This window comes from Dysidea avara, chromosome 8 (genome assembly GCF_963678975.1).
Source record: "Dysidea avara chromosome 8, odDysAvar1.4, whole genome shotgun sequence".
NCBI classification, from domain to species: domain Eukaryota; kingdom Metazoa; phylum Porifera; class Demospongiae; order Dictyoceratida; family Dysideidae; genus Dysidea; species Dysidea avara.
The window spans coordinates 12,941,592-13,071,316 of NC_089279.1; the positions used below are offsets into that span (position 1 = coordinate 12,941,592).

The window sequence follows — 129,725 nt, forward strand, 5'->3', positions numbered from 1 at the left end:
CTTACACTCCTTGCTGTGCCCACACAGATTGTTCATTAGAGACTGAGAATTAACTTGCTTCATCAAATTTAATAACTCTCAGTACAGCCAACTGCTTAAACACTCAAATGTAACATTAAAGCCACATCATGACTGGTGTAGCTATAGTTTATGATAATAAGAGTTTTAGTAGGGACCCCTAGCCCTCTTGGCTGTCAGCTTCCCAGCCTCAATCTTGAAATACCCTTCACAGCATAATATGGATAATTCACTCCTATTATGATGTTGGTTTCGCCCAGGGACCAGGAAGGACACACACATAGTTACACATGTTTCCTTTCAGTAGGGTGGCTAGCTAGTTGAGCAGAGCTGGGAACAATGTGCACACAAACCAGTATGTATGTGACTAAAATTAATGTTAAACTTCAAATCAATCTTTGTGAAATATAGAATATCACAGTTCACGTGTTAATAACCATTGACCATTGAAGATGTAAATGTATGCATGCAACATGCATTTTACAGAATTAACTGTAATTCAAGGTAACCACTACTGTATTTACTGATTCTGTACATGTACACTGTAAATTGGAAAATGTGATATTAAGACTGATTTGTCACAATCTGGACAGTTAAGTGTTTGTGTAACAATTTCTCATTTCTTACACTTCATACCAGGCTCCCTAACTTCTAAAAATCATTCAGTCAGTTTGATTCTTCAAACCTTGTAAACAATCAGGTGCAACTAGTGCAGTATCGTAGTTCAGCTAGTTACTGTTAAAATAGCTAAGTGCTGATTATCGCGTAGCACACCAGTTTCACAGTCACATATCAGAAGCATGGGTGCTTGATCAGTACCCATAAATATTTCTAAATGACCCGAAACTCCTTTTCTAGCTTGCTATGCTTGAATTAGCCGCCAAGAGTCCAACATAAGATTGGATTATCAGCCAAACTATAGCTACATATTACCAAAGTTAAAAAAAGAGCCTCAGCAGCAATGCAGAAGAGATTGCATCATGATCATGAGGTACAAATCTGCAACCTATTGTCTACCATGGTGGTGCTTCTCTATAGTAGGCTAGCCCCATTCATTTTGCATTTTTCACCCACTATTTTTCCCATGATCGTGTGCTGGTGATCGATGCTACATTTTATGTAAAGTGTTGGCTGACAGCTTTGCTAAAATAATTGAAATTGCTATATCTAAACCAGATTTTATACATTATATTTTCATCACATGTACTATTACATGTATGTAAGATTTACAATAAATGCAATGTGGAATACTTAATAGTTAAGTGTCAGATACAATGGGGTGACAAATATCTACTTGATTTATTGTGTTCTTTACAATTATGTACCATGACCAAGGTCAGCTCCAGGAATTTTGGTGACAGGTTTCCAAATTTTCTGTTGCATACATATTGGGAGCATACTTCCAAGGAAATTTTTGAAAATTGTGACTGGATCTGCGAAAAGGGATCTTGTAGCCTTTCCAATTACATGTATTTTGCAATCCATAACTTGACTTGTGAGCATGGTACCAGCCTGAAATTTGGTCACGTTACACTCCTAACATAGCACTATTGCTGGATGTAATTTCACAACAATAGGTTAAATACATGATGAGTTATGACTCACCGAACTTGGAAAGACTATAAGACCCCTTTTTACAGATCCGATCACAATTATATATTCTCAGTGTGAGTCTGGTGGTAATTTTCACCAAAAAATCTGCTTATGTTTGTTTCTGCTGGCATAGTATCAGGCGCTGGCTAAGAGTTAAGAGGTGGAGCAATTTGAAGTTTGAAGCATGCAACAGATATGGATGCTATTCTGGGGGTCTGGGGTATGCCCCAAGGAAACATTTCAGGTATTACACACTCTGAGATATGATTTTAGACTATTTTTACTGTGTTGGTAGCTCACAAAATGTGACTGTTCTATTAGGATAGTTGACTGCTCAATTAGAGTATTTCAATTGTTGAACCTTTTCCTTTGCAAATCAATTTAAATTCCACTTGACCAGTTTTCGGAAACCACAGAACCCCCTGGATACACCCGTAATGGCAAGAACATCAATATGTTCTTCAACACCAGGTACTAGGTCCCCATGCATTATAACAGCTGGGTAGAATGGTGAAATATGTTACTACAAGTAAAGTATCTTGTTTAAGGAAACCATAGTAGCAGCAACCACAGGCACCACTGGGTGGCCGGGCATCTTTAACTGAGACCAGGTGATTATTAGGCTAATGCTTGACTGCTGTTGCCTCATGGAGTGAAATAACACATCAAATGTATATTAGACTATTAATGGTGCATGAAAAGAATCAGAAGTATGCCTTACATTGTGATAACTACTAACAGCACTATGTAGCCATAGACATTACTACTTGTATGGAAAATAATTTTAGGAGTCCAGTTATTTCTCATCCTCAGTAGTTGATTTTTCCAACTCAGTGCTTATATCATCATTCAAGGATGAGATTGTTTTAGAATCAGAATTGAGTGGCTCATACTCTTTAACATCATCCATAACCACAAAATAATATGGACCTAATGCAATCTAACAGCATTATTCATATACATTTAAATCCTCACCAATATATGATAGTACCACTGGTAGGAACACTAGTCCATGAAGTCCTCCAAGCACCATCATTAGCAAGTACATATCAACATAGTATTTCTGTAGTATCATGTTATATAGTAAACAGCTGTATATACCATAATATTGCCTTACTCACCACATAAACTTGTGAGTGCACAAACACTAGTACTGATAGACCAAGGAGCATAGTGAAGGTCATTCCACTGAGAACCTACAGTATAGTATACATTAAAACATGAGGTAGAATGTGTAGTTAATATATTACTGAAGTGCCCATGAATGTAATAGCATCTTTAGCTTTCTCTACTCTACTGTGGCAGTGTGAGTGAGTAAACCATCGAACTATGTGAGAGCAAAACTCAACCAATACACCAACAGCCTGGAAAAGAATAGTGCATCATTAACCCACAGCTGCTGTATTTCAAAAATATTCACCATGACAAGGTTGACAAGCGAAACAGCATTAAGAGGTATCCCCATCCACACCATCATCCCAATCATATCCACAACAACAATGGCTACTGTACCAGTTACAATTAATGCTGATAAAAAACTGAACCCCATCAGTAAGAATGACATCACAAATACACCACCTGAGGAGTGACATTAGTAGACATTACCAAGTTCATTATCAGTTAATTATACATACTTAATGAGATGGAAAGACTGAGTACTGCATCTGATTTGATGGTAAGGTACTGCTCATAGAATGTATATAGAACACTGTGAACACATACATATAGACATGCACTTACTTATAGAATAAGTAAACTAACCTGTATGCAAAAACTTCATGGCCAAGTGTGAGAGAGAAATTACTGGCATATTCTCTAGCTATTCTCAGTGTTTCAGGGATATCAAGGAATGCCAAAACAGTGTGGTAGGTCATCAGATAGGATGCTAAAAGTCAATACAACATATATAGAGCTGTATACGTAACATATTGCATTGCAATACAGTACAGTATTGTATATTACTTTTTGTCACAAAAAGTTTGACCAGAAACCAGCCTCACAGCATCTCCACTGTTCCCTAGCAGTATTGGTTGGGTAGAATGAAAGCCCAAAAGTTTCTTTAGTTCAGAACACTTCTGATTAGTTGTTATGATCTTTAACAGATTTTTCTACTGACCTACATACTTGCTTATTTTACTGATAAGCGTAACTCAATAACAGCTAATTAAGGCTAGGCCTCACTGTTGGACACCCCTTTGGCCTGACAGTTACCATATGGCACAATGCAAGGCATCCTTTGTGTCTCATTACTTTTTGGTGACAATTAATTCAATTCATGGTAGCTAGTGCTTAATCGCTTTCTTTTGTGCCGACTATCATGTTTATAATTATAGGAATTATTCGTATTGTCTGTAGTGACTGGATTGATTGCAGATACACTTCTTCATTTTTAACAGTGTATTGGGCTGAGCATAGCTGAAAAATGAAAAGTAATGGCAACTTCATGATCACTTTTCGGTAGTTGATGGTTAGGACATGTGCTCAGATGTATAATCAATTTTAGGTCTGGAATCATACTTTATTTTGATGCAGTATATAGACAGGTTCACCAGTCATAATTATGTTACAAGAACATTAAGTTTAATTTGGGATCACAGAAATAAAAAGTAATGAAACTAGGGGGTCACCAGCTCCGGCAGATATACTAGTGGGCATTTAATCCCTATTTTATTTGTGGCTGCATGTGATCTCTAATCAAACTTAAAATTCCTAATATTATCCTTGTACTTGTAATGATATTTATCTAACATAGAGGTGACTGCAATAGTAATATAAGGTAGGTATGCTAGCTACCACTCCATTGCAATGTCGTCTTGTGAGAGTGCAAGTGATCAAGATAGTATGAAAAGACTGCTGAAACAGAGATTTTGTTATCAACTGACGCACAAATTTAATTCCATTAATCAAAGGTATATTTTCACATCGGGTAATACTTTAATAATCTCCAGCAATTGCTATAGTTATGATACTTACCATCTTATAAAATTCCTTATACTTCATAAACTACAGATACAATGTATAACAGCTGCACAACTGAACTGTCCTTTAGGCCATGACATATTTATCTTATGCTTCATGTATGCAGTGGATCAATGTTCTCTACAACTACATAAATCACGTGATCTCTTAAAAACTAAAGAGTGTTAAGACTTTAGACTTATGAATATCAGAGGCATCAGAGTAAAAGTGAAAGTGGTGAGGCTCAGTCCAAAGGCAGCTAGTCTAGGGGGTCTAGGAAAAAAATTCACAATTTGAAATTCTATTATAGCAAGCAATTTAGAGCTGCAATACTGTCTTAGCTAGCTGACATTGCTAGGGATGAAACTGGACACTGATCACAGAGCACCTCTATTTACTCTTTGAGTTTATTAAGAGATAGCCTGTAAGGAATGCTTTACAAAGAGAAACAAGGCCATGCAATATAATGGTAGTTATTTTAGAGTAACTTAATACAGATGAAGTAGACATGGAGCTGTTCTGGGTGAAAGATAGGTCTGATAAGTTTGTTTCTATCAATTGTTACCATTGAATAAGCATTGCATATTCACTACTTTTAGTTTTGGCTTCATCATGTTTGAAAGTTTTTTATTCCAGCAAAAAAAGTGGTGAGGCTCTGGCCTCACTGGTTGCACTACTCTGTCGCCCTTGATGAATATGAACTAGAAGCAAATATAGTTTTTTCTACATGTCATTTCATAAAACTTTAGCTCCTGCATTAGTAAAGATCGATATACTATAATAGAGCAGCCATATAGACTACACTATATAAAATAGTCAGGTGTAACTGAAATTGATATCAAAAAATTTTATTTTTATTTTTTACTTACTGGGTTACTAGATGGAAAAATGCTGTTCAATTTGGCATGGCTTCATTGTAGTTTGAATAAACAATATGGTAATATGAACACCACTAACAACATTTTACCATCTACGGCATCAACAGATTGGAACAATACCTTCAATAGTTTTGTTCTGGTCCACATAATCCACTGCACTATGATATACAGTATCGTACCTATAAAATTAATGAAGACATTTACACACTTTGTAGTCTAATGACATCACTTTGCTCACCCTCGACTGCAGTTGGTGATTGTGTTGTCCAGACTTTCATTCAAAAACCATGGAAGATAATGCATGAATTCATTAGCATCAGGTCGACGATAGGTGTACAGAGTAGGATCACTCAAACAAGGCTGACACACTGAAGGAAACATCTTAACATGTGATATATGTCAACTAATAGCACTTTATATAAGGAGGATCAAAGTGCTGACCACTACTGTATTACCAGTTAGCTACATAACTGTACATATACAGTATAGTTTTGCAGATAATTGCAAATTGGGCAAATACAGTATATTTGGGTGCAAATAATGTACAGTTATGCAAGGAATGTCATGAAAACAATCCCACTCTCATAGCAATGCATGTGACATTGTATATAATTACTAAAACTAGTCAAACTAATCCTACCAATTTGTTCTTCAAGTTATATGAACTCTAGTTGACAGTTTGAGCACTGAAAGTTGAAGAGGTTCAAGCACTTAAGATGAATGCTCTGAGCAAGACAATCAGGAAGTACAATTTATTAACACTCAAAGCACTGCTTATACTTGTGTTGTGTACGAAAAATACAACGCTCAGGGTGTGTCTCAAGGCTAATACAGCACTTCACTTCATCTCATGCTGTACTAGCCTCTTGACACATACCCTTTGTGCTGTATTTTCTGTACACATGCAAGACGGTGCTTTACACTTATGTACAGTAATGTCTTAGCATAAGACAAACATTCAACCCTGTCTAAAATAATTGTTTGTTTGTGATGGAAGTGGATACCCCGATGAATATGTGTCCCTACAATTAATGCAAGTCTTTATCGAAAATTTTCTTGCGCATGTTTTGTATAGGAATAGCTAGTTAGTCTATACAACAACTTGTGTCCAGGTATCATAGCAATGGGATACAAGGAACTGGGCTTTTCCAGCCAAAAATATCAGATATACTAGTGGACATTTAATCCCTAATTCAGTCATGGGTATAGTCTCAAGTAGGGATTAACAATGTCCACTAGTATATCTGCAGGTGCAGGCGACCTCTCTTCTTTCCATACTTTTTATTTCTATGATCCCTAATTGAACTTAAATTCCTAATTTTTTCTTATACTTGTACAGAAAGATTTGATGCCTTATTGAGCAGTTGCAGAAGTTACGTATAACAGCAAAAACAGTATTAGTTTTAGAAGTGCTTAACACACTTCAAAGTGCAGGAGGAGCAATTTTGAATCATTGTGTGGCAGAGAGAAATAATTTATGTAATTTGATCACTAAGGAAACTATTTTCATACCTCAATTGTTTTAGACTTAAACTTTATTGAAAGTGTCAATTATTTTTCTGATTTTAAAAAGCTGACTGGCTTCCAGAAATCAGCCATGGGAAACCATTGCTATTAGTAAATGCATACGCAATATGACAAACTTGCAGGTTCAAAAGTTTATCTAAACTTGTGTATATATGCGTTTATAACAAACAAAAATACTGTGCTATGTAGCTAAAGGATCTAACATCATACTACTGTAACATTTAGTGTCAAAACATTTGCAGTTATATACTTACTTGGATCAGATTCATTACTGCATCTAGTATTATTAAATACTGTCCTATCAAGCACCGTGCAACAGCCACTGAAGGGATTGATCCATTCAAAATATGAATCCAACCAATTGAGAGCAGGTTTAGCAATCTTTGAACTACGATAGTACAGAAGTAATAGTTGGCTGTATAAGGCCACTCCAAATGAGACTGTAGTTTGCTATCTTCAATATTATTCGGTGTGGGTGGAAGGTTTATTCACTTTTGAAATAATTATGTGACTGCTCTATTAGAGTATGTCAAGGATTCACGGCCAGAAAACACACTAGTTTCTTTAGTGGCTAACTAGCAATACCAAAACCATCCTTTCTAAGCTTTTTTATTATACTTCAGCTAGTTTTTAACAATGCTAAATAAAAGCATAACAGGAAGTTACAACACAGGAAATGGTTTTGGACAAATAATGCCAATAATTTCATTTACTGCGGGTGCCCAGATACAATTCAGGCAGAGGACGGGAAACTACATTCTCATCTGGACTGGCCTAACATCACTCACTGCTCTGGTGTTTGTGATGCTCTAAATATCTGCATTGTAACTGAATTGCAGGGGTCACAACCAGGAGAATCAAAGCATATCTAGCAATAATATTGTAAACACCATAGTTTGTTAGTTCAATATTTAATGGTTGCAATACACTACACTAAGAATGTAACACTGAACCTTGTTCTGGTTGTCTTCATTGGAATAATCTAAGCCATCCTTTATCACAAAATAGACTGGCAGGCCAACCTTTGAGTATTTGATCACATCTTTGATGTAGTCATCAGAAGAAGACTGCTTTATTGACACATTAGAGCCACTATCTTTATTGGATACCACAAGTAGCATACCAAAGAATAGCATACCAAAACTGTACAACTGAACAGATTGATAACAAATTAATTCAAAATATAACTTAGACTTACCACTAATATTCTAATATATTTGTGCAGTAGAAATGGAGCATAGTATCTTCTAATGAGCCAAAACAAAATGCTCTCATGGTTGTCTTCCTTCACCTCAGTCAGTTGGCGTACATTAAAATAATAACTGGCCATCCTCTTAGAATCTAGCCCAAGTACGGCTACAAATACTGATATCTGTAGATATACATGTTGAGAATAACACAAAACATGTTTGCAGGATGTCAGTACTGCTACACACCCATTATTGGCCACTAATAAATTTATCCTTACCTGAAGCAAAAAATTAATGAGGACAGCCATTCCAGCAAAAAAGGAGAATGTCCGTACAGCTGGTACAGTTGATAGAACACCTTAAAATAGAAAACAGGAATAGTCTACAACACCCAACAACTTATACTTGTGGCTGATGGTCACAATTTCTTCATGCACGCTTTGTTTTATGTTTGTTGGTAAAGATTTTGTTTTATGTATCTAATAATAGGATGGGGGATAGTACGAATATCAGGATAATACTGCTATCAGTTATATAAACTAACTATCAGACATGTAAAATCTGCAGACATGACAACACAACAAACATAAAGCACTTTTAAAACTAACATTAACTTAAAAGCTGCATGTATGTACTACCTGAATTTCACTATTCTCATTTTGCTGCTCAGTCTTTGTAACACTTTACCACTTGCAAATATGTGACTGGAAACTATACAAGTTAATGCTGTGCTTCTCTTAATAACCAAGCACCATGGATGCAGCTACTGTAGTTGGCTGGAATTAATCAATATAAGCAGCAATTTGTAGCTAGTAGGTTTTTGTTTTGTAATAATATACGAATATATATATATATATAGATAGATAGATAGATAGATAGATAGATAGATAGATAGATAGATAGATAGATAGATAGATAGATAGATAGATAGATAGATAGATAGATAGATAGACAGATAGATAGATACTGTGGATAGTAATCTCATGCCTAGACCACTCTTTTCTTTTGTGTATGGGAAGAGAAAACACTGTCCCCACACAAAAGAAAAAAGTGGTCTGGGTGCAAGACTAGACAGTTAGATAGGTACAGTACACACATGTATGTTTTTACAAAAACAATTTCAGTGCACCAGGTGTGTGCTTACAGCCAACCTGCAGCCAGCTGTGGGAGCACACCTGGCTTACTTGCTGGTGTTCTGATGCCCCCAACCATGCCAAACATGTCTACAGCTCTGTGAAGGCCAGGGATTGACTAGAGCATAATGCTATAGAGACAAGCTAATGAGTGTGCGACATGTACTTAGTTGGCCTAGTAGTGAGGCTTCAGACTATACATTTCTGTATCTAATGCCCATTCCTTACCTATACACACCACCCAGATGTGATTGCTCTTGATATATATAGTTCTCAAGATAAAAACTATCTAAAACGACAGGAAACTCCACATTGCCTTGACCACTACATGGCTCCACCTTTCATGCAATTTTATACCTGTAGCTGCCAGTGATTCTCAGTCACGCATTAATATCCTCTACAAAAGTCTCTATGCTTACAATATTATGATGAAACAAAGCATAGAGATGTGCCAGATGTGTACTGAAGTATAAGTAGCTTAGCCAAACATGCATATTATTCAAGAGTGTGAGGAATTCATGACTAAGGATGTTATGAAATCAATGGTGGTGGCTGAGAAATAGCGCAAACCACGTTTGTTCAAATAATGACACCATTATCATGTCACTATACTAAAACAATTATTTAAATATACATACCTGAGAGAAAGACTGCAGTCTCAGTGAGTGAAGTCAACAGAATACTGGGACCTACTTCACCCAGTGCATCACTGATAATTTGACTAACAGGTGCACCTAGTTTACACCACTGCTTGCTCTACAAAAGAAAACAACCACACCAGTAATTACTTAATGTTCTTTGTTAGACAATAACATACCTCATAAGCATGGGTAAGGATAAACAGGTTATTAGTACCCACGGCTAACACAAGAAATGGAACAACCTCAGTAATAACCAAAATGGTCTTTATTCTGAAATAACTGAGCAGTCCAATAGAAGCAGCCACTGACAGCACCATCAATATGACACCCAGTACTCCTAGTCCAATTCTGGAGCTCACCAATATCTTATTGTGCTGTAAGATACACACAACACATTATTCAGTTCAGTTGTAACACCATCTATTATCTTTCTACATGATATAAATATTTATTTAAGCAACTGGGAAACTACAAACGGTCTCCCTACATACTGATGGTAATACTTCAATAAGCATACTGTACTGGCATATGGTATGCATTATGCTAAAAGAATTCATAGATAACGTTTCTATACCTTCAACAAGTGACTGTACTATATACAGATCAACATAAATCTTTACCCTTATCAAGACATATGGTAGTGTGTCATGCGGAACTAGAAATCTGGTTCACCACACCATAGGTATATTGATAGGAAGAAAATGAAAATTTTCATGCATACATTGCTTCATGATCCCTTATCCAAATAGAGTAAATTTTACTGTGGAGTTTACCTACCAGTAGGCAAACCCATGTGCTAAATTTGAAGGAAATCATCCCAGCCATTCCCAAGATAGGTGAGACTACAGTTTTGGATTCTTCTTTACTTTCTTTCTTCTCCTTATTTGTCATGTTGCATACTTTGCATGCAAAAATCACTATAAAACACAAATGTTTATCTGATCACATTGAAATTTGGCATACCCAAAGGGAGTCCAAAGACAAATTGTAGAACTAAGCAAATCTGGTGAACGCTTTGGGAGTTATGAGCAATAATAATTGCACAAAAAGTTCGATTTGTTGTCATGTCCACGGGATAAATACATTAAAAGAATGAGTTAATAATTAATTACCATTGTAGGAGTGCCTTTTGGTGGTTAGAAAAAAGTTGAGATAAGGACCATGGAGATATAGCACAAACACCAAGCACGTGTAACGAATGCACAGTCAAGTTTGGTGGAGAAAAAAGCAACAGTTGTCATGCCCACCAGGTAGACTGTTTAGGGAATGAGCTGAAAATTGGCATGACGGTGGATTAATCATCATCACAGAAAGACCTTTCAATGCATGGTTACATTATAAAAATCTAATTGAGTTATAACGTAAAAACCAACTGTGTAGCGAGCACACTATCAGGATACTCTAATAATACAGTCACCTGATTAGAGCATTCACCTATGTAATAAGTAATTCTAGTAGAATGGTCAGCTATGTTACAAATTACTCTGTAGAGTTCAACTACACTAATTAAAAGCCACAATTAAGCTACAAAAAAGTCAAAATGTAGAGCATTCAGCCACATAACAAAATTAAACAAATTGCCTTATAGAAAGAGTTTGGCTATGTTAAAGGCCACCACATAGAGTTCAGTCACAAATAATTTACCTTGTAGAGAGTTCAGCTATGTATACAAGTTCCACCATAGAGCATTCAGCTACATAACAGGTTAACTTATAGAGATGTTACAAGTCTAACTTGTGGAGAGTTCAGCAAGTCACCTTGTAAGGAGTTAGCTAAAATAATTGGCCTTGTTGAGAGTTCAGTTATAATACAAGTCACCCTCAGCTACATAACAAGTCACGTTGCAGAGAGTTTAGCTACATAACAAGTCATCCTGTAGAAAGTTTTGACAGCTACGTTACAAGTCTCAATGTAGCTGTATTACAATTGCCAATTTAAAAGTATCAAGAAATGCCAGTTTTAATAACTGTATGTTGCAGATGTAAGTGGCCACATCTTTACACTAATTCCTTACCTTACCTTTCGCCATACAAGTATAGCCAATGGTTAAGTTTCCTGCAATTTTAGATAGTTGTTTTTCTCAAAGTTGACTGTCTCCAATAGGGGTGATGGGAAGAGGTGGAGGGGAGGGAAAGAGATTGTTTACAAAATGAAATAGGAATATCTAGGGATGAATTAGGTCAAATTATGGCCCATTCAGGTATCAAAACTGACTAAAATGAAAGGAAATTTACAGTACAGGTCTTGATGCAACCACCCCCAGGTTGGCCAGAGCTCCACTTCCTCCATTAAGGCCCAGACTGCTTGTACAACTTGCTACTGAACTTTGGGAAAAGCAGCTAGCAAAAGCAAACATCTCAAGCCTAGCTGATTTTGATTGTGAAATTTAATCTCTAGCTTTGTGTTGTTCTTGATGAAAAATTCTGCTGTCATGGGTGGATATAAGACTGGTTTTTCCAGATCCAGTTTCATATGTGACTGAATTTAGCCATATGGGTGGAAGAGCCAAAACTGAGATAACACCAGCATGAAGTTGCTGCACTATCTGGCTAACAATTTCCACATCAAACTTGCCTTCAAATTGTTGGATCTGCTTTTGTTAGACTATTTTCTGGTGGTCTGTACAGCCATGCCAAAAGCCTGTACAGGTCTGTGAACACCAGGGACAGTTCAAACACTCTGGTCAGATGAGCAGAAAGCTGATGTGCGATGTACGCATGTCTGTTTAGTGAGATTTCAGTTTATTTCCTGCCTCTGATGGGCTGTTTCGTGGTCAGGTGCTTTGAATTACCATCCTCGTCAATTTGCTTGCCCACTCCACCACCCCCCATGGGACCTTTACCCCCTTTTGAGAACTTGTGATACAACAACACTGGTGAAAAAACTAATATGACAGAAAGTTCTACAAGGATTACCTTGGCCACCAGATGCTCTTATAGGTTATGAATTGCTCGATCTTTGGTGAAAAAATCCATGCAGATAGCTGCCAAGGCTGGTGAGCAACAATGCTTTAAAACATTAAAATTTGACGCTTTCTGTGAATCAACAATGTGTCCATATAGGTGATTTTCCAAAATCTAGTCACATATATGTCATACAAGATACAGTGAAACCTGTCTATTCCAGTCATCACAGGGACAAAAACTTTTGACCTCATTAAGGAGGTGGCTGCACTAAGCAGGTCACTTTGTACACAGTTGGCACAAGTGAGAATTCTTTAAAATGGCCAATTTAGACATGTGACCTCTTTATGCAGTGACCTGATTAGACAGGTTTCACTGTACTAGATATATACATTTATACTATGCACTCTACACGTATACCTTACATGTTAGTTCCAGCATACCTTGGTCTTGTTACTATCCCAAATACCAAACACAGTGTATCTAGCTAGGCCACCCATGAATAACACAATGTACAAGAACATCAAACTGTAGCTGGTGGCAACAATCTGGACATCTGCTAGATCTCCATGGTCAAGTTCAGTCAAAGGAACAAAGTTCTAAACAAAATACCGCTCAATGCTGAAATAATAATATTCTATGACTTACTACAGGGGTAAAGGAAAATTCCAGAGAACTGTTCTTTACTTTGTTTTTATACGTCTTCAAGTAGTTGACAAAGCTAAAAAAGCAAGTACACAGTCAATACAAACAGAAGATCTAAACTGACACAAATTGTAAAAACCTGTAGCAGCAATTACATGTCAAATATTACAAATGTAGCTTACGCTGCTTCCCACTGCTTAGCAGGTATGTTTTGGTCCTCATCAATGTAATTATTAATGTAAAATGTGATGATAATGGCCTTTGATAATTCATATTGAGCACTACCATTCACGGTACCTGTAATAACACACGCATAACACAATACAATCCCTTCAGTACAATAACATTCCACACTAAGGAGAAAATGGGATGATGAAAGCCATGATTTCACAGTCCATGAAATCATTGCATAATGAAACCCTTATGTAAATTTCAGTAAACAGCAATGGAGAGGGACTTGCTGATTATATAGCTTGTAGTGTTTTTTCAGCTGTTTAACACTGTGACAGGTGAACTAGGTTTTAGAAACTTTTGCACTAATTGATTACTATCGTTGTGAAATTTACTTGGTAAGTTTTTTCAAGCAAATCTTCAATGGCTTTGATCACTTAAATGCATAGACACATATGCAGTGGAAATTTTTTTGTAATTTAATGGATACTTTTAGTACAATGATATATTAACTTTTAGGTATTTTGTGTAAAAATGTAGGTTGGAAACTCTTTGTACTAAAACCAAGAGTCCATAATAAGACTCTCTATTATGGACTCTTGCTAAAACTTTATAATCTTTACTGTCATTAGATCTATTCTTGTGGTCCATGTCTGCCCACATCTATACCTACTGTGATGCCTTGTGCTTATTAAAAAACGTGTAATAGAGTTAACAGTTTCTAGGAGTAACAGGAAATTGGCTAATTGGCTTAAATTAAGTTACAATTCATGTACTGGTCATGAGGTCACTCAAGAATATAGAATTTATTTAACCCACAGTGTAGCTGATATCTCAGCATGGCATTATAACTCACCCATAGAATAAAATTTCGCTTTGCTATTAACTGTATTGTGCATTTCATACCAAGACGTGCTAGTACTGAAACCAACATGCTCATAGAGGTCTCATTTCTGAGAAAAAACAGCAAAGTATTTTTTTTAGGATAGGTAACTTATATTATGCAAAGCATTCATTAAGAAAGAGAAAGCTAAGGTTGTACATTGACAGAGACAGATAAACTCAACAGTAAATTACTTTATCCCGGACATGACACAATGGACACAAGTACATATATGGAAGTGCAATTCCAAAACATGCAGAAACCAGCTGTGGAATGAATCACATGCAGTATAAATAAACTACAGTTCTTTGGTGTGTAAGACCTCTTTATAAAAGATTAGATAGACTATTTAGGTTGGCTTTTACCAGAGTTTAGACTTCACTATTTACTAACATTGTTGCGGTTATTGTTATGCAAGCATAGACAACATATTAGTTGAGCTCTTTAGCTTATAGCAAGTATTTCAGTAGATATATGATTTCTCCACATTGATGATTAGGCATGTGAGATTTGGCAACTTGTGGACTGCCAAAGTTTCCATCTTTCACTATAGACAATTAATTTGTACGGCAGCAATATGACAAATAAATTACAGGCACTTAATTAATCTATCATTATTAATTCTCGACTGAAACGAGCTAAGAAGATGGAACTTGTTTCAATCTGTACCATGCATTACAGTTATACAAGTACTCAAAAAAATTTTCAACTGAAGTAGGGACCATAACACATTGATATAAAGTATTGAAACAAGTTGGAGCAGTCCATGATATTAAATCACAGTAAAATGATAAGAAGTGTTATGTCCCTATTGTGCATTTCCGTTATGGTATCTTGAGCACAATAGGGATATAACACTTCTTATTGTTTTACTGTGATTTATTATCATGGCCTACTCCAACTTACTTCAGTATTTTTTATCGATGTGCTATGGTCTCTACTCTAGTTGAAAATTCCAAATTGTTTTGTGTACTTGTCTGTTGACTTCTTTGTAAATAATTATTATGACTGGTGAACCCACACATATTGCATCTGAAATGGCGCCGCACACCCCAGCTATATCAATTTTTGTCAGAAAAGTGAAGTATCCATTACGCTTCGTTGTCAGCTATGTTCAACCTGTTACACAGCATTTCAAACCAAGAACTGTTCAAAAAGCACCTCTGCAATTCCCACATACCGAAAGAAAGAAATGGTGCTGTGTGCCCCAGCTATATCAATTAGCATCTGAAAAGTGAAGTATATCCATTATGCTTCGTTGTTGGCTATGTTCAACCCGTTACACAGCAGTACGAATCAAGAACTATTCGAAAAGCACCTCTGCTAACAAAATAGCCACTATGAAAAATACGGATGATTTCCATTACGAAGGGAAGCCATCATGTGCTACCACCAAATCGACAATTTTCAATGTCAGCAAAGATGAATGGGACACAAAGGAGGACACTGGTAAGTCCTTGAAGAATGTATTGTACACACTACGGAATACCAAAAGGCACTTCTCAGGCTGAAGCGATGTCGAACAGTGAAAAAATCAAGCCCATAGCCTTAGCCGTTATCGAGTTACACTTGTCTGAAGGAATCAGTCAGTCAGTCAGTCAATCAGTCAGTCAGTCAGTCACTAGAAAATTCCATTAAATAATTTCTTTTAAAAATCCGTAGCAACTTGTTGAAAGCATTTTTGGGTTGATCTGAAAGCTTGTTTATGTTTAGTTTTACCTAACCAATACTGCCCAAGGAAAATAGATGCTGTTTTATGGGTGATGTTATTTTGTGGGCCACGCCTACTCCTTTGTGGTCCCTACTATGTGCTATCGTACTGTATGATAATTTACTTCAGTTTAAAAGTAACTAGTAATATGTTATATTACATATTACACAATGTATAAGGGTACTTCGTTAAGTAATAATGTTACAGTAACACACTAGTTAGTAAAGCTTGTTAGTATGTTAGTACTTTATTAGGTAATACGTTAGTGCTTCATTAGGTAATAATATTACAGTAACATAGTAGTAATGTGCTACTTTAGTAACGCATTACTTATGTAAACTAACTATCCGTTAGATATCACTAGCATAAGAAATGTAGCATGTTATATTACTTTGCTACTGCATTAAGTAATAATATTGTATAACGCCTTACAAAAGTAACGCGTTACACCCAACACTGATAGCTCTTTTACTATATTCCTGTATACACCAAGAAGAATGCTATTTTCACCTAAGGAATAATGATGGTAAACTGTATACTAAAGCGATTAAAATGTACATAAAAATTTTACATGGCAGCCAACACCTGCAGATATACCAGTGGACATTTAATCTCTATACCCATGACTGAATTAGGGGTTAAATGTCCACTAGTTCATCTGCAAGTGTATAGGCAATCTCTCTTGCTTTATAACTTTTTTCTGTATTCCTAATTTTTGCTTGTTTACTTTTTTGTAATATAATTATGACTGATAAATCCGCACATACCGCATCAAAAGAAAGAATGGTGCCTGAGTTTTAATGCTTTGGTCTGAACACATTCCCCAAAAATTAATGATTGACTCAAAAGTGAAGTAGCCATTATGCTTCACTTTCAGCTATGCTCAACGTATTACAAACGAAGTACAGTAGAAGAGGTACAATCCAGTTACCATGGAAAATATGGATGATTTCTGTTTACAGACATTGGAAAGCTACATCAACAAATTGACACCTTGGGCTATCAGCAAAAAGAAATGGGACACAAAGTAGGATAAAGGTAAGTCCATGACACATGCATTGTCCAAACTGTGGTAAGCCAAAAGGCACCTGTCAGGCTGAAGCGATGTCAAACGGGGAAAAAATCAAGCCCATAGCTTTAGCCATTAAATCGTGCACATGTTGCACTCCTTGGTCTGTGTTTCAAGACGGGTCGGATGAGGCCGTCCGAATACCAGCAGAACTGGTGCACAAGTGACACTCTCCGACCGTGGGTCCGCCGTGACAGTGAGCACTGCATGCAGGTCAAAAGTCCAACCATATATCAAGTGCTCCCCAAATATAGATTGTTGAAAAAATAGCAAAAAAGGCCAGCCACACATCAACTTTGCTACCAAAATATCTATTGTTGAAAAAGTTGGTCAAAAGTCCAACTATCAAGTTACACTATCAAGTTACACTTTTCTGAGTACTCTATCTTCGCTCCAAGTAATACATAACTTTAATTTTACTCTTTATGTTAGAACTACCATAAATTAAGTATATACTGCAACACAACAATATGGCAACTCACTGTAGCCTCCTAAGGAAATGGTGGGGTCTATAGATCCCCCATACTCTGCCAAACAAGGAATTTCCAATAAAAATGTGTCATTCAAGGAATATGGATCCCTACAATGAAGATGTAATACAAAATAGATTCTAATAGTCAAAACCTGTTGCAGTAATAAATGTGGTATGAAGAGTTGGCACTATCTGTAAAGAGTGGTACAATATGCTTATTAAGTAGATTGTAGTCATTTTGAAAGTAATTCAACACACTAGAAATTTTACAGTTCTTGTTATGAGGATAGAGTGGCTTATAACAGATATCTTTCAGAGTAATATTGTATTGTGTGCCATTTGCTGCTTTCACGGGTACACGTAAATTTATGATATCATTTTGCATGAACCAAATCTGTAATTAAGACAGATTACTTACGTAATTGAAATTAACAATTACTAACCTCATTCAAGACAACTTGCTGAAATATTCCTCCAAAGTGATGAATTATTTTATAGTTCTGAGAGTCAGTAAAGCTGAAATTTGAACTATTTGGAGCTGTAATGATTATCTGTGACGTACGATGCACAGGCCCAAAATGTTTCTCAAAATATTCCTTCTCTTTACTTACACGGCTGTCTGGTCCAGACCACAACTCAACAGGATCAGTTGCTTCATCAAGAAACATCAACCCAGCGCAACAAACGCTTAGTAATATCAAAGCTATGGGTACTACCATAACCCAGTGGTTTACTGCAATGCAGCCCCACTTTGAAAATAACCTGCTGATCAAGAACTCAAATCTATTGCCAAATTCATTTGTTGAAAAGTTTGATCTTGAGATTACATTTATTTGTGTAGAACGTTTAGTTCTTGAGCCAGTAAAACATAGATACACCATGAGAATTGTAAACACAACATTATACATGGCAATGCTTACAAATATTCCAAGGAGAACTAAAGTTACTTTCATTGATCCTGTACTGTGTGGTATGTCAGGAGGAACTGGACAAGTAGCTGGACAGTTACTGAAAGAACATGTTACCCTATCAATTGGCTGGTCACAGTTTACTATGGTACCATTATGGGCTGACATATTCTTGGGAATAACCCCACCAGAGGTATAATTAGTGTAGATAAAATTCAATGCAGAACCATACATTGTTCCAGCCATGAAACTGATTGTCTCTAGCAATCCTTGACCACTATAGCAAAAGCAATCATAATCGTAAAAGTCAACACAACAGTAATGGTCAATTGCTTTCCCCCTTCCTTGTGAAAATACAGTGTCTTTGCAAGAGTTAAAAAACTTGCTTACATAGTTACTTGTGAAATAAACATCTGCGATTTTTATTGCAGGTATTCCACTGGTAGTGTTATTGTCTAAACTTTCGGCATTTCTCACATTCATGAACAAAGAGTTACTTGGATCACAAGTAATTGCACAAAATATACTCAATAAATTTCTAAGACATGCAGGGCATTGTCCAAAGTACTGTTGCAGTCCCCTCATAAAAGATCTCAGTGTATTTATCTGACTTACACTACAACAAACTCTTGTCGAATTTGGTTTCACACTGACATACCAGGGGCACACTTCAGAGAGAACATCATATGCATAACTATTGTCTGCTATCAACACACTAGGGGTGTTGCTATAGCAGTTCAAAATAGATGTCGATTCATCATAACTAATCTTTTTGCACTGATCATACCATATGCACACATTCTCCTTATGAACAGTGTTCAGAAGTGGTGACACCTGTACGTAGTTAGCTAACACTGAGCTTACATAACTGTAAGCTATACCACATACCTTGTTAAAGGTGAAGGACAACACTATGAGTATCGAGAAAGCTACGAAAGAGTCTCTCCGCATAGTTTCTGAGCCGGACAGACTCGAGCTCGCACTGCAAAATCGAATCGAGATCAGCGATCCCTATACCTGAAACAATTAGTCGGAGCTTGACTATAGCTAGTAGCCGCCAGGGTAGCCACTTTCACTCCCAACCACTCAAGCCGACTCTAGGCGCTGTTACCACACCGGATGTTTTGGCAATCAGTCTGTTCTATACCATATGCGTATTTTGTACCATATACGCGTATGGTATGTACCATATGCGTATACGCGTACGGTACAACCATACGCGTATGGTACGGAAAATCGTACCATCTGAGTATAGCTAACCTGGTATGCTTACAATATCAAGCAGAAGGTTTTTGCACTGCCGTACCTATTGACTACGCCTGATGGCACTCTGCTTTCATTTCTGTTCGGGGAAGAGGGAGGGGGAGGAGCTAGTCTTTCTGTTCAGTGAAGATCGAGATACTCTAATAGAGCAATCATATATTTTATTATTATTATATAATTGCAAGACCTCGCACAGCGAGCAATATACAAATCAAAATATGTAGCTACAGCTAACTAATTACAATTTTACAGTTCATTTATAAGGTTGTTAAACACGGTGATAGATTAAGCTTCAAAAGTCTCTGGTTGCAAGTTGTTCCATATAGCAGTGGAAGGAAAAAAGCTGAATTTATATGTGTAAATTCTAGTGAATGGCAGGGTAAGTTGATCTGATTATAGCAATTCTATTCTCTAGAGCTAAGATCAATTTAGCTTTACTGCGATTAAGATATAATTTACTTTACTGCATGTTGCAAACCTATTTAAAATAAAGCATTCCTTAAAATAAAAGAATAACATCATCAGTGATATCTCGCATGACTATATATAAGTGATGAAACTGACATCTTGATTTAGGACAATATATGATAAAAACAATCATGAATTCATCACACTGTTGGCAGATCCAGTCTTAAGTCCTGCTGATCTGGTAGGATCTGATGAAATTCTACATTGTCAAAACTAATAAAGGTCAATCATCTGGGTTGGAAGCTTTACGAAAAACATGATAACACCTAGGCTAGCTGCAATGGATCATGAATCCTCTTATTGGATTCATGATCCATTGTTGATACAATGAAAATTCAAAAACTAGGCCATTATTACAAATGCTAATCCTCCTTCATATCTATAATAGAGTTAATGATGTAATGTAATGATGTGACATGATGTAATATAATGTAATTTATGCATACCTGTAATATTAATATTGTGTACTGTAGTTGTAAGAGTTAGTTGTTATTGTGTACTTTCAGTTATTGATTAATAATATTATATACAGTAGTCTGTTTTGCCTATAAATGGTCTGCCTACACTTCCCTATTAGAACAATACCCACACATAATATTTATGTGTTTACAAATACTCCTGAAGATAGTCAAAGATTAGTACAATAATTAAAAGCTAGAACGATATTACCCAAAACTCTACTAGGGGTTTCTCTATACTTGTATATATGAACTTTGTACAAATGTGTTTGGGTTTAAAGGTGCCCAATTATCCCTTCAACATAAAACAAGAGCAGTATGCTCCTTGTCTTACTCAGAAACTGAAATTGAAATTTGATCTTCTAAAGCATTATTTATAGGGCAAAAGACATTGATTTCTTTTAGGCTGTAGAATTGTGCCAGCATATTGATATTCACGATTTTTCAATGAATATAACTGGAATGCATAGTGATATAAACGCTAAGCCAGTAGAGGTAGCATTGTAGCTAAATATAAACATAAGATTTTGATATAATTATCCATATACTACATTCTGATTGGATAATTTGCATCCATTGGCAAATGGAGCCAATTTTTTCAGACATATATATATTATTTTATTAAATATTTTATTCTATTGTTGCTACATATAATCTATTGTTTACCTTTAATTTGTTAGTACACTATAGCTTCCACTTAAAAATGGATATTTATGCCTGGTGGCACTAAAGGTGTGTCACAGTTGAGCAGACAATTTTAATCAGATGAGCTCGAGAAGTATACAATGTATAATGATTGCTCAAACAGAGGAAGACCTGGAGAATGCTGATACAATAACATTGAGGGAGGTAGCAAAGAGATATAACTGTAGAGAAAGTAATGTTTTAGTTTGCAAATCTGCATGGCTGTAGCTTATAGCAATATTAGACATGCTATACTATAAGACTGACAGATGTGCATAGTAATTAATTGTGCAATAATTTTTTTTAAACTGTAGTTCTGTTCGCTGAATCTTTGCTATTGAATGAGGCATGTGCATTGCCTGCTGAGATGAAGTAGGAAAACATAACATGGCAGAGATTTTATGGTGAGTTTATGAGTTCTAATGTATAGTTCAGTAATGAATGAATATAGCTAGCATTGTTTTATTATTGTTAAGTGCGTTGTATAGCTACTCGCTACTTACTGTCATGCTTGTGGATGGGAAGACAATGTGTTTAGCTACTCTTATCTGAATGTACTCTTTAAAGTTAACAACATCCACATTAATTTGTGCTGTAGGTCCAGTGTGATTATTATTATTATTATTATGTATAATTGGTCAAAAAGAAGACGGAGTCTTATAAAACCAATCTCAATTAAATCATACAAATGAAAAACGTTGATTATACAAAAAATGATCTAAATTAGTCTTAAAACTTACTACATTGGGAGAAGTGGCAATTTCATAGGGTAAGGAATTCCAGTTATTGATTATTCTCTGTGAAAAGGCAAAGCGTCGTGTTGAAGTCTTATTAAATTTCTTATAAATCTTAAATCCATTAGATCTAGTACTGTAACTGGTGTTCATTGTAAAAAAATATTCTTTATCTACTAATACTGCTCCATTCAAAATTTTATATGTCATAATTAAGTCCATATGATTTCGACGGTAAGATAAACTAGGTAAATTGAGGCTTTGTAGTCTGTCAGAATAGGGTAAGTTTTGAAGGGTAGGTATCAACTTCGTGGCTCTTCTTTGAATATTTTCCAGCTCACGGATGTTTCCCAAATGATGAGGATTCCATATGGTAGAGGCATAGTCTAGAATTGGTCTTACAAGAGTGGTGTAAAGTAATCGTATTACAACAGGATCTCTGGAATTAAAGTTTCGTTTAATGGTGCCTAACACATTGTTGGCTTTGTGTATTATTTGATTAATGTGCGTCTTGAAATGTAAATTTTCATCAAATGTGACACCCAAATCTTTCTCCTCTTGAACAGTACTAATAGGGTGTGCATCATTGTTTATGTAAAAGTAATACTGCCTGGATGTAGCTTTTGGGCCAATACTCATATGCTTACACTTAGGGAAGTTTAGAAATGACAACCAAGTACCACACCACTCAAGCACAAAGTTTAAATCCTGTTGCAACAGATCAGTATCAACAGGTGAGGTGATAGGACGATATAATTTGGTATCATCAGCAAACAGACCTGAGAAACTTAGTAAAGCATCTGGCAAGTCATTAACATATATGATGAAAAGGGTAGGTCCTAAAACACTACCTTGTGGGACGCCACTAATTACATCAGTCCAGTCAGAATAAGATCCACGAACTGAGACTCTCTGTTTTCTGTTTGACAAAAATTTTCTAACCAATTAAGCACATTACCTTGAATCCCATAAGCTTTCAATTTAGTCATTAAACGTCTGTGTGGCACCTTGTCAAATGCTTTTTGAAAATCTAAATAGATTACATCAATACTTGTACCATCTTCAATAACTCTACTCCAATGTTCCATAATTGTCAACAATTGGGCTTCACAGGATCTTTTGCTTCTAAACCCAAACTGTTCATTACTAAAGAAATTATTAGATGCAAAATATGACATTATCTTGTCCCTGATGATGGCTTCTAAAAGTCTGCAGAAGATGGCAGTTAGACTAATAGGGCGATAATTGTTTGGGAGCTTCCTGTCACCTTTTTTAAATATTGGTGTTATTGTAGCTTCTTTCCAGCTTAATAGCAAGGTTGCTTCTTCTAAGGATTTGTTGTAAAGGTAATAGAGTGGTACAATAAGTCCATCTTTTACATTTTTCAGCACTTGTGGGTGGCATTTATCTGGACCACATGATTTGTTTGGTTTAAGGCAATTGAGCTGATGTAAGACATCCTCATGAGTTATCTCAGTATGCTGAAGTGTACTGCCGTTTGATCTGTCAGGTAATGTTGGTACCTCAGATGTAGGTTCATCAGTATACACACTAGTAAAAAAGTCATTAAGATGGTTAGCCACTTCATGATCAGAACAAGTTAAGGTACCATCATCTTTAAGTAATTTGTCTACGTCTACTCGTACCTTGGTATTACTTCTGACATATTTCCAAAACAGGTTGGGGTTGTGTTGAATGTCTCTTGCTAATTTGGTTTCAAATGTAGATTTGGCATGTTTAACAGCTGCAGTAGCATTGTTTCTACACTTGCTATACGAGATGTAATCAACATGGCGTTTGGTGACCTTATAAGTATTCCATGTTTTATGTTTAAGCTTGATTGCTTTGAGTGTAGGCCAATCCAGCCATTTTGGTTTGGGCTTAGAGCTAGCAGTTTTAACTGGAATATACTTGTCAATCAAGTTTAATAGTTTAGTATGGAAACGCAGCCACATAGATTCCATATCTTGTCCTTCAAATAGTTGTGCCCAATTAGTATCTAGTAATTCATGTGTCATGGATCTATAGTCTCCACGTCCATATAAATACTTGGGCACATTAACACATTCTATAGAGTGATAACACAAAAATTCAAAACTGATAACAACATGATCACTTTTGCCAAGTGGAGGCAATGAAGTGAGATCTGTCACTTCATGTTTGTCAGTACTTAAGATAAGATCTAATATAGATGGAGTTTGGTCATTTCTATATCTAGTTGGAAATGTAACATGTTGAGTGATAAAAAGGTCATCAAGTAATGATAAAAATGCCCCATCACAACCACAATTTGATGTTGTACTCAGTGTATTCCAATTTATATGAGGCATGTTAAAGTCTCCAGCTATAAGTAAATGTGATACACCTGTATTAGTAGCTTGTGTAAGTAAGGAACGTAAGTTATTAAAATTATCGATATTACTATTGGGAGAACGATAGACTACGCCAAATAATAAGCAGTCTTTGTTGGTTAAGGAAATTCGACACCATATGGATTCCAAAAATGAACTAGAACTCAGAGCATCATCCTTATATGCCTGTAAGTCTGATTTCACAAAAATACATACGCCACGTTGTTGAGAGTTAGTAGTATTTTGTATAGTTTTGTACCCATCAATGTTAAATTCTATATTAGAGCCGCCAAATTTGCAGTTTACTTCAGTAATAGCCACTATGTCAGGTTTGTCGATGGTAAGTCTAGATTGTAGTTCATTGAATTTGTTAGACAAGGACTAGGAGTCAGCATTAGTATACCAGCACTTTAATGATTTATGCGTTGCCACTGAATCTTTAGGATTAATGGTATTAGAATTAAAATCATTGCAATGTTCAAGGTCAAGTCCATGAAAGGCAGCTGAAAGCAAGGGGTTGGGGTTACCCATTCTGATCATTAGTTGCCGCACTTTGGGTGGTGTCCATAGCAGCACTTGGAGGATTAGGTTCAACAGAGTTGGCTTTCTTGACAATTTCTCCCCTTTGTATTATCAAATCTTTTTCACCATCTTTCTTGGGTTGAAGTAATTCATCACGTAAACGCTTGTTTTCACGTCTTTCATTTAAAGATAAGTCAGGGGTTACATAAACTTTCTGAAAAGAACTTGAACTTTCCCTTAACTTCTTAGCGTTTGATAAAATTTTACGTTTTTGGTTAAGATTACTAAGTTGAACTTTCATAAGTCTGGGGCGGCCATCAAGTTTCTTTCCCAGTCGTATAATGTTAACAATTTCAACAGGACCAGCATCAATACTTTTAGCAATATCAGCAACAGATTTAGTATCATGAGCAATACGTACAGATGGTTCAGTGGCAGTGGACTCAGGAGCATTATGTATAATTATATTCATTTTACGGGTTTCCCTGTCCCTGTATTCATCAATTACACGGGTAGCCATTGTTTCAGTAATTTGGGAAGTCTTGCTTGGTATAGAAGTAGTACTTGCAGTAGGTACAGAGCTGGTTGTCAACTTTTCTTCAAGTTGCTGAAAACGAGCATGATGAATATACTATTTACAGTATGTATAAACAAGAAATTGGATCCTCAAAAGAAGAGTGTACATATAGTATATAAAAATGCAAATACATGCAGTGAGGAGCCATGTTGCACAACTGATGACACTTACGAAGTTCATTTTTCCAGTTATTAGCTTTGCACAAGCAGTATAATTCAGTTAGAACTTACTAGCTACCTACCATGCATGTTGTAATTGCTCTCCTTTTTTCCCAATTCTGTTGTAAATTGTCAGTTATCCACACTTATAATTGAGTATATTATATAAGACCATCTGCATGCTTCTGATAGCTAATGTATAAAGTAGTATACATGCACAGTACCATTTATGTAAAGTTCTGCAGACAGAGTGAGATCATGTACATAAGATTTAGGTACATTAGTATAGGACTATAGTGGGTATTGCATGGGCATGGCAAGCTAGGATAAAATGCATGTGTGCATGAATATAAATTTATAGTTACAGCTCAGTATAAGCAGATTATTGTGTTGTGTTCTAAGTTTGCTCAGCTATAGAAATGCTTGTAAAGACAGCCCATTGTAGCTAGGTGATGGCAAGGCTAGAAGATACTGAAAAAAAGCATAATACGCATATGGTACGTACCATACGCGTATGGTACGGAAAATCGTACCGTACGCGTATGGTATAGAACAAGTCTATTGCTAATTCAATATCGAAAGATAGGCTATAACATTTCAATCGAGGGACAAATTTTTCCGCGAAGTTGACCAGGCTATGTCGCTAAAATGTTTCTGTTGCGGAGTTTCCCAAATGTATGACTAGCCGGCCATATGGAGGTCTATTTTCAAAGATAAAATTTCGCTAGTGGTAGCGCTAATTAACCCCCAAAACGCGAAATTTCTTCCCCGGTACTACACAGAATTGTGACTACTGTGATAGCCGCGGTGAGAGGAAACTGAGGGCAGTAGTATATAGCCCCGACAGGTGGTAGGGAATTGTGCTGGTGATTAAACAACATAACAGACTTTCCAACTTTGGAAAAGTTTTGTGCGGCTGAATCAACCCTCAGCTACCTGTAACTAGCAAAGTGTATGCAGAGCCCAGTTCATGAGGGCTGAAAACAAGTATTCATACACAAATTGGTTGTCAAAGTGCATTGCCCCTAGCTAAACCTATACGCTGCTGTTATCTGCAGCTTATTTACTACTGCATGACTGAGCTACAATCATTTTACCCATCTACTATCCTCGGCGAAGGTCCCGTTCCATATCACGTGATGCAAAAGTCCGAATCGTCTTTTAACTCAACAGGTAGTAGTCCTTTTATGCTTTACACAATGAATCGTCTTTTAACTCCTCAACAGGTAGTATTCCTTTTATGCAATGCACTCTGGAGACTTTGCTAAGACTCATAACTGTACTTTCTCAATCAATGCCACCCAAATTTAGTGCTCATACATTACAATATCATTATATGAACTCAGAATAGTAGAATAATCATCTGTGAACTAACGTTGATCCAATGAAATGGTTGAATATCATCGCCAATAAACTCCCGCCATCAGCATACTATTTTAAAAATCCTCTCATGTGATTTAATTTAAACCCACAATCATATTAATTGTGTCTCAATTGATGCCCATTCAGATCCTGATTGTGTAAGTGAAAGCATTAGCGATTTCTAGCTGGAAATTATTTTTATGCGGGTGATGAATACATTTATGCGGGTGATCGGGTGAAAAGCCTTAAATGCGGGTGTCACCCGCGCAATGCGGGTGAGTTGGAAGGTCTGACATAATATACCGAAAGAGGTTGGTGTCTCTATAAACAGAGACCAGGGCTATACTGAGCAGTGTGATGTCCTGGCCGGATTAGATGCTCCACCAGTTTTTCTTACTGAGGTCAGCTATAGCGTGGAGGGTCTCATTGTGGCAGCCCAGTGACCGATCGGAGCATGCACTTGACCTTGAGGGTCAGGTGCTTCCATCACATTGATTGTTGTTTAGTTGTTATGATGGCAGAGTATGGGGAGCTATAGACCCCACTATTGCCTTAGGAGGCTAAAGTTAATGTTGGGACTGCTTTGTTTCTTTGCTAAGTTACATTAATGATATTGTACATAACATTTTATCCAAAATGTGGTTAGTTATATTATGCATATGACATGACACTTCATTCTGAACAAGATGTACGTTACTATACTCTAGCTATCACATGCAATGGGATAATGTTTGGCATATGTGTCATTCAATCCCACAAAGACAGAATTATCAGTAAAATTAAATCAGATGCAATCATGCTTTGAACAGGTTAATGGTATAATCAAGGGAATTTACAAGTGAGAGGTAGCCTTTCTATACAGGTGGCTGTTAAGACAGGTTCCACTGTATATATGTATATTTTTTAGGGTTATAAGTAGTTATCATATTCATATTCACCACTCAGTGGTGAAGTGTTGAGATATCCAAGTGTACCCCACCCTTTAAATTGTGGTAAAAACCTGTCCAGCAGTCCTCCATTCTAGTGATTAGACACTATACTGGGAAACTTCCCTGAGGTGGCTCTACCAGTGACCTGCCGAGGAGCAGTGCAACACTGCAACAACTGAAACCTAGCACACAACAGCTACTATAGCTAATAGTTGCAAAAGAAGTCTTAATATATACATGTACAGCCAATATAGTAACTAATCAGGAGTCTTGCAGTAGTGTGTACACTGGTAAGGACAATGGTCAAAGGGACCACACTGATGAATTAAAACAAAGCCTGTACAAGATTTCAAGATTTTGGTTAGGATTTGACACTGCATGGCCACTGCAAGGTAAAATAGATTATAGAAAACATCGGTAAAGCATTCGTAACATTATGGAATATTTGTATCTCATGAAAAGAGTTATATGATATTTAATATAATCCGAGGGCAGATTATGGGGGGCTGAGCACCCCCTCCAAAATTTTACTATGTGCTAGCTAACTACAGTACAGGTGCAGTTGCATCTAAAGCATACATGGGAAATGAAAACATGGAAGAAAAGAGCTAGCTAATGTATTCTATTGGAATGAAGAGAGGATTAAATGGGCAAAGCTGCTAAACATTGACATACTCTAATAGAACAGTCAACTTCTCTAACAGAACATTCATCATTAAAATTCTTTAAACTATAAAGAACAAAGACCAACTCCTAGACCCCTTGAACAAACACAAGGTTTAGTCAATATTATTTCCAAACTTGATCTCAGAAAGCTAAATTTCAAAGGGTTTCGGCTCCTGGTGATAGCTATCAACAGCCAAACTGAAGGAATTTATATGTACAGTACTGTGAGTACCTGTAGGAGCTGAAATTCCATTTTGTAATTATGAACACTGCAAAATCACAGTGTTACAGTATCTTATTGATACAGTAGTGCATAGAGTACTGCTGCCACTGTTGCTGCTGTTGATGATGATGGTGAAAAGTTAATGATGAAAGCTGCAATATGCAAGTATAGTTAAAGGTTAAATAACCAATGTACATAATTGTATGGCTATAATGAATAGCATAAAAATTGGAAAAATAATGGTTATTGGGGCTGTCACTTTACCTCCAGCAGATCTTGTAGCAACAGTGGTAAAGGTATCAAAATTTAAACTCTTAAATAATATATGGTCTTCACTGTGTTACTGAGCAGTATCTATGTCAGTTTTTATCCACAATGGTAGCCAAGGAGATTTTTGCCTGTGTCAATCATGAGAGTCTTTACTAACTGTTTGTAGCAAACCAAGAGACTTGTTGACTACTGCATGGAGGAAACTATGTATGTGAGTGTTAATGCTATACTCTATAAATTTACAGTGAAAGCTCAGTTATGAATATATGGCTACAAATTTAAGATGTTAAAAGACAGATGATTATTCAGATTAGGTAAATAAAAAAGAGTTGAGATTGTTGAATGCTCAATATAAAAATGATGAGTATAGGTTGAAGCTGGGATGTATGCTTGTATTTTGTCATGTACATTAATGCATACTATCACAGTAATACCCATTAAGAATTTCACTAATAGTAGACATTCCAGCATTCAATTGCAAATTTTTAAAATTAAATTAATCTTCTTAAATTTTTGCAATAGAACCTTGACACAATATAACAATGTGCACATGCATATAACTTATAATTGCTCCATTATCTGAGCTCCTACAAAAATGAAACTTAATTGTCAGCACACTGAACAATGAGGCAATCTTGGTTTTAAGTTTTGTATCACTTTGAAACCCATTTAGACTTGTAGTATATATATATGGAGAAGACTTTTAAACTTCCAAAACACACTGTCAGATGGTGGAAGGTATTTACAAATGCTTACTTTGAAGTGGTAGCTACTTTCTTTGGAATAGCAATTTTAGCTATATAATAGTGATTGCCTCACCGCCAAAACAGAAATATGATGCCAGTATTACAATGACGTATAAATGCACTTCAAGTTCTTCAACCACTGTTGCATCATTGTGCTATTATCATTGTTATTGATACTGAGCAGTCAGCACTGCAAGTATGCAACAGAGATAGGAAGAAAATGATGTATACACATCACTACAATAATACTTGAAATAAAAGAAGTCAAAGGCAGTCATTAAGATTGGTGGTAAAGAGTTCTGTTAATTAAGAATTGTGATAAAGGGTTTCATTCTTTTACTGCTCTGGGGAAAAGTGTTTTGCAAAGTGTTTTTTAACATTGTTGTAACCATTAATGGTAAAATGGTATTAATGACTAGTTTCCAGCTCTGGGAGGAGTAGATATAGGAAGTTGTCCTTTGTAAATGTGTCTGATACTGATATAAGAGACTGAGCCTGATATGGAATATAGAGAGGTAATTATGCTGTTAAACAAGGACCATAAAATGGAGCAGGTACACCCTTCTAAAGCCTAACAATTGAAGTTGTTGGCTAGGCTTGTCACAAATGGCAGAAAATATTAGCAGGAGAAAGCATTTTAAGATATGTGTTTATGAGTAGCATTATCCTAGTTGGTCTACTAAAAAATTCAGTACTGATTTTAGTTAGAATTACAATTTTTAGTTTATTCTATTACTTTAAACTTTAATCACTTAAAGATCAATAGACTGCACATGGACATGCAATTTATAACAATATTTAAACTGAACTTGAACATGCCTCAGTTACAGTATTCAATAGCAACCACATGCACCAAGCATGGACTGCTCAGTATATAACTGACACCAGGTGATTACCGGCCCTTAAATAATGTTCTAACCACTTGACTGCTGCTGCATAGTGAAATAACACATCAAATGTATATTTCATGGGATAGAAATGACTATAGAATTTATAGAGTTCCTTATATTATTGTGGTAGCAAATATAACTATAGACATTGCATGCATGGAAAACAATTTTAGGTGCCCAGCTATTTTTCATCCTCACATGGTAATTATTGATCCTCAGTGCTTATATAAAGGAATGATTCAAGGATGGGACTGTTTTAAGATCAAAACTGAGTGGCTCATACTCTCCACTGTCTTTCGAGAATATGCATATGGGCCTGATATAAGCTAACAGAACTTTCTATTGCATGTTTCAATATAGGATATACTGGAAATGCTCCAATCATAATCATTATAACATAGTACTACAGAAATACTGTATTAAAATGAACTGCTAATGTGCAAAGCCAAGGCAACCATTACTTAGCAAAAATGCATGGTTATGTATGTATGCAAGTGCTTTAAGGATCGTGAATATATAATAAGGATTAAAATATAGGCTAATGTGATAGATTGCATCTACCTACAGCTATACCTATGACATAGTTACACATACAATACAACCAACTACTTGAAACACTCAGCTCAAAATATATTAGTTAATTAGCCATTCCAGAATTGGCATTGCTTTATTATGTTACAGTAAGAGCTCCCAGCCCTCCCCAAATCTTGAAATCTCTGCATGATGGCATAATTCACAATTGTTAGTGCTATCGTATAGCCCAAATGCTTTGAGGGGCAAAAATTTTTAAGGTTGAGCAATGTTACCTAATTTAATTTTTTCTGGGTTTGCTAACAATCCCAAATGTATTAGACTATATGGAGGTCTAAATATTTCAAGGATAAAATTTTTGCTATTATCCATGCACAAAACCTCAAAATCAACAAAAAATTTTCTCCCGCACAATATTTAGGCTATATAGTATTATGATGTTGGTATCATTCAGAGTGTATGAAGCACCCATGCATATGAAGTCTTACTTTTAGTGGGTTAGCTAGTATAGCTGCTGGAAACAAGGTACACATGCATGCATGCTCGCATGTATGTGCTCACATACACGCACACATACACACACACACACACACACACACACACACACACACACACACACACACACACACACACACACACACACACACACACACACACGCACGCACGCATACACACATCGATGGATAATCCACATCAGCATGTGACCAGATGTTGGAACTGATAATCAGCTTTATGTCATGTGTGAAACAATTAAATTTTACAATTCACTGTATTACCATCAAGGGAGTTATGCACTGGTTGAAACATTTTACAGAATTTACGGTGATCCAATTTCAAGACACTGACTACTGATTCTACAACTTCTTTGAAACTTGTCCTCCTTGGTTGGGACAGGCAAGATTACAGACATACCTCATGTTGCTTCTGCATTGCTGTTGAGCATTTCATTTAGCTGTTTGGTAATGTTCAGAGGCAGGTCTAGTTCCCTAAGCTATAGGGGTATCTATAGTGGGGGCTAAAAATGTGGCAACTGGTTGATACAGCCAGTAGTGAATGTGAGAAGCACACTCAGCTGTCCTAGCATGAGGAGCATGCTTTATCTAAGAGGTCTGGGGGCATGCCCTCATAAAATTTTTTTTGCAAATTTAGCTTTCTGAGATCGAATTTGGCAATAATTTTAAAAAGCATGGTGAGCCACTTTAAGTGAAATCATTATTTTCTAGCAGTGGTAACCAACTTTCATATAAAGGGCACAGGAAAATGGTTTGAGTTCAAAGTTGAAGTTCAAAGGGTCTAGCAGTTGGTCTTCATTGAATGTTCTATTAGAGTCGTTGACTTTTCTATTAGAGTATTTCGATGTTCATTGATTTTACCCCTGAAATAATGATTGATTCCCTTTTGTTGATTCTTAGAAGATATTAGCTCTTCTCTTTCTATGTTTTCCCATGCATCCCCCCTCCCCCCCAAATCCGTTAAATAGTATAGTTTTGACTAAGATCCAATCTTATGGAAGACTCTTAGTAGCTAATTCAATCTGCCATGGATGAAGTCAGATCAAGGCAGATCTCATTGAAAATTAAGTTACATAGAAAAAGAGGCTGCCTGAGTTGTTTAGGCTCACGGAAATATTTATAGGTGCCCCAACATTCATGCTTAATACGTATACTCCCCTGACTGGTATACTCTAAATGTTGTCTCTATCTATTCATTTTACATTTTACATCCACTATATTTTAAATGCAATCACCCATGGTCATGCATGTGTTGGTGATACTAACAGTAATGTCTAGAAATGGCTATCTAAACTCAATTTTAGCTATGTTTATTATCTGCACTATAGCAACCAACTATCCACTGTTCAAATGTTGTAGCTAAAAGTATGCATGTATTGCACACACTCCTGTAACCGTAACTAAACCATTAACATTTAGGCTAGTCTACTGAGCATATTTTCACCTACAGGGTAAACCAGCTGATCATGAGCTGGCTGCATAGTATTATTTACTCTTAGTAATCCTGTAGATAATGCCATGGCCATATATACCCACGTATTTGAAATGTTGTTGCTTGTACCCAACCGGCACAATTTTGCACAGGTTTTAATTACGAAAAGTGTTCATGTGACACCTAGAAAATAATTTAGCAAAATGATTGGGATATACTAATAGAAAAGTCAGTTGGTGAAATTTTGATCTCAAAATGTGACACTATCTGTGGGCATATATCCCTTAAACAGTGTCTCCCCACCCTAGCTTGCTAAAAATTTTTATAAATTTCAATGCCATCTAAAGCTCATTGAGCTATGTCTGTAGCTACTAGCTTTGTTTATAATAGTTATGTGGCTTGTCACTAGAAGGTATTTGACATGTCTGTGGACACAATGCAGTAGATATAGCTATAAATCTTTTTTTCTTTTAAATCTGACCTACTGATCTATTTTTGAAACATATGGCTTGTGACCAGAAATCATATAAAAATATGTCTGAGACTTTTGTTTTTGCCTACTAACTAACCCATCTAAAATATTCGAGTAGCAACTTTTTAAATAGGTAGCTTATCACTTGGCTAATCATACCCCTGATTGTATACCCACCCATGAATACACTGTATAACACAGTTAACACTACTGGATAATAAGCTATTTAATAGTTATACCATGGCCACTCGGGATTTGCCTGATATATATGCCCAAGCCCAAGGGCCACAGGCCCGAGGCGTGGGAATATAATTATATCAGGCAAATCCCAAGTGGCCATGATATAAGTAATATATACCCCACTGGTATGCTCACCTTATAGGTGAAGGAAGACAAACCTGCATTCACCACACAGAGGTTTGCAAATATCGATCAACATTGTAGGCACAAAAAGAACGGATTGTGGGTTTCACTGGTTGTAGTGATACTATTTTAAACCAAATAACCACTAATAAGTAACCTAAGGTGTAATAAAAAACACTTAGACATATAGGTTGAGAATGTCTGAGGCATCTTTTCATGCAGTTAAAATGTACGGTGTAGAAAAACAATCCCCACATTGCAAAAATTATGATTTAGTCATGTCCAGTAACTGAACTATGCAACGCTGACTCACTCAATTCTTTTCACTTTACAACAATGCCTATAGCCTAACTAAACCAACTTGTTAAACTGTCGGCTCTATTCAAACCCATTATGCAAAACTTTAAGCAGCTTTATATAAATTCGAGGCTACCTAGGTCCAGTCATGGATTTTTTCTCCTTTCTCCAACTTTTCAAACACACCTTAAGTAGTTAAAGTCTAAGTAGCTAAAGTCTTTGAGCAGGCTGTAGGACCAGGTGTCCTACAGACCTTCAGCACTTGTGCTGTAAAGCATTAATAAAATAACCAAAGGGAACCGATGCTTTGTAACTGCCTCAGTATCAAAGGCAGTTGTGGTCAGGGCTATACATGAATATAGCCTTGTGGTTTCCTTTGAATTGAGGTGTCAAAGTGGTATATAGCTAGCTATCAGAGGAAGGCGGACACATTTTAAGCACTATGTAAAATCATTGCTTTAAGTACATAGTTCCATCTGGTATTTCACGTAAGCCTCAATAGACCCAATACAAATCTAGTAAACGGTGGGGTTGAATGGGGTTCACTGGATAAATGGATCGGGTTTAGTGTAAGTTTTAAGATGGTACGTTTGATTTTTAAAAAACTCTTTGGTTTATGGCGTGTCATGTATATCATGTGCAACTACCTCAGCCCTTCGCATGCCATACGAAGCAGCAATAAACATTGCATGGCAACTCTGTCATAAGCTTAGTGTTCTTCAGCATGCTATAAATGAACCATTGTATAATTTATTTTAGCAGCGCTTGAATCGTGTCCACCCTCCTCTGGCTAGCTGCATCACAGCAGAAGTAGCTAGTTATTGGCACAAGTCTAGGCAAAGCTGAGGACGAGTGTTAGCTAGCTAATAACTAACATAATAATTCTACGACTGCTGTGATCCAACTGCCTTATATTCAAGTGCTAGCTGAAAGACTGTCGGTACTTTGATGCGCATGGCCTCGCTGATATACAGCCAAGAACGACTGTGACTGCTGTGATATAACTGGCAAATAAACGACTGTAAGAACCTTGATGTATATGGCTTTAAATTGCATTTTGATTGTCAACACTACAAGTTTGGTGTGTTAACCCCTCAGCTACTGGAAAATATGCATGGTAGACAATACTACCACAAAGTATAGTTTCACTGGAATATAATATTCTGTATTCACCCTTTAATGCTTCCAGGTGAAGTATAATCTAGTGGGATTGTTGATTATGTAAGCTTACGTACTGTTAATGGTGTGGTAAATATAGCGCCGCTAATTTTATTAACTTAGCTTTGTAGGCGCGTTTATACATTTTGCGAAGTAATTGTGGGCTGGTACCTTAGCAGGCTGGTACAATGAACAGTAATGTTTTAGTGTTGTTTGGTACATTTGTAGCTGTGCTTGGCAACAATGAGCACAAGAGTGGCTCTCATCGAGGATATCCTCCGATTTCCTTCACCTGTCCTCCGCTACCTCCACTGGAACGGCCAGCAAGAAACGTCTACGAACTACGACCGCAAGATATTAAAGTAGCAATGGCTTTAGGAGACAGTATTACTGCAGGTAAAGATTTCTTTTAAAAATTTGTGTTAGCTAAATTGGTAGTTAACCTTTGACTTTTGAGTTGCGATTAAACTGAGCAAACACGTGATTACACTTTTATGGAATAAAGGGCGGATTAGGTCAGTTTTGTCACATGCTGTTGCATAGACAGTTTCTGCTGATAGTCAGCACCTAGTTGTCGTTTTCTATATTTTGTGTGTTAGGTAACTACACTCCAGTGTCCGAACCAATAGCTAACATTTGTGTTCAAATGGCATGATGGCATTGCATTTTCGTCCTATATCTAGAGTAGCTAGTTAGATGTGATATTGCAGTGTGACATTAAAAAAATTAACTAAGGCTTTTGTACAGGGTAAAGTATGTGCTTCATTTTTCATTAGCCACCCATAGTATGGTACGGTACCTGCCACAGATAATTGCTCCATAGTCTGGTGGCACCTGCCCCTTTGCATAAAAGAGGAAGCTAGGGTCTGGCATTACGGAGTTGTAACAAAGGAATGTAATTAATTAATCTCATTGCAATAATGGTGGCAAGAATGGCACGACTAGCTATAGCACCCATACAAAGTAAGCAGTTCTTGAATCTGGTTAGTAAAAAAAAAACCGGCTGCTAACACAACCAAAAGTACTTTCCATATTCTTTAGGTAGTATCATGAGTACTATACATCAGTTCCAATTACAACACTCTTTGCTACCTCCATCTTTAGAGCATGCACCCTATTGTCGACTAGAAACAGCCTTTAATCTTAATGCATTTTCAAGAGACTTCGTGACAAAATCTTCCACACATTATGTATTTCTACAGCATCTATGGTAACTCCAAAACAAATGTCACAAAAATTTTGTTATTACCAATAGCACAATCTGGTTGGTATTACCTGTTTTCTGTAACAACAAATTTTGAATGTTAGAGTGACCAGACCCTTTCTCATTATGCAAAAGGGTGGGCACTGCCAGACAAGAAAAATGCTACAATCAGACTTTTTTGGCAACCATAATCAGTCCACCCAGACCACATTTGGTCATTCAAAAGTGGTCCTGGCCTGAGCATTCTGTCCAACCAGATTATCATTAGTCTTGTTATTATCATGTGCAACATGCATACATGCACAGCAAGGTAGTAGCTGTATACTTCACTTGACTGTATATAACATTGACACTATCGTGTTATATTGTCCTCATGTGGTACTATAGACTGTTTTACTATCCCATGTGGTGAGCCTTAGATGTCCTAACATATTAAGATACTGATAGCTAATTTGGTAACTGTATACATGCATACTGCATAATATTATGTATCTTGGTTGCCCAGATTAGGTTTAGTTTCTGCAAGGAGTGAACCAGTCCAGTAGTATCCAAACCAATTAATTTTGTTGATCCAACATACGTAATAGAAACATGAGAGCATTATATGTAATCTACTTTCTGATTGCATAACAAAAGCTGATTTTTGTACATGCATTGACTTGAAGTCTAGTAGAGGTAAACCATCCCAACACAAAAAAAAATAACCTGCCAGAAACCTTTGAGGTAGTTTATTGTAATGCCAGAAGTCGGAGTAACCACTATAATATGATCACTCTTTAAATTATCTTCACCTATCTTATGAATGCCAATTACTGTATTGTAGCAGTTTAGCTATCCAAACATCATTTGTGACTGTAAAGAGAAAACGTAATTGCATGATGCTTGCAGAATGTTTGTGCAATCACTGTAGTATGTGTAAACCCTGAGAGAATAGCTAAAAATAAAATCTCAAGAAAATTAATTATGAATTTTCCTAACTTGTAAATAGACCAAATCGCACATGTCTGTTCTTGACACTTTTATTGTCACCATTAATCATGTTTTTGCTAAAATGTTACAGGGTGTATACTTTTGTGGCTTCCCCTAGAAAATGTATGGGCAAATCTTTGGATTAGCCATAAATATTGTGTCAGACATTTGAATAAAACAATTTTGAAGGGTCAAGCAGTACTACAAATGAGCCAAATTTCTAGAAGTCATGTTATTCCATCCTTGAGTTATTAAATGTATTTGAGGGTTCAGTTCAGTGCGTACATACTACATATCTATAGGCTTATTGGTATAACTAATAAGGCACTTTATGATGTTAAGGTAATACTATCACTATAGTGTTTATCAAATAGTGATATGGAATTTGGAGCCAAATTTTGTTTCCCTTAGCTCAATTTACATGAATCACTTAGTACAAAAATTCTGCAATCTAATCCCAATAGTAAACAGCCATTCTGGTATGGATTGTAACAGGGTTGAAACTGGGTCAGGTCAACTGGTCACATTTTATCGTATACAATTCAGATATCATTGTCATGATGATTGATGAAAGCATAAATCCTAAAGATGTTTAGAAATGGATCATTGCTGCCAAGTATATTTGAAGAAAATGAAAGGAAGTAGAGCATAGCAGAGGCGTAGCCAGGATTTTCTTGAAGGGGGTTTGGATTTGAAGTGGCAGGTCTTTAGGGGGAGGCCTGGGTGCTCCCCCTAGACCACGTTTGAACATAAATGGTGCATCACAAAATGTGCCCTTAGGCAGTAACATTAAAATTTAAGGTGCTGTTTGCTAAAACCTACACACTGCTGTTTATGCAGCTTATAAACCTATTGTAGCTAATACTAACAATCTTCACTTCCAGACAACATACTGCCGACAGCCAACTTCAATTTCTCCAGCACAGGGAAACCCTCCTCCACACTGGAGCCACTTAGTTGGCAATACCTTCTTCTCGGCCGGTCCTCCAGTTGATGGTCAGTAACTTCAGACTTGGCTCGTACTCCAATGTATTTGAGACATCATGTGCCCGCAACATGTGACAAATAAACAAACCATTCATCAGGTAAATATACATCAATGATTCACATTTTGTGCTCATCTGTAACATGCATAACACGACCACTTAAGTTTTTTCGCAGCTGCTGCCTTATAATATGTCTCAACCAACTAACAGTCTTCGTCATTTCCAATGTTGCATCATGTGCGCAACTGATCATGTGACGCAATGGATCTCAATGATTCGCAATACAGCATTAATGCAATGCAACCCTCAAGAGTAGTACAGAAGAGCGCCAGTGTGCAAGTAGCTACCAGACAGCTCCAGAGCTGTAACATTTGATGTGATTTTTAATTTAAAAAAATTCTGCCTCTGAAAGGGGGGGTTCATCCGAACCATCTGAACCCCCCCTGGCTACGCTCTACAGTTTCCAATCAAGTAATATATGTGACTGCTTTGACTGTGTATGTTATATACTTATATTGAAAGTTAACCATCTACATTATATCATTCTAACTCTTACTACTTTTAATGATCACTCATTAGGAAAAAGAATAATAATACAGCATGAAATATGCTACAAGCCATCTAGTTGAAGGCTTGAAGCCACCCCTGGTTTTTCACTGCTGTGTTACTGTTTGGTTAATATATAGCTTGAATTCTACCATTTGCTCTTACAATGTTATGACACAGTAATCCCTTTATACCTGGACTAAGGTCAATGATGCTGACCTGCACAGTTTCAACCCTAAATTGGTATATGCAATGATTAATAATTATATCTCATAATTTGTAGGATTTGGCATTATGGGAGTACATGATGATCCAATCCTTGATCTATTTGAGTACAGGGTGAGTAAAAAAATGGATTAATCGATATAATGATTGCATTGTATATGAATATACTGTATCAGTTTTATCAGCTATCCACAGTCTAGTGCACAAAATGTAAATTTGATAAAATTTGTTGTAATTGGGAAGAGTAAATTAGCAATGAACTTATTTGGTTGTATTTTATCAAGTGAAATTTGTTTTACCTTAATTTTCAGTGAAAAGGTTCATAGCAGTTACTGAGTTCTTGCTGGAGGCCTATCCCATTTTTTGTCATATATATATACAATTATTAAATGAATTTTACCCACCAAGTTATGATCTCTATTGTCTCTGATGTTTGTGATTTTACTGTGTTGTTAGGGCAAGTCATTTTCCATTGGTGGTGATGCTGGCGCTAACACTATTGCCAGTTGGTTGAGGAATTATAACAAGGATTTGGTCGGGATGAGTGTTGGCTCTCACGTTGCTGAGGTTGGTGCTTATAATGGAATACTATACAACAAGGATGTCAGCGTAGGTGTGACAAGTGAGAAAGAACCTCACTACTATTTGGCAGAAGTTAAATTAAATTCTAAATTAAATCATACAGTACAGTAGTACTGTATAGCTATTAGGGATCATGAAGAACTGGGCTTTTCTAGCTAAAAATATCACTCTAAAATCAGCCTCAATTTCCAGCTTGGCAACATTGGTTAGGCACAGCCAAGCCCAAAAGTGTGTTCAGACCAACCCCAAACCCTTCTATTGAATTTAAAAATATCTATTTAACAGAATTTTATGCTGACTGCCTAACTAACTAACTAACTAATTAACTGATGCCTCCAGCCAAGCATAGCTCAGCTATGATAAGGCTACGGGCTGAGTGCGATTTCTTCACTGTTCGATGTGATGACATCGCTTTGTTCTGAGATGTGCCTTTTCACCAACTGGAGTATGTACAATACACGCATCATGGACTTTCCTTTGTCCTCTTTTGTGTTCCAGTTCTTTTCGCTGACAACATTTGTGATAAATGATGCAGCTTCCCTGTGGCTGTGTTGGCTATTATGCTTATCGCCTGTATTTTCCGCAGTGACTTGATTGATTGCAGAGATGCTTCTCGTACTGTTCTTCGGTTGTAACGTCGTGTAATGGGGGAGCATAGCTGAAAACAAAGCATAATGGCCAACTCCTTTCCATTACGTAATTGATTGCTGGGACATGTGTTCTGACACAAAATAACTTTCATGGCATGGTGCCATTCTTTCTTTTAATCCGGCATGTGCTGGTTCATTTGTTATAATTATTAAAAAGTAAACAAACGAGTAGAAGGGAAATTAAAAATTTTAAGGATCAAAGAAAAAAGGTCAAGGGAATAGCTAAAAAGGGTGGTGAAACAAGGAAGGTCGCCTATACCTGCAGATGTACTAGTAGACATCCCTAATTCAGCCATAGTTAATTATATACTAAACTTTAGGGATTTAATGTCCACTAGTATATCTACAGGTATAAGCAACCTTCCTTGTTTCACCACATTTTAACTATTCCCTTGTTTCACAATTGATCCCTATTCCAACTTAAAATTTTTAATGTTTCGTTCTACTTGTGTAATTTTTTTTATTACATATATTGTAAGCATTCTTCATGCTGTGTTTCATTTATAATGAACTCAAATGATAAGATTTAATGCTGGTTTGCTTTCATGTGTTACATATCTCAACCACTGAACACTACTAATGCCTTACTAATAATTTTTCAAAATTTCCCTCCAGATAACATTGCAAAATGAAAAAAATTACTTGAGAAATACCCTCCTCAGATTTTCTAGACTTAGATGCCGCCATTGGAAACATTTGGTGTATTTGAATCTCTCAAGCCTTACCTCTTTCGCTTATTCTCTGATTCTCCCTATTACATAGATCCACAGATACACCATGTATTATGATATACTCTCTTGTCTATTTCTTCTGTGTACAGCTATGCTATGGAGAAATCTGTTCCCCTGATCAATATCATCCTGATAAAGATGTACTAAATGCTGCCCAGAGTGGAGCAATGATACCCAACTTGGTGAAACACGAATTGAAATATTTATTGGAACAACTGAAAAGGGTATTAGTGTTTGTAGTAGTGTAGGTATTGTACTGTACATTGACATTATTGCATTTAATAGAACACCAAGATTGACATGGAAAATGATTGGAAACTGCTAACAATACTTGTAGGAGCTAACGATGTTTGTTTGGGGTAAGACAATAAGTAACACAGTCTTATGCCACCAGATTGTGAATATACATACATACATACAGATGTTCAGGTGATGTACCATACCTAACTGCTGATGACTATGAGAAGTACATGACAGAATTGATGGAAGAGATACATAATAATATTCCAAAAGTGTTTGTCAACTATATGTTGCTATTCAACGTGTCTCAGGTATGTATGTGTGTAATAAATAGATGTTTGTACCACAGCACAATAAAAAATACAAGTATGTTGATGTTTAATTTAATTAAAGTTTGTGTAAGTTATAAAGTATACACACGTAGTACCCACAACGCTAAGGAAACATCAAAAATTGCTATTGGGAATTGTAAACTGAAGTGGTCAAAATAAAATTTTACATAACATGAATTATTTATTATAACAGCTAAAAACAGCTAAAAATCAACTCCATGTCATTTTGGTAGTCCTAGCTTAGTCAAACCAGTTGGTTGAAAAACCTTGTTGACAGCCATCATTTCTTGCCCTATGTAAAAAATACATGTATTTTGTACTAAATACAAAAATGCAAAAAAGCGAGCATTAGCACCCATAATCTCTACAGGACTACACAATTCTGCCTGAAGTAATGCTCTAGCCTTACCGTACTAATATTTATAAACTATTGATTACAACATAATATGTGCCCCCATGCAATTTATATTGGAGAATTACTCAGGTGGGAAAACCCCCAAAAAGCGAGCTGTTACCCTCAACCAAATTCACTAAATTTGGTATCATTATAATATTATGTGCCAACACTTGCTGATTAAGAATCTGCCCAAAGTAAATGCCTAATGAATTATGATACTGAGTTACATTGTAAAACATATGAAAAACAGAGTTTTCCTGCTGTTTTCAGTATTACGTATCTGAATGTATAATTTGGCGATACAAGGCTCTATCCTGCCTTTTCTCTTGGTCACTTCACAAACTCCTATATATCACTTGATTTGCCATTGATCAAGGGTTATGATGAGCCATACCAGATCTCCGTAAATTAAAGTATGCGGAAGTTATGGTGCTGTGTTTAATAGACAGTGTCATTTTTGTGTATATTTTATGTTACGGATTTTTGTAATATACAGTAATGTTTTTTTATGGTTTGTCACGTTTCCTTGGTACTGGTGAGCAGCACAAATCAGCCACAGTACAGGTAACACTCTAATCTTTACTATTAATTTTCGTTAGCATTAACTGCAAGAATGCAGAATACCATAAGATTTTGGTGGAAGAAAATTTTGATGAACTGGATTCAATCTGTCAAAAATTTCTTGTCAAACTTTTTAGAGAACTGAACAGCGAGGATGCAGTATGACACAAGCATATTCACCCAAATAGCTATTATCAAGAGTTAATAATAGAGTCTCCACTATTATTAACTCTTGCTATTATGTTTTCTGGCCAAATTGTCTCCCACCAAAATTTTGTATTGTATGGTAGTAGAACTGCTAATAAAACACTTTCTTGTCAATTTTTGCATGATGGTTCATTTTGGCATATCATGCAGTATGGTAGTACTGTACATTAGGGATCATATAGTCAAAAAAAAATTGACCAGAAACCAGCTAGTGTCACAATACTATACATTCATGACACCTTGGCAGTATTGGTTAGGCATAACCAAACCCAAACATGCCTTCGCTATGAAGCAAAATGGCTTCCTGTAGGTTGCCGCAAAAAATTTTTTTAAAGGAAATTGTCTACTGCCTGCCTGACTGATTGATTGACTGACTGATGCCTTCAGCTTGTTACACAGCATTACAAATGAAAACCTCTGCAATCAATCCAGTCACTATCAAATATGGTTCCTATTACAAACATAAGGAAGCCATCACGTACTACTATGAATTGACACCTTGAGCTGTTAGTGGTGAGAAATGGGACACAAAATAGTACAAATGTACCATGATGTGTGCAGTATACATGTTAAAAGGCACCTGTCAGGCTGCAGTGACTCAAACCTGTAGCATTAGCGAGTTAGGAAACAAAGCGTAATGGCCACTTCACTCTATGGTAATTGGTAGTTGGGGCATGCATTTAGATGAAAACAATAAGTCTGGCACCATTCTTTCTTTTGATTCAGTATGCGCAGGTTCACCAGTATGGTATAAAAAAGTAAACAAACAAGTACAAGGAATTTAAAGTTCGATTAGGGATTATAGAAATAAAAATTAGGGAAACAATGGAGGTCACCCACACATGAATATTTACTGGTGGATATTTAATCCCTAATTCAGTTGTGAGTATAGACTGAATTAGAATGGATTAAACATTCACTAGTATATCTTCAGGTGCAGATGACCTTGCTGCTTTCACTGCTTTTTATTTCTATGATCTAATCAGACTAATTTTTCTAAAATATGTATATATATAATAGTGGTTACATTTGAGTACTTCTATGTTTTCAGTAATGCATATGTACTCATTTTGTAGGGAGAAATGTTGGGTCTGGGAAAACTGGTCTTATCGTCCATGACAGTATTTTTGATTTTTCACTACAAATACAAAGCAACTATTAAATTACACAATCAAAATCAGCTGACTTGAGTGTTCTCATTTTCCCAAGTGCAGTGGCAATCCATATGAGCAGTCCTTGGGCCCTAACGGAGCTCTGGCCAGGCAGTAATACTGGTTTTCCCAAACTAGTAAACTTAGAAAGTAAATTGTGACCAGTTCAGCCTGTAAAACTAATAGCTTTTGACTTCACTGTATAACTTATCACCTTGACACTTTTACAGACATATGGGAAATGATGCATGTTCAATCTGACTAAATATAATTTCAACAGATAGGACAGAAAAGAAAATATGTAATAGTTGTTTAAGTTGGCATTCTGGAAAAACTAAAAGTCTATAGTTTTTGAAGAGCTGATGTCTACAAATTTTGTGTTAACTTTTTAACCATTAATTTTAGTATCTATATATTATATTTTTGACTTAAACAGGTTTATGACATTAGCATGAAATCAGATTACTGCAAAGACGTTCATAGAGTGTTGGGAATTGAGTGTGTCTGTGTGTTTGAAGGAGGTGAAAAAACAAGGTATTTTTGTTATTACTGAATAAGTAAATAATACTGATGCACTGCTTTTAAGGGTGGAAGTTGGTGAACTTACAAGACAATTCAATGACAGAGCAGTAGAGGTAAGAATAGAAACTATATTATAATTATGTGAATATATGAGATATACTTCATTATTCATGGATGTAAGTTCTATGGATGCAGTTGTTCAGCTTACAGCTGTGACTTACAGTTTCATTCCTTTACAAACAGGATGTTATGTTATGTACAGTATGTACATATTTTGAGGGATATAGTTTGCTCATGAATGGATTTGAACAGTTTTATACATTACACAACCTGTTCTGTTTTATAACACCTGAGAAGTAGCTACAAGCATTTGAAGACAAACAATTCCTGGACACCCAAGCAACTACAAATCCACAAATTGTATGTATATTATGTTGCTATTGCAATAGGGTTTACATTTTTCTATGAAAGCCAAAGAACAGTCTCATCTTTCCTTCACAACAATTTGGCAGCATTGGTTGACTAAAATCAAGCCCAAACATGCTATAGTAACCAAAATGCTTTTGATAAAATTTACTTACTACAAAGTGAAAATAAATTTGCTAAATTTATTTTTCAACTGGTGCCAGAGCATCAGAGTATATGTATATAGGGTGTGACCATTGAGGCTAGAGCCTCACCACTTTTATCTGAAACAGAAAAAAAACAAACTTTCAAACTCGATTAAGCCAGAACTTTAGAGTAGTGAACATACAATATTTAGCATGGGTACAATTTAGAGAAACAAACACTTAATATAACCTGTCTTTCACCTAATCCAGCTCATGTCCATTCTGTCTGCATTGAGTACCTATAAAAATAATTACCATCATAATTCGTTTTAGCTATTTCTCTTTGTGGCTAGTTAGTTTGGAAACATTTCTTACAGTTTATCTAATAAACTCAAATGGTCAGGTTTAAGAGTTAAACAATTATTATGGAGGTGGTTTTTGGTTAGTGGTCAGTTTATCACTAACAATGAACACTTGTCAGATAGCTAGTTAGCACTTTGCACACAGTATTATAGCCTAACTATGACTCTTCTTAAAATTTTCTAACATTTTCCTTGGGGAGCATGCCTCCAGATTCCCCTACACTAGCTGCCTTTGGCAATGGTAACATTAGCACTGAGCCACCTTACCACTTTCACTTTTACTCTGACATCTCTGCAAGCATGACTTGATGGCTACACTAGAAGATGTACCTAACAATCACTTATACCGTAAACAAAGAGTATAGGAACTAACATCAGAGATAACAGTCAAAGTGATACTACTATAATGTGTGTGTGTGTAAGGAAAAATGTGACTCCATATGTGAACTTTAACATGTTTAGGGATGCGGTGATTATGCTAGCATAATTTCAGGAATAATAGGTATGTGTGGGAATCAGGAATTATGGTAGCATTTTGAGGTGATTATAAAGCTTTAACAGTAGGAAAATCTGCAGTTTGCACCATATACCAATTGAGATACTCTAATAGAGCAGTCAGAAACTCTAATAGAACAGTCACTGAATATTATTTACTCTAATAAAGCAGTCACATTGAAAGAAATACTCTAATACAGCAACCAGCTAAAGAATTCAAGACTATTTGAAGCTTAAACATCAATGAAAATGGTCTGATACATCAATAAACCTGCATTATTAGCCAATTATGGTGGCATAATTTTAGGAATAATGGGCAATTCTCAAAAGCATAATAGATAATTTTTTTAGCACTGCTCAAAAGCATAATACTCAAGTTTTGGAGCATAACAGCCTCATGCCTAAACATGTTACACTTTTAGGTTGCTAAGAAATTTGCTGGAAAGTATGATGATTTTGCAGTTGTAATTCAACCTTGTGTAGCAGATGGTACAGCGGCCACTTTAACACCTGAAGTAATATCTACAGTAAGGATATTAAATTTATTGACTTTTGGTAATACTGTATCTAAAGGTTGATTGTTTTCATCCATCACTTTTGATGCATGAGCTAATGACCAAAGTGTTGTGGAATAATATGTTTACTCCATCAAGTGGGAAAGATTCTACATTCAACTTTTCAGCACCTTTGAAATGCCCAACTAATGAAACACTACTATATACAAACTGAAAGGCCCTTTAGTTTGTATATATATATAATGTGTGCGTGTATGTGTGTGCTTGGTGTATACATACATCCATGTGTTGCTATGTAAGCACTCGTGTGTGTTGTTCATGCGTGCTATAATTTTTATGCATTTCTTGGAATTATTATATTGTATATATGTATTTACTTGATATAGTAGATGCGGAAATTTCTCTACTGTAAAAGGTTCGGATTGGCATTTGCTTGTCATAAATTTAATTTCACAGGTGCTGCTTGTACCTTGATTTGTATTCATGAAATTCTGACTTATTTAGTGGTTTGGTATGGCTTAGATTGTTAGACTTTATAAATACTTTTGTGTTATTTATTTTTCCGTGTGTTTATACTAATAACAGAAGTGTTGGGGTATATGATATCTAATGAAATGGTCCAAGAAAATCAGCACAAAAAATTGTTTTATGTGTGAAACAGGGGCATATTTTTCAAAGGGAGTTTCCAACAGCAGCACTAAAAATTAATGCAGATGTGGAAAAATCTTATTTGGAATGTTATGACTTTTTAGAGTGCTTGGCTGCAGCTACTTATGAGAGTATCTCAATTCTCAATCTACAAACTATAATTTTGAGAGGTCCTCTCTCATAGAGCCTTCCCTGAGAGATAATCGTTACTATGAATTGTTGTGCTGTACAGCATGTTGTTACTTAGTACTTGATTCTGCCAGACTTTTAACAATGCATGCATGTTTGGGTTCCAGTTCCTACTGTAAACTTAGACATCACCCTCCACCCTCTCTAATCTCCTAAGAAATCCCACCATTACTTACTCCACCCATGATCATGTGTTGACAGTGTTGATGAAAGCTGACTAAAGTGATAGATATATAATTCAGAATTTGACTGCATTCATTTGTATTGAAAAACCAGCACTATAAATTTTTCCCATGACAAACAATGCAACTTTATTTTAATCTTCAAGTTCATGTATCTCTCAATGTAGAATTCAGTCACATGGTAAAGGGGTGGATCCAGGGTTTGGCAAGGAGCTTGAGGGTGCATCATTTCGTACTCAGTTCCAACAAAATGTGTCTATCCTGAGTCTGAAGGTCCATACATTGAAAATTTCACAGTATTTTATATAATTACCAGTATGGCAACAGCGACCTGTACACTAGACATTAGTATTTACCGTAATAATTTTTAATATTTAACTACATTGTGAGGAATAGTGAATATATAAAATTATGGCATGTATATAATGTAGTACACTTTGATCTTTGAGAGGATCCATATCATACAGTATGGTGGTAGTATACTGCATATTAAGATTAAGAATCACGGAGGTTTGCGCTTTCTCACAAATTACTTTTAGTCATTGCTAACAGATTGACGTCTTGAATAACTATATTATGCATGCAGAAATCGTATGCAAAATTTCACCAAACGTACATGCCTAAAGCTTTTGATAATACTAGTCCTGTTTTGATTATGAGTTTTACGTTTTGATTGATAATTTCACATGCTATAATGCATAGACAGTTAGAGGCCTAGCACGAAGAAACATGTTTAATACTACACCGTATATATATAGGTATTGTACTTATAAATATACATAACAACATACACTTGTTCTGTTATACTGAACTGTATATTAACTCAATCAATGCTCTGTTCATGCATCCTTGTTCCAAATGATATAGTTACTACAATAGCAACTGCTCTCCAAATAACATAATTGTATGGATCTTCAGCTAGGATCAGTATGTACGACTGCAGTGTACTCAATTATAATTATCTGAAATAACTATATGCACGACATGTGTGAGAATAAGCTGAAATAACTAACATGATTATTATTCAGCGTCGAGGTCCAGAGCTTCATCAGTAATTATCTGAATTACTCCATTCAACTTACCATCTGTACCACACAAATTATTCATACAACGTACATATACATGTCCATACTCCATAGTATACCTACCTGTACATGTATTGCCAAGCGTATTAAGTGTATCAGTACTTGCCTTTTTCCAATGCCATTGGGTAACAGGCTGTACACCAGTTTGCCCCTTGAAAACGTATGCACTGAGAGTGATGTGTGAATATGTGTATTATAGCACAATGACTAGCACATTCTTGATCAATAGAGGATATAGTATAATTTATTATTATTATACAAAAATATAATTATAAAGAGGTAACAGAACATCCTCCCTACCACCCTACCAGGAAAAAAGTGGAGACACATAGATCCTAATAGTGTAGTTATTACAATTGAACTTGAGTCAGTTACTACCGAACTAGATCTTTAAAATTAATATTGATAATCATCTACAGACCAATAACTACATTTGAATATCCCAGTAATATTGAGCCTAATTATATGCATTAAGACCTTAGCTGGATAATTTTCTCCCTGACCACCTGCTTCTTTGACTGGGTACACCCCTCCATTTGCCAATTCTTAAATTCATTCCTGTTAATAGTACCATAGAATTACCTAGTTTTATATTATGTACTTTATAGTTCCTAGTGTATGGTGAGGCTACATGACTAGAAAGTTCCATAAATCATTTAAAGCATTGCCTTATTCATGCAGTCATGCTACATGAAAAATAAAGCACTCGGCGCTTGGCCTCAGTACTAATAAAGCACTCTGCTTTGCCCCAAGTTTTATTAACATCTCGGCCACGCATCTCGTACTTTATTTTTCATATAAGCACTCGTGGCAATGCTTTACATATACATAAGCAGGTTTCTCTATAAAGAAAGCATTGTGTTGAATGTTGATTCCTTTTGCCATAATTTCAGAATTGACATTTTGTGAATTGTGCAATTCAAAATTTCACAATAAATGCAATCTTTCAGTGTGACCAGATTCGCAAAAAGGAACCTTTTTTACACACAATATTAATTTAGGCATATTTTTGAACTTCAAGCTTCATAACTTTTTATTGCAATTGCTTGAAATTTCCGTGAGCATATTTAGCTATACCTACTGTAACAATATCTGGCTGCATTGTGATACTAAGAGCAAGTTAATCAGCATAAAGAGTCAAGCATTACACCATTATGTTTGCTGGTATGTAAAATGTATGTAAAAGGTACTTTTTGCAAATCTGGTATATAACAGATTTCATTTAACATCCAATTTTAATGAAAACAATTATTATTATGAAAAAGTCTTAAATACTTCTTAAAAATGAGAAAGTTTAAACAATACATGTGATTCTCATTCATAGCACTGTAAACTGACTGTATCACTCAGCATTGCTTAACCAGAGGACCATGACGGAAATCTTTTTGCATGAAATAGTAGATATGAAATGTGTCAATATATATATATAATTTGTGGGGTAAGATGGTTGGTTGATTACAGTGCATCTAGAATTTGACCATTCTATCTTCAGCAGGCATATACTGTAATTTTGTGCAAAAAAAACTTTCGTGTAAAAATTATTTCGTATGATTTATGTAAATGACTGCTCTATTAGAGTAGTTCAATCTTGTATAAAAATTCTCATGCAAGAAATCATCGTACAAATTTTGCATACAATAATTATTTTACAACGAAAAAAAATGCTAATTATGGTATATCACTGCATGCACAAAAACTAATGCTGACAGTTACATGTGTGCATGTTGCTGTTGTTCTAGCAGTTGGAGCCCCTGGCATTTTTGTCACAACTAGTCAGCTAATATTATCAGAGTTAGCAAACACAAGTGTATTGTTTCCTTATTATTGAATGTATTGTACTATATAGCTTTATATATAATTATTACGATATTCTTTTTGTATTTTGACAGGTGCTCTACTATCAGCTCACACGGGTGACATAATACAGTAGCATGAATAGATGTACAAAATAACGTAATACATGGCATGTACCATATCCATTAAACTGTGCGTGGAGATACAGACATCAGGTAGACTTCAATTTTGCTACAATTAAGTGTAGTGGGTTGTACACCCAAGTGCATGACATAAATTCATTCCCATGGAATCCATGCTGCATGATCATGACTTAAAAACTATTGACTATTATAGCAATAGAAGGTCATACTCAGTTTTGCATCACCCTTGCTACGACATGTAGAAATATTTCTTAATAAAAATAAAGTTAGTCCTTTATCACAATCACAAAATTCTAATCTGTTAGTAACCATTTTATGCATGGATGTTCTATTAGAGTGTGCATGTACTACTGTAAACTTCCATACTGTAACCTCTAGAGATCCTGCAATCTGGATCTATTTCCTGGAGCTGCAACAGCAGTAGTGTGACATCCTGCCATGTTTTACAGTAGTTAATACAGATATTATTGGAGAACACCGTGGTCGGTATACGTAACCACCCCAAAAACTCCTTCGCTGTAAAAAAGGCGTGCCCAAGAAACTACAAGTACCTGGAACCCAATCTAAAAAAACAAAAAGAAAAAAACAGCTCAGCTGAAGTGAAAAGTAACTGGTAACATAAATAGCTGATATCTGAAGCGGCCAAGAATACAATTACTAAAGTTTAATCCATGCAAGAATACCTTGGCTATAAAACAGGTGTGTACATGAAAGTAACTGGCAACTGAAATGGCTGATATCTGAAGCGGCCAAGAATGAATGGTCATATACAACTAATTCAAAAATTTAACACTGAACCTTTATAATTCAGCTGTGTTCTATATTCACTCTTGCTGCATCGTAAAGTAATTTCTTTTAACTCTAATTGGCTGGTAATTTGGCCGCCTTTTTTTGCTCTATTATACTAACTATTAAAAAAGGCGGCCAAATTACCAGCCAATTAGAGTTAAAAGAAATTACTTTACGATGCAGCAAGAGTGAATATAGAACACAGCTGAATTATAAAGGTTCAGTGTTAAATTTTTGAATTAGTTGTATATGACCATTCATTCTTGGCCGCTTCAGATATCAGCCATTTCAGTTGCCAGTTACTTTCATGTACACACCTGTTTTATAGCCAAGGTGTTCTTGCATGGATTAAACTTTAGTAATTGTATTCTTGGCTGCTTCAGATATCAGCTCTTTAAGTTACCAGTTACTTTTCACTTCAGCTGAGCTGTTTTTTCTTTTTGTTTTTTTACATTGGGTTCCAGGTACTACTGTAGTTTCTTGGACGCGCCTTTTTTACAGCGAAGGTGTTTTTGGGGTGGATATCACTCATTTTTGTCAGTGATAGACTCTACATTTGGTTTAAAAGGTAATTTTTTTGGAAATGAGCAATTAACATTAATGCAGAATATTATCTTGGAGAGTCAGTAAAATCCATACATAATAATGATTGTTTCATAACACCGTAAATTCGGAAGTATGAATTTACGGTGTAGTATGACTGTTCTATTAGAGTAAATCTAACTTTACTGCCTGCATGTGACAAATATATCTCATATCTGTGCATGTTAAATGCTTCAGACACCTAATTACACTTGCAAGTGACTAATTAGTTCACAGTTGCTACACAGCTATAAATACATTTGTAATTGTTATCACCATAATCATTTATCATGTTATAACCATTTTTTAATATGTTGGTCACAACTTCAGGATTAGAGCAGCAGAGAAAGGAATAGAGGACTCAACCATCAAGACTTGTATATGGGAGATGGAACAGTATTGCGATGGACAATGCTGGTACTAACCCCTCAAGGGTGTTGCAGTACAGTATAGATGTAAGACCAGAGCCTCGATCGTCACCTTTTGACTGTGGTCACAACTTCAGGATTGGAGCAGCAGAGAAAGGAATGGAGGACTCAATCATCAAGACTCGGGGAGATGGAATAGTATTGCCAAGGATAATGCCAGCACTAACCCCTCAAGGATGTCACAGTGCAGTATCAATACAACCACTCCAACCAGTGCATAAGACCAGAGCCTCGATCATCACCTTTTGACTGAAATTTTTATACTTGATGAAGCAATTAAAACAAAAAAGTTGTAGTACTTATACTTTCCTAAGGGAGCATGCCCCCAGAGTCCCAGACTCCCTTGCCTGTTCAGCAGAACAATAGGATTGAGCCTTACTACCACTTTCACCTTTATTCTTGGCCCGGATGTACATATCGGCAACATAATACAGTAGCTGTAGATAATGCTGGTTACACTGTTAAAAATAAAGGGTAACCACCACTCTGAGAGTTCCCAGTGTAGGGAGGATTTAACACCCCATGGAGAGTAACCAACACTCTGAAGAGAATAACCATTACTCTGAAGAGTAAGTGACACCACCTTCAGAGCATGTGTTACTCCCCAGTTACTCCTTTGGAGTAATGGTTACTCTCCAGGGGTGTTAAATCCTCCCTACACTGGGAACTCCTTGAGAGTTGTGCATGGTTACTCTTCATTTTAACAGTGTAATGCCCCTAGGCAGAGCTATAGGGGTGGGAATTTTTCCCTACTATCACTATGGCAGATTCAGTTCAGTTTCTCTAATGTTGGATCAGCTGAAATGGCCTACATTACAAATTCGTCGGAAATTATCTAGGTTACAAATATTGCATAAGATACACTACCAACAGTTATCACTCCAAATTCCTCATTATTACTTACCAAAAACACGACCAACAAGACAATACCACCATCTTCACTATATTTTACCTACCTCATCCACCACGGCATACCAAAACAGCTATTTCTCAAGAACAATAAACGAGTGGAACATACTACCAACTGACACAATTGAAATTGCAGATACTGATCTATTTACAGCTAGACTCCAATCATATTATTGTACCTAATGTATTTGTTTATGTGATTCCTGAGCACACCAGCAGGGCTGACTGCTCAGTAAACAATAATAATAATAATAATAATAATCACACTATCACAGTAGTTCTTCTCGCAGTTCTTTGCCTGACCATCATCAACTGCTGTCAAAACATTAGTGTCGTCCCCCAGACCCTTCCTCAAGCATGCTTATCACACAAAAATAACTTAGTTTAGCAGTGCACAAACAATTTTTGACAGCTTATATACTATATTAAAGTACACTTACCGCATTGTTGAACCATGTATACCACCAGAATCCACCGGATTGACAACTAACACGTGATCTATTTAGGGGAAATTTCGTGGAAAGTCCCTAATTACCTTAAGCGGACACTCGTGATACGTGGTTTTAAATTGAATGGTTTAAGAATGTAACTAGATGGTGAGGCGTACTTTAATCGGCTCGACTTTAATGAGAAACTCGAGCCCCTCCTGAGAAACTCTAACGCGTTACATTGGGTACAATTTCTGGATATAATATCAGCTACATATTACTCGCTACTTTGTCATGTAACGCGTTATATTACTCGTTACTGTAAAAGTAATATTATTACGTAACGCGTTACCCCCAACTCTGTCTGTTGCCTCCAGCTTGCAGTACAGTGGGGTGTGGCAACCCCCTAGTCTGGCGGCGCCCCCCCTTCGCATAGAGTAAGGGTCTGGTATGCTTAGTATAGTGGAGTTGTACCGGATTACCAAAAACTGGTGCAATCAATCAGAACGCTCCACGTTTAATCAGCGCATTTTTGTGTATGTTACGTCAAAAGAATGAATCAAAAGAATGAATCAAATGCCCTAACAGTACTGAAGAAACAAAAGGAGTTAGCTAATAAAGAACAAAGAGAAGAAAGTGTTAGCTATATCGGGAAGGGTTTTTCGCCTTGTTTGATACGCGAAAAACCCATGTTACGCTCTGATTTCCTAGGTAGGGAGGCATGTGTATTTTATAAAAGTAGACCAATCCACTTTCGCCTGTGTTAAGGCGAAGAAAGTTCAATATCTCTACCACAGTTTTGGGTGAGGCACTTCCGTTAAGGCCATTTTCGTTACGTCATTGCATTCAAATTAAATTCCTCCAGAACAACTCGGTGATACCAGACCCTTACTCTATGCGAAGGGGCGGGCGCCGCCAGACTAGAAACCCCCATGGATAGAGAGAGGGTAGGCAACAGATGCTGAGGCACCTCATCAGCATTTGCCCTACATGCTCTTAATCAGTTGCTGTGTAAAGCAACTATGCAAGAGCCCCTTCTGCTGGTCACAGCAAAGTTCACGTGAGATCACGTGGTGTGACCTTGTAGAATCCAAGCCTACAGCACACAGTTCCCATTCTCCCATTCCACGGATATTACAGTTTTAATGGCTTGCCGCCCACGTGGAGCCGATAAAGTTAAAGGATCTATGATACAACACGTTCACGTGACACCTATTTTTGCGCGTTAAATGGTTAGCGACCAACGCTGCGAATTAATTTGAAGCCTTTCTTGTCATGACTCAGGTCAGGGTCATGACTACTGGCCTTTGGGTGTACCTTACTGTGAGTAGCGTGACATTTGTCAGCGCTATCTTGTATACGTTGTTCACTCCTGGAGAGTTCGTCACCAGTTTGTGTTACGGAAAATGGCGTGCTTTGGTGAGTTTCATACGTGCCGGGTTATGTTGCTGATGTAATGGTATAAAGCGAGGGTTCGGGTGTTGGTATATTCTTTTGTTCAAATCTTTAGCGTGTATGGTGGTGCCATGTGGGTTGTCTGGGGTGTAATAACGTAGGGAATCCTGCACGTAATTAACACTCACTGTTTCTTATACTTAAATTTATAGCCCGCACAGCTACACAAGACATCTAAGCATGCTGGATTATGTTATGAGATAGCAGTACCTATGCTAGAGCAGTTGATGTATGTCGAAGCTCTTGTGCATGCTTCTAATATTAGTAACATCACTGATTGTGGGAAGCTTTAATTCCTTACAGCTTAGAGTTAGTAAATGAACAACACTGTTGTTAAGGATGGTAACTATGGCAATCCCTTCATACCTGAGTTACTTGACCGTGTTTGTTGTCCCTCCATGAGCATTTTATCATATCTGTTGCAGGCTGTGCTGAACTTTGTGTGCTGTTGTGTTGGACTCTCAGGACTATTTCTGTACCGAAAGATTTTTGAAACACTTAGAGCAGTAGAACAACAGGTACAGTATGTGTTACTTTTATGTCTACTTTGTGATTAAGAGTATATATTACATTTCGTCATTGTGACTAAACATGCTTTATGAAGGTACCTGATACTGCTTAAGTCCCTGTAAAGTTATGATGCAATGCTATGTCAGTCAATGATTATGATGTCAGTCATATCTGGCTTAATGTTTGCCTTTAGATCAGCAATTATGTAATTGTATATAATGGTCATAGCAATTTATTATCTACTCCATTTTTATAAGCTCAAATGTATAGCTGCTTTGTTGCTGTTTTCTACTGAAAGGGTACAGTATTTTTCCTATTGAGGATGGTTGTATTATGCTATGCTGCCAGGTCATACTTTTAGTACTTATGTAGACTTTCTGAACTGCATGTGTCTTTTAGCTCCTTAAATTTTATCTTTATTGCACTGTTAGAACCTACGAGACTTATTCTGGAACCTTGCTTTCTACAAGTTCATCTTCATGTTTGGAGTGATGAACATGCAGGAGATCTCTGAAATGATTGGCTGGTGTGTGTGGTTCTCCATCATCGGGATGTCGATGTTGATCAGCCAGTTGTGCAAGGATCGGTTTGAATATGTGAGACACAGTTTATGTACAGTTGTGGCCCTGTATTTCGGACGCCTTAGAACCATGCTGAAATAATTTTGATGATACCGTAAAGTCGGGTTGTTGCGCATGCGCTTATAATTTTCGGAGAAAACTTTTTGTAAAAATCATATCATCTGTTAGGCACATACACCTAATAAATAATTGTGGTGAGTGTAACACGGGATCATTACGTTGTGAGAGTAGTTAATAGTCGCCACGCCAGTATGTAAGGATATTTGACTCCATTTCTGGGTGAAATCCTTCGTGATGAATGAGATTATCACTATCCAGATGGCTGATTTGCTGTATACATAGCGAAGGGAGACCTCAAGGGAGACGTAAGAGCTTGAGGAAATATTAATTTTCCAGTACTTTCAGCTTTTCTTGACGTTTCTTGCTGTGTGTAGCTTTATCGTTGTATTTGCCCACGTGCACTTATCATCCATGGTTAATTACAAGAAATGTGTATGCGCTTAACAAATGACATGCGCTTAACAGATGCATGCGCTTAACAACCCGACTCTACGGTATATGTTTAGTGGATCCTAGTGTACATGTCTTTTTTTTTTTAATGTATTTATTATTTTTAGTTATCTTTTACACCCAATACTGCTGTCTACAACTATGCCAAGATCATAGTGTCTCAGTGTTTAGTAGTGTTAGTGTGTTCTGGTCTGTGTATGGTGTGTGCTATTGTGGGCTGGCAGTATGGCATCAACTACTTCCTCTTCTTGATAGCAGAGGTTAGTGCATGAGTAACATGAATTAGTACTATGTGTATGCTATAGCTGCATGGCTTTTCCCCATACAAGATCCCATATAGAGTACTGACTTATTAGTGGGGCACATTACATTGCTAATTAATCACCCCATGTTACACTGATATTGTTGTTACACATCTACTGTGTATCTAATTTGTAGTAATTTGTACATGATTGTGTGATATAATTATAAGGTTACTGTGTTCCTGTTGCCATAGATACTGGTGGTGATGATCAGAGCAATACACACATTGACATGGTAAGTGAGTGATTCATAAGTACATGCTTCCCTGACATGCTTCAGTACACTTGCATCCTATATATTAAAACAAGAGTGTCACTCTTGATTAAAGTTATACAATTTAAATTTTGCAAGGTAACAGTTAGATGTTAGCATTAGCTGATTATAAATTTGTATCTGTATGTGCATTGATGGTATCTGTAGTTTACATAAGTCTGGTTTGTGTAGTTGTGTGATACACTTATGGGATGTCAATCACGAGGGGATGTGGGAGAACCACAGTCTCTACTCTCATTACACTGACTTCCTGTTGGAGATGGTCGCCCTCTCTGTTGACCTAATGCATCACCTTCACATGATAGTGAGTAGTACAGGGTAGTGTCACATCATAAGGTTTTGTACAAGTGCAGTTCGTATTACACACACATATTCAGATCGTATTCCATTGCATGTGATGTAGACTTAAGTCTGTGTGTGTGTATATGTGTGCCTTGTGCAGTGTCTGTATTGCGTATGTGTGCACGACATACAGTGTAGGTCTATAATACACGTATTCTGTGCATGCAAGAAGTATCATGTTGCTTGATGAAAGGTCAAACTTTTCATTTTTTGTTGTCTAGCTTTGGAACAACTTTGTACCAAGCCTGGCTGGTGTAGTGTTACTACTACAGATGAAGTTCATCTATAGTCAGATACAGTTGAAGTTGAGAAAACATTACGACTACGTGGCTGTCACTGAGACCCTAGAAACAAGGTTGTGTAATTAATTGATAGTAAGAGTGATTGTATTGTGTTGGGAGCTCAATCAAATGAGCCTTGTGATTTCAAGTATTCACCTCCATATTCCAAATGAGTTTTATGTATCATTTGGTATCTATGGGTGTTATTGTATTACACATTTGCTGTTGTCATTTGTGTGGTAGAAAAAGTCCCTCTTATTCAAGCTGTGTTTATATAATCAATTACTATATATGGTATTTCTGTGGTCTAAGTTTGTAATGTGTTGAGCTAGCTAGTATACATGGGTGTTCACTGTGGTGATAGTGTGTTGTGTTATCAACAGATTCCCTGCTGCTACTAAGGAGGAGCTAGACAGTTATCCACAACATTGTGCCATCTGTAGAGACAGAATGGTGTCATGCAGAAAACTTCCATGTGGCCACCTCTTTCATTTGTAAGATGGCAGACATCTTTAAAGTCTGTGTAAATGTGTTTGTACATTTCTCAGGGGCTGCCTGAGGTCATGGCTGTATCAGGACAATTCTTGTCCTCTTTGTCGGATGTCTATACCTGTTACACCCACACCCATGCAAAGCTCACATGATCTGGCAACAGGCAGTGGTGGATTGAGTGATGTCAATATAGCTACCACAAGACATCGTGCTCATTTTCAGTTGAGAAACAGGAGGAACCCTCCTGGGTAAGTATATTCTGTGTAAACAAAAAAAAATGAAATGTAATTTAACAAGATGATATCTCATATTAAGTTACAGACCCAGGGATTCTTTTTGAATAATACCATTATATCATTTTTGCATCAAAAGCACAAATTTCTAATAAGTGGTAGTACTACTAAGTGGTCTGATTCATATAGCAGCCACTCAAATGATAGTATTCCCTTTCTCAAGTTACATCATGTCTCTACTGTAATGTAGTACAGTGTGTCCAAATGTCTGTTTGTGTGGTACATTAATTGGTATATGTACAGTGTACAATAACCAATTTGTTTTTCTTTTTTAGGAACCAAGTGTTCCATTTTCATGGTAAGCATCATGTATGTTGTAATAAACACAATCAGTCAAACCCAATCAGGACACTTTCACATCACCTTATAGTGAAACCTTTAAAACAAACTCAGGAATATGGTAATAGAAAAATGTCTGTGTCATATTTACGTATGAATAAAATCTTAGAAATGCATCAAAAAATTCATTGTATATGCAGTATAGTCTCGTCCCCAGCCGCCCACATGCTTGACCACATGAAGGTTGTCTGGTGACTTTGGTCCACTTTCTTGGCCCTAGTGGAATAATGCTATAAACATGTTTCTCTTGCTCATTCGTGTTTACATTCAATTGAATAAACTTTTCATCCGTCTAAAGGATTGTTACTCTATAAAAAAATTGCTGGAGTGACAAACAAATGCTTATTAAAACTTAATGTACGTAAATCTTCTTAGCATTCCACTTAGAACAATAATCAAAGGCAAGAAGACCTTATAGACTACTACTAAGCTAGTTTTCAGGTGTATACTTTATTAATGCGCACTTCCTGGGCCAAGAAGTTGAACTAATATCACCAGACAATCTTTGTGTGATCGAGCACATGGGTGGCTGGGGATGAGACTATATGTAGTACACATTATACACAATGGCAATAACACTTGCACACAAGCTGTTACTACACATATTTTAAACTATAGTTCACTAGTGTTGCTGTTTCTGTAGGTCCCACATTGGCCAGTTGGCTACCCAGTGTATCAGTGGAACTACCTGGTAACCAAGCCACTACAGGATGGGACAGGCATGGAGTACAGGAGCTATATGAGAGTGTAAGTGACTAGTGATCACCCATATATTGTGTACCATCATGTCTACCTCAGGCTCTACAACTACACAACATGTTCCCTCATGTTCCACTACATGCTGTACTCATTGACTTGACAAGGACCTATTCAATAGAAGTGACTATACAGAATATCATTACTAATAATATCACAGTACAGTTTCCCTTTCAGGTTAGTACTGTCCACATGCAGTGGAACCTCTTTACAAATAAAAATGTGTACACGTTGATAATCAGTACACTTGTCCATGGCTCACTTTATATTTAGTGCACATGCACCAAAAAGGTTCAACTGTATCTTTGTCACATTTTTGTGTCTCTGTTAGGTTAGTGTGTAGCATGTGCATGCGGTACTGTTCAAATTGAACGTTGTCTCACGAGAGTGCAAGCAATTTAAAAACTTGCTAATTAAAGAGCATGGCACCCATTTTGCTTGCAAGCAAAATGAGTGCCACATCCTTTAGTTAGATAGCTTTTTAATCGCTCACACTCTCGTGAGACGATGTTGCATACGAGTGGTACCATGTCAGTAGTACTTAGCACATTTGTGTAATGTAGTATCTTGATGACCCCTAATACCAGGAGTACATTGAATCCTATGGACAAGGGAACATGCAACTCCGTACACTACCAACATTACTAGCAAAATTCAAACATGGCGTCTTGTGCTTGTGACATAATGTCATTAGCTTGTGTGCAACAGAGATACACAGAATGGGCCACTACACTGTCTTGAGTGACGGCAGCAAAGCTGCTTCAATAGCAAGGCCATTGAATCGAAGGAACAGCTTGGAATAGCCCACCAGAATAATTTCTTGTCACTAGTGGATGTAGAAAGGCTGTCCTACCATGCCATTCTTCTGTTATTCTATTCAGCTTTGTTTCCATAGCTTTTTCTTCACTGTGCCGCATACTCGAGCTCATGAACCTCCATATAATATCCTAACAATATATTTTAAATGTTACTTTTTGTAGTACACGGTAGCCATGTTTGAATTATGCTGTTTATGGAGTTATATGCTCTCCTTGTCCATAGGATTTGATGGGTTCCTGCTAATACATGTTTGTTTTGTCACTTTAGTGTATGTACAGCTTTATTGGAGAAAGTTAAAATTATACTTAAACTGTAAACTACCCAACTGTATACCTGTACCTATATTACCAAGTCTGAAATTTTGGCATATTAAGTTACACCCCCCCCTCCCTCTCATTGATCGTTGCTATAGGAGATACTTTACCTGAAATACTGCTTTTTTCTAGCAACAACAACAACAATACCAACAACAAAGCAGGACATTTACCACAACCACTACCCCTCCCCCAACTGAGACCCAACAGACAGTCAACACTTGTTCTAGTGCTAGTAACAGTAGCAGCAGTACAGGTAGTGATGACAAGCCATCACATGATGATGGTGATCACCAGCAAAATGATGAGTGCTTACCAAGCAGTAGTAGTAGTAGTAGCAGCAACCATAATTCACTTCCTAATTTTAGTTCTAATAACTTGGAGGACAATATTCGGTCAGCTAAAACAGCTGGCCCATCTCTAGCACAGATACCTAGATCTAGCAGTTTCCAAGAAAGAAAAGCAGCTTATATTGAACAAGCTAAAAGGTTTGTGAATATATACAACTGTACTATATTCTTACATTGTCTTTCTATAGGAAATTTTTATTAAAACATGGTAGTAGTAGTAGCATTTAATGTACAATGTGTGTAGATTTTAATTTTTTTAAATAAAATCAATTCAATTCTTCAGACTAAAATGGAGACAAAAAGCAACTGTAAACACGTGTAGAGCAAAGGACACTGTATAACTCACCTCATCATCAAATAGCTTTTTCTTCTTTACAACAAATCCGAGTGCCTTTAGTTCCTCATTGTGTTCTGATGTTTGAACGTCATGTCTGGTGGAGGACTTTCTCTTTTTGTGTGCACGTTGAGATTCCAACTTTGTGGGCCTGTCTATGATATCGGAAAACATTTTCTTCACCTTTTCCTTTGAATTGAAATTGCCTTCTGTCACGTCTCCTTTCTTCTTGTAGTACTCAATGTTACAGTTTCTGAGGACAAACTTGCCGTAATAATTATCTGCTAGTTCTTTCTCTCCTTTCAATAGCTCGTTAGCAATTAGTTGCTTGTCCTTCAGCTCTGTGTGTTTCCAACAACAATCAACTACACGACTGCCGTGTTTCTCCTTGGACAGCTTCACAAAATACCCCTGTGGTAACATAGTACTGTAATGTACCTGATACTGATCATTAAGGATATGTAGTATCAGTGTTGGGCTGCTACTTTAAAAAGTAATATATTACTTATTACTCGCTACTGTCACTACAGTTATCACAACTAGAAGTAAAAAATTACTAATGTCAAATTTTAGGATCCAATAAGATGGTCTCAATAATGAGGTCATAAGTGTACTTTGGCAGTCATAATTATTATAGTGGTTGCTAAGTGAGGTTACACTGTATGTGAATAATGGATGTGATCATGTGTGTAAAAGATTTTAAATTCTCACTCAGAGGTTGGACATGCTTGAAATGCCACTAAAACAAATTATACGAAAGTATGGAGTGAAGTAAACAGTAGTCTCGGTATAAAACAGTGAGACATTGTTTATGAATATGTACATGATCAGTATGATGAAGTTACACGTGTGAAAAAGTGGTTTGGTATTTTAACTCAAAACCCTAAGTACTTTCGCAAATCTCCTTAAAGCTCTGAACATTTGGTCTACTAGGTCTAGTGAAATACCAAATAAGGCAATAATTTTAGGCTGCGACTAAAGTATGTCCAACCTTCTATGCTTCTCACTAGGCCAGAATTCGAACTTGTCCGACACTATAGCTAGTTAATGGCAGATTTATGCAGTATAATAGACTAAGCAATTTATAGAAACAGTCGCTCTACATAATAAAGATTAGTAGCATCAAGAGTGAATAATAAAATTCTCTCTTGGTAGCATTCAAATACCAGCTGAAGTATTAGAAAATGTGTAGCTTGTTAAAATGCCACACCAAATTCTGGACATTAACACATACACAGTAGTCCCACATACCATAAACTTCTTAATCAGTTTGTTCTTCTTCTTGAGAGTGACACTTCTACTGGAGAGGAAAGCATCCACAATATGGCTACCACTGGGATCACATGCCAGTGATATCAACTGATCAGTTGGGATGGTAAGGACACTACTGGTGACCATCTTAGTATCATCATATTGGAGTAGGGCCTGCATTATCAGTGCTCCATGCAGACTACAAGGGTGATCAGTCTGTGGAATGATATGCAGTTCACACAGTGAATCATACTGCAATGTCTACTGGTGTACATGTACTGTACACAATGTATATTATATCATTCAGTACATGGACATAAACTTTCTAACCGGTAGCTCAGCAACGTATTAGAGGCAAGTGTAAATATGGCAATACTGTTAGTCACCACAAGTGGTACGAGTGATTTTAACTACACATAAATCACACTAGTATGAATGATGATCAACATTCCCATGTAAAACTGTCAAGTCACTATGACACATTGAACAAAATATATTCACCTTAACTGTCAGTGATAACAATTCATCATCTTGTTCACTGTCAGGTTTAAAGTATACTTCTCTGGTGACCAGTGATATGAACAATGGAGCACAATCTTTTGGTTGTGACTCAGCATGGAAAGCCTTCAACAATCCACTAAGTATTGTAGCTTGCTTTGACGGACACTTCTTGCACGCCTCAACTGCCTTGACCACCACACCTGTGTGGCCACAGAATAGAACCTTCTCCAAATCAAGCTCATCTACTACCATTGAAATCTAAGGAAAATCTTCAGATAATGACTGCAATTAATTCAGAGACCTTAGCTACATATGTATACCCAAAACAGCACAGTCTATAAGGACATGTCAGGACACGCCAACACGTACCTGTGCTACCTCTGAAGTAGCAATCAGTTGCTGTAGGGCATAGTTAGCTACTGGGTGTAAAGCGAACAACATGATGTGGTGTCTGAAACACGAGTCATATATCATCTGGTGTACGTCAGCACTACACACTTCAATCAGTACCTCCATTATATGACTACCAACTGGATCAGTGAATAGTATGGGAATCACTGCTTCATCAGCTGACAACAGTTTGTCATTTTCTATCCCAGCTATATCAATAATTCTATGACAAAATTTCAATCCTTTTTTGGGTAACTTCTCCACCAAGGCTACAAGTAATATCTGAAGTACTGGACAAGCATTTGAATGTGTCAGCAAGTCTGAAAACTGACCCAACTTCATAACTGCACGAGCCAGTCTCTTTAACAGTTTCAAAAACAAAGGTGACGTAGGTCTAACATCTTGGATAACATTGTGCCTGCCCCTACTGTATTCAACTCCTTTGTGCATCATAGACTTCCTGTATTCATATGAATACTTACTCCTGTTAACCTGCTCACATAGAGTTACACCTGATAGCAACTGGAGCAATGTTCTGAACACATGACTGGCATACTGGTCACACAGGTACGTCTCCACGTTACCCTTTACTGTGCTACACAAAAGGTCCATTGAATTGTTAGCAAAGCTATCCTGTTGTGTACTAGTTGTTTTCACTTCAGATTGCCACTCATGTTGGCAGGCTGGGTTTAGTGCATTGGTTAGCCAGGTTTGCACCACGTGGCTGGCGCATCTGTTGGTTGACAGAGCCAGAAAATCCTGGCACACTGCTTGTGTTAGTTCTTGATAGACTGTGGAAGGGACTGAGAATTGTTGCAGCACGTTTTCAATTATCTTGCTTGCCTTCTTGCTAGAAAATACCCGTAGTACCCCGTCGTCTAAAATTTGTTTCAGTACATTTCGTACGAAAACGTTACTATCTTCTTCACTTTCAAAGAAGTCATCAGATTCAATGACACTTTCTATTCGAGCATAATACTGTAGCTGATCTTGGCTAATTTCTGAATTCTGCTGTTTGCTCACCATTTTACAGTTGTACAACCACAATCGAAAAGAAACATATTGATTATATTTTTTGTGAGTTTTTAATACGCATGCGCATTCTTCTTTTGTACTCCGAAACAGGATTTGTCCTCGGATTTATCCGATTCCGGGTCCGATTCTATTTACTCTAAAGGGATTTTACCGGTGCAGTTAAAAACGCTCCCTAGTGAGAGATGGCAGAACCTTTGTCTCCAGAAACAGATGAATGGGAAAATGTATACTGTGGAACAGAAGGAGCGAACTCTTCGTTGCAGGAGTACAGGAGCAGCGAATCAAAAAGTTAGTGTCTATATTAAATCTACATGTATGCGCCGGTAACGATTGCTCAATACATATCCCACTACATCGTTACACTCCTGTTGCACTTATCAATGTAACATATGACGCCCTATATCTGCCTACCCCACCCCAGTACGATAATGGGGATTTACATAAAACCAAATTCCCTTACAAGGGGTACCAATGGTCATCTGCGACAGGGGGAACGGGACCGGGACCGTTTTGATCGACTAAAGTATAGCTTGATACAGTAGCTCGATTTTAAGGTAAATGGGGAAATACTTTGCGTTCGAGTTCATGATGATCAACAAAACCGAATTTGGGTACAAGCAACATACATTATGTATACCAAATTATGAGTGATTCAATGTAGCCATTATGATATGGCAAACATCTGGCAGTATTAAAAAAAATGAATTTCTGACAGTAAGCTATTTGGCCATTCCAATTGGTATACCAGTTTCTGGTCCTGTTCACTCTGAAAGGGACATGCGGGTGGGCAAATTTTGTCACTATGTCATTATTATAATATTACACTCTTAAAATCACTATACTAAAACTCTACTAAATACAGCTGCATCACTACAATACATACACTATCATGAATTATTTCTATACACTGTACAACAAAGTAAAACCTAGGCACCAATCACAAAATATGAACTAAATGGCTTCTAAAAACAAACTTTAAAAGCCAAAAAGCCATATATATGTTAAGGTTGTCAATTACAATTAGCAACAATAACACTAGTACCAGAGAGTAGTGCAACATGTGTCAATACTGCGGTTCTCCAAATTCTTGCAATGCAAAGCATCATGCGCTAATATTGTGTCAGTATGTGCAGTTCTTTAAAATGTACTTAACTACACCTGTAATGTTCTGTGGTTGTCGAGTTATATGTTTAAAGTCCTGTGAGTCAGTAGTCGTCACTGAAAATCCGCTGTTGAACAACTGTGCATACACATGCTTGTACAGCGCATGACACTTTGCATTGCAAGAACTTGGAAAACCGCAGTAAGTAGGATAGACATTAAGTAATGTATGCGCATATATAATAAGCAGTAATAATAGCAATAGTGATTAGTCTAGAGAGATAATCACCATATATACCCTGGTGTTTCTTCAGCACAAATATTAAATTATTTCGATCAACGGTTTATGAGTTACAGTCCATGAAGTTGAAATTCACAAAGTTATCCCAGTATGAAGTTACCTCCATTTGCTTGTTCGCTTGACAGTTGATTATTAAATAAAGCATTAGTTTGCTAACAAGTTAGTTTACTAAACTGCTTGATCGCCTCTTTTGAGGACTCTTTGATTCAGAATTTCTTGATTGCTTGATTCAGTGTATTTGATGTGAACATTCTAATTCTTCAATGTATGATTTGGTGTTGTTATAAATTTGACATGTCATTACACAATGTAATATGTGGTCAAATTCCTACAAAAGAACCCACAAGAGTGGGTGCATGCCACATATGGTAAATGAGGTTACTGGTCAATTATCCATAATGACCAGCCATAATGGAAAATCCTTTGTCAGTTGGATTTTTCTTACCAACTGCAAAGAATTAAATTACTAACACTTATTATGTTGCAACAGAAGGAAACATCATCCACTAAAATGCATAGTGTCAATGTAGAACTAGATATCCAAGACTTATCTAACATGCAGATAAACCATTATGGCTGCAATTTAGCTGTGAGACATTCTACAAAGACATTTGAGCTACATAATATTATGTGTTTACTTTTGTTTGTTGTATTGTTCTGTTTCTATCACACAGTGCAGTAGTACTGTATAGAAGGGGTTTGCATCTTCCAATGAAAGATTATTGGTGAGAAACCAGCCTCACACTACCATCATTTTTTAAATGGTAAAATCTTAATCTCATATTTTTTTTGGAAATCACTCAACACATTCCAAATAGTACACACGAAAATTTTATAGTTTCTAAATCAAGTACAAAATCACAACATCTCCTGCTTATAAAAAGGAGAATATTGTTGATTTAAAAAACACACTACATAACATCAAATGATTCCAAATCATTACAACAAAATGAAAATTACACATTGCCTAGGATTATGTATCATTACAGTTAGTTCCTACTTTATATAAAAAGAAAAAGAGTTCTAGTTCATTTACTGTCTAATAATATGACCACTGAGATGAAACCCTGATTGGTATATGGGTTTCTGGTGGTGACACTGTTGTAGAGTGTTCAACACTCAGTTGGCTATATCATTAGGTGATTGATCACCGGCCACATCTGTTGTGACTGTTGCGATGATATGTCCTGCTTTGGCATTCAATTAAGTATGATCTAATGCCAACTTGTCTTTTACATGAGCCCAGGGACCACTGCTCCTCACCAGGTAACTTCATATGAATCTTATCTCCAGGGTGCAACAGTTTGAGTGACTTGGCCGTATTGTCATAATGTTTGCCTACGTAGCTTAGCTGTTGTCTGATGGTGTGATTCAGGTTTTAGCAGCTCTGGTGATAAAGGCAGCAATGTCCGAGTGTAACATCCAAAACAACCTTTGGGAAGGTAAGGTCCCTGTCTGGTCAGTTGGTATATTGTGATGATCCAGTAATACCATGTGTGCATCTGCTTTGGACAGTAAACACTTCTTTATATAGTCTTACAAGTCTTTACTGCACTTCAGCACTTTCTACTTTACCATTTGATTGTGGGTATCTTAGGGATGATGTAACATGCTGAAATTCCCATTGATAACTATATGGTTGAAATTCATCGGAAATGTATTGCGATCCATTATCAGACACAACAAAGTCCGGTGTACCATGCCTGACAAATGTCGTCTTTAGGATTACTGCCTGAGATGTGGTGTTCCTTAGGCAGTCCAGTTCAATAAAATTGGAATAGTAATCCACAATTACAGTGTAGTTGTCACCATCATATGTAAAGAGGTCAGTTTCCACCTTATTCCATGGCCTATCAGGTAGTTCATGGGTACTAGGAGCTCTCGAGACTGTTCTGGCCAGTAGTCTCTCACTCAACAAGGGCCAGTAAAACACTTATCTCGTGCCAGAGCATGGTTAGTACCACGATTCACTCACCTCTGAAAATTATGTCATGTTGCACAGCAAGTTATCATGACAATTGAAGTAAGGTTGTGCTTCAGCTGGAATTAGTGATTTGCAGAGTGGCCAACCATGAGAATCACTCTCATTAGGACTTGAAGAGTGTTGTTTGTTGATGTCACTTCACAGACTTATTTCAGGGTTTCGGTTGAGATCTGAAGATTCTTTGTTAAGTCAAGTTCTTCAATTGAGTGGCAAAACTCCAATTGACTAACTGATTGTACTGCTGAGTTTGGTGGGTAGGCTCTGGATAAGGTATCCACCACGTGCATTTTTGCTCCTTTCTTATATGTCATACTTTTGTAGGTATAGTAGTACGTGTTTCAGTCTCTTGGGTGCATTGTGGATTGGCTTAGTTGAGATGGTAACCAGAGGTTTATGGTCAGTTTCTACTTTTACAGTGTGCCCATAGATGTATTGGTCAAATTTTTCACACCCAGTGACCATTGCCAACATCCCTTTTTCAATTTGCACGTATTTCTCAGCTGCTGTGAGACCATTGGCACCAAACACTATAAGTTAACCCTCTTACAAGCATGCAAACCCCACAGAGGCATCGGATTGTAATGTTACCTCTATTCTTTGGTCAAAGTATCGAAGTACAAGAACTTTGGAATCAAGGTCATAAGTATCGTGACTGAATTCTTGTAATCATGGCACCCAGGTAGTAATGGTTAGGTATATTTATGCCCAAAAGTACTTTCAGTGCAAACCGAAACATGTCCAGTTGTTACATTTTTTAGAGGACTGACTGACTTACTAACTTACTTACTAATGCCATTAAACATATGTAACTCATAAGGCTATGGGCTTGATTATTTCACTGTTAGATGTCACTTCAGCCCAGCAGGTGCCTTTTCACATATGCTGGGTCAGTCACTCTTTTGAAATTTTCATCTGGCTCTACCAAAATGTAAAATAAAGTCAACTCCACCATCCAGTAGAACTAGCTTCTAACTTCCCGTATAGCCGGAAAGTTTGGTAAGAGTAAACTTTGGCGAATTTGTCACAATAGGATTTTGGTAAGAAAAAAGTTTCACGAATTTTGTAGAGCTAGTACTGTATATTAGGGATCATAGAGATATGGCGTTTCCTAGCCAAAAAATTCACCCAAAAACCAGTTTCACAACTCCATCCTGGCACCTTGGCAGTATTGCTTAGGTATAACCAAGCCCAAAAGTGCCTTCAGTGCGATCCTAAAGGCTTCCAAAAAATTGTTACAAATTTTAAAAAAAATTATTCAATGGAATTTTCTACTGACTAACTGCCTACCTGCCTGATACCTTCAGGCAAGCATAACTCAATAACAGCTAAGGATATGGGCTTGATTTTTTCACTGCTCAACGTAGCTTGTCCTGAGACGTGCCTTTTGGCATACCGCAGTATGTACAATGCACGCATCATGGACTTACCTTTGTCCTCCTTTGTGTCCCATTTCTTTTTGCTGACAGCCCAAGGTGTTGAGTTGTGCTAGCACAATGTATGGCTTCCCTACAGTACGTTTGTAAATGGGAATCGTCCATATTTCCGTGGTGACTGGATTGATTGCAGAGATGACTTTAACACTGTTCTTCATTTGTAACACTGTGTAACTGGCTGAAAATAGCTGAAGCAAAGCATAATGGCAGCTGCACTTTTGAGGTAGTAATTGATAGTTGGGGTTGCGAATCATTGTATTTTCATGGTAACTGTGTAACGGGCTGAACATAGCTGAAAGCAAAGTGTAATAGCCACTGCACTTTCGAAGCAATATTTGACAACTGGGGTGCACGTCGCTCAGACAAAAACATTAAAGGTCCACTGAAATGGTACAATGTGACCGGATTTCATATAACAAGGCTTCCACACACACAAAATCAAACTTACGATTTTACCATAAATGGATTGCTGGTCTAATGCACTATCATATTTCACACTGTACTTCCTTCAGCACTGGCAAGTCTGGTTTCTGTAGCAGCTTTCTTCCGACCCTGTCAAAGCCACGAGTGTGAGATTGGCACCATTAAATGGCTATGGCTTTGTGATAATGGTGTGTAGTGAGCTGGGACTTCACAGAGAGCTCGCCAATAGTGTTCTCAGTCAATTTGGAGTAATTTGAGGGCCATGGAGGGCCATGGAGAGCCCAAACTTGGCCTCTGGATTCCAATCGTCTTCTTACTTCGTTTTATACCCGTATATTAAGACCACCGTCCACCCCCACCCTCCCACCCTATTACTACCACCTGTGATATTATTACCCGCTCAAAAAAAGCTGCTCAAAACAGGGCAAATTTTGGGTATCAGAAATGTATACACCCACTCAGTGATAGCTAGTGAACAGATGAACAATTGGTACAAATTTTGTTTGCACAGCTGTAGGCACTGGGAAGTTATTACACAATGATTCCTTAAAATCGCCATATCTCCTAACAAAGCTTTGTGCGTGGAAGCCTTGTTTTGTCAAATTCAGTCACAAATACACTTTGGCTATTATCAATCCTTGCTACTAGTGGGATAGGTTGGTGCATGTGATTTAGTTAGATTTTGTTTTGTTTAGTAGATATAACACATTTTAGTGTATTGTGGTTTGTCAATTATATTACGTCATAATGCATCAGACAAAGAAACTTTAGTACGTATCAGGTACCATTGAAGTGACAGAAGCGTCCATGTACAGCTAGATTCGATTTAGTTTCACGTTGTATCTAACGTAACAACTCAAAACATGATAAGAACTTGTACTGCAACAAGTTACAAGCCAGCAAGTGAATTTACGCTGGTCTTGTGGTGAAGTACGCTCGAGAATGCCTGTTAAAGGGACTGTAAATCAACAGCAGAGTGGTCGAAACATGTCTCGAGTTTATTTCTTAGATGTTTTGAATACACTGAAGGGTCCAATACAGCGGATGGAGGTAGAGAAATGAGAGGAAACAATTGCGATGGTGCCACTGGCAAGACATTATCTCTACCAGGCAGAGAAGCGACTCAGGAAAGTGTAATATAGTTACCATTGTTTGTTTCATGGTACTGCTAACCCAGCTTTGTAAACAATCAAACTAATCTGAAACATAATGAAGCATGAGCTTCGATAGTGCGAAGCACACAGACCAAGCTGCTACAGGCAACTACCAAGCAACTACAGGACAATTCCGCTATTGTTTTCCAGCAGAATGTTCAAGTAATCTTAGAACACTACAGAGTTAAAAAGGAGAGCTTGGTATTGCCACCTGCACGTTAGACTTTCAGTTTTTATCTACCTTTCCCATTGCAAAGTGTGTAATAACAGTACTCCATTTCTTTGTCTTGCGTCACAACGTGATGTAACTAGACTTTGTGGCTTATTATCTCAGTACAACAACATAATTGAATTATTAAAAAGGTGTTTTTGTGTGTTGCATGATATAAACAACCTATTTATTCAATAAAATGGCAAGTGAATTTTCCGTTTCAGTGGACTTTTGATTCTGGCACCATCCTTTCTCTCTCTTTTTTTTTTTTTTGATGCAGTATGCATGGGTTCACAAGTCATAATAATGTTACAAAAAAGTTAACAAACAAGTTTAAGGAAAAATTAGGAATTTTAAGTTTCATTAGGGATCATAGAAAAAAAAGGTAGGGAAACAAGGGAGGTCACCTACACCTGCAGATATACTAGTGAACATTTAATCCCTAATTCAGAATAGGAGGTCTTGGAATATAGACTGGATTAGGGATTAAATGTTCACTAGTGTATCTGCAGGTGTAGGCGATCTCCCTTGTTTCCTTACTTTTTTTTTCTATGATCCCTAATCGAACTTAAAATTTCAAATTTTTCCTTAAACTTGTACAGATTTGTATTGGACAAACAATTTGGTGGATTTCGGTTTGGCAGAACACCACTCACTTGTCAAATTCACCAAACTTTCTGGCTATACAGTTAGAAACAGTGTGGGACATCAGGGGCTTTCACCCCCCACGTTTGCGGTGCACATTACATTAGTACTTGACAAATTTGTAACATTTTGTAATGGATGCCCAATAGTTTTCCAACTTGTCGCAAAAACATGTGCTAGCTGTATGTGACCATCTCAGCAAAAACCCGACTTGTTTGCACAAGCATGCGCATTGAGAAAATCTAATTTTTTTATTAAATTCATAAATTTATGCATGCTACAAAGAAAAATACGCAAATTTGTATTGGACAGAGAAGGAAGACTCAAATTGATTAAAACTATACACCATATTATTCGCCTACTCATGGAGAGACAGTTCAAAAATCGTTGTTTTGTTATTGTAGCCCCAACGATGTGCATGGCACGTACGTTTGTTTACAATGCGGTAAACAAAAGCAAGATTGTCATCATTTCTTCAAATAAACCGCCTTCATACCCATATGCGTAAGTGACTACAGGACTAACACTATACCTCAACTGATTTTCTAATCCATGGTGAACATTTTAAGCCAAATTGCAATGTTGTAGACTAATGCAAATGGAAATGTGAGCACTGTAGTTTATTTTCAGCATAGTCACTGTACAAATTGATTATTTTGCTCTTCCTACTGTCTAGTGCTATAATTCCAAAACTACTCACAACAGAAGGCTGAAACTGGTGATCCATTCCTCGGATAATGCTGAGAAAATAAAAATTCGGTAGGTGTGCAAACAAGTCAGCTTTTTGATGAAATGGTCACATAAATGTATCATGTTGCAGAGGGTGGTTACACACATCCTAATTATACAACCAAATACTAAAGATAATTTAAAAGAATTAAAATTACATCAGAAATAATCATACAACCAAGTACTATAAAGAAATTACATTAAAATTATTAAATGAAGTAGGGATCCAAGTGATAAAAAGTAGTGAAATAAGCGATGAATGGTGAGTAGCTCAGTTGGAAAATCCTTACATTGGCACATCATTTTGCTCAATGCCAAAGTAAGGATTTTCCCACCAAGCTATGCTGTAATACCATCATTCATCTCTTGTTTCACTACTTTTTATCGCTTGGATCTATACATGTACTTCATTTTTTCGCTATAAACATGTGACCGTTCTATTAGGGTGACTGCTGTATTAGAGTATCTCAAGTCAGCCAAGGGGGGGGGGTGTTTCACTATTTCATATTTTCATTGTGCTAATATTATCTAATCAAAAACAGCCAAGCTGTAAAAAAAGGTGCGGCCCCCAAAAAGGCCATGGTGAAAAAAGATGTGAAATCCAAGGTAGCGGCCAAGAAATGGCTGTGATGGTAGGTTAATGGTTACATTTTAATAACAACAATTCAGGTGAATTTGGTGCCAAGACCAAGCGGCACAAAATTCACCTGAATTGTCGTTATTAAAATGTAACCATTAACCTACCATCACAGCCATTTCTTGGCCGCCACCTTGGATTTCACATCTTTTTTCACCATGGCCTTTTTGGGGGCCGCACCTTTTTTTACAGCTTGGCTGTTTTTGATTAGATATCACTTCTTTTTGTATTTGTATACTGCAAAGCCGGCCTATGGCTGGCTTTGGGGCTTTTTTAACCCATGTGTTTTTTTCTTTACTACAGGAAGAAGAAAAGAACTTAAAGAAGAATTTTAGTACTTCAATTATTATTGATTTTATTAGTAATTATACAAATTATATACATATATTTATTACATGCCCATTATTCCCCACAGGATATTTTTTTGCAGCTGATCTCTCTACTGGGTGACTTGAAATGTAGCTGAACTATATACAGGATGGTTTCTTTGTAGCTGAACTCTCTACAAGGTAACCTCTTCTAGCTGGTCTCTCTACAGGGTATTTTGTTTCTAGCTGAACTCTCTACAGGTGATTTGTTTGAAGCTAAACTCTCTACAGGGTAATTTACTTGTAGCTGAACTCCTTACTTTGTGTCTAGTTTGTAGCTGATCTCTCTACAGGGTGATTTGTTTGTAGCTGAACTCCTTACATTGTGTGTAGTTTCTAGCTGATCTCTCTACAGGGTGATTTGTTTGTAGCTGATCTCTCTACAAGTTGATCTCTCTACAAGCTGATCTCTCTGCAGGTTGACTTGTTTGAAGCCGATCTCTCTACAGGTAATCTGTTTGTAGCTGAACTCTCTATAAGGTGATTTGTTTGTAGCTGATCTCTCTGTAGGTTGATTTGTTTTAGCTGAACTCTCTACAGGGTGATTGCTTGTAGCTGAACTCCTTACATTGTGTCTAGTTTCTAGCTGATGTCTCTACAGGGTGATTTTTTGTAGCTGAACTCTCTTCAGGGTGATTTGTTTCTAGCTGATCTCTCTACAGGTAGATTTGTGTTGATTTGTTCATTGCTGATTGCTCTAAAGGTTGATTTGTTGCAGCTGAACACCCTGCAAAGTGTTTTGTTTGTAGCTGATCACTCTAAAGGGTAATTTGTTTGTAGCTGAACTCTCTCCACAGTGACTTGTGTGTAGCTGAATTCTGTGTAACTGAATTCTCTAGAGAGTGACTTAATTGTAGCTGAATTCTCTACACAGTGCATGACTTGTTTATAGCTGAACTTTCTTCAGGATGACTTGTAATGTTCTGAATCTCTATAGTGATATATTTGCTTAACTCTCCACATGGTGACTGTCTTCTTGCTGAACTGTCTATAAGATTAACTGTTTAAAGCTGAACTCCCTACAGAATAACTTGTGATGTAATAAAATTCTATAATGGAGTAAATAAATTAGCCGAATGCTCTATTAGGGTGCCTTACAGAATTTTTAATTCTAGAGCCTCCCTGGGCTGGGATCTTTTAGACCACCTTAGGTAAACTTTAAGTATTACATATATGTAGATATAGTTTTTTTTTTGTTTTTTTTGTGTATTGTAATTTAATTTACCTTTAGTTAATGTAAGTCTTGCCAGGGCTCCTGTACTGATCCATCAGCACATGGTACCCCTGTGTCTAGGCCCCTGTATGCTTGTAATGTATATTTTGTCTTAATCATTAAGACGTTAAAAAAAACAAAAAAAAAACTGTTCTATTAGAGTATCTCGATCTCGCATTTGCTACACGGAGTTGGCTTTCGAATCATAACTCAGTGGTTTGTAATCCGATTCTTCTGTACTACTGCAAGGACTTTCTATGAAGATTATTCCAGCTATACACCGATTTTCAGCTCATTGCTCTAAGCGGTTTGCCTAGTAGGCGTGAAAACTAATACTTTTTTATTCATAAAAATCGATCGCGTAATTGTGACACAGGTTGGGTTTTGTGTCATATCTCCGTGGTCTTTATCTCGATTCCTTTCAAACCACCAAAAGGCACTCCTACGATGGTTACTCCATCTACATAGCAATTTTCAATTCATTCCATGAAGCGGTTTACCCTGTAGGCGTGACAACAAATCGATCTTGTTTTACGCGAATAATCGGTCATAACTCCTGAACCATTCATCGGATTTGTACCAAATTTGATGCTAGGATTCGCCTTTGGACTCCCTTTCTGTGTGCCAAATTTCAAGGCGATCGGAGTACGCGTTTGCTTGTTATAGCAATTTTTGCAAGTGTGCGAAAAGACGAAGAAGAAAAAAAAACGAAGAAAAAAAACGAAACTTTGGCAGCTCGTATCTCGAAAATGGCTGGAGCGATTTCCTTCAAATGTGGAATGTAGACTCCCTTGGCTGGCGGGCAACTGTGTAGCAAATTTGGTTCCAATCAGATAAGTGATCACCGAGATACAAAGGTGTGAAAATGACGTTTTCGTTCTTCCTGTCAATATACTCACAGTGTGGCGCGCCGGCTTCTTGGGCCGCACGACACACTACCGTGTGTCTTGATGTATACAGCTAGGCCAATAATAAGTCATCGTGATAGATTGTTAAGAGATGTGGTCTTGGTGCTCAATCGTTATTAATCAGCCAAAATTGCATTCATCATACAGTACGATAGTACTGCTTAGGGACATCGAAGGTGCGGGGGCGATCTGTGATCTCATATGACCCAAAAACCTACCACAATTTTTCCTCACAACAACATGACAGTATTGGTGGGTAAAACCAAGCCCAAAAGTGTCTTCAGATCAACCCGAAACGTTTGTGTCAAGTTGCTACAGAATTTAGAAAAAAAATATTCAACAGAATTTTCTACTGCCTGCCTGCCTGCCTGTCTGCCTGCCTGCCTGCCTGCCTGCCTGCCTGCCTGCCTGCCTGCCTGCCTGCCTGCCTGCCTGCCTGCCTGCCTGCCTGCCTGCCTGCCTGCCTGCCTGCCTGCCTGCCTGCCTGCCTGCCTGCCTGCCTGCCTGCCTGCCTGCCTGCCTGCCTGCCTGCCTGCCTGCCTGCCTGCCTGCCTGCCTGCCTGCCTGCCTGCCTGCCTGCCTGCCTGCCTGCCTGATGCCTTCAGTCAAGCGTAACGTAGTTTTCTATTGAAAGACTGACTCAGAGTACTGTATTAGAGCGTATGTTCTATTAGAATGATACAAGTTTAATGCAATGTTGTGATCTTCTGTCTTACTTGAATAATCATTATTCCAGTAGAACTGTAGCGGTCTCCACAAAGCCAGCTCTTGGGCTTGTTTGCACGATAAGAACTAATACATATGCCAAAACAGCCAAGGGTGCAGCCTTTTTAAAGTAACCAAGGTGAAAAAGTTGTGATATCAAATATCAAAGGAGGTGGCCAAAGAAATGGCTGCAATAATGTTTATTTATCATTTTTGATTATTACACTGTCGTCATTAAAATGGATTGGTTGTTGTAGCAATTTCTTGGTCACTACTGTACCTTTAATTTTACAATTTTTAAAATCTTGGTTACTTTAAAGACCACACCCTTTTTCACAGCTTGGCTGATTTGGTATGGATCATTGATAAAAGGACACTTCATAGCTATGAATTGGCACATACGTAAAGCACATTGAAGATACACGGTTTCTTTTTGACAATGATTTATAACCGGAGTGTACTTCACATATGGGCACACTTTGGTATTATTAACTTTTATTACAAGTTGAGACTGCTTAACTTGGATGTGCCCTTTTTACAGCCTTGTGTGAGATAATATGAGTTTCCAAGTGTGCATTGTTATTATTGTATAGTATTATTGATATCTTTATAGGGAAAGAAAAGCCAACACCAGCAGCACTTGGACTTTTTGTTTCACCATATTGGGCATCAAGATGGAGGCAGTTGGGAGCAGAGCTTAAAGTTAAGGAGAGTCAGATGGACATAATTGAAAAAAACTTTCCTAGCAATTGTTTAAGATGCTGTAATGAAATGTTCGGTGAATGGCTTGGTACAAATAATACTGCTACCTGGGATAATGTACTAAAGGCTACAGCCAAATTGTTTTATGTACCAGGTAAACATCTACAAAATGTAAAAATGTTACTATACATTATCTGATATATCAAAACACGTGATAGTGTGTCATGCAGTCCAAGAAACTGGCACACCACACCAGTATGTTATTGACATGAAGAACAAAAATGCAGTTTTCATGTATATGTATGTAGCTCCATGATCCCTTGTCTTAATGAACTAATCTTATGGTGGAGTTGCATACATGGTAGGGTAGTCTGTATACCAAATTTGAAGAAAGCCGTGAGTGATCATAGTTTTGGTTTTTAAACCAAGTGCGCATCTGGTTTTCTGAAATTGGTTTGGGAAGTCTGCATGCCAGCTACCCACCCCTTCATATGCAAAGAGGTGAACATATAGATCATTTCAAAGGAATTCAATTAGAAAGCATATGCAACTGCTGGCTATGTCAGATGATTACCCTTCTCAATTCAAATAAAAGCATTACATATGTTGCCAAAGCGTAAAAGCATTTGGTGATATGTTTGTTAATTAACATTGGCATGCATTAATTGGCTAGCACAGAATTTTGGCACTAGAAATTTATGATATGGGATCTGTATTTCACCAAACCCTTGCTTTTGTGATGGGGTGGGTGGTGCCAGACTATGTGCTGTAGCAGACATTAAGTGGCAGTTGAAAAGGGGTGTGTCCCCTTTGTACAAAAATTAAGAGCTGCCTTGAGTCAGAGACTATGTGTATGTTAGATACCCACTGGAGGTTTTTTAGTAGGGTTGACAACCCGAGGGCGCGGTTTGGTCACCGAGGCGTGGCATTAGTATGTTCATGTTGAGCTGAACCCTGAAAAACAGCTAAAAATTAAAAGTGGATTTTTTCTGAACAGAGTTAACATTTCAGCCAACCAGATGATTATTGGTAACAGCAAAGGTGTCAACAAAGACATGTACGGTTTGGCTCCATTACAAGTTCGGGAAAGGGCTGTAATGAACACTGTGCTTATATGGCTTCCCCACAGGAAATGTATTGTGAAAATTTTGAGTGGCTGTAAATGTTATGTCAAACACTTGAACAAAAAGATTTTGAAATATTTTTAGCGGGTCAAGCAGTACTACCTATGAGCCAAATTTCAAGATCGTGTGCAATCGAATCCATGAGTTATTAAATGTTTTGAGGATTCAGCTCAACGTGAACATACTATAATTAGTGACCGAGGCACAGCCAAGACTAATTAATGTCCGCCGGGGTGCCAAACCAAGCACGAGGGCCCTCAACCCTACTTAAAAATGACAGTGGGTATCTAACCTATTTAGAAAGCAGCTCGTTACCAGTACTGACAAAAGAAGCACAGAGTCACGCTAGGTAAGGTCCTTTACAGCGTGTTTGCTTGTGCCGCCGGCTTAGTGGCCAGGTTAGTGTTGTTTTAGTAACTGTTATTTAGGTCCAAGGCTTGTTTACTAGCTAATACAAGCTGGCCATGAAGCGACAAGCTTTATAACAACTGGCCACAAAGCACCAAGCTTATTACAACGCGACAAGCTGTATTACAACTGGCCACGAAGCGACAAGCTTTATAACAACTGGCCACAAATCGAAGCGACAAGCTTTATAACAGCTGGCCACGAAGCAACAAACTTTAAAACAGCTGGCCACGAAGTGACGAGCTTTATAACAGCTGGCCACAAAGCTACAGGCTTTATAACTGGCCACAGAGTGACAAATGTTACAAACAGGTGCAATAGCATAGCTGAAGTGTGTTGATGGTATAATGGTGACAGTGCTGACAAGCAGACAAATGCAAATGTGCTTGCTATAAACTCGCAGCACCAGTAGTTTCACTGATGGCTAGCTAGTTGTGAATGTGAACATTGTTGGGGTAACTGTGATATGCATCGAGCAGCTGGCTCTTTCGGTTGATGGCTAGATTGGTCAAGTGCTGGTATGGCTGATGAAGGTAAAAACCCAACTCTCACTAACCATACAACCACTAATTAAATCAGTGACATAGAAAACTCTTAAAAGTGTTGCTGAATTTACCTCACTTGACAAGAGGTCTCTAAATGAAACTTAGAGCCCTCACCTCAGGTCTCTAAGTGGTATTAATAACCTCATTAACTGTGTCAACATCAAAGAGAATTATTCATGCTGCTTTCTAAGTTTAAAGAATTTGTTTATGAAAAGAATATGATATACAAACTATAAAACAGTTGGGAAGATACTTTGTGTGTAATCTTTTGTTTAAAGTGGACTGCTAAAAGTAATTCTCAGCAGTTCTACTCCTAATGTGGTCTAATCACTGCAATACAGTAGCTTTATATATACGTACACAATCACAAAAGCTTCAGGAGTTGGACCAATTTTATTTCCATAAACAGGCAACCCTGTATGAAGATCTTTTGTGTGCTAATTGTTCAAAACGTCTTAATTTCATTGGCAGTGGAACTTGTGTCCCTTTAAGTTTTGAGGTAATTTTTGTGCATAACGAAGGGAGAAGAAGTAAGGACAAAATTGTCGTATCTCAGGAATTCCTAGAGCAGTTTCACTCAAGCCTGGACTACCTATAACTACATATGAAGGTGTTGTAGTTGTGTACCTTTTGAAAAAAATCAATTTCCGTTTGAGAAAAGAGCCGAAGCTATATAGTATAGCGACATAACCAAAAAATCATGCACTTTTTCATAAGCCATGAAACTTTCCACATAAATAGTAGTCCTCAATACATGTATTTTCAGATAAAGTGCCATTGCTGATTTGACATTTGGTGACCTTTACTGCCATTTTTGTACAGAAAATTGATCATTTTTGTCTTTAACTCCCTGAGGCAGCAATTAACTTGTTAAGACATGGTACCAAACAAACAATCTTGGTGATAGAAACAACTTGGTTTTTATTTGAAGTCAATAGGTGATTTCGTTATTAAGTTATGAGTATTTTTATTAGCTGCAAAATTTGATAAATCTATAGTCTGTTCGCATTCACCTGAGCCCTCGTTTCTTGTTAATAACTCTGGTTACAAGGGCCAGTTGCTCAAACATTTAGTAGTGCTGTGAAGCCCTTCAAACACCGGAACTGTTTATCAAAAAAGCGCTTTGATACAGACAAGAACAAGTGAGTTATGAGGCTTTAAAAATATCCCATACATTTAGTATGGACGATTCAGGTACACAAACATGTTTACAACATGAAAACATGCTTGTTCCAGTACAAAACCATTGGGAGTGAACACATGTTCACTTCTTTGATATTCCTGTTTGGTGGGGGCTCAGGTGAATGTGTATGACTATATGCATAATTATCTGCCCACAGGTAATTCACACCTCAAGGGCAGGTAAATTTATCAAATTTTGCAACTAGTAAATGTGATCATAACCTTGTGATGAAATCACTTATTGACTTCAAATAAAAACTAAGTTGTTTCTATCAACAAGATCTTTAGTTTGGTACCATGTTTTTAGCAAGTTAATTACTGCCTCAGGGAGTTAAAGACAAAAATGATCAATTTTCTGTACAAAAATGGCCGTAAAAGTCACCAAGGGCTAACTCAGCGATGGCAATATATCTAAAATTACATGTCATGAGGACTACTATTTATGTGAAAAGTTTCATGGTTTTATGAAAAGTGCACAATATTGCCAATTTTGGGGGCTACGCCGCTATACTACTATGTTTATTCATACAGTATGTGTGAAAATCACCATATTAATTTATTCCTGGTAATTAATGCTGATCTATTGCACTCATGACACACTACCATGTATTGTGATTTCACTATAAGTCTTTTTCAAGATTACCAGTATCAAGACACACAGTAGTGTGTTGTGCAGCCAAGAAAGCTGACAGCCACACCATGAATATATTGACAGGAAGAAAGAAAACAGCTTTTTCATACGTGCATAGCTCCATGGCCCCTTCTCCAAAGCACACCATTTTTGCATTATAGCTGTCCCCCAGGTAGGGTACGCCACACAGCAAATTTGATTAAATTTGCAACTGCCATTTGCAAGATATAGGCATTCAAAATTTTTGTTTTGATTTCTTCGTTTTTTTCTTCTTATGCCATACGGGGGGGGGGGGGCTATGGGGGTTTCAATTTCTTTTTGCACACTTTGCTGCAAAAGTTGCTATAAAATGCAAACGTGCAACTCAATTGCCATGATCTTTGGCACAAATGAAGAACATGTAATGGTGGATTCATTATACCAAGTTTGTTGTAAGTCTGAGGAATATTCAAAGAGTTATGAGCGTTTATTCACGTAGAAAAAAGATCAAACTTCTGTCATGGCTACAGGGTAAACCAAGTATAGAAATAACTTGAAAATTAGTGTGTAGATGGCTGATCATCGTAGCAGTGCCTTTTGATAGTTTGAATCATAGCGACAAAGTTATAAAGTAAAAACAAAGCAAGTATAAAATTGCGGGATTGAGATACTCTAATAGAGCAGTCACCGCAGGGTAAAAAAGGTGTGCAAAAAATGTCAAAAAAAATTCACCAGAGTTCGAACCAGGGACCTCCACACCGAACACCTGCATCCTTATCCACTGAACCACTGCTACCTTGGCTGATCTCCTCACTTAATTTCTGCTTTATAAATGAAATTTCTAGTTGAAATCTGCATTTAATCAAACGTTTGTAATTCCATAGATCTACCAATAGAAGTACTAGATTGTTCTAGAACATTCTATGTATGTTCTATTAGAAGTCCTCAAAAATGTGCACTCTATTAGAGTATTATAACAATATCATCAAATATCATACAGTACGATAGTACTGTATGTTAGGGACATCGAAGGTGTGGGGGCGATCCGTGATATAATATAACCCAAAAACCTGCCACGATTTTTCCTCACAACAACATGACAGTATTGGTAGGGTAAAATCAAGCCCAAAAGTATCTTCAGATCAACCCGAAACGTTTGTGTCAAGTTGCTACAGAATTTAGAAAGAAAAAAATTATTCAACGGACTTTTCTACTGCCTGCCTGCCTGCCTGCCTGCCTGCCTGCCTGCCTGCCTGCCTGCCTGCCTGCCTGCCTGCCTGCCTGCCTGCCTGCCTGCCTGCCTGCCTGCCTGCCTGCCTGCCTGCCTGCCTGCCTGCCTGCCTGCCTGCCTGCCTGCCTGCCTGCCTGCCTGCCTGCCTGCCTGCCTGCCTGCCTGCCTGCCTGACACCTTCAGTCAAGCGTAGCGGAAAAGTGGCTACAATTACAGTCCTAATTTTTTATCACAGAAATGTTTCTAGTTTGCTTAAGAAAAAATCTTTGGTATATTGATAAGCATACAATGCTTGCGCTATTGTCTTACCTTTTATCATTCTTTACCATCAAGGTTCTACCGCTGAGTGTTAATAGACTACAGTATGGCTTCCATACCAGTGTATATTGCATCAAACTATTCGAATACACATGGTCGCTGGTTCAGTGCAGCAAAAAAAAACATGCATATGTGACTCATTGCTGATATCGATCAGAGAGAGCAACTCAAAGCGAACTATATATATAGCAATGTGTAAGTCAATAAATATAGTTTATTAAGTAACAATGTTAAACTGAGTCGGGTCATCCAGGTCCTGCTTTACAGATTATTCAGGTCTGACCCCACGTGCTAAATTAAATGTGGACGTGTTACTACACGTCATAGCGTAGCTCTGCTTCTTTCATGAGCCAGGCCCACGTACATAAATTACAGTCTGTAGACATATGGTAGCCACGCCCAGTCATCAGTCCGTAGGTATGCAAACATCAATCCACAAGCTAGAAATGGTACAACATCGTGCTGCACGGTTTGTATTAAATAAACCTTGGAGGAGGAACCATAGAGACAGTATAACTGACATGCTAGTAAGATTGAATTGGAAATCCCTTGAGAATCATAGAAGACACTCACGTTTAATTCTGTTATTTAAGTTTGTTAAACAAGATGATACACATTCCTACCCAGTATTTTCCAGCGCCATCCCCCTTAACAACTACCAGGGCAAACCACAATCAAAAGCTCATGCAACTGTTTGCCAGAACTAACCATTATCTTTATTCATTTTTACCTCGGACAATCCCAGACTGGAACAACTTGAACATTGAAGACTTAAGTAACTTTAGATTCCTTTAAAAGTTATTTATCTCATTGTTAGTTAGCCACTACACATGATTTTTGTACATTAGCGTTGTACCCTTGATGGGTTTTGCTAATCAACAAATAAATAAATAAAAATAAATTCACGAATCCACATCCATTATTGTTTGCAGGCTTATGTAGAGCCACACCCACTGATCAGTTGTTAGTATAATAGTGCTGTGAATAACTCAGCAGATATTTTAGTGGTCATGAGCTTGCAAAAAAACTTCACAAACAAGTATAAGAAAATATTTAGAATTTTAAATTAGATTAGGGACAGTGTATAATGCTGCAATAAAAAGTACTGAAACAAGCTGGATAGGAGTAGTACGTAATGTCCAAATACTGTAAAACAATAAGAAGTGAATATCTCTACTGTGCATTGAGTGTAGCACAGTAGGAATATTCACTTCTTATTGTTTTACAGTATTTGGACATTATGTACTACTCCAATCCAGCTTGTTTCAGTACTTTTTATTGCAGCATTATACACTGTCCCTAATCTAATTTAAAATTCCAAATTTTTTCTTATACTTGTTGAATTAAATCATGCAATGAAATACATTTACATGTCTTCAATAGTCATCATTGTATCTATGTACATAGAAAAAGAAGAAATATGAGTAAAAACAAACCTCAAAGTCAGCCATAGGCTGGTTTTGGGGCCTTATAAAGTACAAAAAGAAGTGAAATCCACACAAACAGCAGCCAAGCTGTGAAAAATATTGTGCCTTAAAAAGCCTGGGTGAAAAAAGTTGTGAAATCAAAGGTGGCAGCACAGCCATTGTTAAAATTATTAGCATTAACATTGTTGCAGCCATTTCTTGGCTGCCACCTTTGATTTCACAGCTTCGTGAAAATATAATCGTGAAGTGTTTATACACATAGCTATTACCTTACCAAATCTGTTTTCTAGACTGTCGTGAATTTTAAAAAAAATGCGAAAATCGAATTTTACACAGTTTCGCGAAAGTTTCATCCCTCGAAAATTTCCCACTATATGGTACACGTACGACTGTTCTATTTGAATATCATACATGGTTGTTGTATTAGGGTGACAGCTTTATTAGAGTATCTCAAGTGGGCCTCTGGTCTCAAGTGGGCCTCTGGTCCATGCAGTATTTCAAGAGGCATGGTCATAATTTCACCACTAAAGGCAAAGCACAAAGGGCATACACTCGCAGAACACCAAAAGGCTTATGTCTTATGTGAGTTAAGTATTGTGGTGTAAAATAATGGCTGTATGATGCATTGCTTAGTCTATTGCCTTGTGACTGCATATAAAGCTGGCAAGCTTGCAGACCAAATTTTGGGGTTTGGCATCTTTTTTTTAGATTAAATAATTGTTCTTCTGAAAAGATTTTCTTGACATGTTTAAAGTTAGAAACACCTAATCTCTTCCGTGAAGGTGCTTTTTGTCATGTGCAATATTTCTATAATGATTGTTGTTTGTGAGGAACCATTTTGTTTGGAAGGAATCCCTACGGTACTGTATAATAGTTGCATAATGAACTGCTGTTATTATTCATTTTTAGGTCCTAAAGCAGTGAAAACAGCTGCCGACCTGTTATGCAGCCGCTATGAACAAAATAGATACATTTCTGTTGATGACTGGCCACCTTACCATCCAAAACACTACACTCCATTAGCTATAGTACATCATGAAGGAAGGTGTACAGAAGCTGAAGTCACAGCTTTTGCTCAGGGACTGACTATGTGTGGAAGTGTAACAGCAGACAGGCAGCCAAGTAATATCTATAATGATACAATTAAAACAGTTAAAGACCTTTGTGTTCCACTTGAAAATACTACCTCTGATCCTTACGCTATACTTATTGAAGGAGCACCTGGTATAGGAAAAACTATATTGTGTAAAGAAATTGCTTTGCAGTGGTCTAGAAAGGATATATTGAAATCGAAATCCCTATTGTTTCTGCTGTTTATGCGTGAACCCGAAATAGAAAGTATAAAAGATGTTAAATCATTAGTTCGGTATTTTTGCCAAGGTGATGACTTAACCGATAGTGTAACTGACTGGCTTGTGGAAAATGATGGAAAAAATCTTGGTATTGTGATCGATGGATATGATGAAGCTACCAGGAATTCAAAACAAAGCTTTATTTGTAATGGGATCGTCAATCGTAGTAATTTAAGTAAATGTAGTATAGTAATTACATCTCGTCCAGCTGCGTCATTAAGTCTGCATCCCAAAGTAAACTGTAGAGCAGAAGTTTTGGGTTTTACTGAAGAAAACCGGCTTAATTTCATTGAAAGTGCTTTGAAAAATCAAAATGATGAAATCAAAAAGCTCAAATCCTTTCTTAAACTTAATCCAATGATTAATGCACTATGTTACATTCCCCTTAATATGAGTATTCTTCTGTGCCTCACTCAAGATGGAATAGACATGTTACCAAAAACCAAAACGAAGTTATATTCTAATTTTATTATCATGACAATTAGGCATTTCCTTTCAAAATCAGCCAATGAAACTGCAGTTATAAACAGCCTGGATACCTTGCCTCATCCACATGATCAGGCTATTAGAGAACTGTCACAGTTTGCTTTCCTTGCTTTAGAGAAAGATAAATTAGTTTTCACACATGCTGAGCTTAAAGTAGCTTGCCCTAACCTTACCCCTGCTGGGTGGTATAAACTTGGTTTGTTGAAACAGGTGCAGCATTTTAGCCCACGCAATAGTGGGCATAATGAGTCCTTCCACTTTCTCCATTTCTCAGTACAAGAATACATGGCAGCTCATTACATTAAGTCACTGCCAAGCAATAAACTACTGAAAAAACTTAACAATACATTTTGGAAACCACGTTATTTCAACATGTGGATAATGTATGTTGGTATAACAGGTGGTACGCATCCTCAATTTCAGACTTTTCTAAGTGGAAGCCCTTTGCGAATGTCAAGGTGGCAGTCTAGAACTTCAAATCTATCTAGTGAAATACTAAATGATAAAATTAAACGTCTTTATTTGTTGCACTGCTTAGCTGAAGGTGATCATGAAATATTCTTATCTGTTGAGAGTATCTTTCAGGGACAAAAAATTGATCTTAGTAATCAGAGTTTATCACCTCATGATGTTTTAACTGTGGCAATGTCGCTGGTAAAATCTTCTGGAAATCAATTGGAAGAAATTAATTTATCAAATTGTAATATTGATGAAAAAGGCTCCAATATTTTGTGTCAAATATTTAATTCACAGGAAGTAGTACTCACAGTTAAAAAAACTGATATTTCTTACAATTGGTTACCTCGGGAATCTCTCACTCTACTTTGCAAGAACTTTGAGGCCTGGAACTGTGAAACAGTTACCATTTCTATTGATAGTTTATATGACAGTGCCACGATGAACAATATTTCTTGGTTTGCGAGCAAGCTAAACAGTGAAATTCAAAAGACAGTAGTAAGTGGGACAATTCCTCCATACCTGCCAACTGATGTACGTTCTAGAAAGTTGTTATGCACTTACTTGCCAGAGCTAAAAAGGCTTGTAACAGTATATTTAGAACCACAAGTCATTCAAGTGATAAATTATTCTGATTGCACTTTAAGCAATCACATGATTGAGGTGTTAAGAAAACTTGCTTTAGAAAAGAAAATTACAACAAGTGTAATTGTGAGTTACTACATTGCTAAACACCACAACATAAATTTCCCTAACATTAATCTGTGCGGAAGCAGTATGCATGCAAAGAATGCATTTCAGATAGAAAGAAGTAATATTTCAATGATTCATCCTTATTATGCTTGTTGGTATGAATATATAGCTGATCTCTTGGCAGCAGTGATATGTCACAATGCTCAAACAAGTGGATCATATCTAAAAACACTAGCAGGACTTTTAGGTGGTTTGAAACTTATTTTACCCAATACAAATACATCGATTTTGAAAGAATTTAATATTGAAAACAACTATTTAGGTAGTGAGGCAGCTGACGACATTGCATTGATTTTATCACAGGCTGTTAATTTGCAAAAGCTGCTATTAGGCAGAAACAGTTTAAACACAGGAGGTGTCATCAAAATTGTGAATGCTATGCATCAGGTTTCAAAATTGAGAATTCTTGATATTTCTAGTAACAATATTGATGCTAATGCAGCAGATGATATTGCTACTTTTTTGGCTCATAACACTAAACTATCAGAACTTTACCTTGGTGGAAACAATTTATGTATGGGAACTATTAAAGTTATGCAGGGATTGAAGCGCACTTCAACTTTGACAATACTTGATCTTGCCAGTAATAACATTAATGATAAAGTGACAGATGAAATTGCTACTGTTTTATCCCATAATGTGAAACTTAAGGAACTATATCTAAATGGGAATAATCTGCAAGCTGCAGGTATTTTTAAAATAACAAGAGTTTTGCAGTCTACGTCATGCATAAAAGTGTTTAAAGTTGAAAACAATTATGCCAACTTCAAGCCTTATATATACCAAGTAGTGTGTGCACATATGTTTACAAAGGACCTTGAATCCTTTTTATTTCGCGATTATTGCCCACTCCAGGTGTATCTGTGTGGTAATACTAAATACGAAGATAGTACTGTAAGGGAACCTGACAAATCTATACTTAAGCCTTTGCTTACTGCATCCAAACTGACTATATTTGATATTGATCAACAAATAACTACTGAAGAATCGTATGTGGCACGAGATTCTGATGGCATTTTGATGATGCTAGATACCAAAAGTGGAAATATGAGTGAAGTAACAGTGAATGATGTTGCATCAGTTTTAGCCGGTACTAAAATAAAAGTTCTGCATTTACATGGAAATAATTTGCAAGCAAGAAACACACTTAAGATTTTAGGTGCTTTAAAGGGTAGTAAAAATCTCAGTACATTTGATATTGAAAATAATAATGATATTAGTGATAATGCTGTGGATGACATTAAATGTATTGTGAGTAATAATAAGAAACTGCAGAAATTTAATGCGGGAGGAAACAATTTGGGAGTAGCAAAAGCTAATATAATTTTGCAGGCGTTATTGTCTACATATTTGACATTATTTAATGTTTCAAATAATAATTTAAGTGATGAAGCAGCAGATAACATTGCAGCTGTCTTAAGACACAATACTAAGCTACAAGAACTGTATTTGAGTAAGAACAACTTACGTACATCCGGCATTACTGAAGTTGCCAGAAGTTTGAAAGAAATTACTACTTTAACAGTATTGGATATTTCAAACAATGACATCAGTGCTGAAGCAGCAGATAGCATTGCAACTATTCTACAATTCAATTGTAAATTGCAGAAGCTATATTTACAAAATAATAATTTACAGTCTGTAGGTATTATTAAAATTACAGATGCTTTACAGACTCTTAAAACTCTGGAAATATTTGACATATCGCACAACAGTGTTGGTATTGAAGCAGAAAGCAGCATTGCTGGTGTAATGCACAAAAACTCTAAGCTGGAAAAACTTTATCTGGGTGAAAACAATTTACATACATGGGGTTCTATAGCTTCACATTTGCATTCAAGTCTGGTCGTGTTAAGTATTCCCGGTAATGGCATTACTTATGAAGCAGTGGATGATATAGCAGTAATTATTTGTCGTAATACTGGATTGCAAGTACTAGATCTATGTGGAAATAATTTTGGAACACAAGGAGCCATCAAAATTTTAAAAGCTTTAAAGAATCATTCAAATCTGATACATCTTAATATTGAAAACAATAACATCGATGGTAGCACAGTGGCAGATGATTTAGCTGCAGTTTTGTCTCACAATAAGGATTTACAAAAACTGTACCTCGGTGATGTGAAATTGAAATCTGCAGGAATCTTCAAGATCCAAAATGCTTTGCAACACACATCGAAGCTAATAGTATTTAGCCTTTCAAACAACAATATAGATTATGTTGCAGCAGATAGCGTTACAAAAGTATTGTCTTGTAATGAAGATATGCAAGAATTATACTTAGCTAGAAATAATTTGCAAGCACATGGCATCATTAAAATCACTAGAGCACTACATAATACATCTTCTCTAAAAGTGTTTAATGTTTCAAATAACAATATTAGTGATAAAGCAGCCAATGACATTGCAGCTGTTCTATCTCATAACAATAAACTGGAAGTGTTAAATGTTCGTAATAATAAACTGGAAACAGCAGGTATTATCAAGATTGTTAAAGCACTAAAAAATGCTTCATGTCTTACTGTGCTTGATATTTCAGGTAATAATATTGATAGTGATGCTGCAAATGACATTGCTATTGTTTTATCTTGCAATTGTAAGTTAAAAAGATTGTATTTACAAGGAAGCAACTTGAAAGTGGATGGTGTAATTAAAATTGCAAAAGGTTTGCGAGGCACTGCGTCTTTAATAACACTTAACGTCTCTAACAATGATATCAGTGATGAAGCAGCAGATGACATTGCTACTATTTTCTCTCATAATTCTAAACTTCAAGTGGTAGAACTACATGGCAATATGTTTCAGCATATTGGCATCACAAAGATGGCAAAAGCACTCCAGACCATTTCAACACTGACTGTGTTTAGCATTTCAGATAACCGTATTGGTAGTAAAGCAGCCAAGGACATTGCCATTGTTTTAAATCGAAACACCAAACTAAAAGTGTTGTGTATGGGCAAAAACTGCTTAGAAGACCATGGTATTACTGAAATTATGAATGCTTTGCAAAATAGTTTAACACTGCGCATTCTTGATATTTCACAGAACAACATCAACCAAAATGCAGTGAAAGATATTGCAGCTATTCTTTATCAGAGCACTCAACTATGTCAATTATATTTAGGTAAAAATTGTTTACAGAATGGTATAATGGAGATCATGCACAGTTTACGAAATATAACAACTCTTACAGTACTTGATATATCAGAAAACCGTATCACTGATGAAGCAGCTGATATGATTGCAGCTGTTCTGTCTAGCAATATCAAATTGCAAGAACTTTACGTAGGTGGAAATAACTTGCAAGCTACAGGTGTCGTCATAATTACAAGAGCTTTAAAATGCACTGTAACCCTGGAAGTAATTAATTTTTCAAATAACAACATTGGTGATGAAGCAGCCAATGATGTATCAGCTGTCATATCACATAGTACAAAATTACGCTCATTACATCTGGTTGGAGCTAATATCAATGTACCAGGTATCTTAAAGATTGCAAAGGCTTTACAAACTATTTCAAGTTTGATAGTCCTCAATATTTCAAACAACAAAATTAGTGGTGAAGCAGTGCAAGAAGTTACAGATATTTTATCAAGTAATTCTAGACTACAACTTCATATTTAGTTCACATTGAGTATTGATAGAATGTCACACATGTTTAATTTCTTTGTATACTGAATCATAATGCAGTATGTTGTACAGAGCAATTTCTGTTTTTTTATGCTAACATATTTATTCGTGTCTAGTAGCTACCGTATACGCAAGAAAAATTTGACGAATTCACACTTCAGTAGATTTGACGAATAAAATGTTGACGAAAACTAAGAAATTGTAGTAAAACCTGTACTTGCGTGTACTTGTAAAGGCGCTTATAAGCATTTGACAATTGTCGAATTAAACCGATTCGTCAAAACTTTCTTGCATAGCTGCGGTAGCTAGCTATTAGCTGAACGAACAATTATGTTAGCTGCAGGGGAGGATCTAGAAATTTTCAGGGGGGTTTCAGGTTCTCTGGAACTGCAACTTCAGCCTAGCTGTAAGTGGAAGACCACTGAAAAAAAAGAGGTCACTGCATGCTTTTGAATGCTGTGAGGGTGATTTTAGCAAAAAGTGAAGTTTTGCCAATAGAAAAGGTCATAATATAATACAGTATGTATAACTCATTGTAATTTTTTATCACCCAAATGAATCGTAGGGGCGCGCGATATTTCAGAGGGGGTTTCTGGAAACCCCAGAAACTGGCCGCCCCTACAGCTGTATGTATTACAAAAAAATCATCCACACTACTCATTTCAATCATAGCAGGGGCTAGTTGTGGCCGGACACTAAAATCATTTGCATCACTAGAATACTGGCATGGCATTATTCAGATCACACTTGACCACCTCGATGCTCCGTAAACTATTGTGCATCAATTCCGTGTTGTGGAATCGTTCCTAGAAGTGTGCCAGGTAAATGCCGGGTGCTTCAAAAAAAGAAACTCATGGCGACTAACTGGGAAAAGGTGAAAGAAGAGCTCACTTGACCTCCTGAAGGATCCAAGATACTCCCTTGCCTTCATTCGTTTTGTACGCACTGTCTTAAGGAATGGTTAATTCACTGTAAAAAAAATAGTAGTGAATTGCTCTGCCACAATACTCACTACTTTTGAGTAGTGACGTTCACTACTTTTTGTAGTGAACGTCACTACACAAAAATAGTGAGTATTGTGGCAGACATTAGTAGTGACGTTCACTACATTTAGTAGTGACGTTCACTAGTTTGTTTTTACTGTGTTGGATTGATTTCCGTACTTGGAGGCTTCGAAACGTGTGCTCGAGTGTCCACTGTGCAGAGGAAAGGTTGCACTATCCACTTCATGTGCTGTAGAAGAATTACCATCACATTTTTCAGCTGTCCGCCTTGTGGAAATTGTACGACTGCAACTGAGAACAAGCGAAAACCGTGACCACGCCCATTTGTCAAATCTGAAAAAAAAAAAGCAACAACAAAAAAAAACCTGCAACTTATTTCTGCAGTGATTGTTCTGAGTTCTTATGTATGAGAGTGTGCTACAAAACAGAAAACACAAGAATGCATGTGATTCACTTAATTGATGATATGAAGAAAAGTGAACTTGCAATGTTACCATGAGAAAAGGCAGAGATGTGTTCTGACCATCCTAATCAACCACTAGAGTTGTACTGCAGGTGTAGAGATGTGTTGATCTGTCATGATTGCCTTATTAGAAAACACAAAGGACATGATTATAATATGATCTTTGATGTTGTAGATGGTGAAAAGATCTGAAGGAAGCTCTTCCTGGTATCCAGCAACTAATAGATGAGGTAGAAGGAGCCATCAATGGAGTAAAGAGTAAACGACAAGATGTAAAGAACAGGAAAGAAGAAAACTTGCACAAGTTGGATGATGCATTTCATACCCTCCATGCTGCCCTAGATGAACGAAAGAGACAGATCACACAGGATACAGAAGGAAAGGATAAAGGCTTAGTAGTACAGGAAATTGAACTGTGTTTCTTATTAAGCCAGTTGAAGAGCTGCTAGAGTTTCATCAATGACAAACTGCAAAGAGGTGTTAATAAGGACGTGTTAGCCATGAAAAGATCAATGTTGGAGCAGAGAGATATGCTGAAAGAAATGAAAGACAATACAAATCTAAGGCCGAACACCCAGCAGCACTTTCCAATCATTCTTGGCAACACAGATATAGTAATGCACTTTTTTCCCAGTTTGGGTCATTTTGTGAACCAAGGAGATGCATTTTTACAGGCCCTAAGAGTTTAATACCTATTGGATATAGGAATTCTTTCAGAATTATGTTAAAAGACAACTTTGGTGATAGAAAATGTCCGAGAAATAGATGTTTGTGTAAAAGTGCAATATGACAACAAACCTTGGCTTACTGAAGTAGCTGCTATCAGAGCAACTAGTGCCAGTACCTATGACAGTTCTTACATTTGTAAAGGTGGTGCGAGTCACACTGTTTATGTGTTGGTGGGAAGAGAACAGGTTTTTGGAAGTCCATTCAAGTAAGTATTACACTGTTTGACAGTAGGACTGAAGTAATTTTACTATCCAGGTATCCTCTTTCTGGATATCTTATGGATAGTACATGCTATTATTATCATTAACATACTTGTTTTATTAGTACTTTAGGATAGAAACAAACTGTAACATTCATATGAAAATTAAGTTCGTAGTTAAATGTGGATGCTACACACACACACACACACACACACACACACACACACACACACACACACACACACACACACACACACACACACACACACACACACACACACACACACACACACACACACACATATAATATACATAAAAATGCATTAAATTATTAGAAACCATCCTGATAGTTATCTAGCAAATAGCTCAGTATCCAGATATTAAATAAATAAACTAGTGTCCATTTGGTTCTACTTGGGGTACTTAGAGATAATGAGTTGCTCTCTAGGATTCCTATGGATATAATTACATGAAAATAACAAGGAGAAAACATCCTGACCACCTGGTAGACTCCTGTAAGCGTTCGAGCGTAAATTGGATGGCCGCAGGTTCGAGGCTACCTAGGTCCAGTCATGGATTTTTTCTCCTTTCTCCAACTTTTCAAACACACCTTAAGTAGCTAAAGTCTTTGAGCAGGCTATAGGACCAGGTGTCCTACAAACCTTCAGCACTTGTGCTGTAAAGCATTATTAAATAAAAATTAAATAAATATCTAAATAATACGATTTCAGTCCTATTTGACAGTCAGGCTCAATTTTCCATAGCTGCATAGCATAATTACAGGTATCAGGGTTGAAACCAAATCATCATCACTCACCTGGATGTATTTGGATAGTAATCCAGATGTGACTTGTTTTAATTACAGTACAGCATGCACTACAATAATTCATGTATATACTATAAAATTATGTGATCTTAAATGCAGAGCCAATTTAATTGGTTCTGTGATTTTACGTGAAAGTATAAGGAAGCTATATAGTAACACAGGGTAGGTGCTTTTGCACACAAAAACTGTATGTACTTTCAACTGGGTGACTTTTCCAAAGACCGATCACTGAAAAATTGTATGCAGGTGATATGAAATTGGTTATCTGGTCTATGTTTTCAAGGTGTGTGATGTTACCCTAGTACGAAAAATGAAGTGCTCTAATAGAGCAGTCATATAACTTGATGTAACACTGCTCCCACACTCTACTTCTGTTTATCTTCTTGTTGCTTGCTTGTGTGAGATCATTGCCGTAAAAAGAAGGGAGATCATCACTTGACATGCAAAATTAATCTGTACTTTAGTAGCTAAAAGAAGACAGCATCTTTGAAACACAAATGTCTGAGAGGCTAATTATTGTCACAATTTTTATAGGAATTAAATTTTCACTTCACAGTTGATGATTACGTGACTCTAAAATTCTTAATTTTTCCTTACCATTACAGGTAGCATAATAATGGGGAGGGAGAGTGTTGAACTGTGTTATGAAAAATGAACCCATAACGTAGCCCGCATACCTTTGTTTCTTCCCGTAAACCTGACCACTGTCAGATTTTATGGGTGGTCCTCATGGGATCACAATGGCTGAAATTCCATCTATACATGTCACTTTTGCTAGTAGAACTATTGAGGCAGTTGATGATGTTTGCTTTCCAGGTTAGTTGCTTGTGTCTTCTCTTTTTACAGCTAGTTACTCTGCGCAATGTGCTGTAGTACACTGATCTTCACTCAGTAGTCACGTACACAAAGTGCACCAACTGCACCTATAATTAGTCACCAATCAACACAAATCATGGTCTTACTAACTATATGATTGACCCTGGTACATGGCGCCATGTCTTCTAGAGAAAAGTGGTCTAATGACATTATTGACCATAATTTTCACCCAAAACATGATATTTACTTGCAATTGTTACTGAATCTATTTACCCTTATCGTCACTGTACACACTGCTAAATGTTTTCAGGTTATACTATAAGGCCACGAAGTGTGTTTCTGGTTACTTACCTAATCTCTTGATTGCACAATCATCAAGTAGTCGTCAACTATATCTACTTAATATTCTATGCCCTATGTTGTCAAGTATAGTGCACCACATTAAAATACACGATCACCTGGTTCGTTGATTGGACCAGAAACATCATAGTAGGAATTGTGAAGGTTGGTATATCATCCAAAAACCTTTTCTTCACACCAGCTTGGTAGTACTGGTTAGGCATCGCCAAGCCCATAAATGTCTTTAGAGCAACCCCAACTCTTCCAACTAGTTTATATGAACTTTTCTTTATTTAACTGTATTAATTTACAAACTAACTTAACTAACTTACTGACTGATGTAAGTGTAACTCAACTATGGTTAAGGTTACAGGCTTGAGACGTGCTGCCACATAGTTCATGGACTTACCTTTGTCCTCCTTTTTGTTCTGTTTCTTTCTCCACTATATATTGCAAAGTGTTTACTGTAATGAAACAAGGGAGGTCACCTCACCTGAAAATACACTAGTGGATGTTTAATTCCTAGAGGTCATCTACACCTACAGCTATACTTGTACACATTTAATTCCTACTTCAGTCACATGCAGCACACAACTGAAGTAGGGATTAAATGTCCACCACAGGTGTAGATGACCTCATTTCATAGCTTTTTATTTCTATGATTCCCACTCAGATGCAAAATTTCTCTCTTTTTTGTAGACTGGTGAACTAACACATACTGCATCAAAGGAAAGAATTAGTGACGATGCACATTATAAAATCAAATTGCACGACTATATGCACACTCTGACTATCAATTGCTGAAAAGTCACGTAATTGTAACAAATAATGAGAAGCGTCTCTGCAATCAATCCAGTCCTATGAAAATTGCAACTAAAAGTCACACTTCTTGGTAATCGATAGTTGGGACTTGGGGCAAACTTAGACTGTCAATTATCAAGAAGTGTAGCCAGCCATTTTAAAGTATTTTTACCATTATTATTATACAGTGTTACAAACAATACGAAAAACAGTACGAGAAGTGCCTCAGCAATCAATCCACTTACTGCAGAAATTATGTATGATTCTTGAGATAGTACTGTAGAAGCTAGCTATAATGTACCACCCATGAATCTTTATTTCTATGATCTCTGATCAAATTCTTAAGTTTTCCTTAAACTTGTTTGCTTACTTTTTTGTAACCTTATAATGACTGGTGAATTCATGCATACTACATTAAAAGAAAGAACGGTACCAACTGAAGCTTATTGATTTCATCTGAATGCACGCCCCAACTACCTTGATTACTGTGGCCATTACACTTCATTTTCAGCTATGTCCGTTACAACTGAAGAACATTACAAGAAAGACCTCAGAAATTCCAGTCACAATGGAAAACTCAGACAATTCCCATTACAAATGTAGGGAAGCCATCACACAACGCTACTGTGAATCGACACCTTAAACTGTCAGCAAACTGAAAGATAAATGAGGTACAAAGGAGGACACAGGTAAGTCCATGAAGCATGCATTGTATCTACTACAGTATGCCTAAAGGCACCTGTTTGGCTGAAGTGATGCTGAACAGTGAAAATCAAACCCGTAGCCTTAGCAATTATTGAGTTATATGCTTGTCTGAAGGCACCTATCAAGCAGCTCAGTCGGCAGAAAATTCCACTGAATATTTTTTTGAATTTTGTAACAACCTATTGAAAGCATATCAGGTCATACTGAATGTACTTTTTGGCTTCGTTATAACCTAACCAGTACTGCCAACGTACCATGAAGGTATTGTAAAGCTGGTTTCTGGTCTTTTTTTTATGATAAGAAAGTGTAACTTCCATGATCTACTGTACTGTATGATGTTTATCACAAAGCACTACCTACAAAGGATCAGTCTGCTTATGTACTTTGATTGTTGGTATGGTACATACTATTACAGACCATTTCCATTTATTTTGTAATATATAGGCAGCACATAAAGCCAACTACTCACAGCAAAAGGAAATAGGACACAAAGAAGGACAAAGATGCATATGTATTGTCTATACTTTGTGCAACTGCTAGGCTGAAGCGACATCTAACAGTGAAAATCTATATTGAGTAACGGTTGTCAACCAGTCAATAGAAACTTTCACTGATTATATACATACATTTTTTTTTACTTTTGTACCAACTGAAAACACTTTTGGACTTGACCAATATATTACCAAGAAGCCATCAAGGTATTGTGAGACTGATTCATGATTCATGAACCAGTCTCACATATACCTCCATGATTCCCACTATACAGTTATGTATGTATGATGGACAGTGTTGGGGCAATTACTTTTTAAATGCAACTCGTTACATATTACATATTACATGCAACTAAACTATTTAGTTACAATTACATATTACCCATAAAATAATTAACTATAATAATATTACATATTATATTACTTTGTGTCCACAGCCTTAAGCTGTCATGTGTGCAACTACCACCTTATCACTTGACATGATTGCATTGTTGGACAATGTGTAAATCTTGGTTATAACTGGTGAATAAGCATTCAAGGTGGCTTCGTTACTTCGTTGTGGCTAGGCGTTACTCAGTGGATTGCTCACAAGATTAGTAACTTCGTTACTTGTAATAAAATTAGACACGTTACAATAACTTCAATACTTAGGTAACGCATTACATTTGTTAGTAAAGTAACTTGAGTTTTTTTATAGCATATTTTGTTATATTACTTGGTACCACAAAAGTAATAACGTTACATAAGTAATGCGTTACATAACACGTTACCCCAACACTGATGATGGATAGAATTTTGTCAGGTTGATCAATTCTACAATAGGAATTATGGTGATAACTTTTCTTTAACGATTAAGGATAATAGTCATAGCTCTGTTCTTTTGTGTAAAACTAACACAATTGTGTGCTGTTATAGAGTAAAAGTAACATTGAGAGACTACACTAAAATTGAAGTACAAAGCTGTCAATTAGTAACACGGTATGGAGGGAAGAAGTTCAGGTGGCCTCATAACATTATCACCACCACTACTGATGATATTGTCATGGTAGACAGAGAGAATCATGAGATAATAATATTGGATAAAGATATCAACTTAATAAGAACATTTGGTCAAGGGAGTGATGATTGTAAATTCAATAAACCTGTAGGTGTAGCTGTAGGTCATAATGTAGTAGCAGTTAGTGAGCGGGATGATCATGTGGTTAAAGAAGTTTACTCTCCAAAGAGACTATTTATCAAGATTTGGCTCCCGTGGCAGTGGAGATGGTCAATTTAAATTCCCTCAAGGGCTAACGTTTAATAGTAAAGAGTTTTTGTATATTGTGGATAAGGATAATAGCAGAGTTCAAGTTTTTAATAGCAATGGCAATTTTTTATTCAAATTTGGCTCTATAAGATCTAATCCAGGGCAATTTCAGAATCCACATTACATTTCCCTGGACAGCAGTGACTAAGTGTATGTAACTGATGGAGTAGTAGTGGAGGAATAGTTGAGTTTAGTGAAGAAGGTCACTTTATTAAGAAGATCAATTGTAACAATCCATATTGTATTTGTCTTACTCCTGATGATTATATAATAATTAGAGAAGGTGATGGTAACACCCTCACAGTGTTCAGCCCCACCCACCAGTTGATTACTAAGTTTGGAAAACAAGAAAGTCAAAGAACAGAATTCAATAACATCCAAGGTGTTGTATTCAATAGTGTTGGTACTATCTTTGTTACAGAATATGGTAATCGTCATCTTCAATTTATTACCACTTGATATTATAATTTTGATTGGCAGAGTTAGCTAATGATATCTAAGTGCTGTACAATGTGCATACCTGTGATTCATTTGTGTAACTATTTTAATGTAATATTTGTGAACAACATTACCAGAGGTTGATTAGCAGCCACCTTTTTAATAAGTCCAGTTCATTATAATGTAACCGGTCCAAACGTATGTATCTAACATACACCCTATTAATGAGATTCACTGTACTATGGAACTGCTTCATAATTTTCTATATAGCCATACAGTTATTCTTTACAAACACACTATAGGGACAGCATTAATGCCTGCTGTTATTAATTGTAAAGGTATAAGTATCTTTCCATAAACTTAATTATATTTCCTCCATGCAAAACAGCTTGACTGTTAAAAAAATGTGTCCAAGAAAGTAACTGGCAATCAAAACAGCTGATATCTGGAGTGGCTAAAAAACACAAACTAACTATAATTAACTCATGCTTTACATTCAGTCTTGCTGCATTCCTAATTAATTCCTTTGAACTCTATATTTGAAATGTCCAAATTACTAGCCAATTAGGAATGAGGGAAATGCAGCAAGACTAAGTGTGGAGCATGAGTCAGTGATAAACACCCAATGTTAGCTTGCATACAGAAAACTTCCAGGAAATTTTTATGTGATTGTAGTTAGTTGTACAATAACCACGCAAAAAAATTAATTTTAAGAGTGTATCACTTTGTGAAAGCTACGGAAGTATATCTGCATGCTATACTTCATGATATACAGTTATTTGCTGCTACCAATATACAGTGACATGTCCATGCAAGCTGATGTTTGCATGGTTGATGAATGAGAATGCACTTGATCATGTAAGGAGTAACTACACATTACATAATACATACCAAATGATGTATACAATCAATGGCGGATCCAGTATGGGGTATTTGGGGCAAATGCCCCTCCCCCCACCTTGTGGAGGAGACATGCAGCCATGCTTATGATTAAAATAGCTACTAAACTTGTGTCAGGCCAAGATCAGTTTATTAACTCATGAAAATATGCACATTTTACTAGCATTTATTACAAATTAAAAGCAAACCAGTCAAACTGGCATGGCTGTGAAATTGCCACCCAGCACCTTCGTTCGTGCTAAGCGCCTCTAAATTTAATTATTGTGTTGCTGTTTAAAGATATTCAGGGCCTGTTAAGCAGCCTTAAGACTTCACAGCCATCTGAAAAGGCCAAAATGGCAAAAATCAACTGTGAGACACTACTAAGAGGTGATTATTTGTTGCTTCAAAAAATGCAGCACTGAACTAGATAGAGAATCTAGCTCCCCCCAACCACCTACAACTTAGCCTGTGTGTGCCCCTCCCCTTGCCAGCTCCTGGATCCGCCCCTGACAATATTGTACAGGAATGTTGCACTATGATTCATCAGATAGTGTATATGTTGTACACTGACATCTGTAATGCCACAGGCTTTTGAAAATACTGCGTGCACAAAAATACATGCATTCAAAGTTTCTCAGTGGTGTGTTCTAGTTATATCGCTAAATGGTCATGGAGTAATGCCCAAGTAACAAAACTGTGACATCTGTTACAGTTGGGATTATTTTAGTTGGATTTAACACTGCTGTTCCTGAGAAATTCCAATGGTGGATCCAGCATGGGTCAATAGATTTGAGGCAAGTGCTCTCTCCCCATCTTTACATGCTTTGTATACATGGCACTATGCAAATCATAATATGCAGAGAAGCTACTTGCCTTTTGCATTAATAAAAAATTAGTATAAGACACAGAGGCATCCACTCCATTGCTCACTACAGCTTAGGCAATCACAAAAGTGTGTAATTCATGATCATAAACTATTGAGATACTGTAATAAAGCAGTCAATATTTTTACAGTCATTGTAATATAATACTACTAAGCAACGCTCTGTAAAGCTGAGTGCACATTAACATTGTATTTATGTACCTATGTATTATTGTTATTATTGTATGGTCGTCCGTGGTATAGCTGAAAAACAACTTTAGCTGATGCTGTCTCCTAGTTAAGACAATAGCTAGAGTACTTTTCTTCCTGTAGTATTTCCCAAAGAGTTGCTAAATCCTTTGCAGTAGCATATTGAAGATTTGAGTGGGTGGGACATAGTGCTATTTTGTCATGCAACCCTGTTGCATGTATTTACATGTGAAGATAACGAGACAGAACTTCAAATCAGGACTAGAGTCCTGGTAATCACAGTCTAACCATTACCAATCAGTAGTACAAGGATTACTACATTTGTGAGGAAATCACACTTTGCTGGATTAAATAGCATACCATATAGCCTAAATATTTTGAGGGGGAAATTTTCGCTGATTTCATGGTTTTGGAGGTTATCAGCAAAAGTTTACCCTTGAAATATTTAAACCTCCATATAGTCTTATACATTTTGGGATTGTTTGCAAATCCGCGAAAAATTTATCTTTAGCAACATTTCTCAACCTCAAAAATTTGCTCCTTGAAATATTTAGGCTATCATACGGTGTTGCACTTTTGGCCCACTGCTCAAGAGAATAAGGCTCAGCCTGTAGTCTGTGCAGTCATCTACTGTCCTGATGGTTGTGTATGCAAGACATCATCTGCATATGCATAACTTAATGTAAGGGCTCTAAGACAAAACCTTGTGGTATCCCAGAGGTAACTTCAGCAGCAATGGCTTGCTGTTTTCTCTCAGAAAGAAAGTCAGTCAACCATAATATGAGCTGTCCACAAATACCATAATGTTCTAATTTGTGTAATACTAAAAGGTTGTGATCCACTTTGTCAAAAGCAAGCCTTAGAAAAATCTAAAAACATAACAACAGTTTGTAGACCATCATTCATGTACAAGTTGATAGTACTTGAGTCTCACATTATCTATTTCATCAGAATCTGTGTTGTTCGTCACATAATACGTCATGGTTATCTGAGTGAGAAAACACGTACATGTGGGTATAAGATATGTTCCAAGTTCCAACTGTTTACAACAATCTTGGATAATTGTGTCTATACCTACTGTATTCAACTCCTTTGTACATCATATACTTCCTGTATTCTTACTCATGTTAACCTGTTCACAAAGGGTAACACCTGATACCAACTGGAGCAAAATATGACTGGCATACTGGTTACACAGACAAACCAAAAAAACTAATAAGTTAATTAGTCCAAGTTGGGTTGCTGCAAACAAAGAACATCCTCTGTGATAGCAATTGCTGCTACTCTATCAAATGTTGTTCTGGAGTGGGAGAAACTATGATTTGAAATGTTTTTCATTGCCGTAATGGTTTCATTAAGGTAATAGCCAAGGCAGCCAATTTCAACAGTGTAGTGCTGACTCAAGAAACCCAAGCAATCAATCTCAGCAACTCTTTGTTGGTACTCAGGCTTTCCTGACGCACAGCAGTAAGGTCAGTATGAGACATGGAATACGCCCACACTTTTGTGGTCCCTACTATACAGTACTACCATACTGTATGATAGACCACTAAATCTAGAATAGAGTTAACTGTATGTGCCTCTAAAATGTAAGACAAGACTCTGAGAACATACAGTGTGTGGTATACAAAGTAATTATCATATAGCTATTCACTTTTAGTGGTTTTTTTAATTAATTAATTTATTTATTACTGTGTAGGACTCCATCAAGGAGTATAACGCACAGATACAAAACAAAATCAAAGTAAATTCAGATGATTTAACAAAATGTCCTTATAGATGGCTGATTGACCACATCTTCTGGCAAAGTGTTCCATAATTTAATAGTGGATGGTAAAAAGGAAAATAAGTACGAGTTGATTCTTGCTTGTGGGATTCTGAAACGTTGTGAATGACCTCTGGTAACTGATGACATTGATGTTAGTGAGATAGATGGAACTTCCATTTGACAATTGATTATCTTATAAAACATGACTAGTTTGCAAAATGTACGTCGTGATTCTAGAGAGGGCCAATTAAGTGATGTGAACATGTTAGTAACACTACTTCTCCAGGAGTAATTGTTCATTGTATACCTTGCAGCACTACGTTGGTTGAAAAGGTATATGAGCTAACTTTATGTGAGTCCAGTAGTTCAGTCCAGTAGTAGTCCAGTCCAGTGAATACCAAGATACACCCATTATTATGTATATCATATTTAAATGCCTTATACTTACAGGAAAGTGTTTTACAATAGTTACTACAAATATACTATACTATAGGGCTAGTGAACCAACAGCCAATAATATTACTAGTAGTGAGGTATCTTCTACTACTAGTTCTCCTCATCATAAAGATCACTCCAGTAGTACCTCCAAACTGATCGAAGTTGCTAGAGAAGAGGTTAAAGTCAAAGAGACCATATTCATACCTGGCTGCCATGGATAGTGCCATACATGGTAAGGGACTGTATATCTGTTACCTGACTTTTAGTGTTGTATACTGTATGTAGTGTGTGTGTGTGTGTGTGTGTGTGTGTGTGTGTGTGTGTGTGTGTGTGTGTGTGTGTGTGTGTGTGTGTGTGTGTGTGTGTGTGTGTGTGTGTGTGTGTGTGTGTGTGCATGGCTAGAGCATCGGTCTGGTAATAAAGGTTCCAGGTTCAAAGCCCTGTAGTTGTTAATGCCAATTTGATTTCATTTCCTTGAACAAGAAACTTTACTCACATTGATCTGGGCTGGACAAGTGAGAATTAAATGAGCAAGTGAGCTCACTAATGAGACAGTTTTCAGTTCTTTATTCTACGCAACAATATCAGGATGGTATGGGAAACTAAGCAGGCGGAATTGTGGCAGGAGGTGAGTCTGATGCATGTTTGCTACCCATATTTCAACATTGTCTAGACAAGCTTGCAGTTCAGTCATCAGGCATGACAAGACAGCATCATGACAATAAGTATATACCTACCTTGTCGTAAAGCCATAAGACAGCCATTCAACACATGATGGCAAGTAGGATGAGGCGACTGACAAAGAGAACAAGTCGTTCCAGTTTGTATGTGCCAGCGACGTAAATTTAATGGAGTAGGCAGGGTATCTGATGAAGTTCGTAGCACAAATGAGAGCTGACTTGGATGAAACCCAGTTCCACAATTTTGATTTGGCTTTCAGTGTAGCACTGTTTTCAAATTACACTGTACTGAGAGTGTCCAGCTTCTCTTGGCAAAGTTTTGTTTCTTTAGAAATGGCAAGACATTTGCTAGCAGCTGTTGGCTTACCATACTCCACAAAAGGCTCATTCTCATTGAATTGTTAGCAAAGCTACCCAGTTGCTTTCACCACTCGTATTGGCAGGCTGGTTTAGTGTTAAAATTGGTTAGCCACGTTTGCACCAGGTGTGGCTGGCGCATCTGTTGGTTTGCCATGAAAATCCAAGAGGTCTGCAACTCCCTTGAGCCCTCTTTGAAATCTTGTTGAAATCTCTCCTTTTGAAATCTGAAATCTCTGAAAGTAGTAAAGTTCCGTATACTTCCTGTATACTTCCGTATCTGCAGCGTCACGTATGCCACGTCCAAGTTTGCAGTAAACTTGAGAAAGAATTCCGTGTATTTCTGTATTCTACATATCACGCGATGCTATTATTCCGGATATCATGCTCTGTCTTGTCCAAAGGGCGGGTTTCCTTCTCTGAGACATAATGAAGTGTGTGATCTAACTGCCAATTTACTTTCCGAGGTCTGTAACAATGTTGTCATCGAACCCCACCTTCAGCCTCTTTCTGGTGAGACCCTTCAATACAAAACAGCTAACCGTGATGATAACGCAACGCTTGACATTGCAGCTAATGGTTTTTGGGGAGGACGATTTGAGAGGTCATACTTTGATGTCAGAATTTTTAACCCTAGTGCACCCTCAAATCAACCCCTACAGTAACACTCTGCATACCGACGTCATGATAAGGAAAAGAGACGTGAATACCAACAACGGGTTCATCGAAGTAGAGAATGCCTCATTTACTCCCTTAATTTTCACTACTACACTGTTAAAAATAAAGAGTAACCACCACTCTGAGAGTTCCCAGTGTAGGGAGGATTTAACACCCCATGGAGAGTAACCAACACTGAAGAGAATAACCATTACTCTGAAGAGTAAGTGACACCACCTTCAGAGCATGTGTTACTCCCCAGTTACTCCTTTGGAGTAATGGTTACTCTCCAGGGGTGTTAAATCCTCCCTACACTGGGAACTCCTTGAGAGTTGGGGTTACTCTTCATTTTAACAGTGTACTGGTGGAATGGGTGATGCTGCTACTCAGTTTTATAAGAGACTGGCCAACCTTTTGAGTGCTAAGCACAGTCTTTCTTATGGAATAGTGATGGGATGGCTAAGATGTAAATTAAGCTTCTCTTTGTTGAGGTCTGCACTGAATTATGTGCATTCGCGGTGCCAGTAGTCTCGCGTGGCCAGACCGCAGTCGCTTATAATTTCCAATCGATAAGCGCCGTGGGAGAAAAAGTGGTCTGGCCACGCGAGACTACGGTGCCAGGTCCAGTTTGCGCTGTCCCGTTGCTGAGGCACCGATTTCACTTGTATGTGCTTATTTTGTACTGTTTTATCTTAAAAAAGAAAAATTAATCCGGATATCTAAGATTTCAGAAATCTTGCCACTGTGATGATAATTGCTTGAAATCTTGAAAAATCGCAATCTCGTACAGGATTTTTCGGAGTTGCGGACCTCTTGTGAAAATCCTCGAATAGTGCTTGTTATTGTTATTAGCACTTTACAGTGACCAGCACTGAAGGCCTGACAGCAACATGTGTTAGTTCTTGAAAGAATGTGGAAGGGACTAAGAATTGTTGCAAAACGTTTTCAGTTATTGCAGTATTGTGCTTGCATTCTTGCTAGAAAACACCAGTCGCCTATTAGATTTTGTCTCATCACGTTTCAAACGAAAACTTAACTGTCTTCCAGACTTCATCGCTTTCCTCGTTCACTTTCAAATAAATCATCAGATTCAATAACACTTCTATTCGTGAATAATACTTCGAGTTAGCTGCTCTTGGCTAATTTTTCCTCGGTGGTTTTATCAAGAGTTCATAATCTTGCTTTATCTAACACCGTGCACAACAATAAGCACGTGATTACACAGTGCCTGAAGCGGGAAAACGATGGGCAGGGCAAATATGCGCATGCGTATCGTAACTTTAACAATGGAAGGAAGGCCAAACAAAGCCTCCGGTGAATCTGAAGAAAGCGGCTGGGTAATATTCAGTAGAAAAGCAGAATCAGATGATTACTCACTACAGTTGTCACAATTCAGGAATGAACCAAAAAGTTTGTTCTCTGTTTGTCAGCACATGGATGTACAACCATATCTACTGTTTACTAGGCATAAATGGCTAAACGCCCTCGAGTCATTGACCATGACTACCATGTACAGCTATAGATATTATAGAGCCTATACGGAAACAGTAGGGTCTATTATCTATGATACAGCCAAGCAGTAAAAAAGGGCGTGGCTTTTGAAAATGTGTGTGGAGGCTGAGGACAGCACTGCTATCACCTAACTTTACAGCTACTTCTTGTCCAGCACTTTTGAATTCGCAACCATTATATTCTGGCTTTTTTTTAAAACCATACCCCTTTTCAAAGCTTGGCTGTCATGAATCCACTATCTGCAAGCCCCACAGCCAACTCACTGGTTTTGGAGCTTTTCCATGTCTATAGTTTATTTTCTATGTGCACAACAGAGACTTGAAATAACACCACTTACTTTGTTAATACCTTGTTTTTGTGTTCTAATACAGCAATTGTGAAACTTTTAGAACTTTCTGTTCTCTTATTCTGTGAATGCTATCCCACTAAGGACCTGTGAGAAAGCTTAAAGCTTGTGAATACAGAGAGTCAGAAACATGTAGCTGAAATGTGAAAAATGCAGAAAAAAATCCCAGACCCAGTGGTGACTTGATCCCCCGCAACATGCATGTGCCAGAGGAGCCACAACAGGCTGTAACTTTGATTGCTAAAGGAGTTGAGTTAATTATGATGAACATTTCAATCCACTGGGCAGGTCAAAAGCTATGAGCTTGAAATTTTCACCAACCATAGTGTTTATCTCACTTCAATCCATAACAAGCTAGCTATTAATATAACTGTGATTTTGAACACCTTTTTCACAACAGTATCTGTAACTGAAGCATGTCACCTTGGGTGATGGGTGGGCAGTTGGTATATGAACAGAAAATGGCAAAGTAGTGTCTCCAGCATTGAGCTCTCAAGACCACCTGTGCCACCAAAAATGAAAGAAATTTACATATAAAACATCTGGGCAACTGTCCAAGACTGTTCATGTCTCTAGCCTCATGTTTCAGCTGGCCAGTGGCATCATATATAAGGTACCAGAGCATTCTCAGTGGCTGGCACACGTCTCTAGAAATCCACTCATGAAAAGTAGACTGAGCATATCTGTGGTTTGATTGTAGTACAAATGTGTAGTGCATTGGTGTGGCTATCCATTCATAGTGAAAAGTGAACTTCACTGGTGTGCATAGATCAACAATTATCAATAATTTGGTTACATATAGCATTAGAAAATGGCCAAGTAGGTCATATGGTGTCTCCAGCCTTAATATTGGACTCTCAAGACTATATACCTGTGCCACTAAATTTACAAAACATTTGGGCAAAAATGCTGCCATTAAGAACAGCAATATCATATGTGGCAAAAAGCACCTTTACAGAAGTGTCTTAGTACATCTAGCATCACATCCAGTGTGGGGGATTTTCCCACAAAGCTATTACATTAATGTAAGTAGTAGTTGTAACATGGGCGTGAGGGCATACACATCAGGGTAAAAGCCCGAATGCCCAATGTTACAGCTAATATGTAACACTTCCAATCTGTAGCAAGTTAATTTCATGATCCCTAATATACGGTACTACTGTACTGTATAATATATCCAGTGGTTGCTCTTGTATTGGTTTGGGTGATTAATCATCTGGTGCAGGCTATAAGTTTTGGGCTTTCATAGACTAAAATATTACCCTAAAACCAGTCTCATTTTTCTTTCACGACAGTTTTGCAGACATAAAATCAAGTATTTTCATTCGCGTAAGCATGGGTAATGCCCCCCTTTCAACTCGAAGGATATGCTGTCTCTGGTAGCCTAAGAGACCTTCAGTGTTGTTTTAAAGTTGTTAAGCATCTATAAAACCAAAAGGGAAGACCGTTCACAAGAGTTGCCATACCCGTATTTCAGACCACCAAGAGGAAACCACCTCAGAGCAAAGTTTATTGTGTGGAAGTTTAATACAGACTTAATTTAGTCTTCAATTCTTACATCCTAGCTGCTCTTTACCTTTTTTAATGTTTCTGCTCGTGTGGGTGTATACAGACAAACAAACATAGGTAGGTAGGTAGGCAGGTAGGTACGCACACACACACGCGTGCACACACACACACCAGACATGGGGCCAAGTACATTTAAAAGTACTTAAGTAAAGTATAAGTACTTTTGAGTTTGCGAAGTATAAGTACAAGTACTCCAACTGAAATCACGAGAGTACTTAAGTAAAGTACAAGTACATACAGGAAGTACTTAGGTAAAGTACAAGTGCAGTACATTTTCCTATAGTAAAATTTATGTAGCCATGCATAATAACTTAAGCTTGAGGTACAAACATACAAGGTACAGTTTTTTATATTCACAGAACTATTACACTGCATAATAATCATTTTAAGTCTACTACACTCAGGTTTAAATTCCTTTCCTGCAATGCTGAATAACCACTTAACTAGGGTAAATAATACAAGATACTATTTTTCCACAACGGATAGGAAGGATGGTGTCTGACGTAGAAGGATATTATGCACAATAAATGATACTTTCTGAACAAACTCCTCATTCAGTAGTTGCATTTAGCCTTACAGTCTCCTTCAGATAGAACTTCAGGAATTTCATGACAGCAGGTAGTTTCAGGTTTTACCATTCTCTTCTACTCCCAATTTAAATGACAGCATTATTTATGTACAATAAATGATACTTTCTGAACAAACCCCTCATTCAGTAGTTGCATTTAGTCTTACAGTCTCCTTCAGATAGAACTTCAGGAATTTCACATTTCATGACAGCAGGTAGTTTCAGGTTTTACCATTCTCTTCTACTCCCAATTTAAATGACAGCATTATTTTTATTATATATACCAGAATTCCAATTAAACAGCTGCTTGTGGCTACATGATACATAGTAAGGTTGTATAAAGTACCAAGAGGTTGAAAACTACAACTTCATCAAATTTATTTTCATTGACACTCACTGTGTTCAAACTATAATGTTTGCAGTACTTAAAGGTACTTTAAGTACTCAAGTACATACAAGTACTTGGCAAAAATACTTGAGTATAAGTACAAGTACATTGGGATAATTAAGTAAGTATTTAAGTAAAGTACAAGTACTTTCAAACGTGTACTTAAGTATAAGTACTCATGTACTTGGCCCCATGTCTGACACACACACACACACACACACACACACACACACACACACACACACACACACACACACACACACACACACACACACACACACACCAACACACACACACACACACACACACACACACACACACACACACACACACACCAACACACACACACACATGTGTACGAAAACAATTTCAATAAACCAAGCACATGCTCACAGCTGGTATTTGGCTGGCTGTGGGCATATGTTTAAAAATTTATTTAAATTCTCTACGAAATGATGACTGATGCCTCCAGCCAAGCAGGCTACCAGCTTGATTTCTTCATTGTTCTATGTTGCTTTGTCCTGAGACGTTCCTTTTCACCAACCACAGCAGCTACAGTGTGTACTTCACAAGAGCGGATCCAGGGTTTGGCAATGGGGGTGCACCAGATTAATAGGTATATGGAGCAGGGGTAGCTGAAGGTAATGGACATTTAATCCCTAATTCAAATAGACTGAAGTATAGGGATTAATGTCTATTAGTATATCTGCAGATGTAGACTTGTTTCATAACTTTTCCTTTGATCCCTAATTTAAATCCAACTTAAAATTCCTAATTATTCCTTCTATTTGTTATATACACATGCCTGAAAGCTTCATTTATGGGTCAGCAACTAGTACATTCTGGCTATGTTTGGCTATGATGAACTATTCCTAGAGATATCACAGAGAATTTAATTTACATGAGTTTAATGTTTAATTAGTGCTGTTGAAGCATTTATGGCATATTTACAGGGTTTACTAAATACCTAGTTGGGTAAGCTTGCTTCTAGAGTGGTTATTTTATGCAGAGTAGTAATTTATTTCATGTAATCAGTAACTTGGGTATGGTCCACATTTGTAAATGTGCAGAAATGCTTGCATAGCAATAGTTCTCACCTTAGCCCGACATTTTTCAACCAATAGGGTAGTAAGGATAACAAAATGCTTTACGTCTGAGTGGTGTTCATGGTTAATCGATCCCACTTGTCTTAACGTCTACTATAATCGCTGCAACTGGGCTACATCTGCAAAGTTGTCAACTGAACTACATTGTGAATGTAGCCCGGGCTGCTCCTGAGGTGTGAAAGTGATATTATTTCAAGTTGCTATCAGCAGGAACATCTTAGTTATTAACACGAGTCCAAGGCGAAGCCGAGGACAAGTGTTACTAAGACATTGAATGACTGCTGTCTTATATCCAAGTAAAAGACGGTCAGTATTGTGATGTATAATACTATGGCTTCATGACAACTATTAATATCTACAAAAATTAGTAAGTTTAAGTTGGATTAGGGATCAAAGATAAAGTAATGAAGCAAGGAAATACCTAGGTGAAACAAGGAAGGTTGCCTATACCTGCAGATATACTGTACTGGTGGACATTAAATCCTAAACTAACTATGACTGAATTAGGGACTGAATATCCACTAGTATATCTGCAGGTACTATAGGCAACCTTCCTTTATTCACCACTTTTTAGCTACTCCCTTGTTTTCACTAAGCTGTGTTCCACCCATTACACAGCGTTACAAATTAAGAACAGTATGCGAAGCGTCACTACAGTCAATCCTGTCGCTGCGGAAAATATGGGCAATAAGTATAATAGCCAACACAGCCACAGGGACCCACATGGTGCTCTCACAAATTGACACCTTACATTGTCAGCAAAAAAACTGGAACACAAAGGAGGACAAAGGCAAGTCTGTGATGTGTGCGTTGTACGTACTGCGGTTGGCGAAAAGGCATGTCTTGAGATAAAGCAACATTGAACAGTAAAGAAATTAAGCTAGCCCATAGTATTATCTATTGTCGAGTTATGTTTGGCAGGACTCATCAGTTAGTCAGTCAGCATAAAGTTCTGTTAAATAGGAAGTTTTAAAATTCCATAGAAACTTTTTGGAAGGGTTTGGGGTTGTTCTGAAGACATTTTTGGGCTTGGCTGTGTCTAACCAATGTTGCCAAGTTGTCATGAAGGGAAATTGAGACTGGTTATAGGGTGATAGTGTTGGCTGGAAAAGCCCAGTTCTTCATGATCCCCTTACTTCATTTTTGAATTGCTAATTTTAAACACATAAACACACTAGTCTGTCATGCTCCAACAACCAACTTTCTTTGGTCTTAAAATGCACTACCATGTGTCTAAATGCATCATTGTGTACATATATATCTAAACATGGTAGCTGCATATGTATAATTTTGTAGTAAAATAGTGCAGTTGTAACTGACTTTTTGGTACATAACTATAGAGAGTGAAAGACCAGAATTAAAAGACCTTGCAGAGTTCATCATACCTATTTGGGCTCCAAAATGGAGGCAGATAGGAACAGAGCTTAAAGTACGTCAAAGTGATATGGACATAATAAAGTATAATCACAGTGAAAATTGTGAAAAATGCTGCTTCAAGATGTTTACAAAGTGGGTGGATAAAGATGCTACTGCTACTTGGGCTAAAGTAATTAATGCTGTGGAAAAAGTGTCCTATGTGAGAGGTACGTACATATGAGATGGAGTATATAAAGATTTATACTTAATCTATACCAAAACAGCCAAGCTGTAAAAAGGTGGGACTCTCCAAAAATGCCAGGATTATTAACGTAAAATCAAAGGTGGGGACCAATAAATGGCTACAATAATGCTAATTCCAATCATGATGCTAATGCCAATTAGTATTATTAATCCATGTGCACACTCACAACCAGCTGAATGCCAGCTGTAGGCGCACACCTGATTTACTGAAATTATTTTCGAAAAGTGTGTGTGTTTGTATGTATGTATGTATGTATATTTGTTTGTCTTTCCACACTCACATGAACAAAACTTTGTGCAATAAAAACAGCCTTTATGTGAGAAATAAAGGCCATATAGAGCTTGCATTAACCTTCCGGGCAGGTAAGCTTTGGTTTAAGGCAGTTAATACATGCTGGTTTTAAATACGGGTGAATTGAGTTTATTATTAGTGGATTAAAGTGTTTGCGCAAGGTACGCTTCCTTAGCAGTGCATAGCAACATAATTACAGAATTATGAAATATTTCAATTAATACATCTGTATGTAGCAGAACAAAACAAGACCCAAAATAATATTAGTTTAGTACATTGTTAACTTATTCCAGTTAAGTTTGTTTGCTGCATGGTGCCTGGTTTTTAGAAGTAGCACAACATCAACTTGTTAATGATGATGGTGATCATTAAAAATGATAGGCATTAGTAGAGATGGGCAGTATTGCATTTTTGAAGAATGGTACAGTATTAGGTAAAATACCTCAGTATCACTAAATACCTTTTAAACATGGGTAAGCTGTGATTTGCACTTATACCCACATTGTTTTAACAGAAACAAATGAAACACAACAATATTGTGCCACAAAGTAAGTTTTGAAGTATCCCAAAACATAAAAACCATTGTGAATACTTCATCATGCACTCATAGCTCTGTGCTTGTCCACAGCGTAAACATGGCTGTATGGGGCTTGACTTCATGTACGTATGGTCACCACTAAACCACCAAAAATTAATTACTACATCAAATTCGGTATTCGGTATTTTTAGAAAACCACTTCGGTATCTGAAAAATACCTTTATTAACTACTAATACCTAAATACCTCCCAACCCTAGGCATTAGCATAATTAAAGCCATTGCTTGACTGTTTTGGTATAGTTATCACTTCTTTTTGTGATTGCAATTTGAGGCTTTTTTTCAACTTGATTTTTTCTCTTTATTATACAAATCATTGAAAAAGAAGACTATTATTGGTATACAACTATGTGTCTTCATGTACATTTGAAATTGAATAAAATGATTATCATGTAGCTAGGGGTGCACCGATACATTAATCGGTTTATCGGTTAAGAGTACATCGGCCAATATTTTCCTATATTGGTATCAGATAACTGGCTACCAATATAACCGATACTGATGACATGATAATTTATGTAGTTTATCTTTTATCCATGTGTATTTTCTCAAAAGGCAACTGCATCAAGAGACGATCCACTGGAGATTCTACAATAACCTTTGCATTATAAATTTACTATCTACACTCATTACTAGCATTGCTCTAACTCTAACTCAAAATTTTAAGCAGAGGTGCTAATAAAACACCTGCCAGTTATCCTCAGGATCCACTAGTTGATATCTCCTATTTAAGCTGTACAATGCTCATGTGAGCTGCTTATCAAGATTCCATGGCAGGCAGTTAGCTATACCTATGGCTGTACCTATGGTTTAGTTGTTGTCGCCACGTGGAGTAGTTGAATAGTTCACTACTACTATTAGTACAGTTTTAAGTGTTACTTAACTAGTACTTTATTCAGCCTACCTTGCATTTAGTTAATGGCGATCTGCTGTGCTGGAGATCAGTATCCATGAGGCTACACAATTACATAGCTATGTCTAAAAAGCGATCACTGATTTGGGAGTACTTCAAGGTAGCAGAGGATTCTCATTATGCTATATGCAATGCTACCAGCTGCAATGAGAATAGGTCAAACATTAAGATTTTCAATACCAGCAACCTGGTGTATCATTTAAAGTCAAATAGCTACATGAGGAATATTTGAAGAAACTGCCTGATGGAAAGCTAGCAAAGGATGTTAGACCAGCATCACAATCAAGTAGCAAGCAGCTAACCTTACCAGATATGAGGAAGTGAGATATCAGTGGTCCATGAGCACAAGTAGTTCATTTCAAAATTGCTGAAATGAAAGCTTTGGATTATTAGCCTTTTTCCCTGGTGGATGATGTTGGATTCAATCATCTGGTTAGTGCTCTAGAGCCTCATTATGTTATGCCCAGTAGACAATAGAAACTGAAACAATCATGCCTAAGCTGCATGAGAATTGCAAGAAGGGAGTAGAAAGTCAACTTAAAGGTGTGCCACAATTTAATTTCACAAGTGATCTCTGGAGTATGACCATAAGTGTAAATTCCTTGATGAGTCTCACAACATACTGGGTAACACTGATACAAGATTTTGTCAGAAAGCAAGCTGTTTTGCATGCGCAGTCTTTTGAAGGATTACATACTGGTGGACAAATACACAAAAAGCTTCAGGAAAAGTTGAGAATGCAGAGATCGATGCTGCTATAAATTAAGAGCAACTTTAATTGACCTACGTCGCTTTAACTACATATCATACAATACGCTAGTACTGTATATAAGGGATCATGGAGGTTTGGGTTTTGCTGGCCAAACTTATTGGCCAAACTTATCACCCAAAAACCAGCTCTGTATTGGTGCTTGGCAGTATTGGTTAGGTATAACTAACCCCAAAAGTTCCTTCAGTATGACCCTAAATGCTTTCAGTAGGTAGCTACAAAAGTTTTTTTTAATTTATTCAATGGAATTTTTACTGATTGACTAACTGCATGCATGCGTGCGTGTGTGCGTGTGTGTGTGTGTGCATGCATGCATGCGTGTGTGCGTGTACCTGCTTAAGGCTACGGGCGTGTTTTTTTCACTGCTAGATGTCACTTTCAATCTGATAAGTGCCTACCGCAGTACATACAATGCACACATCATAGACTTGCCTTTGTCCTCCGAGCCTGTTATGCTTTTTGAAATTGCCTATTATGCTTTTGAGCAATGCTCCAAATTTCCCCTATTATGCTCCAATCACCACTTACATCCCATTATGCTCTAAATATGCTTGTATAAATTTGTGTCTTGACTGCTCTATCAGAGTATCTAATGCATCTGTGAACGTTCTATTAGGATATTTCAACGTGCGGTGACTGTTCTATTAGAGTATATCGATTGTTAGTTAATTTTTCCTTTAACAAGTAGTTGTAAATCTGATTTTACTGTGTTTGCATAATATCCCATTCTGATTATTTAACTATCTATTATGCTCCAAATTATACTGGCATAATCAGTGCAGGCCTACTCCTTTGTGTCCTATTCATTTTGCTAACAATGCAAAGGTGTTAATTCATGGTAGCACGATATAGCTTCCCAGTGATACTTATCACTCATATCTTCTGTAGCAAGAAATACATTGTTTTATTTATCATTCATAATTATTTATGTAGTACATGGTATGTACTGCATGGATGTTCTAATAGGATGATTGCTCTATTAAACTATCTTGGTCACACATTACTAAAAGGCTTTGCATTATAACTCTACCTGCTATCTCCACCCATCATTGTTTCAAGGTGTAATGGATTGACTATCCACAAGCAATTTTTTTATTAGCCATTTGCTCTGTAGACAGACAATCAGTCACTTTATTTTACTAATCTTGATAGCAAGCACTCTTGCTATTCCCGGTTCGTTTTTTTTATTATAACTTCATATAATTATACCTGCTACTTTGATTTTTGCTACACCAAATATATCCAGGTTAACATCAGCACCTTTTGCTGTAACAAATAACACTGTAGATGTGCTATGTATTATGATTGTATATATTCTTTTGGACTAGTCACCTGGATGCATCAGACACTATTTGTCTGTCCAGTAAATCAAAATAAACTACAAAGCTGACTATATTTGTGACCATTCAGCAAAACCCCAACTTTTGCACAACTTTTGAATTTTTTTCATTTTCACAGCAATATCTGCAGTGTCTAAGGAATGGATCACCAACGTTTCAGCCTTCTGTGGTGAGTAGTTTTGGAATTATAGCGCTAGACAGTAGGAAGAGCAATATTATCAATTTGTACAGTGACTATGCTGAAAATAAACTACAGGCACTTACATTCACAGCCATAACTTTCGTTTGCATTAGTCTAATTCCAATGTGGCTTAAAATGTTCACCATGAATTAGCAAATCAACTAAGGTATATCTTTAGCCCTGTAGTCACATATGCATACTGGTAGAAGGCAGCTTAGTTGTAGAAATGGCAACGATCTTACTTATGTTTACTGCATCATAAACGAACGCACATGACACGCATATTGCTGGGACTACAGAAACGAAACAAAGATTTTAAGTTCTCCATGAGCAGGTGAGTAAGATGGTGTATAGTTTAATCAATTTGAGTCCTCCTTCTCCAAGTAATGGTCAGATAAAAATATGTATATTTTTTGTTTGTAGCATGCATAATTATACAAATTTTTAAATCTTGTTTTCTCAGTACACATGTTTGTGCAAACAAGTCGGGTTTTTACTGAAACTGTCACATTTACATATTTATGCATGCATGCAATTATACTGATTATGAAAATTGGAACTTATGTTAATTATTTCCATTGTTTAGGTCCTAAATGTGTCAGTAGAGCAGCTAATTCATTGCACAACCGTTATGTACGCAACAGACATTTTGCAAATGATGACTGGCCACCTTACCACCCTAAACACTATACTCCATTAACTATAATTCATCATGCAGGAAGTCGTACACAAGCTGAAATTGATGCTTTTGCACAAGAGCTGACTGCACGTGGAAGCATAGCAGCTGCTCAATGTAGCAATATTTACAGTAACACAATTAAAACGATAAAAGAGCTTTTTACTTTTTTTGAAGGAGTTGCCTCAGATTCTTACACGGTTCTCATTGAAGGAGCACCTGGAATAGGAAAAACAATACTATCTAAGGAAATTGCTTTGCAGTGGACTAAAGAAAATATTTTAAAGTCTAAGGATTTATTGTTTTTATTATTTATGCGTGATCCTCAGGTAAAAAGTATAACAGGTGTAAAATCACTAGTTAGGTATTTTTTCCAAAGCAATGAAAAACTAACTGATAAGATAACTGAGTGACTTGATGAAACCGATGGAAAGCATCTTGTTATTGTAATTGATGGATATGATGAAATTGCTGATGGTACTAACCGCAACTTCATTAAAGATGATATAATTAAACGCATTCAATTGTGTAAATGCAGCCTTATTATTACATCTCGTCCAGCAGCTTCTATACTTTTACATCCATCAGTAAACTTTAGGGCAGAAGTGTTAGGCTTTACTGAGGAGAATCGGCTGAGTTTTATTAAAAGTGCTTTAGTTGATCAAAATGATAAAATTGAACCACTTAATAATTTTTTTACAGAATAATCCAGTGATTAATGCATTGTGTTATATTCCATTGAATATGAGCATACTTTTGTGCCTCTCTCAAAATGGAATAAATGGATTGCCACAAACTCAAACAAGTTTGTACCATAACTTTATTGTTATGACAATTGGCCATTTCCTTAATAAAGGTGGCGCAGTAGGTGTTAAAGTAACCAATCTCAATGAAATACCGCCCCCATATGATCAAGGAATTAAAGGACTTTCTCGTTTTGCATTTTTTGCTTTAGAGAAAGATAAGTTAGTATTTACACATACTGAGGTTCAAGATACCTTCCCAAATCTTACTCTTGCTAAATGGGATGGACTTGGATTGTTAAAATGTGTGCAATATTTCAACACACGTACAGCTAGCTATACTGAGTCATTTCATTTTCTGCATTTTTCCATTCAAGAGTACATGGCAGCTCATTACCTTTCCTTTGTACCAGATAATGAGCTGTTAAAACATCTTAATACAACATTTTGGAAGCCGCGATATTATAATACTTGGATAATGTATGTTGGTATAACAGGTGGGAGTCATTTCTCATTCAAGCATTTTCTTAGTGGAAATTCTTCACAAATATCCAGCAGGCTTTTTGGGATATCAACTGTATCCAATGTAATACTGAATGATAAAATGAAATGTCTTTATTTACTACACTGTTTAGCTGAAGGTGATCGTGACATGTTCTCACCTGTTGAAAGCATATTTCAACACCAAGTAGTTAATCTCAGTAATAGGAACTTGTCACCTAATGATGCACGGTCCTTGGCATTGTTGCTGTTAAAATCACCAAGTAAACAGTGGGAAGAAATTAATTTGTCCTACTGTAATATTGATGAAAGCTCCTGTAAAACTTTGTGTGAACTCTTTACTTCTCAAAAAGCAATGATAAAAGTTAAAAAAGTTAATATATCCTATAACTCATTCTCTAAGGAATCTCTCATCAAACTGTGTAAAATATTTCAAGATTGGGGCACTAGATATGTAGCTATCTCTATTGAAAACTTCTATGATAGTATGACATCGGAAACACTTAAGCAGTTTACAACTAAATTAATTAAAAAGATTCAAACTGCAACAGCAGGTTTACTATCTCTGTCAAATAAGTTACTGCTTACTTATCTTCCAGTACTGAAAAAACTAGTAGCTGTATATTCAGAACCAGAAGTCATTCAAGTGTTTCACTATACCAATTGTGATTTAAATGATCATACAATTGATACAGTGAAAAAGCTTGCTGTAGCAAAGAAGGTTACAAGAGTGGCTTTTAGTTACTATAATTCTGCTCATTGTGACATCGAATTTTACAAGGTTGAGCTTTATGGAGATAATATGCATTCAAAAAATGCCTACAGGATACAAAGTGACAATGTTTCAATTTGTTCTCACTATACTTCTTGGAATGAGTATGTAGCAGATTACTTGGCAGCAGTAGCATGCCACAATGCCCAAACAAATAATTGTGGCAAATCATACTTAGAAACACTATCAAAAGCATATGTAGCAAATGTTTCTTACTGTTTGAAAAGTCCATTTTCATTGAAATTGCAAGAGTTTAATATTGAAAACAATTATGTTGGGAGTGAAGCAGCTGAGGACATTGCAGCTATTTTATTACATGCTACTAACTTGAAAACATTGCTATTAGGTGGAAACAATTTACAAGCAACAGGGATCATTACAGTTGCACAAGCTATGAAACATACTTCAAGTCTTAAAGTTTTCAGTATTACAAATAACAATATCAGCAGTGAAGCAGCAGAAGATATTGCAAATGTTTTGTCCCATAACACAACCCTGACAAAACTATACCTAGGTGGTAACAATTTAGCTGCAAATGGTACTATTAAGATTATGCAAGGACTAAAAGACACTTCTACTTTGATAACAGTTGATTTAGCAAACAATGGTGTGAGTGATGATGCTGCAGATAATATTGCCACTGTTCTATCACATAATACTAAACTTGTAGAACTATTCCTAGGTGGAAATAATTTAAAAGCTGCAGGTGTTTTCAAAATAGCAAGAATCCTGCAGTTTGCTTTAAATTTAAAAATATTCAATGTTGAAAACAACAGTATTATTCCCAAAGTAACTAATGATATTGAATCCTATCTATTTGATGAATCTCGATCACTTCAGCAAATGTTATATATATGTGGAAATAATGCATTTAAAAATAGTAATATAACACATTGTGACCGGGTAACACTAAAACTTTTGCTAGATGCATTAAAACTAACAATACTGGATGTGGATGGTAACAGTTTACCACTGCTTGAAACAAATGGTAATGTGCAAACAATTATGCTTTCAACTATAACTGTATTTGATATGAAAAGTGATAATATTAGTGACGAAACAGTATATAATGTTGCACAGGTTTTATTTAGTGCCATGTTGCGACATCTGTATTTGCATGGAAATAATTTTGGAGCAAAAAATACTGAAATGATTTTAGATGCACTAAAGAGCAGCAAAGAGCTAACAACATTTAATATTGATGATAATAGGAACATTACTGATAAGGCGGTGGATTGCATCACAGCTATTTTGCTTGGTAATAACAACTTGCAAACAATCAGTGTAGCTAGAAATAATCTAGGCACAGTTAGCATTATTAAGATTTTACAAGTATTAGATGATACTTCAAACTTGACTGTATTTGATATTTCAAATAATGATGTTACTAAAGAAGCAGCAATTTACATTGCAGGTGTCATAATGCACAATGCCAAACTACAAGAACTTTATCTGGGTGGAAATATATTGGAAGAATCAGGAATAAACAGAATTACAGAACGTTTAAAAGAAGTTTCAACTTTAGTGGTACTAGACATTTCAAACAATGGCATCAGTTATGAAGCAGCTGATGGTATTTCAAATGTTATATTAGGTAATTATAAATTGCAGAAGTTGTATTTGCAAAACAATACTTTACAATCTGATGGTATCATAAAAATTGCTAAAGCTTTACAACATATTTCAACACTGAGAGTTTTTAACATTGCGAACAATGATGTTGGCATTGATGCAGCAAATGATATTGCTGAGTTTTTATTAAAGAATTCTAAGCTAGAAAAGTTGCATTTTGGTGAAAACAATTTGCAAACATTGGGCTTTATTAAGATTGCAGTGGCTTTACGATGCCATTCAAATCTAACAGTATTCAGTATTTCCAACAATAATATTGATGATGATGCAGCAGTTGATATAGCTAGTGTTTTGTCATGCAACAAGAAGATGCAAGTGTTAGAAATACATGGGAACCATTTTGGAGCAAATGGAATCACAACAATTGTAAAAGCTTTAAGAAGCCATTCAACTTTGACTCATTTTGATATTGAAGGCAACAACATCCATGCAAGCGAATTCACAGATGATCTTGCTGCAGTTTTGTCTCGAAATGTGAAGCTTCAAAAATTGTATCTTAGTGACATCAACTTGGAGTCTGCAAGAGCTTCCAAGATACTGAATGCTATGCAAAAAAATTCCAATCTATTGACATTAAGTGTTGCAAACAGTTATGTGGATTTTAAAGCTGCAGATAAAATTGCAGCAATTTTGTCTCATAATACCAGGTTACAAAAACTGTACTTAATTGGAAATGATATGCAAGCATCTGGTACCATAAAAATTGCTAGAGCATTGCAAAATACTTCAACTCTAAAAACATTTAATATGTCAAATAACATTAGTATTGGAAAGGCAGCTGATGATGTTGCAGCAGTATTGTGTCATAACATCAAACTTGAAATGTTAGAGCTATATCATAATAACTTGGGGACTCTTGGTGCTATCAAAATTGCTAAATCACTGCAAAACACTTCATCTCTTACTGTACTTGATATTTCAAGCAATGGTATTGGTAGTGATGCTGCAGATGACATGGCTGCTATTTTCAATCATAATCGCCAGTTACAAAAATTATACTTACAAGAGAATAATTTAACAACTGGTGGCATAATTAAGATTACAAAAAGCTTACGACACACTTTATCCCTCATAGCATTCAATATTTCAAGTAATCAGATTGGCTTTGAAGCAGCCACACATATAGCAGCGATTTTGACCTTTAATGCTAAACTACAGAAACTATATTTAGGTTACAATAATTTATATTCTGAGGGCATCATCAAAATTACAAATGTGTTACAGCAACATTCAAACTTGCTAACCCTAAATATTTCATGCAACGGCATTGATGATAATGCAGCAGATAGTATCGCTGCTGCTTTGTCTGCTAATAGAAAACTGCAAAGTCTGGAGTTATATGGCAACAATTTAGGTGAAGCAGGAGCTGTTAAGATTGCTAAGTCTTTACAAGATAAAACAACTCTAGAATCGTTTGGCATAGCTAGCAATAATATCAGCAATAGAAGTGCAGCTGCAATAGCAACTGCATTGTCTAGCAACAGGAGATTGAACAAGTTGTATATGGGCAGTAACAACTTCCATAGGGAAGAAATTTTCAAAAAGTTGACAGCTGTAGAATCCAAATCAAATTTGATGCTACTAAACATTTCAAACACCAACTTCAATGTAGATGACCTTGCAGGGTTTTTATCTGATCAATGTTCACTTGAAGAGTTGTACATAAATGAAAATAAATTACAAGCAGCAGATGCGATCAAGGTTGCTAAGTCTTTACAGAATATTTCAACACTTAGGGTGTTTAATCTTTCAGACAATAATATCAGTGATGAAGCAGCAGATGATATTGCAGCTGTCTTGTTTGGTAATAGACAGCTTAAAGGGCTCTATCTTCACAACAATCAGTTTCATACTGCAGGTGCTATAAAATTTGCAAAAGCTTTATGGCGCACTTCCTCTCTAATTACTTTTAATATCTCAAACAACCATATCACAGATGAAGCAGCAGATTACTTTGCTACTATTTTCTCTTGTAATGCTAAACTCCAAGTCATAAAATTGGATGATAATTGTTTTACAGATGTAGGTATTATAAAAATGGCTAAAACTCTCAAAACTATTTCAACACTGACTGTTCTTGGTGTTTCAAATAACCAAATTAGCACGAAAGCAGCTGTGGACATAGCAAGTATTTTACATTGCAACATAAAACTGAAAGCATTGCATCTAGGTAAAAATTGTTTAGATGAACACGGTGCTGTTAAAATAACAAATGCTTTACAGAACACTGCAACATTAAGTGTGTTTGACTTCTCACTAAATAATATCAATCAAAAACCAGCAAAAGAGATTGCAACTATGTTATATCAAAACACAGCACTACAAAAGTTATATTTAAGTCAAAATTTCTTACAGGTATTGGGCATCATTAAAATCATGCATGGCCTGCAAGATACAACAACTCTTACAGTACTTAATATATCAGGAAACTGTATCACTGATGAAGCAGCTGATGGGATTGCAACTGTTCTGTCTCACAACCTAAAATTACAGGAACTCAATGTAAGTGAAAATAACTTGCAAGCAACGGGTATCACCAAAATTGCAAGAGCTTTGCAACATACTGTAACACTTGAAATAGTTAATTTTTCAGACAACAATATTAGTGATGAAGCAGCGGATAGCATTGCTACTGTTTTCTCTTCTAATTCTAAACTTCAAGTGGTAGAACTACATGGCAATATGTTTCAGCATATTGGCATCACAAAGATGGCAAAAGCACTCCAGACCATTTCAACACTCACGGTGTTTAGCATTTCAGGTAACCGTATTGGTAGTAAAGCAGCCAAGGACATTGCTATTCTTTTAAGCAAAAGCACTAAACTACTAGAGTTACGTATGGGTAAAAACTGCTTACAAGAAAATGGTATTGTCAAAATTATGAATGCTTTACTGAATACTTTAACACTGTGTGTACTTGATATTTCACAGAATAACATAAACCAAAATGCAGTAAAGGATATTACAGCTGTTCTTAATCAGAACACTCAACTATGTCAACTATATTTAGGTAACAATTGCTTGCAGGCAGTTGGTATCATGGAGATCATGCACAGTCTACGAAATGCAACAACTCTTACAGTACTTGATATATCAGAAAACCATATCACTGATGAAGCAACTGATATGATTACAGCTGTTCTGTCTAGCAATATCAAATTGCAAGAACTTTACCTAGGTGGAAATAACTTGCAAGCTGCAGGTATCATAATAATTACAAGGGCTTTAAAATGCACTGTAACCCTGGAAGTAATTAATTTTTCAAATAACAACATTGGTGATGAAGCAGCCAATGATGTATCTGCTGTTATATCACATAGTACAAAATTACGCTCATTACATCTGGTTGGAGCTAATATCAATGTACCAGGTGTCTTAAAGATTGCAAAGGCTTTGCAAAATATTAGAAGTTTGACAGTCCTCAATATTTCAAACAACAAAATTAGCGATGAAGCAATGCAGGAAGTTACAGATATTTTGTCAAGCAATGCTAGGCTAAAACTCTATATTTAGATTTGTATTTGAACATTGATTTTATGTTACTATATGCCATATGTTTTTCAGAACAATTTCTGATTTTCTGTGTTGTAATGTTTACATATATATTCATATCTTTAGCACACTACATATGCATATAATTTCAATTGAAGCAGGGGTTAGTTGGCTAGTTGTAGCCAAAGAGCTACTTGTGACTTTGGGCTAGTTGCCGTAGCTGCGTAGCTATATACTGGACATGGTATGATGGTAATGGGACTACTTGTAAAAATAATATATGCCAGTAACCTGAACCACAAAATCAAAGTATGTATCATATGTGTGAGTGATGTTTATGTCTCTACAGTCTGGCTACCATTCAACTAAAAGTAGCTCAAGATTTAATCTAACTTTATAATTTGTAAGCATTGCTTTTTTCACCCCCTTGCATTTATTGCATGTGCATACTGTAAAATTAGGTTGTGGGATTCTTGGAAGATTGGGTCACATATCTGTCGTATCATACAGAACATTAGTACTGTATATTAGGGATTATGAAGGATTGGGTTTTTTTTGGCCAAATAATTACCCTAAAGCCTGACTGACTGATGCCTTCAGACAAGTGTAACTTGATAATGGCTAAGGATATGGGCGCCATATTTCACTGTTTGATATCACTTCAGCCTGACAGGTGCCCTTTGGCATACCGTAATATGTACAATGCATGCTTCATGGACTTGCCTGCATGTGTCCCATTTATCTTCATTGAAAACATGAGGTGTTGATTCATGATGATGCCATGTGATGGCTTTTTTGTATCCATGGTGTCCATTTGTGTAATATGTTCATTACAATGAGAATTGAAATGTTCAAGTACACTATATAACCAGTAGTCTTCAGTTGTTGATATTTCCTCTAAACTGAATTGTTTCTAGTCAGTTTGTATTCCCCTGAGCCCCCGGCAAATACATTAATATCAAAGAGGTGAACTCGTGATCACTCCCAATGGAACAAGCATGTTTTTAAGTTGTAAATGTGTTTGCAGGCATGTATTGTCTATACTAAATGTATTTTAAAGCCTCAAACTCACTTGTTCTAGTTATCAACAAAGACAAGGTGAACACAAACAGACTATAATTCCAGTAACATCAGTTGTTGACATATTTACATAGAATCGGAATGTTCAAGCATGGAGTAGTCCTATAAGCTCTTGATATTCCTCTAAACTGGATTGTCTATATAGTTCAGTAACACCAGCTGTTGACATGTTTACTACAATGCAATGAGAATAGGTACTCTAACCAGGAGTAGTTTTCAACTCTGGGTTTCTAGACAATATAGCATTAGTTGTTGCATAAGTATAATTAAATGTTTAAGAGAATAAAAGACAACAAAAAATTAATGTTATCACTATAGGCCTGAGTCAAGTATTTCACAATTTTGCCCAAAATACATTCAGGAATTTCCCTAAATTTTCACCAATTCAGTGTTTCTATTATGCTTGCATTATGCTCCTACATTAACAACATTTCTTGGAACCAGTGAATACTCTATTAAAGTATTTCACTACAAAGTGACTGTTCCATTAGAGAGTATAGAGTTATCATTTGACTGCTCTATTAGAGAGTATCTTTTTGTTTTCATGGAATTAGCATCCAATATGCTGGCAGGGGTGGATCTAGAAATTTTCAGAGGGGTTTCTGGTTCTCTGGAATTGCAACTTCAGCCTAGCTGCAAGTTGAAGACCAAAAAAAAAAAGGTCACTACGTGCTTTTCAACGTTGTGAAGGTGATTTCAAAGGTAAAATTATAAAAGTTTTCCAATAGAAAGAGCCATAAAGTCTATAACTCTTTGTAATTTTATCACCCAGACGAATTGTAAGGATGCACGCTAGGGTTCTGGAAACCCCAGAAACCCCCTAAAACCTCCCCTGGCTAGCATAGCGCTATTATACTTTTTACTATGCTGGCATATTTGATGCAGGCCTACATCTGGAGTAAAAGGTATATTGTAAAAGTAATGTCATATAGGGTCATCACATTTCCAAAAGCAATGGAAATTTCATGTGTCTTCGACAATTCCTCTACCAAAAAATTGACACGTTGTCTACTTGTTACTATTCAGAAATTTGACGTGTACATATTTCCTTAGTCAAGGACATGTGGCATGCAGATAACTATTAAGGCACTTCACATGTGCTGACCAAATGTGCTATTTCAAAGACACAGTCTATTGATGAGCATTAGTTGCTGTTCCAGCAGAGACAACCTGTTTACATCAGGGACAACCCCACCACACTTTAACTGAACATTTTATTCCTGTATGACACTATCACTTAATCATCGCTTATTATGTATTTCATTGAAATAATAATTAACACAAGAGGTTGGTACCCAACAACATTAACCTCTTTCTCATAAAATACAGCCGAGGTGGTAGTTATTTCACTTCTTGTCATCTTTAACATCTTTGGCCTCTCCTTCACTGGTGGTTGTACTATCACCTTCACATTGTGTTGAGGAGGTTGATGACTGGTCATTTTTGCCACTGTCTCCTGTTGCGCCTGTGCCCTGCATTACGATCAGGTGTAATACCAAATTGATGCCTGATATTCTGTATACCTGTCTTACCTGTACAAACACACGCATGATATAAACAAGAATTTGTTCTAGTACCAGGATACTAAGAGTTGTCAATGGCAACCTGTAAGGTTCTAGCTGAAAGCAAGTTACTATATTAGTGAAAATCCAACTAGTTTGCATTTTTATTGAACTTTTAATGGCATCTTTGTTGCCTAGAGACAATAACCAATGTTTCAGCATTATCTGGTGAACACTCTTCTCTTGGAGTTATAGCAATAGACAGCAGGAAGAGCAAAAACAACTGTATTAATTTTAAGCAGAGCAATACAATTGATTTGTACAGGACTACAAGGTAGTGATGCACAGATTAATCCATAAATAATCGAATATCAGTTTATCAACCAAATTTCAGCAATGTTGGTATCAGTAATTTGTTAGCAGATTATTTAGCGGTTTAATTTACTGACGCTGTCCCTGATGTTATTGTTTCCATAAGGCCACTTCAATTAAATTATATGTTTCTCGGGGCAAAAATCAGCAATTTTAGGGTCAGTAGGTAGAATTAAAAATAATAATAATAGAACTAATCCACATATCATAGCTACAACAAACCAAGCCAATTCAGTAAATGTTACATTTTATATGTACCATACAACAAAATGTCTACTTATATTCTGCTCTAACCACTCTTCCTGCAATAAGTACACTGTATATTAGCTCCACGCTTGACAGAACACAGACTTCCCGCTTTTCACTAACTACATGATGCAACGTGTCACTTAAATAGTTAACATAATTTTTCCATTTTGGATTTTAGGGGGGTTGGTCAGGCCAAGAAACAGAAGATTTAGTTAAAGTGACCTAACAATAAGATAAAAATGAAGTTTTAAAATAGCAATTTCACAAAATACATGTGAAATTTTGGTAAACATAAATGTCAGATCAGTATCAGCCATTATGTGAATTTTGATATTGGCCAATTGGCAAAATCTCTCTCCAGTGCATCACCACTATATGGAAATAAAATATAGGTGCTCATTTAATCGATGATAAGTCATAAGTGCAACATGTTATGGAGTTTGGGGATTGTCTCATTGTGTTCACCAAGTTCATCAAGAAGTGATCAACCCTTAAACCTTAAACCCACAGCTGTTAAAAAAATGCAAGCACTGAAAATACCTACTGGATTTTACACATGCTTTTTTGCTCATCATTAAATTTTAGTGTAAATGATCCCATCCTTGATCACATCCTTCCCAGAACTTCAAAAGAAGTATCTCTTTTGTCTTCCTTCTTCACATAAATGATAAATAAAATTGGCTGTATATATTTCATCCTATCTGCTTTCTGTTGATGCCACATTGCTCGTCACATGATGATGATTCAGCTGAATATCATGGATGTATTAAAAGACGGACAAGCACACTGACAGTGCAATATTCTCATGCCCAGACCCCATCCACTGCATTAGACAATTCTGAAAGCTTTCAGCCCTATGCCAATTTTCTTTTCTAACCAATCAAATGCTCTGATTCAGCTACAATGTGATTTGATAAGCTAGAACAAAGATGGCCAACTGAAACCATGGATACACATGCATAAATAATATGCCCAAAAAATATAGCACAAATCACCAGAACCTACCTAACGCAGTGTGTGGAGTCGGGCAAGAGACTACAATACGACATAAAATGATTCAATGCTTTGTAGTAGGTGAGTTCCTTGTTGTACCACATAGCCAATTTTTTGAGAGGAAAATTTTTGTGGATTGCCACCATTAATTTTGTTTCAGGAAATTTTGCTTTATAAGATCTTTTGTGCATTTATAATATTCCATTTTAATCAAACTGCAAAGTTCAATTGGTAAAACTGCTGTGAATAGCAAATTGCAAAATATTTCCAATATAGAGTCCTCTAATAGATAGTTTTCTCCCTGCCAATAAATAAAATTTGTAACTGGACAAACACTTCATGAGATATCCTGGTCTGAAAAAAAATGTATTTAGCATCCAGTAAAACTGGTTTTGTTGTACACGTACGTACGTATGTGTTTCTATGTGATTTATTTCAAACACAGAATTGTGCAAACTAGCAAGCTTTCACTCAATGGTAGGTCATATATTGTAAAATAATTTCTAACCTGAGATTTTCAAGTAGTAGTTTCTACACAGTTGGTTGGTGAAGCAAGTCATAGTAGCTACCATGTTACAATTGAGGCATTTAAACACACTTTGGGGACCTTACCTTGTCCTTGTAGGCAAACTCAAACAATTTCATGGATGCCTTCTGTAAGGAATCAATTGCCTGACGTACACTCTCAACTGTTTCATTGTCCTTGTTGGAAATGATGTTCCTCAACTTGCCAATCTCTTCCTCCACATTCTTAGCCTGTGAATAAAATTGTAATGTTGTGGGTATTACACATCATACATCACCTCCTCTAGGGGTAACTGCTTTTTATACTCCTGCATGCTCTTCACTGTATCATGAATGACACTTTCTGCAGCATTGATCACTTCAATTAGCTCCAAATAACACACACACACACACACACAAGAAATGCAATATTAGTACAAGTGTATATATTATACAAACTGTTATTTACAAATGGGAACAAAGTCAGGACACTTCTCCATAATAAAGGCATCAATATATTTCTCCAATACTCTGGATAATGTCACCTAGCTCATTACCTTTTTCTTCTTGTCAGACTCTGCATATTTCTTGGCATTGTCCACTACCTCCTGAATCTGCTCCTCAGACAGTCCACCAGATGACTGGATCACAACTATACAGGATAAATGATCATGATAATATGGTGTACATGTCATAGGAATGA

General features: G+C 36.8%; 7 protein-coding genes and 1 long non-coding RNA gene across 10 annotated transcripts in view; 4 read left to right on the plus strand and 4 right to left on the minus strand.

Annotated features, from left to right (window-relative positions):
• Window positions 1-2,259: 2,259 nt before the first annotated feature.
• On the minus strand, window positions 2,260-19,838 carry LOC136263025 (NPC intracellular cholesterol transporter 1-like). Its single transcript, XM_066057463.1, has 23 exons — window positions 19,589-19,838; window positions 18,236-19,534; window positions 17,945-18,186; window positions 17,803-17,900; window positions 13,669-13,783; window positions 13,490-13,562; window positions 13,285-13,440; window positions 10,115-10,312; window positions 9,936-10,053; window positions 8,443-8,522; window positions 8,173-8,346; window positions 7,928-8,125; window positions 7,763-7,842; window positions 7,229-7,362; window positions 5,686-5,815; window positions 5,568-5,626; window positions 3,373-3,496; window positions 3,246-3,319; window positions 3,032-3,189; window positions 2,862-2,975; window positions 2,733-2,807; window positions 2,587-2,674; window positions 2,260-2,541 (listed from the first exon to the last, which is right to left on the minus strand). The coding sequence occupies exons 1-23, from the start codon at window positions 19,649-19,651 to the stop codon at window positions 2,408-2,410; spliced, it is 3,984 nt and encodes a 1,327-aa protein (XP_065913535.1). The 5' UTR covers window positions 19,652-19,838; the 3' UTR covers window positions 2,260-2,407.
• Window positions 19,839-35,904: 16,066 nt separating this feature from the next.
• Window positions 35,905-47,380, plus strand: LOC136264342 (phospholipase B1, membrane-associated-like). The gene is made up of 10 exons (XM_066059056.1): window positions 35,905-36,162; window positions 39,755-39,810; window positions 40,153-40,263; window positions 41,749-41,883; window positions 41,945-42,018; window positions 42,081-42,210; window positions 44,984-45,081; window positions 45,134-45,182; window positions 46,900-47,004; window positions 47,051-47,380. The coding sequence occupies exons 1-10, from the start codon at window positions 35,955-35,957 to the stop codon at window positions 47,204-47,206; spliced, it is 1,122 nt and encodes a 373-aa protein (XP_065915128.1). The 5' UTR covers window positions 35,905-35,954; the 3' UTR covers window positions 47,207-47,380.
• A 1,459-nt stretch (window positions 47,381-48,839) lies between these two features.
• LOC136264582 (uncharacterized) lies at window positions 48,840-54,262 on the minus strand. Of its 2 annotated transcripts, XR_010705221.1 has the most exons (4): window positions 54,182-54,262; window positions 49,160-49,247; window positions 49,025-49,096; window positions 48,840-48,973 (listed from the first exon to the last, which is right to left on the minus strand). It is a non-coding gene; the product is annotated as an uncharacterized lncRNA (long non-coding RNA). The 2 variants fall into 2 exon arrangements; XR_010705220.1 differs by lacking the exon at window positions 54,182-54,262 and having other exon boundaries at window positions 49,160-50,046.
• A 1,106-nt stretch (window positions 54,263-55,368) lies between these two features.
• LOC136263159 (E3 ubiquitin-protein ligase AMFR-like) lies at window positions 55,369-62,077 on the plus strand. Its single transcript, XM_066057664.1, has 14 exons — window positions 55,369-55,588; window positions 56,050-56,142; window positions 56,566-56,730; window positions 57,333-57,485; window positions 57,722-57,762; window positions 57,973-58,105; window positions 58,365-58,498; window positions 58,808-58,918; window positions 58,973-59,164; window positions 59,485-59,507; window positions 60,192-60,295; window positions 60,347-60,481; window positions 61,570-61,925; window positions 61,976-62,077. The coding sequence occupies exons 1-14, from the start codon at window positions 55,445-55,447 to the stop codon at window positions 62,013-62,015; spliced, it is 1,824 nt and encodes a 607-aa protein (XP_065913736.1). The 5' UTR covers window positions 55,369-55,444; the 3' UTR covers window positions 62,016-62,077.
• Window positions 61,941-65,325, minus strand: LOC136263158 (nucleolar protein 9-like). Of its 2 annotated transcripts, none has more exons than XM_066057663.1 (5): window positions 64,243-65,325; window positions 63,874-64,131; window positions 63,373-63,588; window positions 62,134-62,532; window positions 61,941-62,071 (listed from the first exon to the last, which is right to left on the minus strand). In XM_066057663.1, exons 1-5 carry the CDS (start codon window positions 65,287-65,289, stop codon window positions 62,054-62,056), a joined length of 1,938 nt encoding a protein of 645 aa, XP_065913735.1. In that variant the 5' UTR covers window positions 65,290-65,325; the 3' UTR covers window positions 61,941-62,053. The 2 variants fall into 2 exon arrangements, with proteins under 2 accessions (XP_065913735.1, XP_065913734.1); XM_066057662.1 differs by having other exon boundaries at window positions 61,970-62,093.
• Window positions 65,326-65,428: 103 nt separating this feature from the next.
• Window positions 65,429-91,563, plus strand: LOC136264118 (protein NLRC5-like). Its single transcript, XM_066058809.1, has 3 exons — window positions 65,429-65,586; window positions 77,724-77,966; window positions 85,567-91,563. The coding sequence occupies exons 1-3, from the start codon at window positions 65,481-65,483 to the stop codon at window positions 91,326-91,328; spliced, it is 6,111 nt and encodes a 2,036-aa protein (XP_065914881.1). The 5' UTR covers window positions 65,429-65,480; the 3' UTR covers window positions 91,329-91,563.
• Window positions 91,564-106,590: 15,027 nt separating this feature from the next.
• Window positions 106,591-117,599, plus strand: LOC136263022 (NACHT, LRR and PYD domains-containing protein 3-like). Its single transcript, XM_066057461.1, has 3 exons — window positions 106,591-106,716; window positions 112,136-112,378; window positions 117,093-117,599. The coding sequence occupies exons 1-3, from the start codon at window positions 106,593-106,595 to the stop codon at window positions 117,593-117,595; spliced, it is 870 nt and encodes a 289-aa protein (XP_065913533.1). The 5' UTR covers window positions 106,591-106,592; the 3' UTR covers window positions 117,596-117,599.
• Window positions 117,600-126,709: 9,110 nt separating this feature from the next.
• Window positions 126,710-129,725, minus strand: part of LOC136264781 (stress-70 protein, mitochondrial-like) — a 6,889-nt gene continuing 3,873 nt past the window's right edge. Inside the window, 4 exon segments of the mRNA XM_066059550.1 lie at window positions 126,710-127,129; window positions 129,131-129,274; window positions 129,322-129,411; window positions 129,580-129,674. Coding sequence (XP_065915622.1) covers window positions 126,749-127,129; window positions 129,131-129,274; window positions 129,322-129,411; window positions 129,580-129,674 — 710 coding nt within the window. The 3' untranslated portion in view covers window positions 126,710-126,748.

Coding starts and splice junctions, on each gene's coding strand:
- LOC136263158 (XM_066057662.1), bottom strand. CDS start 65,289: ATGGTGAGCAAACAGCAGAATTCAGAAATTAGCCAAGATCAGCTACAG. Junction 64,132..64,242: donor CTACTTCAGAGGTAGCACAG/GTACGTGTTGGC, acceptor GATTTTCCTTAG/ATTTCAATGGTAGTAGATGA. Junction 62,094..62,133: donor AAAAGCTATTTGATGATGAG/GTGAGTTATACA, acceptor ACGTGTTTACAG/TTGCTTTTTGTCTCCATTTT.
- LOC136263022 (XM_066057461.1), top strand. CDS start 106,593: ATGGAAGGAAGGCCAAACAAAGCCTCCGGTGAATCTGAAGAAAGCGGC. Junction 106,717..112,135: donor ATTCAGGAATGAACCAAAAA/GTTTGTTCTCTG, acceptor ACATAACTATAG/AGAGTGAAAGACCAGAATTA. Junction 112,379..117,092: donor AAAAGTGTCCTATGTGAGAG/GTACGTACATAT, acceptor TCCATTGTTTAG/GTCCTAAATGTGTCAGTAGA.
- LOC136264342 (XM_066059056.1), top strand. CDS start 35,955: ATGAACAGTAATGTTTTAGTGTTGTTTGGTACATTTGTAGCTGTGCTT. Junction 42,211..44,983: donor TGCTATTCAACGTGTCTCAG/GTATGTATGTGT, acceptor TGACTTAAACAG/GTTTATGACATTAGCATGAA. Junction 47,005..47,050: donor CACCTGAAGTAATATCTACA/GTAAGGATATTA, acceptor CTGTATCTAAAG/GTTGATTGTTTTCATCCATC.
- LOC136263159 (XM_066057664.1), top strand. CDS start 55,445: ATGACTCAGGTCAGGGTCATGACTACTGGCCTTTGGGTGTACCTTACT. Junction 56,143..56,565: donor TTAGAGCAGTAGAACAACAG/GTACAGTATGTG, acceptor TTGCACTGTTAG/AACCTACGAGACTTATTCTG. Junction 56,731..57,332: donor GCAAGGATCGGTTTGAATAT/GTGAGACACAGT, acceptor TATTATTTTTAG/TTATCTTTTACACCCAATAC.
- LOC136263025 (XM_066057463.1), bottom strand. CDS start 19,651: ATGCGGAGAGACTCTTTCGTAGCTTTCTCGATACTCATAGTGTTGTCC. Junction 8,523..9,935: donor GACTGCAGTCTTTCTCTCAG/GTATGTATATTT, acceptor TTCTATTTTAAG/GTGTTCTATCAACTGTACCA. Junction 8,347..8,442: donor TCATTAATTTTTTGCTTCAG/GTAAGGATAAAT, acceptor GTATATCTACAG/ATATCAGTATTTGTAGCCGT.
- LOC136264118 (XM_066058809.1), top strand. CDS start 65,481: ATGGCAGAACCTTTGTCTCCAGAAACAGATGAATGGGAAAATGTATAC. Junction 65,587..77,723: donor CAGGAGCAGCGAATCAAAAA/GTTAGTGTCTAT, acceptor ATATCTTTATAG/GGAAAGAAAAGCCAACACCA. Junction 77,967..85,566: donor CAAATTGTTTTATGTACCAG/GTAAACATCTAC, acceptor ATTCATTTTTAG/GTCCTAAAGCAGTGAAAACA.